We start from the raw sequence: 121896 nt of genomic DNA on the forward strand, positions 1-121896 counted from the left end.
TTTTCAAAGCCATAGTACATGAAACAGTTACTTGAATTATCAAAAGAATAGCAGTTTTACACAATGAGAAACATACATGCCAAGCAAAAATGTAGTAGCACTTGGGCATATAGTCCAGGGACCCCTCTTGCACTCGATAGGGGAGCCCAGGGCCTCAGTAGGTGTTGTGGGGGTGCTGGAAGGAGGCCAATCATGCTCCCAGCTGATGCCTCATCTCAAAGCACAAGAGCAAATACTAGAAAACAAATATATAACACCATGCCAATAGTAATTGGCACTATTAGTGCCCATTAATAATATTAGCACTATTTTAATAAGTGCTATGAAGAGACATGAAATAGAACCAGGAGCTCAAGCAGTGGGACTCAACCTGGTCCCAATGCTGTAAACACCCAAGGGCTTTAAAACATATTGTTGCCTTGGTTCTACTTGGAGACATTCTATTCCAATTGGTCTGGAGTTCAGCTTGGGAATCTGAATTTTAAGCACTTTGAGTGGGTCTAATGCACTGATGAGCAGTGACTGCCAATAAGGGCACACTGGCACTTGAAGTTTTCACTCACATTTCATTGGCCAAAGCAAGTCATATTCCTGACCTGAGCTCCAGGCAAGAGGGCAGTGCCATTCCAGGTGTGCCCTGGAGAAAGGGAATGTGCTTGAGGCCCCTTAATGATGACCACAGGCTCCTCCTCCCTTGTCTGAGTCCAAGTGAAGAACTGTTTTTCTATTAAACCCAATTCTATGACTTCCCCTAACACATTCACACACAAAGTAATGCAATACAGACCCACACACCGGCAGATCGCTACTAGTTAAGTGTGTGACCAATTTGAGTATCTGGATGGGTCAGATGTTCACAATGGCCACACTTAACCACAAAACACAACAGCCTTCAATGTCCCAGCCTTTGGCCTAACCATCATTGTTCTCCAAGCATGTAGAGGCTTCAGCTTTCTCACTTCTGGAGCCGAGGTGACACTGTTATGCACTGGCTAGTTTAGCTTTTTTGGATGCAACATCTGGAACAAATGCATAACTTGATATTGGTCACTTTTACACAAAAATAAATAGTCTGTATCCAACAGGCCCAGGGAAAGGTGCTGTTTGTTTAGACAGTGGATTTGTTGTACATTTCATTAAGCTAATGGGTCTTGGAACTCTCAACATAAACAATCAGGAAACTTAAACCCTTAAGGAGCCTAAGAGATAGGAACGTTTTCTTCAGTGTGAATCATGAGCTAATTGTTGCTCCTAAAACTGTAAACCAAATTAATTATGCTTACTCAGCAGCTAGAGAACATGAAGGATCCAGCATCTGCCTTGTATTGAAATATGGACTATTTAGAGACAAGAGGTGTGTTCAATTTTTCTGCTTGCTAGAACATATTCTCCTTCAAGTTTCTTCAAGTAGCGGGGGTCCCTTGTAAAGATGTACATATTAGTTAAATAAACAGGGATCTCATGGGAACCTAAGAACAGAAGCTGATGGACACTCAGTTTACATATAATTACATATATAATTAATATTCTCAGTGACATAAGAGAAATCTTTGCATCCATGACACAGGAACAGAGTCTTTTAAAAAAGGATCATTCAGACATTCAGAAATCAAAAAAGAGCTTTTGGAAATCTAAAATATGATTGCAGAAACACAACAATGACAAACTCAATAGAACAAACAAAAGTAAAAATTGGGCCAGGTGTGGTGGCTCATGCCTATAATCCCAGAACTTTGGGTCAGGAGTTCAAGACCAGCCTGGCCAACATGGTGAAACCCTGTCTCGACCAAAATATAAAAAATTAGCCAGACATGGTGGTGGGTGCCTGTAATCTCAGTTACTTGGGAGGTTGAGGCCGCAGAATCGCTTGAACAGAGGAGACGGAGGTTGCAGTGGGCTGAGATCACACCATTGCACTCTGGTCTGGGTAACAAGAGCAAAACTGTCTTAAAAAAAAAAAGATTAAATTTGAGGAAATCTCTCAGGGAGTAGTCAAAACCACAAAAAGATGAAAAATAGAAGAGCAAAGATAACAAAATTTGAGGACTAGTCCAGGTGGTCCAATGCTGATATTTAATAGGAGTTCCAGAAAAAAATGAGGCAAGAAAATCATCAATGAAATGATTCAAGAAAATTCTCAGGACCGAAGGACCTGAGTAGCCAGATTGAGAGAGCCCACAGAGATTCACACCAAAGCCCATCATGTGAAATTTCAAGTCCTGAGAGGCATGAGATGATCCTACAAGTTTCCAGAGAGTAAAACATAGGGCATGCATAGAATTAATATTCATGGCTTTAGACTTTTTGAGACACCAGAAGCAAGAATATATCTTAAAGGAAAATGTCTGACCTATTATTCTATACCCAACAAAACTACTAATTAAATATGAGGGTAAAATAAACACATTTTAACATATGCAAACCCTCAAAACATGTATCTCACATATATCCTTTCTCAGAAAGCTACTAGAGGAAGCACTCCACAAAAATAAGAGCACACCATGAAAGAAGAGGAAAGGGAACATGGGAAATCCCACAAACAGAGAGGCAAAGAGCATCCCTGGCATCACAAAGGGAGGTCCCAAAATGACCAGACAGAGGGAACATAGTCCAGACAGAGGCACCATCATCCAGGGATGTCCTGGGAGGTCATGAGCAAAATCCACACTACCATTTTTTAAAGCCAAGGGTCACATGTCCAATGGAGCTCATTGACTACCTTGTCTATGTACTGAGGTTTCTTTTTTCTCCTCTATGACCTGCTACTTGGATCAGCTGAGAATCCTCATTTCACCCTCACAGAAATGTTCTTCTTTGACCTACCCTTGGGAGCTGGAGGTAGATTATGGTAACTTTGGACCCAGGAAGTTCTGGGTAGCCTACTTGCCTGACCACATCACTGTTCAATCCAGACCCTGCTCCACAAATGGATGCCTCAGTGATGTGCTCCCCTGTTTCATGGCCTTGTCCCTGACCTTTCCAGAAAGGATGCTCTTTCACATCCAGGGAATTTAAACCCAGAGATTCAGTTGAACTTACCTTATCCTAGGAACCTACCGGCAATTAACTCATTTTATTGCAGTTAAGTTTGTATTTGCTACTCAGTCAAAACTGAGCAGCGCATCCTTTGAGGATACAAACATGAGTTGGAAATCTATAAAGAAAGGCAAAGGAATCACTAACACAAAGGTTTGGAGAGGAATTTCCTTGGGGTGGAGGCTCGGGGCTGTCATACAGAAGACTATCAAAGGGCACTTCTAAGCTACTGACATGATTCTTCTAAGCCTGAGAGAAGTGTATGCAGGAATTAATTTTATTCTTCTTCTGCTCATACATAAATGTTTTCTATTCTATTATCCATGATACATTTCACAAAAAAATTATTCTTTTAATTTAAAAAATAGTCACGGCCAGGCATAGTGGCTCACACCATAATCCCAAGACTTTGGGAGGCCAAGGCAGGTGGATCACTTGAGGTCAGGAGTTCAAGACGAGCCTGACCAACATGGTGAAACCCCATCTCCACTAAAAATACAAAATTAGCCAGGCATGGTGGCGGACACTATAAGCCCAGTTGATGCTGAGGCAGGAGAATTAAACCCAGGAGGCAGAGGTTGCAGTGAGCCTAGATCACACCATTGAACTCCAGTCTGGACAAGAGTGAAACTCTGTCTCAAAATAAATAAATTAATTTAAAAAAAAAAGAATCAAGTAGCAGTTAATGTTTTAAAAAGCAAAGACTGAGGAAGTTCTGTGTACTGATGTGGAATGATCTCCAAGGTATTTTTCAGGTGAGACAAAAGGGATGTTGATGAGACAATGATTGAGAAGTCAAATAACAAACAAACAAGCACACACACACGCACTTGCCAGTGTCCACATAAAAATACCCATGTAAGATTCCATTAAGAACTTCTACTGTAAACTGTAAATGGGCTGCCTGGAGATCAGGGTCAGATCAGGGTCATAGCATGCTCATGTTCTATTTTTTTTTTTTTTTTTTTTTTTTTTGAGATGGAATCTTGCTCTGTCTCTCAGGCTGGAGTGCAGTGGTGCAATCTCAGTTCACTGCAACCTCTGCCTCCCAACTTGAAGAGATTCTCCTGCCTCAGCCTCCCAAGTAGCTGGGATTATAAGTGTGCACCACCATGCCCAGCTGATTTTTGTATTTTTAGTAGTGAGGGGGTTTCATCATTTTGGCCAGGCTGGTCTCGAACTCCTAACCTCACGTGATCCACCCACCTTGGCCTCCCAATGTGCTGGGATTATAGGCATGAGCCACTGCTCCTGGCCTACATTCTTTTTTTTTATATATATATATAGTTTTGAATTTTGCAGCACTTGAAAGTTTTACCCAGTCAAAAAAAAAAAAACTTTTTTTTTTTTTTAATAAAAGAAGCCTGACAGGACCAAAGTAAATGTTATGGAGGATGCAGAATCATATCCTGCTGATAGGAGAGCAAATTGGTAAATCTCCTTGGAAAGCAATTTGGAAATATCTCATCAAGTTGAACCAGCAACTACACTCCTGGGTACATGCTCTAGGAAAACGTCTTTCATATGTGCATTGGGAAACATCTACAGGAACGTTCCAACCAGCCTTCCATATGATAACTAAAAAGGAAGAAAGAAAAAAGAGCCACAATATAAAAGATCCCACAGAAGAGATTGTATTTAAAGAAATTCTATTATTTCCTTGGTCTGTGTGTCTGCTTTTACTGCAATACCATACTACTTTGATTACTATAGCTTTGTAGTAGATTTTGAAATCAGATAGTGGGATGTTTTGCTTTGGCTATTCAGATTGTTTTGTGTTTGCATAAAAATTTTAGGATTTTTTATAGTTCTGTGAAAAAGATTATTGAAAGTAATATGGACATCTTAACAATGATCATTCTTTTAATCCATGAACACAGGATCTTTTCATTTATTTGTACTTTAAATTTCTTTAATCAGTGTCTTATAGTTTGTAGTGTACAGATCTTTCATCTCCTTAATTAGATGTATTCCTATTTTATTGTTTTTGATGCTGTTGTAAATGGAATTGTTTTCTTAGTTTCTTTTTTGGATAGTTCATTGTTAGTGTATAAAAACACAACTGGGCAGGGTGAGATGGCTCACACCTATAATCCCAGCACTTTGGGAGGCCGAGGCAGATGGATCACCTGAGGTCAGGAGTTCAAGACCAGCCTGACCAACATGGTGAAACCCCGTCTCTACTAAAAATACAAAAATTAGCCAGGCGTGGTGGCACAAGCCTATAATCCCAGCTACTTGGGAGTCTGAGGCAGGAGAATCGCTTGAACCCAGGAGGCAGAGGTTGCAGTGAGCCAAGATCGCACCACTGCACTCCAGCCTGGGCGACAGTGAGCCTCCGTCTCAAAAAAGTAAATAAATAAATAAATAAATAAATAAATAAACATAAAATAAAATAAAATAAAAACACAACTGATTTTTGTATGTTGATTTTGTATCCTGAAACTTTACTGAACTTGATCGTTCTAACAGGTTTTTTGGTGGAGTGTGCTGGGTTTTATATATTTCAGATCATGGCATTTCATCTGCAAACAGAAGCAATTTAATTTCTTTCCAATTTGGGTGTCTTTTATTTTTTCCTCTTGCTTAATTATTCTGGCTAAGATTTCTAGTACTATGTTGAGGAGAAAGCATGAAAGTGGTTACCTTTGTCTTGTTCATAATCTTAGTAGAAAAACTTCCACCTTTTCACCATTGTGAATGATTTTAGCTGTGGCCTTGTCATATATGGCCTTTATTATGCTAGGGTACATTCCTTCTATATCCAATTTGGTGAGAAGTTTTTTTTGTTTGTTTTTTCTTTTTTCTTTTTAGCAGGAGTCTCGCTCTGTCCTCCAAGCTGGAGTGCAGCGGTGTAACCGCGGCTCACTGCAACTTCCGCCTCCTGGATTCAAGCAATTCTCCTGCCTCAGCCTCCCGAGTAGCTGGGAGTACAGGCAGGCACCGCCACGCCCAGCTAATTTTTGGCTTTTTTAGTAGAGACAGGGTTTCGTCACGTTGACCAGGCTGGTCTCAAACTCCTGCTCAAGTGATCCAGCGCCTCGGCCTCCCAAAGTGCTGGGATTACAGGCATGAGCCACTGCGCCTGGCCAGGTGAGAGTTTTTATCATGAAAGGAAGTTAAATTTTGTTAAATGCTTTTTCTGCATCTGTTGAGATTATTAAGGCAAACTAAATATGGCCTGAGAAGGACTCTGTACTTCTATATTTGAGTCCTTGTAGATGAACTGTAACCTAATTTAATAGGTAGACAACATTGAAAACCTAACTTAGGAGTATGCGCCTGTAAATATAGCTGAGTATTGGCATTGTACTTCAACACTCATACACTGCCAAGTGTTCAAACTGTGTTCAAATAAGGCAAACGCCAACCTGTAAGCAATCCAGCCGTTTCTGTACCTTGCTTCCGATTTTTGTACGTCAGTTTACATTTTTGTCTATAAATTTGTTCTAACCGCGAGGCACCACTGGAGTCTCTCTGAATCTGACTGTGATTCTGGGGGCTGCCCGATTTGCAAATCATTCATTGCTCAATTAAACTCCTTTAAAAGTAATTTGGCTGAAGTTTTTCCTTTAACAAGATGATCATATAATTTTACCCTTCAGTCTGTTATTGCAGTGCATCACATTTATTAATTTGTTTACATTGAAGCATCCTTGCCTCCCCTCGCTTGATAGTGGTGGATGACCCTTTAAATGTGCAGTTGAATTTGGTCTGCTAGTATTTCAATGGGAATTTTTGCATCTGTATTCATTAGAGATATTGGCCTTTGATTTTTTTTTTTTTTTTGGTAATGTCTTTTTCTGGCTTTGGTATCAGGGTAATGCTAGCCTCATAAAATTAGTTGGGAAGCATTCTCTCCCCTTCGATTTTTTGTTAGTGTTGAAGAAGGATTGACATTAATTCTTCTTTAAAAGAGTGATGCAATTCACTAATGAGGTCATCTGGTCCTGGGCGTTTTTTTGTTTGGAGTTTTTTGATTACTGATTTAATCTCCTTATTTGTTATTGGTCTGTTAAGATTTTCTATTTCTTCATAATTTAGTCTTGCTAGTTTGTACGTATGTTTCTAGGAATTTGTTCATTTCTTCTAGGCTATCCGATTTGTTGGCATATAAGTATTTATACTAGTCTATTATCCTTTGTATATTCTGTGGCATCCGTTGTAAGCTCTCCTCTTTCACTGCTAATTTTATTTGTTTGAGTCTATAATTACTATTTCCCTGAGTCTGGTAAGACAGAACAAACACATGTCATATGAAGCAGATGCATTGCTTCCAGATAGACAGCAAGGGGCCAATCAAAAAAGCCTAGGATCCCTTGTGAGCAGTCCCCCAACATTCATTAAAGCTGCATAGGATGGGATGGATAATATCTGGACTGCATGGTCCTCGTTTGCACCACAGCTGAGGGACCTTGAAAGGCAGCCCACCTCAGGTTACATATCTCAAGGACCACATGACACCCTGGGCAAAGATTTGAAGGACATCCTGATTCCAGGGGAGGGAGGAAAAAAGTCCAGGCTGTCCCAGGTACTTTCTCCCTAACTTACAATGTTACATTCCCTAGGAAGGACAGGACTAAGGTGTAGATTGTTTCAGGCAATTTCTTCCTGCCTCAGGGTAACGCATTCCTACCACATTCTATAATTATTCTTGAGAACTGCAAGTGAGACAGGGAAAAAACAGGGTGGTTCAAGACCACTCTGAAGAGGCACTGTCCTGCAAAGTCCTCTCTTTTTCTTAGTCTAACTAAAGGTTTGCCAATCTTATTTCGATTCTCAAAAGACAACTCTTAGTTTCACTGATCTTTCCAATTGTTTTCCTCATCTCAGTTTCCTTGATTTCTGCTCAGATTGTTGTTTCCTTGCTTCTGTTGACTTCGGGCTTAGTTTGTTCCTTTTCAATTTCTCTTAGGTGTAGAGTTAAGCTGTTTTGTGAGATCTTTTTTTTTTTTTTTTTTTTTTTTTCTTTTTTTGAGATGGAGTCTCTCTCTGTCATCCAGGCTGGAGTGCAGTGGTGCAGTTTCTACTGACTGCAACCTCGGCCTCCTGGGCTCAAGTGATTCTCCTGCCTCAGCCTCCTAAGTAGCTGGGATTACAGGTGCACACCACCATGCTCTGCTAATTTTTGTATTCCAGGCTAGTCTAGAACTCCTGACCTAAGTGATCCACCCACCTGGGCCTCCCAAAGTGCTGGGATACAGGGTGCGTCACCGCACCCAGTCTCTTTTTTCTTAATGTAGGCATTTATAGCTATGGACTTTCCTCTTAGAACTGCTTTTGCTGTATCCCATAAGAACTTTATTCCATACTCCCTATCAAATATAAAAATCAACTTCAGATGAACTATAGACATAAATGTAAAATGTAAAACCATAAAACATCTAGAAGAAAATAAATGAGAAAATCTGTTGCCTTGAGTTAGGCAAAGATTGGACCCCAAAATCATGACTTAGAAAAGAAAAAGATGATAAACTGGACTTCATCACAATGAATAACTTCTGCTCTTCAGAAAACACTGATAACAGGCTTCAAAGATAAGCTACAAACGGGGAGAAAATACCTGCAAATTATCTACCTGATATAGGACTTGCATTCACAACATATGAATAATACTCAAAAGTCAGTGAGAACTCATTTTTTTATTTCAATAGTTTTGGGGGTACAGGTGGGTTCTGGTTACATGGATAAGTTCTTCAGTGGTGATTACTGAGATTTTAGCATACCTGTCACCTTAGCAGTACCAATATGTAGCCTTGTATCTTTCACTCCCCCCAACCTTCTCCCTACCAAGTTCCCAAAGTCCAGTGTATCATTCTATGGCTTTGTGTTCTCATAGCATAGCTCCCACTTGTGAGAACATATGATATTTGGTTTTCCATTCCCTAGTTACTTCACTTAGACTAATGGCCTCCAGGTCCATTCAAGTTGCTGCAAAAGACATTATTTCATTACTTTTATGGCTGAGTAGTATTCTGTGGTGTATATAGGCACCACGTTTTCTTTGTCCATTTGTTGGTTGATGGGCACTTAGATTGGTTCCATATCTTTGCAATTGCGAGTCATGCTGCTGTAAACATGCATGTGTATGGGTCTTTTTCATATAATGACTTCTTTTCATTGGGTAGACACCCAGTAGTGGGATTGCTGGATCAAATAGTGGTTCAACTTTTAGTTCTTTAAGGAATCTCCATACTGTTTTCCATAGGAGTTGGACTAATTTACATTCCCATCAGCAGTGTAAAAGTGTCCCCTTTTCACCACATCAATACCAACATCGACTGTTGTTTGACTTTTTACTTATGGCCATTCTTGCAAGAGTAAGGTGGTATCTCAGTATGGTTTTCACCTGCATTTCCCTAATAATTAGTGATATTGGGTGTTTTTTCATATGCTTGTTGGCCATTTGTACACCTTCTTTTGAGAATTTTCTATTTATGTCCTTTTGCCCCTTTTTGATAGGATTATTTGTTTTTTCTTGCTGATTTGTTTTAGTTCCTTGTAGATTCTGGATACTAGTCCTTTGTTGGGTGAATAGTTTGTGAATATTTTCTCCCACTCTGTGGGTTGTCTGCTGATTATTTCTTTTGCTGTGCAGAAGATTTTTAGTTTAATTAAGTTCCATTTATTTATTTTTATTTTTGCTGCATTTGCTTTTGGGATTTTAGTCATGAGTTTTTTGCATAAGCTGATGTCCAGGAAAGTTTTTCTGATGTTATCTTCTAGAATATTTACGGTTTCAGGTCTTAGATTTAAGTCTTTGATCTATCTTGAGTTGATTTTTGTATAAGGTGAGAGATGGAGATCCAGTTTCATTCTCCTACATGTGGCTCACCTGTTTTCCCAGCACCATGAATTAAATAGGGTACCCTTTCCCCAATTTATGTTTTTGTATGCTTTGTCGAAGATCAGTTTGCTGTATGTATTTGGGTTTATTTCTGGGTTCTCTACTCTGGTCCATTGGTCTATGTGGCTATTTTTATACCAGTAGTACCATGCCATTTTGGCAAATATAGCCTTAGTATAATTTGAAGTCAGGTAATGTGATGCCTCCAGATATGTTCTTTTTACTTAGCATTGCTTTGGCTATGTAGGCTCTTTTTTGGTTCCATATGAATTTTAGGGGTTTTTTTTCTAGTTTTGTGAAGAATGATGACGATATTTTGATGGGAATTGCATTGAATCTGTAGATTGCTTTGGGCAGCATGGTCATTTTCACAATACTGATTCTTCCCATCCACGAGCATGGGATGTGTTTCCATTTGTGAAATCCATGATTTCTTTTAGCAGTGTTTTGCAGTTTTCCTTGTAGACATCTTTCACCTCTTTGGTTAAGTGTATTCCTAAGTATTTTATTTTATTTTATTTTATTTTATTTCAGCTGCTGTAAAGGAGATTAAGTTCTTGATTTGATTCTCAACTTGATTGGTCTTGTAAAGCAATCTTACTAATTTTGAATCCTGAGACCGAATTCATTTATCAGATCTAGCTTTGGATGAGTCTTTAGGGTTTTCTACGTATACAATCATATCATCAGCAAACAGTGACAGTTTGACTTTCTCTTTTCCAATTTCGATGCCTTTTATTTCTTTCTCTTGTCTGATTGCTCTGGCTAGGACTTCCAGTACTATGTTGAATACAACAGAATAGAAGTGGTGAAAATGGGCATCCTTGTCTTTTTCCAGTTCTCAGAGGGAATGCTTTCAACTTTTCCCCATTTCATATGATGCTGGCTGTGGGTTTGTCATATATGGCTTTTATTACTTTGAGAATTCATTTTTTAATGCAAAAGATTTGACCAAACACCTCAATAAAAAAGATGTAAATATGGCCAGTAAGCAGGTGAAAAGATGGTAAACATCATTAGTTACCAGGGAAATGCAGATTAACACCAAAATCAGACCTCATTACATGCTCATTTGTAATAAAGTATCTGACTTCAATTTTGATTTTGGTAGCTAGCTTTGAAGTTCACCTCTCCCTCTCCTGCCAAACACTGGGACAGCTGATAAGAAAACTGGCGTTCCCTTCTTTAATGCCAGTGGGAAGTTTAAACCACACAACCCTGACCTATGTTTAAGAATCTTCACTTCTAGGCCAGGCGCGGTGGCTCAAGCCTGTAATCCCAGCACTTTGGGAGGCCGAGACAGGCGGATCACGAGGTCAGGAGATCGAGACCATCCTGGCTAACACGTTGAAACCCCGTCTCTACTAAAAAAAAATACAAAAAACTGGCCGGGCGACGTGGCAGGCACCTGTAGTCCCAGCTACTCAGGAGGCTGAGGCAGGAGAATGGCATAAACCCAGGAGGTGGAGGTTGCAGTGAGCTGAGATCCGGCCACTGCACTCCAGCCTGGGCGACAGAGCCAGACTCCGTCTCAAAAAAAGAAAAAAAAAAAAAAAAAAAAAAAAAAAGAATCTTCACTTCTTCACCCGCCTCTTAATCACCATTGAATCCCCAAGCCAGTCTCCTTCCCTTCTCTCTCAAGCCATTTTCTTTGTGGTTGTTGTTTTTGAGATGAGGTCTCACTCTGTCACCCAAGCTGGAGTCCAGTGGCACAATAGTGGCTCACTGCAGCCTTGACCTCCCTGGCTCAAGTGATCCTCCTGCCTCAGTCTCTTGAGTAGCTGGGACCACAGGCAGATGCCACCATGCCTGGCTAATTTTTTAAAATTATTATTTGTAGGCCAGGTACAGTGGCTCACGCCTGTAATCCCAGCACTTTCGGAGGCTGAGGCAGGAGGATCATTTCAGCTCAGGTGTTCAAAACCAGCCTGGGCAACATAGCAAAACCCCGTCTCTATTAAAATTCAGAAAAATTAGCCAGGCATGGTTGTGTGTGCCCATAGTGCCAGCTACTTAGGGGTACTTTGGGGGCTGAGGCAGAAGGATTGCTTGAGCCAAGGAATTCGAGGCTGCAGTGAGCCCTGATCCTGCCACTGCACTCCAGCCTGGGCGACTGAGCAAGACCCTGCCTCAAAAAAAAAAAACAAAAAAACAAAACATAAATTATTATTTGTGGAGACAAGGTCTCACTGTTACCGAAGGTGGTCTTGAACTCCTGGGCCCAAGCAATCTGCTTGCCTTGGCCTCCCAAAGTGCTTGGATTACAGGCCCCAGCCATTGCACCCAGCCTCTCAAGCCATTTTCTTTTTATTTCCGTTTTTTAAAATATGGAATGCTTCACGAATTTGCCTGTCATCTTGTGCAGGTCTATACTAATCTTCTCTGTATCACTCCAATTTTAGTACATGTGCTGCAGAAGCGAGCACTCAAACCATTTTCAAACCAGCTGGGAAGCCTTCCCTGATCTTCTCAGAGACTCATTATGTAACAAGTCCTTTCACATCTTTTGGGGTGTGTGTCTGTGTGTGAGCGTGGCATTATCAATATTGGAATCTGAAACAAATTCTGGGTGAGGGTCCATCCTTCTTATAAAGAGTGACTATAACATCTTTAAATGGCTAAAATTTAAAAGCCTGACGATATTAAATGTTGGTGAAGGTGAGGAGGAAGTGGAACTATTAATATACATATCATGAGAAAGTGAAATTTAAAACCACTTTGGAGAACAATTTGACAATTTTTTGAAAAGCCAAATATATATATACTATGTGATGCATTACTTCCACTCCTAGGCATTTGCCCAAGAAAAAGGAAGCACATGTTCATATAAAGACTTGTATATGATCGGTCACAGAAGCTTTACTTATAACAGCCCCAAACTGGAAACAACCCAAATGATTAATAAAATGGAACAATATTCGGCAATAAAAGATTGAACTATGCCATTATTATGCCACTACACTCCAGCCTAAGCAACAGAGCGAGACCGTCTCAAAAAAAAAAAAAAGAACTATCAATATATGCAAAAACATGGATGAAACTCAACTAAGCAGATTGAAAGAAGTCAGACAGAACACATACTGTATCTTCCCCTTATAATATTTTTTAGAATATACAAATATCTATGGTTATAGAAAGCAGATAAGTGCTTGCCTAGGGCCTGGGTTGGGAATGGAGCAGAGGCAGAAAAGAAGAAGAGGGAGGGATACAAAGATGCATCATGAAAACTTTGGAGGTGACGAACATATTTAGTATCTTGATTTTGGTGATTGATGTACACGTCAGAACTTATACGATTGTACATTTTAGATATGCACAGTTTCTGATATGCCAATTATACTCAATTTGAAAAAAGTTAATTTCATGGTGAGTTGTTGTTGATAGAAAAGAGCTTCATCCATGGTATCCATGGGGATGGTAAAAATAAAAAAATCAGTAAGAAAAAAAAGAAAAGAACTTCAAGGACTGTTCCTTGGGCATTTCAGAGATCTCCTATCATATGATATTCTCTTCAATTTCCTCCTTTTTTTTTTCTGAATTCCATCTTCCTCTTTCTTGATTTGCTCTTTCATTTTGATGGAAGACACCCCTCAGTGAAATAGTAAGGGTGCTTCTGTAAGAATATTTTTTCCTGCATCAATTTATGACAGTTTGGCTAGGTATAGAATTCCAGGTTAGAAGTCTTTCTCCACCAGAACTTTGAAGGCATTGACCATTATCCTGCTACTCCACGATGATGTTAAAAAGATCAAACCTATTTTTATTCCTGATATATTCCTTTTCATACGCCCTTTGGTTTCTTTGTACATAATCTTTCCTTCTCTCCCTATCCCCCAACTTCCTGGAGACCTATAGAATCTTCTAATTGTACCCATCAAAGTTCATGGTAATGTGCTTTAGTGTGAGTTTATTTTTACACATTGTGCTGGTTATTCAGTGAATGTTGTCAAGTTGACAGTGCATATCCTTCAGTTCCGGCAAATTTTTTTGTTGATGATTTCCTCTGTTATTCAGATTTTGGACCTACTGCTTTGCTCCTTTAATTTGCTTACTTTTTCTTTCTTGTTTTCTCTCTCCTATTATCTTTCTTTAATCTTTGTTTGGGGGAAATTTCCTTAACTTTATCCACCAGCCCTTATATTGTATTTTAAAATTCCATTATTATATTTCACTTTTCAAGAATTTTTTGTTCTGTTTGCTATGTATATGTGTGATTCTGTTCTTTAGTGGATGCATATATTCACTTGTTTTTGCAAGTATATTGTCTCTCCAAGTATAGGAAAAGTTTTCATCCTTGAGAGGCTCTTGTTCTTGTATAGTTTCTGTCCTTCAAGTTACTTTGTTTTGGTTTCTTCCATGTTAAGAGGCTCTTCTGATGTTGAGTGCATTATTTCTCCATTGCTGCACTAATTCTCACAGACTTAGTGGCTTAAAATACCACAAATTCATTATCTTACCATTCTGGAGCCCAGAAATCCTAAAAATCAGGGTATTGGAAGAGCTGTATTCCTATGGAAGCTCTAGAGCATGTTTCTCTGATGTGCCCATAATCACGCTTTTTTAAAAGTCTGTTTTGGAGCATCAATGATGGTTACATAATACTTGGTGGCTCCAGTTTCCACAGGGGTTAGCAATGGTGAAACCATGCTTACATCCAGCTTTCAGTTTTTACAAGACTCAGACATACTTGAAGGAGCCCTTTTCCATCTTGGCAGCCTCCCTCTCACATTTTTTGATGGTTCTTTTGTCGATCAGACGGTGGGCTTGCCTGAATCTACATATCCAACAACAGCGATGTTGATATGATTCTTTGTTTTTCCCATTTTAGCCTTAACCCATTTATGCCAAAGGTTGCAAATTGGGGGTGGGGGGAGGGGCGGGGAGTCAGACCTTGGCAATGACCTTCAACAGGATATAAATAACTCCCACAAGCTTAGCATTCCAATAATGGAACATTAGGCATAAATGGGTTAATTTAGTGGTGGTTTTCACAATACATATATTTTGGTGGCAAACTTGTTAGGAATAAAGCTCTCACAGTCTCCTCTTGGCTGGGACTGATAGCCCTGACTTCTTGTTGGCTGTCAGCAGGAACTGCTCTCAACTTTTAGAAGCCACCCTCAGGTCCTAGCCATATGGCCCTCTTAAACATGGCAGTTTACTTCTTCAAAGCCAGCAGGAATTTCTCTCTCCAGCCTACTAAGAAGGAATCATATTATATAATATAATCACAGGAATAATTATAGCATCACCTTTGCAATCTAATGCAACTCAATTAAGGGAATGACTATTCCATCAAATTCAGATTGCAATCACACTCACGGGGAGGAGATTTTCCGGGGTGTGTGCTCCTGAGGATAGAAGTCTCAGAGCTCAGTACAGAATTACGCCTAAAACATCATGCGTTAGTTTGAATCTTTCTTTTAGAAAAAGAAGTTCAAAGATTTAGAATGGAAGTTGAGCTCCTAAATTTTTCTTGCAACCATTTCTCAATACCTTTAGAAATCAGTAGCTAAGAACATGATAAGGGAAAGAAAGTAATGTGTATTGATTACCAAATATATACCAGGCATTGTGCTAGGTCCTTGACATTACAGTTTATTCAATATCAGAAAAGAATTACATTTGAACCAAGGAGGTACTATAAGAAACATGTAACGAAATCAGAGTGTTCTTAATACTGGTAAGTGCAGGTAAGAAAATTAAACAATCATCATCATCATTACGTTGAAAAGCTAAATCTAATATTTTGAAAATTTCCTAAAAGTATGATTGGGTATAATTTTGATGGTCTTGGAAAACAAATACTCTACATTTCCCAGTGAAATTTGAACATTTTTTCTTTTTAAAGCAAAACAGATTTTGGTTGCACAGAATTTAAAACAGACTGTGGCTTATGTAACTAAATTTAATGTCCTAAAATATTTTCTCCTAAATCATGCTGCACATATTTTATTAATCTATGAATAAAATCTATTCCAGGATGGCACTGTACATATTTAATCATAGTCAAATCTTTCATCTAGAAGATCCAATATAGCTAATATTGCTTAGAAAATAGAAACTACAAAAAGCTTTAGAATTAAGAAACATTTTAAACCACATTTAAATTCAAGTCCTGTTTAAAGCAACTTTTATCCTGAAGCATCAAGATGTAAATACTGTCTTTGTCCAGAGCAATCAAAATGAAAACATCAAATAATTTCCGTTTTTAACATAATTTTATTAAATATTTAAAGACTTGAATTAAGGTCTCTGACAATAGTGCTAGAATGTATTTAGCAAATTAAAAATACAAGTTGAAAATTAACTCAAAATAATGACAGCAATTTTTGTTAATTTTGTTACTACACAAATGTGGGCTACTGAATGTAACTGAAAAACACAAATATAAAAGTCATATATTATAGAGATAACTGACTTATAATATACAAACACCTAAATTATTTCACCTATGTAAAAAATTTGTTTTGTTCATGAATAAGACATCCTAAAAATAACATATGCTTAAAGTCCAAAAGAGATTTTTTCTAAAGTCATAAATCATAAAATTTTCAAAAAGCATTTTGGCCTAAAATGCTCCATTCTTGGTCTCAACCCAAATAAGTATTTTGGAAAACTGGAAGAAAAACTGTATTTCATAGTTGTTTCAGGTATCTCAATGTGGATGGGAAAAGGAGATATTTTTCTCATTCTTATCTGGGCATTTTGTGCACTTATTCACACATGGCACAAATTTAAACTTTGAATTGGCATATACAAAATCCTCTATGAGGAAATCACAGTCTAGATATAAAAGCTGGCAACTTCTGATTTCTCAAGCACAGCAGAACATTTGCAGTGCCCAGCTTTCATTAGTGGTGAACTAGGCATTCATGTTGGCCAAATTTTGTCCTGTTATCCAAAGCTTAATTGAACAGGCACCAGCAAGTGAGACATCTGAAAGCTTCTTACAAGGAAGCAAACTAAATAGTACACATTCCTATAAGATAAAATATATATAAAGATCAGAAGCTGGAGTCAAAAAGAATGATGTCCAGTAATGGCAGACTAGGTATTGTCCATCAACTCTCTCACTGAATGAAAACAACCAGAAAAGCTTGGCAAAATAGGCCAGGTGCGGTGGCTCATGCCTGTAATCCCAGCACTTTGGGAGGCCGAGGCAGGTGGATCACCTGAGGTCGGGAGTTTGAGACCAACTCGGCCAACATGGCGAAACCCTGTCTCCACTAAAAATGTAAAAAATTAGCTGAGTGTGGTGGTACATGCCGACAGAGTGAGTCTCCATCTCAACAGAAAAGAAAAGGAAAAGGAAAGAAAAAGAAAAGATGGAGGGAGACATAGAAAGAAAAAGGGAGGCCGGGCGCGGTGGCTCAAGCCTGTAATCCCAGCACTTTGGGAGGCCGAGACGGGTGGATCACGAGGTCAGGAGATCAAGACCATCCTGGCTAACCCGGTGAAACCCCGTCTCTACTAAAAAATACAAAAATCTAGCCGGGCATGGTGGCGGGCGCCTGTAGTCCCAGCTACTCGGGAGTCTTGAGGCAGGAGAATGGCGTGAACCCGGGAGGCGGAGCTTGCAGTGAGCTGAGATCCGGCCACTGCACTCCAGCCTGGGCGACAGAGCGAGACTCTGCCTCAAAAAAAAAAAAGAAAGAAAAAGGGAGAGAAAGAAGCTTGGAAAAACAAAAACAGCTGCTTGGAGAGAGAGAGAGAGACGGGGGAAGAGGGGGGAGGAGAGAGAGAGAGAGAAAGAAAGAAAGAAAAGAAAGAAAAAGAAACAAGAAAGAAAGAAAAGAAAGAAAGGAAGAAGGGAGGAAGGGAAAGAAAGGAAGGAAGGAAAGAAAGGAAGGAAGAGAGAGAGAGAAAGCTTGGAAAAACAAAGCAGCTGCTTGAAAGCATCAGAATGCTAACAAGGCAGTGAAAAATTACAAAACTGTGAAGGAGCAGAGTTAAACAGGTGAGCCTAGCATTTGGGGTTGCTTCCCCCGAGGGACATCTGCTAATGAGGTAGATCAGAGGGAGCAGAAGTTTCAAAAGACTTGCAGGGATAGGAGACAAAAAGGACTTCAGGGCCCGCCAAGGAAAAGGGACCCTGGTCAGCACTCCAGGCTTTGGACTGAGATCTTCCCCCAACACAGTGCGAGTAACGATGAACTAGAATCTGGAATTGAATCCAACTTGAAAATCTCAAACCCTTTCCAGATTAAAGTGATCCAGGATCATAAATACCCCTACTCACCTCCCAGAAACAAAAGTAAATCCTTTCTGAAGGAAGAGAAAACATCATCCTCCCTCAAAGTAACTCCTACTATTTCTCCCAGCCAATATCAACATACAAAGCCACCACTGCCACCACCAGGTAAACCAGAAGAGAAGTCAAATCATGAAAAGCAGAAACAGACCCACAGGGGAACCACATGATCAAGTTATCAGACACAGGCTTTAAAATAACTGTGTCAAACTGAAAAAAAAAAAAATACTGAAATTGAGAATTCAGTAAGTGGATTTTTAAAATTAGACACAGATGAAAAAAACTGATGAACTGTTACATAGGTCAGAATTCTGGCCGAACACGGTGGCTCATGCCTGTAATCCCAGCACTTTGGGAGGCCAAGACAGGTGGATCACCTGAGGTCAAGAGTTCAAGACCAGCCTGACCAACATGGTGACACCCCATCTCTACTAAAAATACAAAAATTAGCTGGGTGTGGTGGTGGGCACCTGTAATCCCAGCTACTCAGGAGGCTGAGGCAGGAGAACTGCTTGAAACCCGGAGGCGGAGGTTGCAGTGAGCCGAGATCACGCCACTGCACTCTACCCTGGGCGACAGAGCGAGACCCTGTCTCAAAAACAAACAAACATACAAAAAAAGTAGTAAATTCTTGGAATGGAGAGAGACACAAGAGTAGAAAATACAGGAAAATATAGAAGAGACATAGGGAATTAAGCAAAAAGAACTAATAAATGTTAAGTGGAATCCCAGAGGAACGAAGGCGAATGTAGCCAAAGCAATATTTGAAAATTTGTTTTCTAAAACTAATAAAAAATATTTTCAAGTCATTAAGTAATGTTGAACAGCTCATGTGAACAATGTTGAACAATCATATGTGCTGACATCATCAGCATAATCTATGTTGTAGAACGGGTCCCTAAGACAATCCCCTATCTTCAATAAATTGTAAGCGAAAAAAGAGATGAAGTAGAAACCTGGAGTGTAAGAGAGTTAAGAAACAGACCATCCAATCACAATATGTGCACTCTAATTGGATACTGATTCAAACAACTGCACTAGGAAAAAGCCATTGTGACATCCACAAGACAATGGGGAGCTTGAACAGTAATCAAATATGATTTTATTAGAGAATTACTGTTTTTGTTTGTTTCATTTTGGTCTGACAATGATTTTGTGATTACATTAGAACAAAAGTTATCTTTTAGAAATATTACATATTCACAGATGAAATGGCAGAATGGAATTTGCTTAAAATAATATAGACGTGGTAAGTTAATAGGGTTATAAATTAAAGGCAATTTGTCATGAATTGTTGAAAGAGGTGATGGATGTGTGCCAAGTTCATTACGCTTTTGTTTACTTTTGCCTGTGTTCAAAATTCTCCATAGTAAAGTTTCATACAATTATTAGTGAGCTTGCTTTCCTTGTTAATCAGCCAGTTTCATAACCCACCTTGTACTCCAGTTTTCAAGACAGGGTAGAACTAGAGAGAAATGTCATATGCTTTAATTTTATAAGAGGAAAAGCTTCAGAAATTTAAGACTTCCATTGTACCTAACAAGTTTAACATGTTAAAGAATTTCAGCAACATGGAGCATGATGTAGGCTTAATGTGGAATCTTTTCATAGTTTGCTCCATTTTATTTGATAGCATCCATTACAGTAACTTTTCAATGTGCCACACTTCAAAATAAACCCAGGCAAAAATAACAACCTACAGTTTTTTTCTCTAATAACTAAATGTATTTATTTTTGAGACAGAGTCTCACTCTGTCACCCAAGCTGGAGTGCAGTAGAGTGATCTCAGCTCACTGCAACCTCTGACCCTCAGGTTCAAATGATTCTCCTGCCTCAGCCTCCCGAGTAGCTGGGATTACACGTGTGTGCCACCACGCCCAGCCAATTTTTGTACTTTTATAAGAGACAGGGTTTCACCATGTTGGCCAGGCTGCTCTTGAACTCCTGACCTCAAGTGATCTGCCCACCTCGGCCTCCCAAAGTACTGGGATTACAGGAGTGAGCACTAGGCCTGGCCAACTTTTCATTAATTTAGACTTGGCCTGTTCCAAATTAGGTATTTTCCCCATACCATGTATTCATCAGAGTATAGTGTCTAGAGTTTCAAGTTAAATGTTTTTCTTTTCTCTTTTTTTTTTTGAGGTGGAGTCTCGATGTCACCCAGGCTGGAGCGCAGTGGCACAATCTCGGCTCACTGCAACCTCCACCTCCCAGGTTCAAGTGATTCTCCTGCCTCAGCCTCCTGAGTAGCTGGGATTACAGGTGCCTGCCACTAGGCCCAGTTAATTTTTGTATTTTTAGTAGAAACGGGGTTTTACCATGTTGGTCAGGCTTGTCTCAAACTCCTGACCTCCACTGATCCACCTGCTTTGGCCTCCCAAAGTGCAGGGATGACAGGCATGAGCCACCGTGCCCAGCCAAGTTAGACCTTTTTAATACTCTCTTTAAAATATGCCTTAGCACCACATTCTAGAAGCTTAGAAACTCTGCGATGGGGGAAAATTTTTTCAATATATTCATCTTAGAAACATGAATAATGCTTTTAATCTAGCTTTGACTCCACTGAGTACTGAAAGGGCATGGATACACACACAGATAACATAAAACACGAGCAATTACATTTAAAAGATAAAGTACCGTTTTAAATAATTTGTGATTTGATATATCCTGTATCACAGATACTACAGATTAAAGATTCTATCTACAGCAGATACTTTCTGAGAGTTGCTACACGGGAATTCCCGAAGAACACTGTAATGTTTATATTCTTTGGAATCTGTATCTACAAGTAATTGAATTCATTGTGGAAACCCAAATAAGTCTTTCAAGTATTTAAATATTCCAACCTCATACCAAGCTGAAAAGTGATTTCTGGTCAAGTTTTCAATACTTTCCAAGTATATATGTAAAGAATTTTTCATAATAAGGCTTTATATACAATCATACATAAGCCATGAGCTGTTACTTCCTGCTGATAGCTTTAAACTGCTTAAGCTTTACTTTCTTATTAAACACTAAGGAGAAAGACTCTTCTGAGGCATGTGAGAGACAGTCACCTTCTGGCTTTTTGTGGAAAATTTCACAGCCAAATTTTATCTAACTTAATGACAAAACCTATACTCAAGTAACTCAAGTACTCAAATTTGCCTTTTTTTTTTTTTTTTTTTTTTGCCGAGATGGCGTCTTGCTCTGTCACCCCAGCTGGAGTACAGTGGCGCGATCTCGGTTCACTGCAACCTCTGTCTCCTGGGTTCAAGCAATTCTCCTCCCTCAGCCTCCTGAGTAGCTGGGACTACAGACACCTGCCACCACAGCTGGCTAATTTTTGTATTTTTAGTAGAGATAGGGTTTCACCATGGTGGCCTGGCTGGTCTTGAACTCCTGACATCATGATCTGCCCGCCTCGGACTCGCACAGTGCTGGGATTACAGGTGTAAGCCACTATGCCCGGCCAAATGTATTATTTTGAAAAGAAAGGAATCATGGCTGGGCATGGTGGCTCACACCTGTAATCCTAGCACTTTGGGAAGCTGAAGTGAGCAGATTGCTTGAGTCCAGGAGTTCAAGACCAGCCTGAGCAACATGGTGAAATCCTGTCCCTGTCTCTACAAAAAAATACAAAAATTAGCTGAGAGTGGTGGTGCACACTTGTAGTCCCAGCTACGCAGGAGGCTGAGATGGGAGGATAGCTTGAGTCTGGGAGGTGGAGGTGGCAGTGAGACTGAGATTGTGCCACTGCAGTCCAGCGCAGTCTGGGCAACAAACTGAGACCCCATCTCAAAAACAACAACAACAACAAAAAGCCATGATCTAAAACTACTAGATATCAACAGATTAATCATCTAAAAGCTTGCTTTTTTATTACCCCTTGGTACAAAAACCATCAATGGGCTGGGCACAGTGGCTCACACCTGTAATCCCAGCACTTTGAGAGGCTAAGACAGGTAGATCACTTGAGGTCAGGAATTCGAGACCAGCCTGGCCAACATGGTGAAACCCCGTCTCTACTAACATACAAAAATTAGCTGGGCACGGCGGCAGGCACCTGTAATCCCAGTTACTTGGGAGGCTGCGGCAGGATTATTGCTTGAACCCAGGAGGTGGAGGTTGCAGTGAGCCGAGATTGCACCACTGCACTCTAGCCTGGGTGACAGAGCAAGATTCCCTCTCAAAAAAAAAGTCTTTGTAGATTTAAAATTAATCACATAATTAAATCTGATTCTGAAAAGTAAAACAGCCTACTGTCAAGGTTGTCCTACAAATTACCAAAAAGAAAAGAAAATGCTAACACATACACATACTTTATACACTTAAATAACCATTTTACCTAGCACCAACCTAAAAAAGGAAATATCTGACTAAATACCTGTGAACAGAAAAAAAAAAAAATTCATTTAGAAACCCTTAAGTGGTTAATGCTTTTTAAGCTTTTTAAATCAATATGGATTTCTAGCCCAACAAAATAAAGAACAAATGAAAAATGGCTTTTAAAGACATTGCCTGTACAGAAGAACACTGATATTTGTTTGTTGGTGTCAAATGTGTAATCCAATAGCATAGACACAAGGACATAGAATTCATTTGCTTCATAACAATGCTGAGTTTCTTAAAATATCCCAAGCAGAACTCATTATAATTTCTGACATAAAATTTAAATGGGAAAAATTTTTAAAGTACTATAAACTCTAAATCTGAATTTTGAGTAGCAAAAAAGGTAATAACATGCCACAAACACGGAAAGGCAACAGTTAGAGAAGTAACATTTACTTCACGCCAGGAAAATGCTCTGACCTAGCATTTTCCTACATCCCTCGCTTAATCCTCACATTGATCTGATCATGATCCCCATTTTACAGATGAAACGGGGGCCCCAGGAGACTGAGTACCTTGTCATGGAGCCAGTCTGGCTCAAGTCTGTTTTTAAGCACTATATTACTTTTTTTTTTTTTGAGAGAGTCTCACTTTGTTGCCCAGGATGGAGTACAGTGGTGTGATCTCAGCTCACTGCAGCCTCTGCCTCCCAGGTTCAAGCAGTCCTTGTGCCTCGGCCTTCCAAGTAGCTGGGACTACAGGCGTGTGCCACTATGCCTGGGCCTTACTTGCTTCTTAAATAGAAAGTTACTCCACAGAGGCCAGGTGTGGTGGCTCACGCCTGTAATCCCAACACTTTGGAAGGCCAAGGTGGGCAAACACCTGAGGTCAGGAGTTCGAGACCAGCCTGGCCAACATGGTGAAACCCTCTCTCTACTGAAATTACAAAAATTAAAATGCTAGGTGTGGTGGCGGGCGCCTGTAATCCCAGCTGAGGCAGGAGAATCGCTTGAATCCGGGAGGCAGAGGTTGCAGTGAGCTGAGACTGTGCCACTGCATACTAGCCTGGGCGACAAGAGCGAAACTCCATTACTCCACAGAGAATGTAATGGAAATTAAATTTCAACATACAGCTGCCCCTTGAACAACATGGGTTTGAACTGCGAAGTTCATTTACACACAGATTTTTTCCAACTAAACTTGGATTGAAAATACAGTACTCTCACCGGATGCAAAATCTGCTTATGCGCAAGGTGGAATTCTCCCAGGCACGGGCTCCACAGGACTGAAGGAGTGTGTGCAGATTTCGGTGTACGTGGATGGTCCTGGAACCAATTTTCTGCATATACTGACAGACAAGTATGTCTACTTCCTACAGGAAGCGGGGAGTTCTCAAAAGAGATGTGAAGGAATACTGGGAATATCACATTTTAGTTAGAAACAGGATTTTATTTTTGAAAACAGAAAAATCAAACAGTATTTTTAAAATGCAATCCACTGATGTCATCATATTTGGTTTGGAATACCTAAGAATGCAGTGACCGAAATGTCTGTTCTAAAAACAAACATTTTTTGATATCAGTATCAACCCACTTTAATGTATATGTAAGAGAACTTCGCTTGAAAAATACAAATACACATATTCAAGAGCACTACCAAATTTTGAAGCTTAATGTATTCACTGCCAACGTATTGTACATAACTAAAAGTCGTTTTAAATGTTTTCTAAACAGGGAGTGGATATCAACAATGGTTTCATCCTAAAACTGAGTTTTAGCATTTGTTTAGTATAGTTTACCTATTTAGTTAAAGCACATTACAATAATCTTTCACCCATTCCTTGTGGCTTATGTTTATTTTCATTTTTTTAGAGAAGGAATCTTGCTATGTTGTCCACGATGGATTCAAAATCCTGGGCTCAAGAGATCCTCCTGCCTCAGCCTCCCGAGCAGCTGGGACTATAGGTGTGCGCTGCCACACTCCACAGCTGATGTTTTAATAAAGTGCCACTGAGGATCAGACTGATCAGACTGATCAGACTGAAAACATGCCAGAACTTCAGACCAGGTTAAGGGGGGCCAATGAGAAGATCATGAAAAGTGACATCAGATGAAAGCTGAGATCTGTGAAAGTTTCAAATCAGTTTTTCCAAGTAGTCCACAGACAGTTTGATAGGATAAGCCCAGTTCTTTACATAACGTAGCAGTCATCATGTCTGAGTACTAATTGTTCTCTTCTCATTGGTTTCTGTGAAATTTGCTGTTCTGTTACTTTTTAAAGATTCTAACAAGTTTTTGACTCTTTCATTTGCAGACCTTTTTCTTTTCTTCTTGGTAAGGGACCTTCTGTTTGGAACAGATGGTAGCAATATGGCTGCCAGCCCCCAGGGCTGATGACTTGATACGGAAGGTCGGTCTGTATCTTCCTGTTGTAAAATCCAGGCACTTTCTTGGGCCAAATCTACAAATTTTTGAAGCTGGCTTTGACTTACATTTTTGCTTATGTTGAGAGAAGTTTCAAATGGATTCTGAATGTACAGAGGAGAAGAATCAGGTTTGTTTTGCTCCCTTCCCTATAGATCATTACACAGAAGAAAAAATGAGTTACTGTACAAGAAGGGCTTAAATCAATAAAATGTCAAAACACATAAAACATCAGCATTAACTTTACACAGTAAAGAAGTTCTTTCTCAGGGGACTGAGTATGTATGCATGCTGGGTGTATGTACTTCTCATTTTTTGTGGTTTTCTTTTTCCAGTTGTAGTTTTATGAGTGTTCTTTGGAGAAATAACTTAGGCTTATCATCTATGGATGATGATGTCATTGCTCAGAGAAGAGGTATCTGGACTAAGTCAACTGACAAAAGCCTTTTTAATATAATATAACTTTTACCTGACAAGGTAGAGCATGAAAGGAGAAAAAAATGATTAAAAACGGCAGAAAGTAAGATGAAGCTATATTTATTTCTAAGACTTGCTAAAAGCATACCTATTATAGTAGAAAAAGAAACAAAAAATTAGAAACCTTAAATTAAATATATTAATTAATGTTTCCCAAGTATGAGATGAGGAAAAAAGAGCAGGAACAAAGGATTATTCATTATTTATTTAAAACACTAAAAAGTTTCCATTATCTTCCTATAGATCCAACAACAGGGCTCTGCCACATAAGATAGTATCTCACAGAAATAAAAAAGACACCTGTAATCCAAGCATTTTGGGAGGCCGAGGGAGGCAGGTGGAACACCTGAGGTCAGTAGTTCAAGACAGGCCTGACCAACATGGTGAAATCCCATTTCTACTAAAAATACAAAATTAGCCAGGTGTGGTGGTGCGTGCCTGTAATCCCAGCTACTTAGGAGGCTGAGGCAGGAGAATCACTTGAACCCAGGAAGCGGAGGCTGCAGTGAGCCAAGATCGTGCCACTGCACTCCAGTCTAGGCAATGGAGTGAGACTCTGCCTCAAAAAAAAAAAAAAAAAAAAAAAAAAGAGAGAGAAAGAAAAGCTAAAGCTATGAATCATATGACCAATATAAGCCATTAGTCTATATATCTTTTCCTCTTTCAAATGATACCATAAATATTACTTAATTAACTATTACAAAGTCAATGGTCAAAATTCCCCAATGTGAGCAGCAACTATTTATTCCCTAACTTATTTCATGCTTAGCATCTCTGAGCTTTGGAGTACAAAAAGGGTGACAAACTTTGTATGCTTATGACTTTTTCCTTCTAGATTGCATTTGCAAAGCTTTCTGAATGAATCCTTTCTCCTCTCCCCAATCTTTTAACAGAGTCCATGAGCAGGGTAAGAGGGAAGGATGAAAAGAGAGGTGAAGAAATAAGGAGAAAGTATATCTGGGTTTGTGTTTTATGAAGCCAATCTTGTAAGGTTTGCAATCAAGTAGCCAAATGCTAAACAAAATAAACCCAAACAGAGGGCTATGCCAAGTTATCTCCCACTTGTAAACAACTTTTGTCTAGGCTTCTGCCTGAGTTTCTTTTTTAAAAGAAAAAATGTCTTTCATCCCAGGTACTCAGAAGAATCCAAATCATAAGTTCATTTGCTCTACAAAAAAAAAAAACAAAACAAACAAACAAAAAAAAACCTAAATCCTAAGGGCTCAAATTGAGGGAATCACTGAAATCTATCTTTGGGACTTAAATTTATTCCACAGACACAAATCCAGTTTAAAAACAGCTGTATGTAAATAATATTTTTCAGGAAACTTTCTGGAATGTATTCCATATTGTGAGGGAAACAGTATTACACTAAGTGAGGACAGAAGTCCCATGGCATAATAACAAGGCAGATGCTAAAGAGCTAGCTTTTGCTCTTTGGCATAAAGGGATGATTGACCTTAGTCAAGTCATGTAACTTCTCTGGACATCAACCTCCTTGTTACTAGCAATTACTATAGAAAAGAAACAAAATAACATTCATTAGTGTGTTTTGAAAACAGTTAATTAAATATTACTACAGTGGAAGACCAGATACTAATAACTAAATAGTGAAACATTATTTACCTGTCGAATATTTATGGAATTTTTATTGAAAGCAAAATTGCCGAAGTACTCAAAAAATTCCTTCAGTAGTAATTCTGTAAGAAAATAAAACAAGGACAATCAGAGGAAAGCCTATTTCAATCCAAAAAGGATCAAGTAAGCAGAAAGACACTTACCTAATGCTTCTGTGTTCCCTGAAGGTTTAATTCTATTCAAGTCACGAACAAATGTGCAGTTGTTGCCTTCTATTATACATTTATCTTCTGCATCTTAAACACAAACAAAACATATTTCACATATTTCCCTTTTTTTTTTTTTTGCCTGAGACACAGTCTCGCTCTGTCATCTAGGCTGGAGTACAGTGGTATGATCTCAGCTTACTGCAGCCTCCGCCTCCCGGGTTCCAGCAATTCTCCTGCCTCAGCCTCCCAGGTAGCTGGGATTACAGGCACACGCCCCCACGCCCAGCTCATTTTTGTATTTTTAATAGGGATGGGGTTTTACCATGTTGGCCAGGCTGGTCTCGAACTCCTGACCTCAGGTGATCCGCCCACCTCATCTCCCAAAGTGCTGGGATTACAGGCGTGAGCCACGCGCCTGGCCTATTTCACATATTTCAAAGATATTCCCTACCTCAGAATAAAATCTATGATTTAAATAAATTTAAGACCAGGCACGGTGGCTCAAACCTGTAATCCCAGCACTTTGGGAGGTTGAGGCGGGCAGATCACCTGAGGTCAGGAGTTCGAGACCAGCCTGGTCAACATGATGAAACCCCGTCTCTACTAAAAATACAAAAATTAGCCAGGTATGGTGGCGTGTCCCTGTAATCCTAGCTACCAAAGAGGCTGAGGCACGAGAATCTCTTGAACCCAGGAGGCAGAGGTTGCAATGAGCTGAGATCACACCACTGCACTATAGCCTGGGCAACAGAGCAAGACTCCATCTCAAAAAACAAAACAAAACAAATAAATGTAAATAAATTTCTACTCTATTCTTTATTTAAATCATAGATTTTATGAATGATTAAATAATTATGATTGAATGATTTAATAACGATTTAATCTATAATTTCTTGTCTATGATTTAATGATGTTAATTTCCCTATGGGATAACTAATCTCAAATCTTTTTATCTTCTTTTAATGAAGTTAAATTTAAAAAAAGATTTGAGACTAGTTATGCCACAGTGAAATTAACATTACATTTAATTTAGCAATCTAGAATTATTATCTTTCAACAACCCAATGATTCCTAATCAATTTCTGAGGTAATCAGTTTTCTAATAGTAGATGAAAATATAGGGAGTTCCCCTATCTTTCACCAAACCAAATTTCAGCACTATCTCTAGTCAATACTTAATTTACATACCCAGTTCCATTCTTACCATCTTCATACATGACACAAACTGAATGCTAACAAAAAAAGCTTCAGGTAATTTCTAAAATGTAGCACTCTAGAGTAACTGGAATTCAGTAATTCAGCAAAGTGAACTCAACGACAGCACATTAGACTCAGGCATTCACCTTTTCTACTAGTATTTATATCTTTAGAGGTAATCATTTTCATAAATATACAACCACCATGAAATCCCTGGCCCACACTATCTGCAATAGATAATATGCTGTTTACAAGAGCAAATTCCCACTCTTCAGAAATCTCATGAATGGCTACTTCTTATCTGAAAGCATTTCATAATTCCAAACTGGTTCTCCATACTTTTTGTTCCATTCACCATCTGACTTATCTGACTGCACTCTGACTGTCAGTATGCTGTCCACTCCTCTGCCCCAGTCTGGAACTACAAAGGCCACTATCCTATTCATTACTGTCCAACTCCCCACCGCCGACCTGCCTGCAAGGAGCATCTAGCATATAGCAGGCATATAATCAATAATCTGAATGACTGCTGATATTTTATTTTTTATTTTAATTTTTTTTTTTTTTTTTTGAGATGGAATCTGGCTCTGTCACCCAGGCTGAAGTGCAGTGGCGTGATCTTGGCTTACTACAACCTCTGCCTCCCAGGTTCAAGTGATTTTCCTCCCCCAGCCTCCTGAGTAGCCGGAACTACAAGCAAGCACCACCACGCCCGGCTAATTTTTATATTTTTAGTAGAGACAGGGTTTCACCATGTTGGCCAGGCTAGTCTCAAACTCCTGACCTTAAGTGATCCACCTACCTCGGCCTCCCAAAATGCTAGGATTACAGGCATGAGCCACCGTGCCCAGCCCAGATATTTTAAATGCCTATAATCACCAGAGAGATAAATAAGCCTCCTATAAATTTGTCTCCCATTTTTTGTGTTTTTTGTTATTTTTTTGTCAAGACCTGGTTACCTGCATAATTTCTCAAAAATTATTCTAGGTTCTAACATTTTAATAGCACATTTTATGTGCTCTACTATACAATTTATAATATGTTGAAGGAGCTATATAAAATGTGTGTGTGTGTATATATATATATATTTCTACTTAGATCTATTTTTAAGAAACCTGGGCACATGTTTTACTACTTCAAGTAATTAACAGTTTATGTTTTTTGTGAGGCAGTGTCAGTCATATATATTGATGCTCTTTTAGCTGCTGTGTCTTTTTTCAGGAACGAATCTTCAATGAAAGCACTAAGCACAGAAGTAAATGTAACAAAAGTAGCAAAGTCAGAAAGCATGGAAAACACAAGAAAATGAGATGTATGAGAGAACACAGTGGAGATTACAAGAAAACACAAAGAAACAGGGCAATTCAAGAGGAACCAAATATGAAAGTTAACATCATGGTCCATCTCGCCCAGTACAAACAGCCCTCAACTTTAAAATGTTATCCAATCATTTTGAAATCTATACAGTGAACTCTTACTATGAACCCAATACTATGCCAGGAACAGAAGACGCAGAGATGAAGCAAAGACAGCCAGCCCTAGAAACGCTGGGGCAGGCACATAAAAGAACTACAACAATCTAACAGTTGTTACAATACAGGTGTGTACCACGGGCTTGGAAACCAACAAAGCACTACCCACTGGGAGGCAGAGAGGATGGCGAGAAAAGACCTGACAAATGAGATCCTGTACTGGGTTTGTCTGTCTTTTCTGGCTTAATCTTGAGATTCTCCATAAAAAAAACCAGGGCCAGGGGGAGGCTGGGAGAAGGCCATTTCAGGCAAAAGCATGGAGCAATGAAAAAAAGCACAAAACATCAGGCATCATCAAGGAGTTCAAGATTGGCTAACGCTCCCCACTGGTACACAGGAATCAACGTAAGAGAAGAGGATGAAAAGGAAGCTGATAAAGGGCCCTGCACACAATGTGAAAAAGTTTGGTCTTTATCTTAGCTTAGGTTCTAAATAGTAGTTTACAAAGTCCTAGAAGTTCTGGAAGGTATTCTAGGAATTCATGCTGCCTTCTGTTAATAAACAAGCAAGGAAGCAAACAAAATATTTTTTTTCTTTTAAAAAAGAACAAATTGATACTTTATTTGTATATCAAATGAGAGGTACAGTTTAGAAGAAATGAAATGATTGTACACAAGATTCAAGTCACTTAGATGATTAAACACCGAGACTCAAGATGGTTTTGATTGTTTCACAGTTTAAAATTATTTTCTCCCTTAGGTTTAATGTCCACCAATGTTGAACTACTGGTCCAAATTAGAAAGTATAAAAACAATGGATTTTGGGAAAAAAAAAAAAAAAGATAAGGAAAATGTTGATAAATTCTCTTCAAAATGATCTTCACCCAATTCTTAATATTCATTAATCTAAGACAAGTTATTTTGTAGCAACTTCAAAAACCATAGGTGATGGAAGGCAAAAAATGTATCAAATTTTGCTTGGCATTTATTGGCAATTAGGCCTCTACAATGTGCTATATGCCGAGACGCAACTGTAAAAACTAGCCTGAAAAATTATCTTACCATATTTTAAAACTACTGCAAAAATTTAAAAACAATCAAATTTGATGTTTCAAGTGAAATATTAAAGAATTCCAAGCTACTTTTGCCTGTTTTGATGCTATAAGATGTGAACATATTTAAATGTATTTTAAAGTAGATTTGGAATTAAAAACTCACCAGGTCATTTAAAATTTGTCCACGTATCATATTCTTTTCCCAAAATAATTAGTGGAGGCTAGGCACGGTGGCTCACACCTATAATCCCAGCACTTTGGGAGGCCGAGAAGGACTGCTTGAGCCTAGGAGTTTGAGACCAGCCTGGGCAATATAGTGAGACCCCATGTCCACAAAAAGTTTTTTAAAAGATTAGCTGAGTGAGTGGTGGCACAAGCCTGTATATCCCAGCTATTGAGGAGGCTGAGGTGGGAGGATGCCTGGGAGGCAGAGGTTGCAGTGAGCCAAGATTGCACCACTGCACTCCAGCCTGCCTACAAAGTAGAGCACAGTGGCTCACGCCTGTAATCCCAACACTTTGGGAGATCAAGGTGGGAGGATCCCCTGAGTCCAGTTCAAGACCAGTCTGGGAAACATGGCAAGACCCCATTTCACAAAAAATTTAAAAATTAGCCAGGTATGGTGGTGCATGCCTATCGTCCCAGCTACTCAGTACGCTGAAGTGAGATTACCTGAGCCTGGGAGGTCAAGGTTATAGTGAGCTGAGATTTTGCCACTGTAATCCAGCCTGGGCAACCGTGCAAGACCCTTTCTTAAAATAAACAAATAAATAATAAACAAATTTTAAAAAATTAGTGGACATTTTAAAAAAAGATAATAGAAAGTTACTGAAGGACTGCAAAAAAGAATAATACTATCATATGTATTTGTGAAAATCACTCTCTTAACTAAGAACAGATTGGTGGGAACCAAACTGGAGATAAGGGAGAAAGACAATATAAGTCTTCACAGGCAGAGGACAACAGGGCCTTGACATGGGCAGGGGTACCAGTACTTGTAAGACTGAAGGGAGCAATCAAGATGTTTAGGAGTAGTCTATACCAAGTTCAACTTTCTTCCGCTCCTCCTTTTATAGCTTCTACTGTTGCTCAGTTACTGAATTCCAAAAGTTCCGTGATTTTCCCCATGATGATTTCTATGAGAGTAGCATTAAGCATCACTGCACACAGCAGGAGTGGAAAAGGAAGTGCTACTTACAGGTAGTTTAATGGTGAAGATCTGCCCCATATCTTATGTATTGCTTACCTCTCCACTAGATTGTGAGTTATCTGAGAACACTATTCATATCCCCACTGCTCCAATAACACCTGATGCATAGGAAGTAATCAGTAAATACTGAATGACACTAAGGGATGAAATGAGCACAGATATTGATGCTGCCCTTTATTTTAATCTCAAAAGTGAGATAAGTGACCACCACTCTACCCCACTGAAAACTTCCGTTTTCCCTTAACCTATCAAATCTAGCTTTATTTTATTTTATTTCATTTTATTTTATTTCTTTAGGCTAGTCAAGTGAAGCAGTGGGAGTGGAGAAGAAACACAGAAATTTGTAACTGGCTGTGATCAATTAGTTGTAAACACAAATCAAGCTTTTTTTGAAGTCAATTTCAAACAATATCAACACTTACGGTGCTGACAGGAAGAGATCACTTCTAATATGGATAAGGGAAGGTAGCATGGAAGAAATAATTTAGACCGAGAGAAGAGAAAGCAGATTCCAGGCAGAAAAACAGTGTGAACAAAGAGCTAAGATGAAATGTTCCAAGGGTAATCACAGCACTGGCTGGAATGTGGGACACATAAAGAGGAGTAGAGAAGAGGATGGAAAACTGGGCCGTGTCTAGAGATTTTAAACACCAAGCTACATAAATACTTTGCCTTTTAAGGTCATTTTAAACAGGAAGATTTAAGAAAGCACTCAATCGAATTATCAGGCAGCAATTACATAAGATGGGTAGAAGACACAGTATGCATTTGTATGTATGTGCCCCTTAATTACCTTCCCTTTAGCGTTTACAACTGCAAGATTTTATAACATAACTTCTCCAGCAGGCCTCAGCGAGGCTGAGGCACAAGAATCGCTTGAACCTGGGAGGCATTTATAAAATCATTTATAATACCAACGATATAGTATGTCAAATTTAAAATAATGCACCTAAAAGCTTATAAGCTTTTCATTAAAAACACATTTAGAATCTTTGAAACATCATGAAACAGTTTTAGTATCTCTAATACAAGTCTAAACATAAGTTCCAATTTGAAAGTCATCTCTGAGACTGTGATCCAATCAAAAGTTGTATCTGAACAAGTTGTATCTGAAAAAGGTCATTCTAGACGTGGTCAACTAGGGGGGAAGCTCCAGCTATCACACAACTGCTGTAAACAACCTTGCCAACTGATACACAGAAAACAGAACTCTCAAAAAATTTACCTAAAGGTATATAAATTTAGCTAAAGGCATATAAAGGTATATAAATAAAGCTTAAAAAGCTAGCTAAAGGCCCTGGCTTCCCAAATCATCTGTTCTTACGACTCCGGTAGGCTTTAAAAAATAACAATAATAATAAGTTTAGATTCACAAGGCTTTGAAAGTCAAGACAAATTTTATGACTAATAAACAAATAGATGGGGCTTTGGTAACACATGGTAATTACATTTACTCATAACATCGGAAAAAGAAAATGGAGAAGTTTCTTTCTAGTCTTACCTGCTAGGGTTTTTAAGGAATCTAGTGTTGGAAGAATAGGAGGTGATCTTCTCTGGAGAAAAAAGATGACCATCATTGTAAGGGAGAAATTTGTAATCCATGCACCAGGAATACTACTTGTTAGCGAATGTGCTCGAGCCCAGCATCGTATACCGAACACCAAGGCTCTCACTCTTGAGTCTAGGGTACCATATATATAAAGGAGTTCAGAACTTGTCAAGGCAATCCTTCAAAACATAAAAATAAGAAAAATTTTCAAATCCCCAAATTATAAACCAAGTAGGTTAAATTAAACATATACCAAGAAACATATCTAAATATCCTACTATATCTGAATGTATTCAGAACATGATTAGATAATCAAAAGCATTATGAATTTGCAATATAAAATTTAATATGAATGGCTGAATATCAAATACATTCATTCCCATTAAAACATCCTCTTAAAATTGATAATTAAAATGTAAGCTGGGTGCAGTGGCTCATGCCTGTAATCCCAGCACTTTGGGAGGCCGAGGTGGGCGGATCACTTGAGGCCAGGAGTTAAAGACCAGGAGTTCAAGATCAACAGGTGAAACCCCTTCTCTACTAAAAATACAGTAATTCAGCTGGGCGTGGTGGCGTGCCACTGTAATCTCAGCTACTTAGGAGGCTGAGGCATGAGAATTGCTTGAACCCGGGAGGCAGAGGTTGCAGTGAGCCAAGATCAAGCCATTGTACTCCAGCCTGGGAGACAAAGCAAGACTTTGTTTCAAAAAAAAGAAAGAAAATGTGGATCTAGGGCCAGGCGTAGTGGCTCATGCCTGTAATCCCAGCACTTTGGAAGGCCAAGGCAGGCGGATCACCTGAGGTCAGAGTTCGAGACCAGCCTGGCCAACACAGTGAAACCCCGCCTCAAACAAAAATACAAAAATTAGCTGGGCGTGGTGGCGCACGCCTGTAATTCTAGCTACTTGGGGGGCTGAGGCAGGAGAGTCACTTGAACCCGGGAGGCAGAGGATGCAGTCAGCCGAGATAGCGTTACTGCACTCCAGCCTGGGTAACAGAGCAAGACCCTGCCAAAAAAATAAAGAAAAAAAGAAAGAAAGAAAGAAAATGTAGATCTAAAACTTACAATTTTTATTTATTTATGAATTTTTTTATTTTTTTGAGACGGAGTCTCGCTCTGTCACCCAGGCTAGAGTGCAATGGCGCGATCTTGGCTTACTGCAAACTCTGCCTCCAGGGTTCAAGCCATTCTCCTGCCTCAGCCTCCTGAGTAGCTGGAACTACAGGCGCCCACCACCACGCCTGGCTAATTTTTTTGAATTTTTAGTACAGACAGGATTTCACCGTGTTAGCCAGGATGGTCTCAATCTCCTGACCTCGTGAGCCACCCACCTCGGCCTCCCAAAATGCTGGGATTATGGGCGTGAGCCACCGCGCCCGGCCTAGAATTTAGAATTTTTAAATCAAAGTTTCTAAACACGATTTAAATAATAAGTAAAACACACAAAGGCTCTTTATACTTATTAATAAATAGCTGGGCACAGTAGCTGACACCTGTGATCTCAGAACTTTGGGAAGCTGAGATGGGCAGATGGCTTGAGCCAAGGAGTTCAAGACCAGCCTGGGAAACATGACAAGACCCTGTCTCTACAAAAAATAAAAAAGTTAGCTGGGTGTAGTGTCACACATCTGTAGGCCCAGCTACCTGGGAGGCTGAGTTGGGAGGATCACCTGAGCCCGGGGAGGTCGATGCTGCAGTGTACCAAAATTAAGCCACTGGACTTCAGTCTCGGCGACAGAGTAAGGCATCATTTCACACATACATACATACATATATATATATAATTGATAAAGACAAAAAGGCATTTATTGGCTGGGCACTGTGGCTCACGCCTGTAGTCCCAGCATTTCAAAGCAGGAGGATGGCTTGAGCCCAGGAGTTCGAGACCACCCTGGGTAACATAGGAAGACCCTGTCTCTATAAAAATAAAAAATATATATATAAAAGAAAAACAAAATTTTAAAAATTTAATTAAAAAAAATAGGCGTGGTGGCATGCACCTATAATCCTAGCTACATGGGAGGCTGAGAAAGGAGGACTGTTTGAGCCCAAGAGTTCGAGGCTACAGTGAGCTATGATCACACCACTGCATTTCAGCCTGGGCAACAGAGTGAGACACTGTCTCTAAAAAAGTAAAAATAGAATTAAATTAAATTAAAAATATTAAGTTCCTACTGATCAAAACGTGTCTTGTAATTTCTCCAAGAACCAACACATGGTATAAAAAAATAAGTTAACAGCATCAAGTTAAAACTGCCTCTAAAATGGCATTTACATCCTGAGTTTAAAAAGAATAGAAGAAAAAAGGCCAGGCGTGGTGGCTCACGCCTGTAATCCAGAACTTGGGAGGCCGAGGTGGGCGGATCACCTGAGGTCTGGAGTTCAAGACCAGCCTGACATGATGAAACCCTGTCTCTACAAAAATACACCAGCATGATCGCATGTGCCTGTAATCCCAGCTTGGGAGGCTGAGGCAGGAGAATTGTTTGAACCTGGGAGGCGGAGGTTGCATGGCAGTGAGCCAAGATCCTGGCACTGCACTCTAGCCTTTGCGACAAAACAAGACTATGTCTCAAAAAAAAAAAAAAGAAGAAACAGCAACTTAGAAATTCATGGTGATTAAGTGTTTTATGTATGAAAATGAAGCTAAATTAAGCTAAAAATAAATATCAAAAAGTATAAGGTATCTGATATAAAGAAAATAACATAATTAGAAAGATAAATGCCATTTTGTCCTATTTTACATACTATAAAGAAAATATAATAATGATAGAAAGTACAGTATTATATTTTTATATTAAAGTTTGGCAAGAAATCAGACTTTACTCCATGAGTTTTACTTGAGAGAAATCCACAGGTACTTAGGATTGCTTTGTTGGTGAAGATTCGAGTTTAACCAAAACTGCTCTAGTTTTGATTTTCTGAATCTACTTTCAGTAATGATTACTTATCTAACAAATAACATAGTGAAAATGAACTCATGCAATGAGAAGTTAAGAAATAAACTTCTCAATTAAGAAATTTTCCCTACTGTGGGCCAGGCTCAGTGGCTCACGGCTATAATCCCAGCACTCTAGGAGGCCAAGGGAGGCGGATCACCTCAGGTCAGGAGTTCGAGACCAGCCTGGCCAACAGGGTGAAACCGCACAAGAATCACTTGAACCCGGGAGGTGGAGGTTGCAGTGAGCCAAAATCATGAGCCACACTGCACTCCAACCTAGACAACAGAGCAAGACTCTGTCTCAATAGCAATAATAATAAAAAAATGAAATAAAGAAATTTTCCCTGTTGTGAGTCCAGGAAAGTCATCAGTACAAAAGAACTTATTCCCATCCCACTTTTTGAAGCAAACAAATCACTAGGATAATACAATACATATAGGATGAACAAAAGCCATCCAGTCTTAAGCTCTTCCAACCACTTTTGGAACTAAGAGGACACATGTCTAGTACACAAAGTTGACTATGTATCTGGAGGCAATTCAAAGGTCAACTTCAAGTTGTTATTTTATTTTCTAAGTATTCTTAGAAGACTTGTACTATACATAGGCGTCTTTCTTTCTTATTTTACTTTTTTCGCCATCAGAAATTTCTTCTAAAAAACAGGCATCTTTCACACTACACACTACCAGTCTCCACAAGTAAGAATAATGAAATACATTTCTTCTCAGAGGTTAGATACGTGAACATTTTAACACAATATCCTAGCACTGTTTAGGAACACCAAATTATCAACAGGTATAATATAAAAGATGTTTTACTTTTCAATCCAAGTGTTCAAATTTTTAAAAAATTGTTATTCAAGCATGTTTAAGATTACAAAGCCACTGTTTCTGTACGAGAAAAACCAAGCTATTACATTAGAATATTCATATTTAAAATAATAAACGTAAGAGATCATACCTATTGTTCGTAGTCAAATCACACTGAAATCCAGAGGCCTGGTGTGAGAACCTCACGAGTGGACACCGAGCATTTAATATTTTTTGCACACCCACACAACCAGGGCCGAAATGGTCAAGGCACTCTCCTATCACAGACAGGATCTTCTGAGTTGCAATTCTTTCTGAAGGAACATTTTTCACTTGAAATTCCGTCAGAAAATTTCCTGAGGTCTGAAAAATAAACACATTTCTAAATAGGAGCTTTTGGTAAAAAACAATTTTTTAATAAGCTTTTGTAAAAGGATGCTCTAAATCATTGCTGGCAAAGCAAAACAAAATAAGAAAAAAACAACTCACAAAACAAAAACGCTTCAAGAAATCACAGCCCACAGCAAACTTAAAAGATCCCCAGTTGCCTTTTGTTTCTCCCGAATACAGAGAAATACGAAGCACTAACTTGAACAATCACTGGTTTTTGTAATTAACTTATGAACTACAGCATATGATTCATAAAGTAATATGCATAGAACCATTCACTCTATAAATTCAGTAAACATATACTTGCCCCTTCCTAGTTGGCCATTGTATTTTAATCTATGCTATAAACCCACAGTAGTAGGTAAGTACAGGCACAAGAATAGCGTATCAGTAGAAGAAAAGAGACTAGGCAGTATAAATAGGCTTGTATACAGGAATTTAATATTTAAGGCTGCAAATTACTAGGCGAAAATTCCTCTTCAACAAATAAGTGGCCATCAAAAAAAATAAACCAGATCCTTTAATACTAAAACTTGCTGGGTGCAATGGCTCACACCTGTAACCCTAGCACTTTGGGAGGCCAAGACGGGTGGATCACTTGAGGTCAGGAATTCAAAACCAGCCTGGCTGACATGGTGAAACCCCGTCCCTATTAAAAATACAAAAAAAAATTAGCTGAGTGTGGTGGTGGACACCTATAATCCCAGCTACTTGGGAGGCTAAGGCAGGAGAATCACTTGAACCTGGGAAGTGGAGGTTGCAATGAGCCAAGATCACACTACTGCACCCCAACCTAGGCAACTGAACAAGACTCCATTTCAAAAATAAATAAATAAATAAATTACTAAAACTCAAGTAAATTCACCGAGTATGGTGGCTCACACGTGCAATCCCAGCACTTTGGGAGGCAGAAACAGGCAGATAACTTGAGGTCAGGAATTCCAGACCAGCCTGGCCAACATGGTGAAACCGTCTCTACTAAAAATACAAAAATTAGCCAGGCATGGTGGCACGCACCTGCAAACCAAGCTACTCAGGAGGCTAAGGCAGGAGAATCATTTGAACCCGCAAGGTGGCGGTTGCAGTGAGTCGAGATCACACCACTGCACTCCAGCTTGGGCAACAGAGAGAGACTCCATCTCAAAAAAAAACAAAACTTAAGTAAATTAAACATGGATCAAAGACTAAAATGTAAAAAGTTCATCAGTAAAGCACTACAAGACAATGAGTGAACGCTTTTACAATCTTAGAGTAGCGAAGGATTCTGTAAGTATGACACAAAAGAGGTAATATGATTGCATAAAAAATTAAAACCACCTTATCCCAGCACTTTGGGAGGCCGAGGCGGGCGGATCACGAGGTCAGGAGATCGAGACCATCCTGGCTAACACGGTGAAACTCCGTCTCTACTAAAAATACAAAAAATTAGCCAGGCATGGTAGTGGGCGCCTGTAGTCCCAGCTACCGGGAGGCTGAGGCAGGAGAATGGCGTGAACCCGGGAGGCGGAGCTTGCAGTGAGCCGAGATCGCGCCACCGCACTCCAGCCTGGGCGACAAAGTGAGACTCCTTCTCCAAAAAAAAAAAAAAACCACCTTAAGGCAAAGCACACATTACTACTAAAGAACAAAACAAATAACACATGTCATACAAATGGGGAATGTATGACAGTTTTAGGCAAATGAAAGGGGAAACCCATCAAATTCTAAAAATGGGCAAAAAAGACAAAAAAAAATGAACAGAAAAAATAAAAATGGCTAAAAGCCATAGTAAAAGTTGTACATGTTTTCTAGAAACTAAATAGAAATTAAAACAGCAATTAGATTTTTTATTTTTCAGCTCAGCAAAGACAAACAGGTTGGTGACCACAACTAACAGGTATAGGAAAACATGTATACACTGTTGACGGGAGTGTAAACAAGGGACATACTTCTTAAAGAACTTGTCCATATCTACTGAAACTTGTATACACTAACTATTAAAATGGTTAGAAATTATGTCAAAGGAATATCTGCACTGCAGTACTATTCATGTGGTACACACCTTTTGGGAGCTGTATCTAGTTTAATAAGGTTCCCTATCAACTACTATTCCCTCTTCTAGAATTCATTCCTCCTAAAAGGATGAAGGCTGCAGCAATGTTTATCATGGACATCTACCCCCTTCATTCCGGCTGAATGGACTGGGCAAAGACAGCTGATCTAAGCACTGTAGGAGTGTATCGCACACTCATTTGGAGATCTCTTCTGGGAACTGGTTACTGGGAAGCGGAATTAAAGTCCAGAGGCAACCATGTGGCTAAAATATCTAACTCAGAAGCTTTGGGGCAGCCATATCTATACAAGTATGAAAAAGAAAAGAAATTAGTGGGGGTGGGGAGGAAGGAGTTAAGGACAGAGAGAAAGCAATAAATGAAGCAAAAACATGTAGACAGAAACAGAACACATCCTAGGTTGTTTTGTTGTTGTTTTTGAAACAGGGTATCATAGGCTGCCTGTGGTGGCTGTAGTCCCAACACTTTGGGAGGCCGAGGCAGGTGGATCACTTGAGGTCAGGAGTTTCAGATCAGTCTGGCCAACATGGTGAAACCTCGTCTCTACTAAAAATACAAAAAAATTAGCCAGGTGTGATGGTACATGCCTGTAGTCCCCGTTACTTGGGAGGCTGAAGCAGGAGAATAGCTTGAACGCAGGAGGTCAAGGTTGCAGTAAGCCGAGATCGTGCCCCTGCACTCCAGACTGGGTGACAGAGTGAGAATCCAAAAAAAAAAAAAAAAAAAGAGAAGGTATCTCTCTGCCACCCAGGCTGGAGTGCAGTGGTGCAACCATAGCTCACTGCAGCCTCAACCTCCTAGACTCAAGCAGTCCTCCAGCCTCAACCTTCAGAGTAGCTGGAACTACAGGTACACACCACCACACCTGGCTAATTTTTTTGTTTTTAGTAGAGATGCAGTCTCGCCCAGCCTATGTTGCCCAGGCTGGTCTCGAACTCCCAAGCTCAAATGATCCTCCCGCTGCAGCCTCCCAAAGTGCCATGATTACAGGCATGAAGCACTGGGTCCGGCCACTTCCTGGGTTCTTCATGGTTACACTTCTTACTTCTAGTCTTTTCCTAAGACTCATCCATATTCCTGGCCCTGGGTTCTATGAAGCCTCCTCTACTTCTTTATTTGTTTAAGCTAGTTCGTGTTATTTCTGTTATGTGTAATCAAAGAATATTCACTAACATATAGCTGGCAATAAAGAGGGGAAAAGTTCCCTAGTGGTCCAGTGCCTAGGATTTGGCACCTTCACCGAAAGAGGAAAAAAAAAGATACCACCCTCGTTATCTAACAAAAAGAGTACTAGTTAAATAAATTATGGTACATCCATTCAATGGAGTATTTTGCAGCCACTGAGGGTGATACAGCAGATTGAACTGCCAAGACACTACTAATGGGGAAAAAAAAAATGAAGTTATAACTTGTATAGATAAAGTTATTATCTGTAAAGATTATGTTCTGGGTTTTTTCTTTAAAAAAAAAATTTATATACACAAAGGAAAAAAATCCAGTATATTAAATTATTCACCGGGTTATCTCTGGAGGCAGTGGGACCATCAGAGATACTTACGTTATATATTTCTATATCTATCACTTTATAATCAGAAAAAAAAACAGATTAAATCACTGTATACAATTCCTACAAATAAACGTGGTATTTTCTCTATTGATTTGTCATTTATTTTTATATTAAAAGGACTAAAAATAAATTTCCTTTAAACAATTAAAATTTCAAAATTCTTCCTTAGCCATTTTGTTATAATTTACTTCATAACCTATTTCCCTGTCCATTCTATTTTAAAATACAAACACACACAATTTATGTTAGGAATAGGAATCCAAACAAAAGCAAAGACGGATTTGGGGTCAGGAAGGCAAAAGGAGGTCAAGTGAGAAAGCAGTATTAGACTACATCAGGAGAAGTCATGGTGGACTCAATCTCAGAGGCAACAGAAAGATTAGAATCACTCAGAAGAAAGGTGATAGAGATTTTTTAAATTAAGTACTATAAATGAGAGAATAAAATCCTTGAGGTAACAGAAGTGAAAATGACAAGAAGAAACAGCTCTGAATAATGGAACCAGGTGCAGGAAACTGGTGAACTGTGAACCATGAGCAGGAGTGCTGTAGTTATTGAAGCTGCTCACCAAATGTTCTGTATCACCTTTCTTGGCATTTGGAAGATTTCGTGTTCTTGCCCCTCTAAGGTTAATCAAAGTCATGTGATTTGCTTTGGCCAGTGAAATGTGAGCAGGGTTTTAAGTATCACTTCCAGGCAGAAACTTCAAGAGCCAATGCTCAATTCTTCACTTTGCCTTTCCACTGTTCAGTGATGGTGTGCAGGTGGAGATGAAACACTAGTCAGCCTGGGTGCTTGAACTACAGAGTGCCCCTGCTCACCTGCTGTGACATATAACCTCAGCCACAGATAAACAGGTGATGTGGCAAGCCACTGAGATCTGTGAGATACGAGGGTTGTTACCAAAGCATCACTAAGCCTAACCTGACTAAAAATGCAAGCCACGAAGAATCACAATGGACTCAGTACAGAAATAAAACACTGCTTTCAGGGAAAATTTAGGTGAAAATTATACTTATTATGAGCAAAGGAAAGATATTCTCAAAAATGACTGTCCTCTATTAAATAAAAACTAGAAAAACTCTTCAGAGACAGATCCATAAATAATTCCTATTAATATGTGCTATTCCTATAGCACTATCTATTTATTAGCAAATCATCTGATAAAGAAAAAAACAGAAGCACACTGTCCACAGCAATCATTCAGATAACAGAAAGCAGTACTCAAGACTTAGGCATTTAATTCTTACTTTTATTACCTAAGTCCTCTAAGATATAGAACCCTGTAAGAAAAAGCAAAACTGAAGGAAAGACCAAAGGCAGATTTTAGTTTAGGATTTTGTGCTAACATAATCTTTGTGATACATCAGGCGACATATTTCACATGTAAGCAACTTTTACACACCAAAAATTTTATGAACATTAAAATTACTATTTCAGTTAGCAAATAACTTTCCTTCTTTTTTTTTCCTTTCTTTTTTTTGAGATGGAGTCTTGCTCTGTTGCCCAGGCTGGAGTGTAGCAGCGCAATCTCGGTTCACTACAACCCCGCCTCCCGGATTCAAGCGATTCTCCTGCCCTCAGCCTCCTGAACGGCTGGGATTACAGGCACCCGCCATCATGCCCAGCTAATTTTCGTATTTTTGTGGAGAGGGGGTTCCACCATGTTGACCAGGCTGGCCTTGAACTCCTGACCTCAGGAGATCCGCCCACCGTGGCCTTTTCCCAAAGTGATGGGATTACAGGCGTGAGCCACCACGCCCAGCCATAAGTAACTTTCATTTATTCATTAGCAAACAATTTCAGTCCCTATTGTGCATAGGATATCATACGTAGTGCCATAAGACATGCAAAAAAGTCTAACACACTCTTCCTAACTCCCCTCAGATTGGGTTGAGGAATAAAACACACACACAAAGAATTATAAAGCAAGGTGTAGTGCGAAAAGATACCAAAGAACCAAAAGGTAAGAGAAGAGCTCATGAATGCAGAAAGTAGTCAAAGAAGTTTTAATGAATCTGATGAATGTAAGGTGCTTATATTTTTTAATTGTATTTTATTTTTAATACTTTTACTAGCAAAGCTATTATAATCTTGAACAAAAACATATTTCCAAAAAAACCTTAAATAAGCACATGTATGTTTAGAACAACACTTTCCTAACTTAAACCAACATACAAAATGCCAATTCTGGTTATTTTTGTGTATGTGTGTGACAGAGTCTTGTTCTTTTGCCCAGGCTGGAGTGAGGTGGCGTGATCTCGGCTCACTGCAACCTCTGCCCACCCTGGGTTCAAGCAATTCTCCTGCCTCAGCCTCCTGAGTATATGGGATTACAGGCGCCCACCACCATGCCCAGTTTTTGTATTTTTAGTAGAGACAGGGTTTCACCACATTGGCCAGGCTGGTCTCGAACTCCTGACCTCAGGTGATCCACCCACCTTAGCCTCCTAATCCAAGCCTGCTAGGATTACAGGCTTGAGCCACTGTCCCCAGCCCAAAATGCCAAATTGTTTAGTAAGACGGGAGCACTGTCTTTAAAACATCTTTTTCTAAATACCACTATACCTCAGAAATCTAAGAGTAAGACTCAACTATAAGTTTCTAGGCCAGGTGCAGTGGCTCACACCTATAATCTCAGCACTTTGGGAGGCTGAGGCAGGAGGATCATTAGCCCAGGTATTCGAAACTATCCTGGGTACCGTGGTGAAACCCCATGTCAACAAAAAAAAAAAATTAAAAATAAATTTAAAAAAAAAGAAAGTTTCTAACTCCTCCCCATTTCCACCAAAGAAAAAATTTTGCTTCCCACTTACATAACAGTAAAATTAAATTGCTGCTGATGGTGGTCAAGATTTGAATACTTACTATGGGCCATAAGCACTGTTCTAAATGCTTCACACATACTAACTCAATAAATCCTCTCAAACATTGTATGAGATATGTGCTATAACACCATTCCAATTTTATAGTTAGAACAATTGAGGCAGAGAAGAGGTAAATAACTTACCCAGGATCACATTACTAGTAAGTAGAATTAAAATTCTGCAGCTTGGTGCCAGAACCCAGGCTTTTTAAACCATTACAACACACTGTTATGCTCCTTGATTATTCAGTTACAGTCCTTTATTTAAGACAGCCTAACGTAATTGAAGTGCCCCTGCCAGGAACTTAATACATTTTCAAGTACATGTTAGTCTTAATAAAACTGATCCAGGCCAGGTGTGGTGGCTCATGCCTATAATCCCTGTGATCCCAGCACTTGGGGAGGCCAAGGTGGGTGGATCACCTGAACTCAGGAGTTCGAGACCACCCTGGGCAACATGGTGAAACACTATCTCTAAAAAAAATTAGCTGGGAGCAGCGGTGTAAGCCTGTAGTTCTAATTACTCAGGAGGGTGAGGCAGGAGAATTGTTGAGCCCAGGAGGCAGAGGTTGCAGCGAGCTGAGATCATGCCATTGCACTCTAGCCTGGGCAAAAGAGTGAGACCTCATCTCAAAATAGTATAATAATAAGCATCATCATAAGCATAATCATAATTTAAAAACTGTCCCATTTAATTTTTATCTCTTTCCTACTCCTGGCTAGTTTCAATTCAATAAGCATATGGTGAGCAAATTAAGTACACAGTACTGCGGAATAAGTATATGAACAGACATGATTCCTATCTGCCCAAGTTTATGATACAGTGGGAGACATACACATCAGCTACTCACTAAACATGACAGAAGAAATTTGAAGACAGATAGAAATACCAGCAAGATACCACAAAGAAGGAGTGATTACTTTTGGCTAGAGTGGAGAAAAAAATCAAGGGTGGTTTCAAGAAGGTAGAATTAGAACCAGACCTTGAAAGCTGTGTTAAGAATGACAGCTGGGGAATGGAGGGAAGGTGCATTCCTGAGTGAAGGCACAGAACAACTGTTTGATCATTATGATATTTACAAGTGCCTTCTATTACTGGAAATGGTAATTAAACAGCGTGGTTGGGGCCGGGCATGGTGGCTCAAGCCTGTAATCCCAGCACTTTGGGAGGCCGAAGTGTGTGGATCACCTGAAGTCAGGAGTTCCAGACCAGCCTGGCCAACATCTGGCCAACCCCATCTCTATTAAAAATACAAAAATTAGCTGGGAGTGGTGGCGTGTGCCCACCAGCTACACATGAGGCTGAGGCAGGAGAATTGCTTGAACCCAGGAGGCAGAGATTGCAGTGGGCCAAGATCATGCCACTGCACTCCAGCCTGGGTGACAGAGCAAAGCTCTGTCTCAAAAAGAGAAAAACAAAAACAATGTGGTTGGAAAATTGGCTATGTAACAATATATACTGAGAAATGATGACTAAAATTAATTAAGAGACAGAGGAATTCAATACTATGCTAAAGAAAAGAAGCATTCTAAGTTTGTGGGAAAATTCAAACTGTGAGTGAAGGTAACTCCAACAAAGACTGAAGGTTGAAATATCAAGGCATGACACAAGGAATAAGTGGAAACAGAATGTAGTTATAATAATCTAAGTGAGAGTTTATAGGGGACTGTGAAATTATGAATACAAAAGATAACTTAGAAGCAGAATTAAAAGATGGTTGGCAAAGCTAAAATGCCACTAATTAACATGTGAAACATACAGAACTGTTATAAGAACTTAGCACATTTGTAGGAAGATGAATATAAGCTGTTTCAAAACATTGTTTGAAGTATCAACTGGACATCCACATAAAGACTGATGTTCATTACTAGTTTGAAAGATGTAAGGAAAGATAGAGCCATAGAAAGTAAACATTGTATAAAAACACATAGCCTTGGCTGGGTGTGGTGAGTCACACCTATAATCCCAGCACTTTGGGAGGCTGAGGTGGGTGGATCACCTGAGGTCAGGAGTTCAAGATCAGCCCGACCAATACAGTGAATCCCTGTCTCTCTTAAAACACAAAATTAGCCAGGCATGGTGGGATCTGCCTGCAGCCCCAGTTACTTGGGAGGCTGAGACAGGAGAATTGTTTGAACCCGGGAGGCGGAAGTTGCAGTGCGCTGAGATCACGTCACTGTACTCTAGCCTAGGCGACACAGCAAGAGACTCCGTCTCCAACAAAAAAATAAAAATAAAAATAGGATGAGTTCATGTCCTTTGTAGGGACATAGACGAAGCTGGAAACCATCATTCTCAGCAAACTATTGCAAGGACAGAAAACCAAACACCGCATGTTCTCACTCATAGGTGGGAATTAAACAATGAGAACACTTGGACACAGGAAGGGGAACATCACACAGCGGGGCCTGTTGTGCGGTGGAGGGAGGTGGGAGGGATAGCATTAGGAGATGTACCTAATGTAAATGACGAGTTAATGGGTGCAGCACACCAACATGGCACACGTATACATATGTAACAAACCTGCACGTTGTGCACATGTCCCCTAGAACTTAAAGTATAATAATAAAAAACAATAAAATAAAATAAAAATAAATAGCTTTTTCAACAGTGTAATTAAATTAAAGCATCCTTTACATTATTTGGGAGGATGGAAGAGATACTGGTTACTTTTACCATTAGACATGCATGCTAAAGAGAACATAAATGGAAGAAATAATATCCAAACTTGCAAGAAAAAAAAGGGGGTAAGGAGGAAGTGCAGGAATAAAGTAGGAGTAATCTAATAAAAGGAAGAAAGAAAGTGAAAAGTTGCTGGGCATGGTGGCTTATGCCTGCAATCCTAGCACTTTAGGAGGCCGAGGCGGGTAGATCACCTGAGGTCAGGAGTTCGAAACCAGCCTGACCAAGGACGTAAAACCCCATCGCTACTAAAAAACTACAAAAATCAGCTGGGCGTGGTAGCAGGCAACTGTAATCCCAGCTACTCAGGAGGTTGAGGCAGGACAATCACTTGAACCCGGGAGGCGGAGGTTGCAGTGAGCCCACATTGCACCACTGCACTCCAGCCTGGGCGACAGAGCGAGACTCCGCCTCAGAAAAAAAAAAAAAAAAAAGAAAGTGAAAAGCAAAAGCACAGAAAATAGGAAATAAAAAATAAAACAGGAGAAATTAGTCTAAGAATGATCAGTAGTAACAATAAACATATTGAACTCCAAGACTGATAGACTGGAGTAAAAGCACACTGCTATTTATAAGAGATACGCCCAAACTAAAATAACATATATAAAGGCTGAAAATAAAGAAACAGAAGATGTGAGACAAATATCAAGCGGCCATATTAACAAATAAAATAGAACTTAAGACAAAAGCATTTATAGAAATGAAAAAAGCAGGTGTGAGGGATATAACAAAACAGTCCAATAAAGAAACATAATAATCATGTACCTATATGTAGCTAATATACCCTTTGGATAAAACAAAAATCAAAAGAATTTTAAAAAGAAATTAACGAAACCAAGAATCATGAGATGTAAAAACATCTCAGTAACTAGATAACGAGGTTAAAAAGAAAAAATTAGTTAAGATACATAATTTGAATAACAAAATAGGCAACTTTGACCTAACTGAAAATTTTCTGAACCCTTGAAAAGAATTAACTCTCTGACTGCATATGTACAGAATATTCACAAAAATGATCACATAGAACAATACAAAGAAAGACTTTATAATTCCAAAGAATCAATAACAAATATACCTTATTCTTTAACCACAATGTTTAATAAGTTTAGAAATCAACAGTTTTATTAAGTTCAAAGATTTTTCTTTTTCTACTTTCTTAACTTTAAATGATTATAGTGGTCAAGAGAAATAGACTTACTTTGTGAGTGCTGAGGTTTCGGGTTTCATCTAGATCCAAAAACATGTCCAAATCACATCCTAACTTCCCGAAAGTGTTGACTGAGGAGCCAAAGGGTCTGACTATGCAGTCCGGAAAATATGCAGCGGCTATGTCTTCAATAAGAGAACAGGTGAGATATCGGAGCTTAGTGTTCTCCTCTGTTAGCTGGAACTCCTTCAAGAGAGTGTTCAGCTGATCGTCTATCTAGCTAGCCAAAACAAAACCAACAAAATAGAGAAAAAGTACAGGTCATATAAAAGAGTTACCATTTTACTTTGAAAGATTTGGTGGCTCTGGAGACCTAACTTAGAAATATGCAGAGCCTAGTGCGGTGGCTCACACCTGTAATCCCAGCACTTTGGGAGGCTGAGGCGGGTGGATCACCTGAGGCTGGAAGTTGGCGACCAGCCTGACCAACATGGAGAAACCCAATCTCCACTAAAAATACAAAATTAGCCAGGTGTGGTGGCACATGCCTGTAATCCCAGCTACTCAGGAGGCTGAGGCAGGAGAATCGCTTGAACCCAGAAGGCAGAGGTTGTGGTGAGCCAAGAACGCACCATTGTACTCCAGCCATGGCAACAAGAGCAAGACTCTGTCTCAAAAAAAATAGACATATGCAACATTTTCTTCTTCAGTCTTAAAAGTGGATTAAAAAAAATACTCTTAAAAAACCACTGAGGATGCCAGGCGCAGTGGCTCATGCCCGTAATCCCAATACTTTGGGAGGCTGAGGCGGATCACATGAGGCCATGAGTTTGAGACTAGCCTGAGCAACACAGCAGGATCTCATTTCTATTTCATTAAAGAAATTATATAATATTTTAAAATTTTTAAAAAGCTCTGAGGAATGCCACTAGCAAAATAAAAGTTGGCTAGAATTAAAACTTTGTAAGCAATGAGTATAAAGTATTGTTTTAAGAAAATGAAAGTAGTAAAGTACTCCAGAAGAGGTTAAAACCACATGTTAGACATTTTAAACCCAAGGGAATGAAAGATCAATGTTAAAGGGCAAGAAAAACTAGAAATATTCAAGTAATGAAGGCTCAAGACCTCTCAGTTTCTCAGAATAACAATCCTGTCTATCCATTAGAAGACTGGCATTAAAACGATCACATACTAAAACTGCGTACTGGAGTATCTGAAGTGAAAAAAAGCTTCAAATGCTCTTACTTGAAACCAACATTGAAAATATCAACTGGCTGGGCACAGTGGCTCACATCTATAATCCACTGGGAGGCCAAGGTGGGAGGATTGCTTGAGCTCAGGAGTTTGAGACCAGCCTGGGAAACATGATGAAACCCTGACTCTACCAAAAAAAATTCAAAAACTAGCTGGGCATGGTGGAATGTATCTATAGTCCCAGCTACTCAGGAGGCTGAGGTGGGAGGGTCACTTGAGTCCAGGAGTTTGAGGCTACAGTGAGCTGAGATTGCACCACTGCACTCCCGCCTGGGCAACAGAGCAAGACTCTGTATCAAATAAAATAAAATAAAACAAAACAAAATAAAATAAAACAAAAAAAACCCAAAATAAAATAACTGAACTAAGCATTCAACTCAAAAACAATAAAAGAGGCCAGGCTTGGTGGCTCATGCCTATAATCTCAGCACTTTGGGAGGCCAAGGCAGGCAGATCACATGAGATCAGAAGTTCAAGACCAGCCTGGCCAACATGGTGAAACCCCGAATCTACTAAAAATACAAAAAATTAGCCAGGTGTGGTGGCGCATGCTTGTAATCCCTGCTACTTGGAAGGCTGAGGCAAGAGAATCACTTGAACCTGGGAGGTGGAGGTTGCAGTGAGCCAAGATCACGCCACTGCACTCCAGCCTGGGCAACAAGAGCGAAACTCTGTCTCAAAATAATAATAATAATAATAATAATAATAATAATAATAATAATAATAATGAAAGAGAAATAGACTAGAAGCAAAAATTTTCTTATTAGAAAAGTAAACCTTGAAAATAGTATTTTGATAAATAAAGCCATGAGTTGATTCTTTGGAAAGACTAGCAAGGTCTGGCAAGTCTGAGTAAGAAACACCAAGACAGGTGGGGCGCGGTGGCTCATGCCTGTAATTCCAGCACTTTGGGAGGCCGCAGCGGGTGGATCAAAAGGTCAGGAGATCGAGACCATCCTGGCTAACACAATGCAATCCCGTCTCTACTAAAAATACAAAAAATTAGCCAGGCATGGTGGCAGGCACCTGTAGTCCCAGCTACTCGGGAAGCTGAGGCAGGAGAATGGCATGAACCTGGGAGGCAGAGCTTGAAGTGAGCTGAGATCGCACCACTGCACTCCAGCCTGGGCGACAGAGCAAGAGTCTGTCTAAAAAAACAAAAACAAAAAACAAAAAAAAACCACCAAGACAAATACAAACAATATTTGAACAGAGAAAAGAGACAGAATCTTGGGCCTGGCATGCTGGCTCACGCCTATAATCCTAGCACTTTGGGAGGCCGAAGTGGGCAGATCACCTGAGGTCAGGAGTTCGAGACCAGCATGGCCAAAGTGGTGAAACCCCGTCACTGCTAAAAATACAAAAGTTAGCTGGGCAGGGTGGTGCGTGCCTATAGTCCCAGCTACTCAGGTGGCTGAAGCATGAGAACTGCTTGAACCGGGGAGGAGGTTGCAGTGAGCCAAGATCATGCCACTGCACTCTCTAGCCTGGGCAACAGAGGGAGACTCCGTCTCAAAATAAAAAAGAGAGAGAGAGAGAGAGAATCAGAAAGAAGACATTTTAAAATTGACAGAAAACCACGTACAATTTTATGTCACTATGCTGGAAACAGAAAGAAAACCTAAATTGTTCAAAAGGCCCAAAACTTCAGAAGAACGTGGTTACCTGTGAGTACAAATGGGGCATGGTGGGGAAGGAGCAGACAAGGATTACTATCACTTTTCATTCAACATATCCTGCAGTTTGAATTTTTTAAAAGCAATCCCATTTATTTATAGAGATATTAAAATTGTAATAAACATATTAGCACAACAAATGTAATAATGCATTTTTTTAAATACACCTTGACTAAGTAGGGTTTATTCTGTGAATGCAAGAATGACTTGACATGAGGAAATCTACAGTGAATCTATAATTCACTACATTAAGACATTAGGAGGGGAAAGAAAAGACATCAGGAGAAAAACCATATATAATCGCAAGATTATATGCCAGTCATCAAGATAATCTCAAATGTCAAAACTCAACATCTACTAAATGTGTTGAGCATGATGACATTCTTAGAAAGCTAGCAGTAGAAAAACTCTTTCATCTCATTATGCATCCACCACCACGATTCATCTCCGTAACTCTTTTCACCTTCTAAAACTGAAGATCTATACCCATTAAACAGTTATGTAGCTTGAATATTTTATAGGAATCTTTATTGTTCACAAAAAAAATACATATTTCTCAAAGTTGAAGTATACCTAAAAACTTACACTTTCTGCATAACAAAGTAATTCAAAGAGCTTCCTGTTTGAAGGTGGCAACTGATCACTCGACTGTATGCATGACCGTTCAGAAGTCTGGTTTTTCAACTTCAGACTGAGGAAACGTGATCTGAATGGAATTGCAGTCTCCATGGCCATGCTTGGAGTATGAGTCCCATTTTGCAGTGAAACTACACTTTCCTTTTGGCAAAATTCTACAACAGCATAGAGACCCTATACCAAAAACATGAGAAAAAACAGAACATATGTTACAATATATCTAACATACTATTTTAGCTCATATTTTAAAACAATTATGCCGGGCGCGGTGGCTCAAGCCTGTAATCCCAGCACTTTGGGAGGCCGAGACGGGCGGATCACGAGGTCAGGAGATCGAGACCATCCTGGCTAACACGGTGAAACCCCGTCTCCACTAAAAAATACAAAAAACTAGCCGGGCGAGGTGGCGGGCGCCTGTAGTCCCAGCTACTCGGGAGGCTGAGGCAGGAGAATGGCGGGAACCAGGGAGGTGGAGCTTGCAGTGAGCTGAGATCCGGCCACAGCACTCCAGCCTGGGCAACAGAGCGAGACTCCGTCTCAAAAAAAAAAAAAAAAAAAAAAAAAAAAAAAAAAAAAAAAAAACAATTATAATGCTACAAAATATCAAGTTTTTTAAAATTTACAAATGATATGATTCTAACACAGCATTAGTTTTATTCAATTTAAGCGGATTAAGTAAAGGAACACTGGGCCGAGCACAGTGGCTCACACCTGTAATTCCAGCACTGTGGGAGGTGGAGGTGGGCAGATCACCTGAGGTCAGGAGTTCGAGACCAGCCTGGCCAACATGGTGAAACCCCGCCTCTACTAAAAATATAAAAATTAGCTAGAAGTGGTGGCGGGTGTCTGTAAGTCCAGCTACTTGGGAGGCTGAGGCAGAAGAATCGCTTGAACCCAGGAGACAGAGGTTGCAATGACCCGAGATCATGCCACTGCACTCCAGCCTGGGCGACAGAGTGACTCTATCTCAAAAAAAAAAAAAAGAAAGAAAGAAAAGAAAAGGAACCTTAAAACGATGTTAGTTAAGAGAAGCTGAAGAGACTGAAAAGAATGAAGCAGAAAAACCCAAAGGCAAAACAAAGATCCCCTCCCACTGGCCTTCATCCGCAAGTTAAAGGGACTCTCTAAAGTATTCAAGCTGGGCGTGGAGGTGCAGGACTGTAGTCCCAGCTACTCCAGAGGCAGGAGGATCACCTGAGCCTAGGAGTCAAGGCTGTAGTGCACTATGATCCTACCTGCCAACAGCCACCACACTCCAGCATAGGCAACAGAGTTGGACCCCATCTCTTAAAATTAAGCATCCAAATAATGAAATCAGTCATAAATGACTTATAATCCTAAAATACTGCTATAAGAATTTGTAGTCTCATATGGAAAACAAAACTCATTAAAGAAATCCAGATAAGGAAGGTGCAGTATATCAAAGAGAACCTAACTATCATATTGCAAAAGGCAACAGCAAAAAACAACTAATGAAGACCTCCACCCTTGTAAAGCATAAACGTTAAGTTAGATTGTTTTTCAAATACTTACAAAGCTTTCATAGAAGAAATGATTATTAATAGGTCCATGCTGGGATAAATATTTAAGAAACTTGTTTTCACTGAATTTCTCTGGACAACGTATTAAAACAGTCCGCTGTGCCTGTTCTCGTCTTTCATTTTGCATCTCAGAGAATCTCTTTTTAGGAATCTTGTCTTCAAAGCCTATGAATGAGACAAAAACATTTCCACTACACGCACACACATAAAATTTGTAAAATATTTTGATAACGTGTTTTAAAGACTTTATATAGGACTAAAACCAACTTCACCTAATCTATTCTTTTTCTCTTCCTTTATAAGGGTTAAACTCTACTACAGTAGTCCCGCCATTACCCACAGGGGTTATGTCCCAAGATGCCCGTAAATACCTAAAACCTTGGATATTACCAAGTCCTATATATACAATGTTTTATCCTATACATAAATTAGGCACAGTAAGCGATTAATAACAATGGGCCAGGCTTGGTGGCTCATGCCTGTAATACCAGAACTTTGGGAGGCTGAGGTGGGTGGATCACCTGAGGTCAGGAGTTCAAGATCAGCCTGGCCAACATGGTGAAACCTCATCTGTACCAAAGACACAAAAATTAGCCGGGCATGGTGGCACACGCCTGTAGTCCCAGCTCCTTGGGAGGCTGAGACAGGAGAATCACTTGAAACCAGGTGGCCGACATTGCAGTGAGCTGAGATTGCACCATTGCACTCCAGCCTGGGCAACAGAGCAAGACTCTGTCTCAAAAAAGAGAGAGAGAGAGATTAACAACAACTAATAATGAAATAGAACAATTCTAACAATATACTGTAATAAAAGTTATATGAATGTGGTCTCTCTCTCTCAAAATACCATATTGTACTGTGCTCACCTATTTGTGGACCACGGTTGACTGTGAGGAACTGAAACTGTGGACAATGGAAACACAGATGAGGTGGAATTACTGCACTTTCAGTGTTCGTTTGGCTACTCTCCCAGGACTACTATTAAAACTGCCCACTTTTTCTGTTTTGATTTACTACGCTTGATGCAAAGTGCTGAAAACGGAGTTCCACAAAACTTTAAAAACAAAACCGGGAAAGTAAAATCACTTATTTAATCCTTACACAAATAAGCACATAAAAAATTGTGCAAATTGTAACATTCCAAAGACTAAAAGAAATTATTACAAGGCTGATTGTAACGAGACAATGAGTTTGGAAATTTGGTGTTTTGAAGTAAGCTATTAAGGCGTTTTTCTTTCTCAAGAGTCTCAATCTGGCTCAAACAATTAACAATGAGTTACCAACTATCATGTGCTCTGTATCAGGGAAATCAAAGAATTTAAAACCTCGCTGCTGCCCATGAAGAGCTCATTGATAATTTCACTAATGAAAGAAAGAGGCTAGGAGTTTTACAATCACAGGGAATCAAGACAAGAATTGTGACAGTCAAGAATTAAATATTAATAACCCACTAGCCATGATGGGAAGGCCAACAAATGAACTAAGCATAGAGAGAAAAAAATTATTCAAGTTCTAAAAGAGTATTAAAGCGCAAACCTGAAAATTAACAACTAAATTCCAAGATTTTAACTTCCAGTTAAGTAGTTTAAGGTGTTTCTTTAAAAAGTCTGGAATGGTAGACTCTAGAGATCATAAACCACCAAGTCTGATATCAATACCCTTAACAAGGCCAGACACGGTGGCTCACACCTGTAACTCCAACACTTTGGGAGGCTGAGGTAGGCGGATCACCTGAGGTCGTGAGTTGAGACCAGCCTGGCCAAATTAGCCAGGCATGGTGGCGTGTGCCTGTACTCCCAGCTACTTGGGAGGCTGAGACAGGAGAATCACTTGAACCCAGGAGGTTGCAGTGAGCCGGGATTGCACCATTGCACTCCAGGCTGGGTGACAGAGGGAGACTCTGTCTTAAAACAACAACAACAACAACAAAAAACCTTAAAATTCCAAAGTAATTAAATAGAACAGAAAATGTAAATGATGAATAGAAATCAGCAGAAACTTTTAGCCTCATTTTCTTCAAAAAGGCTATGAAACTGATGGATCAAGGAAATACTCCAAACCCACTATCTTATTATCTTTCTTTTTTTTTTTTAAAGAGACAAGGTCTCCCTCTGTCACGTCTAAATTAACTGAGCTAGTGACCTTGCCTAAGCTATTTACCTCTTTGAGCCATTTTCTACATCTGTAAAATGGACACAGTGATATATTTCTTGCAAGACTGTTTTAAGAACTGTAAATAGAATACGCAAGCTCTTGAGTCACAAGAGAGGTTCAATAACACTGGCTTCTCAATACACAAAGAAGCACATAAATGTAGAGCGAACGCGGGACAACAGCCTGTTGTAGTGAATTCAAATCTGTTACCAGATTGATTTGGTTCAAAATGGCCAAAAAGAATAAAGTAAACGGCAGTACTTTATTAGGCAGAACCCCATGTCTAGGAACCAGGAAGCCTCTTGATTCATCAGGCTACACTGTAACTCGGCCTCCAGCAACAACTTAATGTATCAAAATCAGAAATATACGTAAATGATGCAACGACTGGCTCAGATGTGTAGCATTACTATCATTGGGAACACTATTTCGTCAAACGGTAAAGTGCTAGCAAACTGGGTTCCTGATCTGAATTTCATGGAAGTCTAAACAATTCCATTACTGTACACAGGAGTCGCCCCGAAGAAACATCACACATCTCACTTCTGCCTCAACAACAGCGGCGACCCTGGGTTGCCCTAGAGAGATCAGAGGAGAGAAGGGCAGGACACAGCCCCACTCTCTTGCCAAAGGGTCCACGGCCGTTTCCACAGGCCACGTGTTCCCCCGTGATCCCAGACTCTTCCCCCTTCCTCGCCCGCTGTGGGAAGGAGCTACAGAGCAAACCGAGGCCACGGCGCCATCACCTGTCTCCACGCTCCCTGAAGGCCGCTCGTCCCTCCTGAGGTCTTCGGCCACAGTTCCTGGGCAACTCAAAAGTCTGAGGATAGGCCGCTGGACTCGAGTTCTTCTCTGGGCACACAGGTGCAAACGGGTCAAGAGCCCCACGCCGGGAACCGCCATGGTAAAAAGCACGAGCGCGAAGCTGAAAGGTCAGCGCGTTTTCGCGCATGCGCCGGGGGGGGGGGGGGGGGGAAGAAATGGGAAGCCTCGAGGGTCAAACTACCCGAAAGAAGTTCGGTTTTAGCGGAAGAAAGGAAATTGAAGCCGAAAAGAAGATGCCTGAGCTTTCAGATGTGGTTTACTTCCGCAGTCGTACAGTTTACCAAATGAGAAGCTCCATAGAAGGAGCGCGCCACCTACTGTTGTAAATAGCGTCATGAAAATAGAGCCAGAGCCCGGAGGCGGTGGCTCATGCCTGTAATCCCAGCACTTTGGGAGGCTGAGGCGGGTGGATCAGCTGACGTCAGGAGTTCGAGACCAGCCTAGCTAACATGGCGAAACCTTGTGTCTACTAAAAAATACAAAAAAAAAAAAAAATAGCTGGGCGTGATGACACGCCTGTAATCCCAGCTACTTGGGAGGCTGAGGCACGAGAATCACTTGAACCCGGGAGGCGAAGGTTGCACTGAGCCGAGATCGCGCCACTGCACTTAAGCCTGTGCAACAGAGCTTGACCCTGTCTCCAGAAAAAAACAAACAAACAAAGTTAAAATAATGGAAAGGCTTTTAACCTCTGAAAGGGGCACCAGGAGCAAGCAGGGCATCATCTTTTTCCTTGAACCATGTGAGGACATTTTACAACCTCTGCCAATATGCCTCGATTCAAATTAAAATTCAAGTGGTTTTGCCAGCCCCTCCTCCAAGTGAGAAGTACGTACCTCATATTAAAGGCATAGGAAAGGCATTGGAGAGGACTGGTTCAGTCTTCTCATTTTGAACATGAGAAAGTGGAGCACAGATCAGACAAGGACTGGCTATAGGTCACACCTGGGTAGTCAAAGCTTAAAGTCAGAGCTCTGCCCTCGATTCAAGGCTCTTCCTCAGTGCCTGTGTTGTAACCAGTGGCCCTTGCTCGGGTGCCTGGGAAAAGGACATACCAAACAATGCAGAGAAACCTGCAACTGAAGGCAGCCCCCCGGGGGTACACACTACTGCTGGAGGCGAAAGGAAAGCAAGGGGCCTCGCAATCGGAGTGTGAGAGAGGACAAACCAGCACTGGAACTGACTAGCCAGCTCTGTGTTAGCGTGGTGCTATTGCCTTGCAGCTATTTTCTTTTTTAATCATCTCAACAACTCTGGGTGATTAAACCCATTTCATGGATGAGAACACGGAGGCTCAGAGACAGTAAGTAACTAAGGTGGCCTCATTAGAAGTTGGCTGTGCTGGCTGGGTGTGGTGGCTCACACCTGTAATCCCAGAACTTTGGGAGGCCAAGGCAGGAGGATCACCTAAGGTCAGGATTTTGAGACCAGCCTGGCCAACATAGTGAAACCCTGTCTCTACTAAAAATACAAACATTAGCCAGGTGTGGTGGTGGGCACCTGTAATCCCAACTACTTGGGAGGCTGAGGCAGGAGAATCACTTGAACCCAGGAGGCAGAGGTTGCAGTGAGCGAAGATTGTGCCACTGCCCGCCAGCCTGGCAACCAAGCAAGACTCTTTCAAAAAAAAAAAAAGTTGGCTGTGCCATTTGACCCCAGGTTGGTCCCCAGATCCTGGGCCTTCCACTCGGACACACACTCAAGGCCACCCTCAGGCCACACAGAGTCCTGCCACTCCCACATGGATGTTGAAGAATCTCGAAGTTAGGTAGAAGTATATTTTATTTTGGCACTTCCAAGGAAAGCCCTATGTAAACAATGAGTTTGGGGATGGATGTGAGGACTTTTTATTTTTTGTGTGGGATATTTAATCCCTTTAGCAGAATAAAATGTTCTCCAGCCACTTGGCAGTAGCTACTTTTTTTTTTTTTTTTTTTTTTTTTTTTGAGACAGAGTCTTGCTTTGTCACTCAGGCTGGAGTGCAATAGTGCAATCTTGGCTCACTGCATCCTCCGCCTCCTGGGTTCAAGCAATTCTCCTGTCTCAGCCTCCCAAGTAGTTGGGATTACAGGCACCTGCCATCATGCCTGGCCAATTTTTGCATTTTTATAGAGACGGGTTTTCACCATGTTGCCCAGGCTGGTCTTGACCTCCTGAACTCAGGTGATCCACCTGCCGCGGCCTCCCAAAATGTTGGGATTACAGGCATGAGCCACTACACCCAGCCAGAAGCAGCTATTTTTATAGAACTATTTTGTTATTAGGTATTACTTCTCGCTCACTGGCCTGTATCTTCCAGAAAAGAAAACTTTGCATTTAATGTTTAAAATGAAATAAATGCTTATCTTGACAAGGTTGATATGGTTTGCATTTGTGTCCCCACCAAATCCATGTTAAAGATGTAATCCCCAGGGCTGGCCGTGCAGCCTGGTGGAAGGTGTTTGGATCATGGGGCTGGATCCCTCATCGGTGTCTTAGCGCCATCCCCTTGGTGATAATTGGATGTGTTCTCTGAAACCTGGTGGTTTAAAAGCATGTGGCACTTCCCCTCCATCTTGCTCCCGCTTGCTCCACGTGACTTGCCTGCTCCCCCTTTGCCTTCTGTCGTGATTGTAAGCTCCCTGAGGCTTCCTCAGAAGCAGATGCCAGTGTCATGCGTCCTGTACAGCCTGCAAAACCATGAGCCAATTAAACCTCTTTTCTTTGTAAATTACCCAGCCTCAGAGAGAGAGATATATATATTTTATAGCAATGCAGGAAGGGCCTAATGCAAAGATGTACTGTTTTGTTTTGTTTTTAAGCTAAGGTATATTGTTTATGCCTTATTACAGATTTGAGGGATATCAGAAACTCGGGGATGCTGTAAGCCCAGCAAGGGGAGGAATATTCTATGGCTTCAAGCCTGGGCTCTCCTGCATATGGGGTTTCACAATGGGAATGGTGCTTAATGTATTCAACTAATACCTTATTTGTAGACATCTGTATCATTTTCAGCTTTTAAAATATGATCAGCTGCATTGTAGCCAATATCCCCAGGGAAGTCATAGCTGATGTACAACTTTATTTCCTTATAATAAAATACTACAAGTTACTGGTCAGATTTAAGATATTCAATACAAATTGCTCTCTAGAAAAATTGCTCCAGTTTACCTTCAGACAACCGTTATGAAAGGCTCATTTTTCCAAACCCTCATGGACATGGCTTGGAAACTATGAGGAATACCTTCATAAAGTGGGAATACCCACACTGACATACTTCATTATATAAAAATCAAAACTTCTGTGTGTTACAAAACACCAGAAAAACACAAGAAAAGAGAGAAGAAATTATTGAGAAAAACCATATCCATGGTTTCCAAATCTCATGTGTCCCCACCAAATCTCATGTTGAATTCTAATCCCTAATGTTGGAGATAGGGCCGGCTGGGAAGTAATTGGATCACAGGGGCAGATTTCCCATGAATGGTTTAGCAACATCCCCTTGGTACTGTCCGCATGATTGTGAGTGAGTTATCATGAAATCTGGTCATTTAAAAGTGTGGCACCTGCCCCCTCACTCTTGCTCCCGCTCCCACCGTGTGAGACGTCTCACTCCCCCATCGCCTTCCACCATGACTGTAAGCTTCCTGAGGCCTTCTCAGAAGCTGAGCAGATGCCAGCCTCATGCTTCCTGTACAGCCTGTGGAACTGTGAGCCAATTAAACCTCTTTTCTTTAGAAATTCCCCAGTCTCAGATATTTCTTTATAGCAATGTGAGAATGGACTAATACACTCACTAACACTGAGTTGGCTTTTTCTTTTTTATTATTACTAGATGAATATTATTTTATATATTCATTGCCCATTTGTATTTCTTCTTTTCTGATTGCCGGTGTATTTCCTTGACTCATTTTTTTCTATTACTGTGTTTGTCTTTTTCCCATTTGTTGATGAGTACCTTCATAGAGTGGGAATACTCACACTGATATACTTCATTATATAAAAATTAAAACTTCTGTGTGTTACAAAACACCAGAAAAACAAATGAAAAGACAGAAGAAATTATTGAGAAAAACACATTTACGATGAATAGAACAATTTTTCTTTATACCTTCTGTACAGTACTGAGCATCACGCTTGGAAAGTCCTTCATAATCCCCAAGATCATGGAAATACTCATTTCTTTTTTTGTTATTTCTTAGTTTGTTAGTATGTTTATAGTTTTATTTGTTAACATCTTGACAACCACTGGAATTAGTTTCTGGCATGAAGTTTAAAGCAGTAATAATTTTAACTTGATTTTTTCCCAAGCAGTTAATGAATTGCCCTAACAAAACTTATTGAATAATTCTTTGCTCAACGGGGTGTTAACGCTGCCTTTATCACATGCTAAAAAGTATATTCTTATAAAAATTCAGATTTGTTTCTGGACTTCCTATTCTGTTCCATGATCTGTGATCTTTTTTAAATTCTAAAACTGTCCCTATTCCAACAAGGGCTCCCAAATTCTCAGAAATAGAGTTTGCATTGCTTTGGTGATCTGTGTTCATATTCTTATCTCTTATGTTAGACTGTGAGTTCCCTGAGGGACAGGAAGTCTCAGTCCTCTTTGTACCCCGAGAGCCAAGTGTGGTGTAATGAAGGGAGGGCAAAACAGCACATGGGGAAATGAGGAAGCCCCAGGATTAGGGTTGCCAGATTGAGCAAATAAAATAGGCAGTTAACCTACAATATCAGATAAACCACAAATAGTTTTTTTGTATGTGTATGTTCTTTGCAATATTTGGGATATACTTATCCTAAAAGTTATCCAGACATCTCCACTGAAACACCCATCCTCCTCAGACCTCGAACCTCCACCTACCTTGAGATTCAAGCTGGAAAACCAGGAATGCATCTTTTACATGCCCAGTGCCACAAGTGACACAGGCTCAAGTTAGAAGGCACCCAACAGACTGAGCATGAGAGTGGTAAATATGACCTTCCACGCTTGCAGAGGCAGCGTCCCAGGCAAGAATGAACTGACTCGCTGCTGTTCCTCCAAAAGCTGCCCCCAACCCCCTGCACCCTGCCCCATGTCCGTGGTCCCCAGGGGCCCTGACCTGAGTGGGGCAGGGCAGACACTGTATGATCCTACAGCTGACTGTTTCCTTCTCATGTAAAAGAAAAGCAGGGCTTTCCTCTGATGCTACCCAGCATGTGATACCTGCCTGGACACACCCCGTAGGCACTCAAGCCATGCTGGGGAGGCAGTCATTCTATTTCTCGTGGCTTTTTGTTGTTGTTGTTGGTTGTTTTTGAGACAGAGTCTCGCTGTCTCACCCAGGCTGGAGTGCAATGATGCGATCACGGCTTACCTCTGCCTTCCAGGTTCAAGCAATTCTCCTGCCTCAGCCTCACAAGTAGCTGTGATTACAGGCACCCACCACCATGCCTGGCTAACTTTTTGCATTTTTAGTAGAGATGGAGTTTCACCATGTTGGCCAGGTTGGTCTCAAACTCCTGACTTCAGGTGATCCACCAGCCTTGGCCTCCCAAAGTGCTGGGATTACAGGCATGAGCCACTGCACCGAGACCTCTCATGTTTATCCATATACTTCCACAGGGGTTGCAAGCCTACACAGCCTATGCACTTGGTCCAAATGGCCCCTAGTTTGTGTCAGGCACAGTGCTAAGTATTGGGGTTACAATGGTGAACGAAAACCAACCTGGCCCTTAATGTCATGGAGCTTACAGTCTAGTTAGGGAGATGACCATAAATCACATGAGCAAAAATGTTTTCATTGAAAAGGTATAAGGAGATATAGGAGGGTATATTGAGGGTCCTAATCTGATGGGGTGGGCAGGCAGCACCCCAAATGAGGAATCTTTGACAAGGCATTCACTGTCAAAGAGAAGTGCTTCTGGCAGAGAGAACAGCATGTGCAAAGGTCCTGAAGTAGGTGGGAGAGTGCCTCAGGGATCTGAGGTGAGTGAGAGAGTGAGAGAGAAAGAGCAAAGCAAGAGGAGGCTGCAGAGGCAGGCAGGGGCCAGATCCTGCAGGCCACTGGTGAGTCAAGGCCATTGCAGAATTTAGCAAGAGAGTCACTTAGCTCAGGGGAGGATGAGGAGAACCTGTGAGGAGAAGCAGGGCTCTTAGCCACAGAGAGAGTGAGGAGAAGGAGCAGAAGCAAGAGAGCTAAAGCTGAGAACTCAAAGGACCAAGGGAGATGCTACAGGGCCGGCTCACAGAGGTGGGGCAGAAGGCAGTCACTTGTTGCCCAGCTTTCTCTCATTTCAGTCTCAAAAGGATCCCGCCTGCTAGGGGGAACTTTCCCCACTTTGCAGGGTAACCAAATCAGATCCTTTCCTAAAATCACAGAGCTGGGACGTGAATGCAGGTCTGTGTAACTATAAAGCTCACACTCTCCTCTCTCCCAAAAGCCCCACTTCTGCCTCCTGATCCCTGGGCTGATGAATTTACATTGAGGCCTATAGCCAAAAAGAGGGCTCAGAGATTCCCCAGCACGGGAGGAAAGTGGCTGGGTGGGAGGGCTAATTCTCAATTCTTGTAGTTCTCCCAGAGCCTGGAGCCTAGGGGAATATGGGGAAAACAAGGCAGACACACATGGAGTCAGCAAAGGGCAGTGTTTCTCAACTTTGGCTACATGTTGCCATCATCAGGTGAGCTCTGAAAACTCTCGGTGCCCAGGCTGTTCCCCAACCAATTAGCTCAGAATCCCTAGGGTGGGGCTTGGGCTCTAGAGCCTGTGGGGAGCTGGGTGTGTGTTCAGGTCAGTTGCTTCTCTCTGTGCCTCAATGTTCCAGGTACCGTTGGAGGGACTGAGATCCTGGGGATTCCTGGAGCCTGGCTGCATGGCCTGGCCACCTGATGCCTTTGTGTTCTCCATGGCAGGCCAGCAAGGCTAAGGAGAATGCCTCCGACAGCTTCATGCACCCCATGGACCCCACTGCTGGAGCGGCAAATGGAGACCACCCAGAACCTGGTGGATTCCTACATGGCCATTGTCAACAAGACCTTACTGGTGGACCTCATGGTTGGTCTCATGCCTGAGACCACCATGCACATTATCATCAACAACATGCATGCACCGCCTCATGGGGGAAAGGGGCTCCTGTGGCACTGGGGATGCAGGTGGCCATGTTGGCCTGGGGGAAATGCCGACCAGCCCTATGAGACCAGGTCCAGGAAGGGAGGCACCGTCCAGACCAGAGCTGTCCCACAGAAATATAACATGGGACTGAGCACAGTGGCCCATGCCTGTAATCCCAGCACTTTGGAAGGCTAAGGCGGGAGGATCACTTGAGCCCAAGAGTTTGAGACCACCCTAGGCAACATAGTGAGACCTGCTATCTACACAAAATTTTTAAAAATAGCTGGGCTTGGTGCCTGTAGTCCTAGTTACTCGACAGGCTGACATTGGAGGGTCGCTTTGAGCCCAGGAGGTTGAGGCTGCAGTGAGCGGTGATCTCGCCCACTGTACTCCAGCCTGGCGACAGAGTGAGATCCTATCTCCAAAAACAATTTAGGAAAAGCTGAGTAGATGGATGTCCTGGTGGCATCATAGGTCCTCGGTCCCCTCCCAGATCTGTGACCCTGGACAGGTGACTTTTCCTCTGGACCTCAGTGTCCTCATCTGAATGAAAAAAGGCGGTGGGGAGGCAGATCTTCGAGTCTAAGCAGTGTAGAAGCCGCATCTGAAAAGCCATACTCAGGGCTCCAAGTCCAGCACACAGTCCCAGCAGGGCCCGACGGGGCGGCCAAGGTGGCACAGGCCATCGGGTCCCAACCTCCTTCCCTTTTTACCCACTCCCAGACCAAGGAGTTCATATTCTCAGAGCTGCTGGCCAACCTGTACTCATGTGGGGACCAGAATGCACTGATGGAGGAGTTGGCAGAGCAGGCATAGCAGCTTGACGAGATGCTGCGCATGCAACACATGCTGAAGGAAGCAATCTGCATCATCAGTGACATCAGCACAAACACCATCAGCATGGTCATGGGGTCCCGTGGATGATTCCTGGCTGCAGGTGCAGAGCATCCTGGCTGGGCGCAGGTACCAGGGCTGAACCCCACAGCCCCACAGCCCACCAGCCTCCATGGCTAAGCCTGGGGTCTCTTGGAACTGACTCCATGCCCAAGCTGGCAGGCATGGGTGCTTTCTGGAACTATCAGAGAGGGCAGAGAGCTCATGGTTTATGGTGTAGGGGCTGGGAACTTGGAGGGGGTTGGGTGTGTGGCTGGACTTGGAGGCGACCAGAGACCTATGAACGTCATCCTGGGCACACCTGTCGTGCAGTCTGAGTCATGCTGGCAGGGCAGGGGCATCCAGCTCCCAGCCTGGGAGTGCAGAGCAGGGGTGATAGTCAGGGTCCCACCTCCTCTATCTGTCGGCAATCCAGTGGTGATCTAGGATAAAACCTTGAGAGTCCCATACACATGGTCATCCTACAACACACCTCACAGGCCAGGCAGGGACACACAGCCCCCTTCCCTCCCTTCCAGGTACCATCATAGTTGCTAGCATGTGACTGAAGGCAGGGTCCCTGGCTCCTGCTGAAGCACTATCGCCAGCCAGCGACCTCATGCACCTTGGCCTGTTGCTCCTAGGGGTCACCTATGCTATTCAGCCAAGGGGACCACAGTGCCTGCTGGCCCAGCTGAGCTCCGCCCTGTGAGTCCACCTGCCTTCCCTGCCATGGACTTTCCCTCTTCTGCTTTTACCAGCAGGAAGGGCCCAGTCTCACCTATTGCAACCTGCAGACCCCCAACCAGCTGAGGCTCCCCTCTTAGACTTATAAGTCTATGGCCAGTGGCATCTGGCTGCCTGTTCTCCCTGCCTCCCCCAGGGTCCCTTCAGAGGGTCCTGGGCTTTCTGACCACCCAGAGGGGCCTCAAGTGCACCCTCCAGCCATCCATCCCTTTTAGCTTCACAACCCCGGTTCAAGCCGTGTTCTTTCTCTTTCAGGCCTGGTGGCTGTTGTGTGGGGTTCCCCAAGATGAGAGGCGGCCCTGGGCCAGTGGGTTAGAAGACAGGGTGACCAGAGAAGAGGGAAGCTGGAGGGGGTTGAGCATTGGTCTGAACCATGGGTGCACTGCCTGGGTGCAGTGGGAGAGGCCAGCATGTGTAGAGTGTGGAGGGCCACCACAGCCCCCAGGACCTACCTGTGAAGCTCCGGCTCCTCCCTCCATCTTCCTCCCATTTCCCTTCCAGCCCCTCTTTTCCATGAACCTTGCCACACCCACACCTGCGCCCTCCCCTCCCCATCCCTCCCACAGCTGCTGCCGCTTTGCCCCTGCTCTGCGCTTACCAGCTCTCTGCTCACTTTTCTCCCGTTTTCTCTCTGCTTTCTCTCCAACTACCAGCCAATCAGATCAGGCAAATCCGTCCCATCCTGAGAGCCTCAGGCCCCACTTCAACCTCTAAACAGATCCCTCCTCTTCCCAGAGACCTCCCTTTCCAAGCCTGCCTGGGTGGCTGTTCTGTGACTTGACGGTGGCTCCCCCAGCCCCAAAGCTAGCTCCCTTCATCTGTGACTTAGTCTGTTGTAGTGGAGAGCTGACATATCCAGCTGTGACTGTCGCTGAAAACTTGTGCCCCCTCTGTGGTGTGCCCCTGCCCTGTTCTTTAAATATCTATAAATAGGCCAGGCGCGGTGGCTTATGCCTGTAATCCCAGCACTTTGGGAGGCCGAGGCAGGCGGATCACAAGGTCAGGAGTTTGAGACCAGCCTGGCCAATATGGTGAAATCCCGTCTGTACTAAAATTACAAAAATTAGCTGGGTGTGGTGGCAGGTGCCTGTAGTCCAAGCTACTCGGCAGGCTGAGGCAGGAGAATTGCTTGAACCCGGGAGGCAGAGGTTGCAGTGAGCCAAGATCATGCCACTGCGCTCTAGCCTGGGCAACAGAGTGAAACTCCGTCTCAAAAAAAAAAGAAAGAAAAAATATAAATACTCATATGTGTATATATATATATATTTATAGATTATACACACACACACACACACACACACACATACACCTACACCTGGCCAACTGCCTCACCTCTAGTGCAGGGAATCAGTCAGTGTGCTGTCCCTGTGGAGTCTTGTGGCCCAACAAAAGAAAGCTGTCCCCTGACATTGCCCCTCCACAGTGCGCCACCTCCAGTGAGCCTTCCTGTCATGCCCGGCCTGTGGACAGCCAGCCCCCACCATCCCTCCTGCCCCCTATCAAGCATGGGGGTGCTGTGCAGGCAGCTGTGTGGCCTGACAGTCTCTACCAGTTCTGCTGTCCCTCAGCTGAAATAAAACCCATTTCTGGATGACAGGGAATGTATCCTCTGCTGGTTGTGTTCTCTGTGGAGCTCTGGGGAGGGGAAAGTTCAAGCCACTTCTAGGGTGCTGTTGGGAGCTGTTGGGAACAGGCCCCCCACAATCTGGCCATAAACTGGCCCCAAAACTGGCCATAAACAAAATCTCTGCAGCACTGTGACATGTTCATGATGGCCATGACACCCATGCTAGAAGGTTGTGGATTTACCAGAATGAGAGCAAGGAGCACCTGGCCCACCCAGGGCGGAAAACCGCTTAAAGGCATTCCTAAACCACAAACAATAAATAGCACGAGCCATCTCTGCTTTAAGGACATGCTCCTGCTGCAGATAACTAGGCAAACCCATCCCTTTATTTCGGCCCATCCCTTTGTTTCCCGTAAGGAATACTTTTAGTTAATCTATAATCTATAAAAGCAATGCTTATGACTGGCTTGCTGTTAATAAAAACGTGGGTAAATCTCTGTTCGAGGCTCTCAGCTCTGAAGGCTGAGACCCCTGATTTCCCACTCCACACCTCAATATTTGTGTGTATGTGTCTTTAATTCCTCTAGCGCCACTGGGTTAGGGTCTCCCCAGCCGAGCTGGTCTCGGCAGGGAGTGGTGAAAAGGCCACACCTTTTCCAAGGGACACTTTTCCTGGAAAGCCCCTGGAGCTTAGGTGGCTCTTATCCTGGGAAGCTGGCTCTGGCCACTAGAGGGCAGGGCCATGAACTCAGCCTGGAGGGAGCCTGTGGGGCAGCTGGCACTCTGGAGGAACAGACAGAACAGGCCACCAGGTGCAGACAGGAGAGGGAGGCAAGGGGACGGAACGGAAGATGCCTGGGGTGGATGGAAGTCAGTGTCCTTGGATGTTGGTACTTGCCTTCCTGGTCACCACTAGATCAAGCTTCTGAGGCTGTTGGCTGTCAGGGCCGGACTGTGATCCATAGGTGTCATGGCAGTCCCTGTGAAATCCCCCAGGTGTCACCAGGCAGCTTACAGGTAACAGGCCTGGAAGGTCCCAACAGCCCAGCTGGACATGCTCAGACACTTTGGGGCTTCTCGTTCAGTGGCACAAACTCCAGGACCCAGTGAGGGAAACAGGAACACACCAGGCCAAGCAGTATGGCTAAATCCATTTATTCCAAAATAAAAAGCAAAATAAACAGGAGTCACATCACCAGGGAACCACGACCCCATCCCCACCTCCTTCCTCTGTCCTGTGCTATCAATAAATAAGTTTCCTAGCCACAAATCATTATTAGAACCTCCTCCCCATATACCAGCTCCAACCTCTGCTAGGTACAATACAGGAGGTGGCCCTACACCCCAGAATATACAAAACGTTACGCAGATACAACATGTACACTGGGGAAGGGGGGCCACCCCGGCAGCCTGTGCCCTCACCTAGTCTACGGTTAGCCCCAGTGTCCTGCCTCAGCTGTGCCTCTGAATGAGAAGATGGGAGCCTGACTAAGGGAAAAGTTGCTTCGGTGAGAATAAGAAGGCCATTAGGCCTCTTCCAAACAAACCAACTCCACCAGCCTCTGGCTCTTAAATAACAATCATCATCATCCTGGCCAAGGTGGCAAAGGGTCAGTTTGTTTCCCCCATTAAACAGGGGTGTTGTCTTGCTACCCTAATGGTAAAGGGGTGACTGGGAAGGGGTGGTAAGGATGTGGTAGGGGTGGAGACTCCAGCCCCACTTCTCCAGGCTCTGCTGACAGGGGCCTGCTTTTATTTATTTTTATTGTTATTGTTATTGTTTTTTGTTGTTTTTATTGTTTATTTTTTATTTATTGTTTATTTTTTATTTCTTGTTATTGTTTATTTTTATTTTTATTGTTTTTAATCCCATAACTTCTTTTTCATAACCTTTTTTATAACTTTTCATAAGACTTTTTTCTACTTTTTGTCCATAATTTTTTTTTGCCACAACTTTTCCACAACATTTTTTATCCCATAACTTTTTCATCCCATAACATTTTCAATCCATAACTTTTTGTTAGTTTCTGTTCTTTTAATAAACACACTTGCATAGTTATATTACAATTTTGTAAAAATAAAAACAGATTATCTCATGCCAAGCGTGCCCAGCATTTGCAGTCTCAATTCCTTTAATACTATAGTTTTCAAGACACACAAAATAAAATGTTAAGGCAAAAACAGCACTTTGCAATAATTTAATAATTTATTATATTACAGTAGCATCACAGCAGCAGTCAATAATACCAATTAACGCAAACGTCTTTCAGTATTTCCATTATATATTCTGTTTACAAGAATTCATAAGTTGGTAAAAGTCATTCTAAGAAAACTTGGCAAATAAAGCTCTGGACTGGAGTTGGCATTTCTTTCTCTACCTCCAGCCCCCCACCCCCAACCCTTTTCTTTCTTTTAAACCATAGTATTCATATTTTAAAATGTTTTAACTAATTTCAAAACACTAAGATAGCAGTTACATTTTTTAATAGTTATATTATTTTAAAATGACTCTTTAAGATAAAGTTTTAGAGAAACTATGCTATGTGGATAGGGCTGATTTACATTTTCAAATTTTCTAAAAATCAGCTTTGGTTTTAGAACTGGTATTTTTCATTTCTGGAAAACCTATCAGGTTTAATCAAACACTTTAAAAATGATTTTCATATATTGCAATCTTTAAATAGGTATTTTGATTCTTCCTACAGACATTCAAATTTTTTCAGCTGAACTCACATTTTAAAATGCTATGTTTCTGATGAACTCTAACCTTCTAATGTTGCCTTCTAAGCAAATTGAAAGCTGCCTTATACTGAGTGAGGCAGAGAATACTTGATTGAATGAGGTATTGCAAAAGACTGCATGCACTTTAAAGAAAGACTTAAGTTATTGTCATATAATTTTCATTCTCTTTAGCTTTTTCTTAAATATATGACAAAATACCTACACAGAGTGGTATTTCCATTAATACAATAAATTTATTTTCCAGACTGACATCCAGCTTAAATATGCCAGTATGTGATTTAATCCATAGGTACCCGAGGAACACATTATTGTCAGATTGGTTATAGATGCTAAATGCTATCTGAGGGTCATTACCAGTTGTTTATATTTATCAGGGTAAAAGTGAAGTGATTTGAACTATAAAAATACCTTTGAAATAATTTACCGATGTATTAGATAAACCCAGTTTCAGAATTATAAAGAAAAAATGTTAGATCAAATAATGTGGCTAATTAACAGTGATACATACAATTTCTAGCCCAGGGGTTTAAAATCAACTTAAAGTAACTGTCTTTAAACTGAACTCAAAGAATGCAAAAGCAGTAAGTTCAGAAAACAAAAAGCAAGAACAGGACTTTAAGTCCATTTTAAACCCTTGGGCTAGAAATCGTACCACTGTTAATTAGCCACATTATTTGGTCTAACATTTTTTCTTTATAATTCTGAAACTGGGTTTATCTAATACATTGATAAACTTATACAATTTGGAAGAGTCAGTTGAAGTCACAAGGACCCAATATTTGCACTCTTTCAGTGAATGCAGGCAAACCTGTAATTCCATCTGTAAAATCGTATACTTGCTCTCCTATTAAGGTCATATTTATCAAAGAATCATGAGGATGCCAAATGCTAAAAATGGAGACGGTCTAGTAACTAGAAATCTCCACCCCAGGGAGCACACATACATATCTCCCTACATCCTAATAATGTGATGTATTTTGGAACACAGACATTAGAACTTCATGAAGTTTAACTGTTGATTCTTTCCCAAGCATTATGAAGTCATACATTTAGGCAATGTATAACAGAAATTCATAATGTATAGGCACACTAACATAAATATTGCACAAAATATGTCTCTAAATGAAACTGAAAGGTATAAAAACATATTTCACTCTTCGTAAAGAACTTTGTGTGGAAATATAACTCTGATTGTATAGATGCTTTTCTTGATAATACTTAGACATTCACAAACAGTAGACTTCAGTTTGTAAACATTTTAAGTTGCATAAACTTCTCCTTGATTTTCAAATATAGTATAATACTGTCTACTAAAACTCCTTTTTGTTTCAACTAAGTACTCTTGCATGTATTAGTTTATAATAATGTTCGTTATTATTTTTTAAAGTGTTTTCCATTCAAGGAAAAGAAGTAAATTCCTATGTCAGAGTCTTTAACCAATGTGATTGAAGACTAGGTATTAGCCAGAGAGGTCTAGATGGTAAAATCAATCTTCTAGCCTCAAAGAAGCTCCATGAACAGAGAGGAATGCCAAGTGTCACACAGCTTTCCTTCACTCTAATTCATTCTTGACTAGAGCCTGTATGCCTGTTTCAGGGACATTTAAACTCTTAAAGGATTTCTTATAATCTTTACTGAATACCTTAAGAAGAATGCCAACCAGTGCCCTTTTGTTTCCTGGGACATGTAGTCACGTGATTGAAACAGGTAACATGAACTCTGACTTTAAAATGTATTATAGATATAGATGCTCTAAGCTTGGAAAGGTTTTCCACATCCACAGTCAATGATGGAAGCCTTTCATTTCTCAGAAATAATCCCTTTTTAGGTAATCAAAAAAGGATACAACGGCCGCAGCTCATGATGCAATATCCTCATGAGCCCAGAGCACATACAAATCCTAAGGGAACTACCATAGTACAGCGCTCATTCTTGGCACCAGAACAACCAAAACATACTCTATTCTGCACACACCTGCCAGAGCAGGCCATTTTCCTCTTCTGTGAGATTTTAAAAGCTCCCCAAAATGTTATTACTCCCATCCCCAAGACACGGAAAATAAGGGAAGGGCTGTTTACAGTTCTTGGCCTTTAAACAACTCTAAATGTCAGTCCTCATAGTGGCATATTACAAAGTAATAAACAGTGCACGCTTGAGGGCAAACCACATATTGAGCTAATGAAGACATCACCATGATTAGAATTTGATCAAACATAATAGCAGAACATAAGCAAATTTTACCTGAATTCTGTAATGAATGTACATGCTGCAATAACATTAAAAAAGCATGGCGGCCCATTCCAAACCCAAGAATAGTTTTGTGCAAATAGTGAGTCTTTGCGTGTTTGAATTCCCACCACGTAAGGGCAAACTCAATATGCATTCTAATGACCTACAATTATCAAATTAAAAAAGAAAAATGCGAAGGGATGCCAGAGTGAACATCAGGGAAAGACCCACTCTCGTTTAATTTTTTACAAATAAATGTAAACTGTAAATTAGAAGCACAAACAATCATGAGTGGCTCTAACATTCGAATGAAGTAAATGAATTGTGTAGGAGATTAACCCCATCACTTTTTTTTCTTTTTTAATTTCTTGACCAGCTCTTAGATGATGGTGATGTTTAGCTCCCTGTTCTTGGCAGCCCGAAAAGAATGGCATGAAGGGGTTGCTGCCCAAGTCTGGGTGCTCCTGGGGGTCCTGCATCTCAGGAAGCAGCTGCATGAGCTGGGGACAACCCTCCCTGGCCACTCCTGGTGCAGGCTCCAGGCTGTCAGCTCACCTCACAAAAATCTTTGGAGAGAGGAGAGCGGGCATCTGCATGCAGTGGAGCCCCCCCTGCTCCTGCCTGCCCACCCAGCCTGAGGGCTCTACTCACCCCCCTGCTTGTCAGCAGCCCCAGGCTCCGGGGGGCTTGGGCACCTGGAGTGCAATCATCAGCAGGGTTCTGGGCAGCAGCCAGGAATTTGCCACACCCCTCGTTGTGGTTGCCACCAAGTCGCAACACCAGATTCTGCAGCTCCAGCAGTTTCACCTGAAGGGAGGGGTGCTCAGCTGCACGCCGGTGCCAGTGTCCTCGCCCACGCCCACGCCTACCCCCGCAGAGATGCTGCACACCCTACCTTCATCTCCTCCTTGTCCTGGGCCAGCCTGATGATGTCCCCCTCCTGGTGCCGCATCTTTGGCACTGCCCTCTGGCTCTCATATGTTGTGATGTACTTTCCTGCAGGAGGACAGGGCTCAGATGCTGGGGCCCCTCCAATGGCCTTGCAGCTCCCCCTGCCTTCCCTGGCCTCTCACTCACTGATGGTGTCTGTTTTTCCCGCTAGGTGGACGAATCGAAGCTCTAATTTCTCCACCTGCTCCTTCACGTCCGCCTTCTCCTTCAGGAGGTCCATAAAGTCACTCTGGGGTCAAAATAATGGGGTCACATCTTGAGAGCAACCTGCTCTGCCCTGCCCCCACCCTTCTTGGCCCATGTCAGGACTCACTCACCTGCAGCTTCTCCATGGCCCCCTGCAGGGCCTGGTGGGTCTGCCCACACACAGACTCACCCTCAGTCCCTGGGGCTGGGGCCACTGCCTTGGACTCCTTCTGGGCCAAGGCCACAAGGTGAGTCAGGCACTGGCACCACACCCTTTGCTCCTTCAGCTGCCCACATAGCCGTGCCTGTTTCTCCTGGGCACTGGCTCCAGCGGAGTTGAAAAATGCCACCTGAAGGCAAGAGGTGAGTATTCTTGTAGGGGCATCTACAGAAAAAACGGGGCAGGGAGGTGGAGCGCAGCCCCTTCCCTTGGGGCCTCGGAGAGTGCACCTGTTGGTGAAATGGACAGGTGAAATGATGTCTGACCACTGGCACCCGGAAGGGGTGAGGGCCCACAAAAATCAGAAGGTGGGGAAACCAAGAGCATAAAGGGGTCTGGGAGGGACCACAGAGGAAGGTGCAAAGCAAGAGCCGGGGGAGTCAGTCTCACCATTACCTCCCGGCTCTCCAGGTCCTCCAGGATGCTCAGCATGGGCCGAGGCACCTCCTCTTCCTCATTGTCCAGATGTCCTCCTCCATCTCCTGTGGAGGGAGGACAGAGGGGTCCTCAGACAACCCGACAAGGGAGGTACTGCGAGCCCACCTCTGCCTTCACCCTCACTGTGTAACCCTGAACCAGCCCCTCCCCAGAAGGGAATGAGCTGCTATTCTTTATTTTTACTTTTAAGAACCAAGATCTTGCTATACGGCCCAGGCACAGTCCCACTACCAGTCGGTGTGGCAGTTCTGACCTGCTCCCTTTCTGACCTGGACCAGTTCACCCATCCTTAGGCAACCTGGTGGCCCCCCACTCCTAGGAGGTCACACTATTGATGCCGAACTTAGGGCAGACATCTGGTGAGCATAATGACCAGCTGTTCTAAAGGTCTCTTCCAACTCCTCAATCCTATGCTGCTAACAGTCCCCCTTTCCTTCTGGGACTCTCTCCTCTTTCTCTGAGTGGTCTCCTGTACCTTGCCCAGGGAGTGCCATGAGGCTCAACTGGGCCTGAAGCTGCTGGTTCGGCTGGCTGGTAGCTTCCAGGTGCTCCTAAGGGGTGAGGAAAGAGAGCGAGAAGGCACGGAGGTTGCCAGGTCATCCCCCTCAAGGCCTCATCCTCAGCAGTTCCCTCTCCTGGGTCTCCTGCAACTTTCAGCGGGCCATCTCAGCCACCACTTTGCCCTGAGCTTCATGCTGCAGCAGCTGGTCCATGAGCTGGGTCTGCAGCAGTAACTGCCTGCGCAGCGCCTCCGTCTCAGAGATCAGCTGCTGATAGGCAGCCACGTACTGCTGCAGATGACCCAGGAACTGGTCTCCCTGCTGCTGCAGACTCTGAGCCTCTTGGTTCTTCAACGTCACCTGCAGGAAGACCGTGGGCATAAGGGTACGTGGTGGCTGGCTTCCAGATTCCGGGCCCATTAATAGGGTCCTGAGGACTCTGTGGGGCTCTGTCACCCACCCAGGCCCCTGGCCCCTTGCTCCAGGCCTAAGTGACTGCCTCCCTTTCCTAGAACCCCATGCCTCCTTCTCCAGCCTCAAATCTTACACACTTCTTCCCACCATTTAACCTGTAGGCCACAGGCTGGTGGAAAAGCAGAGGGAGCCAACCACCATCTGCTAAGTGTGCTTACACGCCTAATGCTTTCCATGTATTATCTCATCTAATCCTCAGCACCTCAGCAAGGAAAATGCTAACTTCCTTTTGAAGTTAAAGGAACAGAGATTTAGAGATGTAAAGTAGTTGAATGGTGACTAGTGGAACCGAGGCCAGAATCCAGTTTGAATCTAAGGAGACTTTTTTGTTTTTGTTTTGTTTTCTTTTGAGACAGAATGTCACTTTGGCCCAGGCTGGAGTGCAGTGGTGCAATCTTAGCTCACTGCAACCTCCACTTCCTGGGCTCAAGCGATTCTCATGCCTCAGCCTCCTGCGTAGCTAGGATTACAGGCATGTGCCACCATGCCTGGCTAATCTGTGTGTGTGTGTGTGTGTGTGTGTGTGTGTGTGTGTGTGTGTGTGATTTTAGTAGAGATGAGGTTTTGCCATGTTGTCAGGGCTGGTCTCAAACTCCAGACCCCACGTGATTCTCCAGCCTCAGCCTCCCAGTGTTGGGATTACAGGTGTGAGCCACTGCGCCTGAAACAAGGAGCTTCTTATACCACTGACTCTCCCCCTATGATTGGGGAGCTCCATGCCTAGCTGGGATGATGATGTCCACACCTGGGAGGAGCCCAAGGCTACCCATCTCTAAAAGTCAGAGGGCAGGAAGCAAGAAACAGTCACAGGACTGCCCTGGAGGGCACTGGGGTCACCTGTCCCCAGGCTGGAGCTGCCTTTGGCCTTGCACCTCCCCTGCTCACTTCCCAGCCCTTCTTGGATGGGTCAGAGGTTACCCTCTCCTTCAGCTTGCTCAGCTTCTCCTGCAGCTCCTTTACTTGCTGCTCCAACTGCAGTGCACTCTTATTCTGGTTGTTCTGGACAGAGAGAAGCAATCAGCGGCCACCCACCGCAGCTGGAGACCCCAGAACTTGGTGTCTACCTCCCATGGCACCAGGAAGCATGGAGGCAGGTGCCTTTAGAGTTACCATTTCAAGTGAGGGCTACCCTTCCCCATTTTACAGGAGGGGAATCAAAGGCCTGGAGGGTTAGGGAGGAGGGCAGGCACCCCAGGTGGGGCAATGCACCAGCTCCTCAAAGCTGCTCTGTGGCTCAGCCAGCGGCTCATGGAGCTCTTGGTTCTGAGAGAGTGCGCAGTTGATGGTGGTGCGATTCTGAAAGGTTTGCATGCGTGTCTCTGCCTGCTCCTCCCAGAGCCTGGCTTTCTGCTCCTGCTCCAGCTCCCGCAGCCTCTCCTCCCGCTCCCGCAGCCTCTCCTCCCGCTCCACAGCCTTTCCTGTTCCAGCAGCCTCTCCTCCTGCTCCCAGTTCAGGTGACTCAAGCCTTGACTGTTTTGCACCTGAGCTTGGAGCTCTCCTGCCAGACTCTCCAGCTCCTTCCTCACGTGCTCGGCCTCAGCTTGTAGGTGCTGTTCCACCACAGAGGGCCCTGCTGGGGGCTCCGGGGGTGGGGGTTCAGCTGAGAAAGGAAGCAGACAACAAGGTCCTCTGGATTCTCAGAAACAAAACAACAAATAAAAGCCCTTCTCTTGGTGCACAACTCCTCTCAGGCTCCCCAAACTTGGCCTCACTGCTAATTATTCCTCGCACTGGGATGGCAGCCCATCTTCCAGGCCACTTTCAGATAGAGAGCCCTGTGGGTGGCTGACAATGGGCACTCCTCCCTGTTTACTGATGGGGACACTGAGGCTCATGGAGATTACAAGACTTGCCGTCTCCTGGCACAGACCTCTTTCCCTCTGCCTCAAAGCCCTTCCATCCACCCACCTCCCTGGGGCATTCTAAGCCACCCCCACAGCCCTCTGATGCCAGTCCTGCTCCCAGGCCATGACAGCCCATCTTACCCATCTAGTTTATGAGTTCGGCCAAGCTCCCCTCCAGCTCCTGTACCCGATGTGTGTCATGTTTCTTCTCCTCCTTCAATGTGCAAACCTGTCCAAAGCACAGGGGGAAAGGGTCCTGGAGAGAGGGACTGGTGGCTGGACAGGCTACCATCTCCCTCTCTGCCTCCACCTCCACAAAGCCCAGACCCATGACCGTACTGGCTGTACTATTCCCATTTTACAGATGTCTAGAAAGATCCAGTGACCTATCTAAGGTGGGGGGCTTAAGGGTCAGGCCTCACCTCCTCTGACATTTTCCATACCCTCTGCTGCCACCGGGCCCTCTCTCCTTTTAGATGTTGAGCATATTCATCTCTCTCTAGCTGGGCTTGTTTAAGTGATTCCATTATCTGCAACAATGGGCACAGAAGTTAGGAAGGGCTGTCCCTGATCCTCACCTGCTTCTGGCCACCTGGGGTCATCTTTCTTCCACATACCTCCCTGTGCGAAGCCTCACCTGTGTCGTGTGTGCTTCCAGCTGTGCCTGTGCCTTTACGGACTGCTGTAACTGCCGCTCAAGGACTGCTTCACAGCGGCTTGAGGACTGGATGGTGAAGAGTGAGAAGTTTCTGTCTGGGGAGCCCGGGCTGTTCTACCCAGTGCCCCTTAAAAGGGCTAGGGCTAGGCTCAATATACAACTTGGTCAGTAAAGGGTCAAGGCATTTCTAAGCCCATGGTCTGGTTTTTAAAAGAACTCAGGGCCGGGCGCGGTGGCTCAAGCCTGTAATCCTAGCACTTTGGGAGGCCGAGACGGGGGGATCACGAGGTCAGGAGATCGAGATCGTCCTGGCTAACACGGTGAAACCCCGTCTCTACTAAAAAATGCAAAAACCTAGCCGGGCGAGGTGGCAGGCGCCTGTAGTCCCAGCTACTCGGGAGGCTGAGGCAGGAGAATGACATGAACCCGGGAGGCGGAGCTTGCAGTGAGCTGAGATCCGGCCACTGCACTCCAGCCTGGGCGGCAGAGCGAGACTCCGTCTCAAAAAAAAAAAAAAAAAAAAAAAAGAACTCAGTACAGTTGGAAGGGACAGGGAAAAAGATTAAATTTTAAATTTACAGCTGGCTGACAGAGGCCCAGAGAGAACAGATAATATTGCTATTGTTATTACTGTTATTACTACCACTGTTTGAACCATTATTGAGTGCTTCACCAGGCACCATGCTAACGATCCCATTCAATCCTCACAACTACCATATGAGACAGTTACTATGATTACCTCTATTGTGTAGATGAAAAACATGGAGTATTAGAGGCTAAGTGCTTGCCTAAGATCACTTAGACAGAGCTGGGATTTGAATACCCAGATCTATCCTATTCTCTAAGCCCATTTTTTCTTGCTGGGGGTGGGGGCACAGATAGGAGGAAATTAATCTTTTGTTCACTTTTTGAAAGGATGATACATTCACATAGTCCAAAACTCAGAAGATACAGAAGGAAAGTATCTCCCAGCCACCCTGTTGCTCTCTGCTGAATTTTTTACAAATCCTTGCAGATATGTTTTATGTATATTATCATAGTATGTACACACACACACACGTTCCCCCTCTCTACACAAATGGTGACATACTAAAAGTACTCTTCTGTACCTTCACAGTACAAGTACCCAATCTCCCACCTGAGACTTGGTCAAGGCCACAGCCAGGTAAGGGCAGGGTGGGCACTTGGCTTCCAAGCTGTGCGTCCAGTGCTCACTCCCACAGTGCCCCCCAACTAACCCACAGCAGCTGACTCAGCCCCAGGCTGCCTCTAACAACCACACACAAAAGCAGCAAGAAATGGCCATGCTGCCTTCTGGGCAGGATTGCATCCTGCAGCCAAGAGGGCAGTAACAGAAGAGCCATGCTGCACTCTGTGCTCTGGGGTCCCTCCAGGTGAGGCCTGGGCACCCCAGCTCCCCATTTGCCCTTGGCACCAGGGGCCCCCAGGCCCTTTCTTCAGGACCCCAAGGGGAAACTGAAGCCCAGGATTGGTCGCATGGAATGAGGGGGTGCCACTGGACTCTTAACAATGACTCAGTGTTTTCACTCACTTGACCGATTGTTGTGGAGCTCGAGTCCAGGGCTACTGCTAGTTCTTGGTACTGGTTCTGAGGTGCACGCAGAGAGGAGAAATTGGAGGAGGATTGTGGGGAAAGGTAGAGAGAACAATCATTATGGCTGGGATGTGTGTGGGCTGTGTCAACTGGCAGAGGGGCACCCAGCCCCCACTGTGGGAGGAGGTTGGGGGGCTGGCCTACAGGGTCACTGCACCTTGGCCCAGGGCCTCTTACCTCCAGATCCTTCAGAGTAGCAGATGATGCAGGGGTAATAAAAATAAGAAATTAAAAAAAAAAAAACTTACATGGGAAACAGTTATGGCTATAGAGAAAGTATAAAAACAGCAAGAGGCCGGGCACAGTGGCTCATGCATGTAATCCCAGCACTATGGGAGGCTGAGGTAGGTGAATCACTTGAGGCCAGGAGTTTGAGACTAGCCTGGGCAACATGGTGAAACCCCGTCTCCACTAAAAATACAAACAAATTAACCAGGCTTTATGGTGCTTGTCTGTTATCTGAGCTACTGGGGAGACTGAGCATCACTTGAACCTGGGAGGCGGAGGCAGTAGGGAGCCAAAATTGCACCACTGCACTCCAGGAGAGAGAGTAAGACTCTATCTCAAAAACAAAAATGAAAACAAAAACAAAACAGCAAGAAGGAAATATGGGGATCTGGGCCTTTGTTTCCAGAACCTGGGCTGGGCATGGCTGCAGGATTCCTCTAGGCCTGTGCTCCCCACCGTATCATTCAGTGTCTCTTCTGAGCTGGCAAGGTGAGTCACAGCACCTGGACAGACCTGACCCACTGCGGGTAACAGGTGTGATGACTGAACAACTCTCTAACAGCAGCCAAGAGTGCTCTGTCAGTCCCCCTTCCCATGCCCATATCCAGCAGGATCGGGCTCCACTCTTGCCCTGCTCCTTTGGCTTGGCAGGAGTCTCCCAGGCAAGTTAGATATGGAGGAAATGCCAAATCACAGCCAGAGGAGGTCATCTCCAAGCCCCTTGTGTCCCTATGTCCTGCCTCCCACCAGGCTCTTTGTGCTCCTGAAAGGTGCTCTGTGAATTCATAATCACAGCCATGACCTCACTGCTCCCCTGCCTCCCCCACTCCCCATATGGATGCATGTTACCCACCTTTAATCTTCCAGCCAACCTCAAATGTCACCTCCTCCACCCCTGAGTCCATTCAGAACCAACCTCCCCCTGAGCTGAGCATTTGGAATGTTCCAAACTTCTCTCTTGCCTCCTTCAGAGGAGTCTGCCTCCCTCAGTCTGTACCCTACATTGTTCAGCTATTCTCTCCACTGTTTATTTAGCAAAATGCCTTCGTTGTCAAAATCCCAGTAAATATGGTAAATGTCCATTTGATTTTCAAGAGATTAGGGTCTTGGTCACTCATCTGTTTGGTTAACCTCACATCTTTTACAGTTAATTCCTCTGAAAAATTAGCTTCAACCCTTCCAACTATAATGTGAACTCATTTTCTCTTAACCCTATGTTCCCTACTCTTAAACCAAAGTGAGTTAATGCAAAATAAGCACAAACATTTATGTGGTCTGTAGATCCTTGCCTTTAGGGCAAAACCTAAAGGTTGTTGTTGTTGTTGTTGTTGTTGTTGCTTCATCTCTCTTAGTCTAAGAGTACCACACTGGGCATTCAAAAGCCCAAGTCCCAGGCTGGGCATGATGGCTCACGCCTGTAATCCCAGCACTTTGGGAGGTGGGGGCAGGTGGATCACTTGAAGTCAGGAGTTCAAGACCAGCCTGGCCAACATGGTGAAACCCTTTAGTAGAGGTGAAACCCTCTACTAAAAATACAAAGATTAGTCGGGCATGGTGGCAGGTGCCTGTAATCCCAGCTACTCAGGAGGCTTGCCTTAGTCTGAGAATCACTTGAACCCGGGAGACAGAGTTTGCAGTAAGCTGAGATCACACCACTACACTCCAGTTTGGGTGAGAGAATGAGACCCTGTCTCAAAAAAAGCCACAAATCCCACATGCCTGCTCTGTACATTATTCCCAAATTACTTTTAAACTTTAAGGTATATCTCACCTTCTCCAAGATGGTAAAAGATGCAGGGAAGGAAAAAACCTCAATTGAACAGGTGAAGAAGCAGACATAAACAGGCTGAAGGTTAATGGCAGCAACATAAAATAAACCAAAGTATCCCCCAAAGCAGAGAAGCCTCAGGGGCATGCACAGCTGGAGAGAACAAGCCAGAGAGGCGTCTCAGCACTGCTTCACCTTGCATTTGTCCAATGGGAGAGCGCTACCCCCATTGGAATGGTTAAGGTTGAACACCAGCATCTTCAGAATGTCCTGAATCTACAGGAGGCAAAAAGGGGAAAACAAGGGCGGGGGAGAAAGACAGAAGTGGCTTAGAGAGAAGCAAGAAAGTCAGGGAAGGAGGAAAATGTGGGTTCAGGGAAACGAATGGCCGAAGAAGAGCCGAGATCAAAACCACGGCCTGTGCCATTCTTCCAAACGGCCACCCGCTGCCTTGCCGGGGCAGGAACAAATGGATAGAAGAGTCTCCTGAGCAATGCAGTCAGAGTGGAGTCACCTGACCAATGCAGCTCTTAATCTGCTCACTAGACCCCTCTCCTCAGGCCCAGGACCTGGGCGATGAATCTAGTAGAGCTCCACACCACCACCTGCATTAAAAAAAACAGACTTCTGAGTAAAGGGTTCACTTGAACAAAGGGGGTTCCAGCTAAAAAACAAGATTTAAAGACACTGATCTTATCCAGTATCTTCTTACAGAGGAGGAAACTGAGGCCCAGGGGAAGAAGTGATTATCTTTCTATGGTCACCCAGCAATCTGGTGGTAAGTTAGATCTTCTTTTAATTCTAGTGCCTGGGGCCCTCCTTACCACATCCTGGGACCCTTTCCGTGACTTCTAAAGGGACAGCCTGATGGCAAGTGGCTGTTCTCATTGGCCTGGCTGACCCTTGAGACTGGGGATGAGAAAAATCAAACAACAACAGCAACCATTTCCTGGCTATCCTGGGTGTTTACAGCAGGCCATGTACTAGGGATTAACATAAAAACAACAGCAATTACAAATCTCATTCACACTTCACAAATGGAAGTCAAGCAACACCATTCTATTTTACAGATGTGAAAAGAGAGGCCCAAAGAGCTCAAGCAACTTGCCCTAAATCATATCCCTAGCAGATGGAGAGGCAGGATTCAAACCCAGAATTCTTAATCAGTACCCAGCAGTTCTTCCACAGTCTTAACAATTACCCTCTACTGCCCCTTGGGCCCACTATCCCCAGGAGCCTGGCCAGCCAAGACTCATATCCCCAGGTGAGTGGCAACCACCAGAAGTGGTTGTCTCAGAGCTACTGCGATTTTTTTTCTTTTTTCTCTTCACTCCTGCTGGAACACCAGGGCTGTTCCTCTGCTGATATTCTTTTAACTGTGGGAAAGAAGAGCAGTAACACTCATGAGAACTACAAGCCCCTACGGTCACATCCTCCTTTACAGTTTTTACAAAATAATCTTATACACCATCTGATTTAATGCCACCAACAACTGTACAAAGTGTTGCCACAATCACTTCGTGATTGATAGGGATTGATATCATGGCTTAAAAAAAAAAAAAAAAAAAAAAGGGCAATACTGGAACTTAAACTCAGTCTTCTGACTCCAAGCTCTGGGGTTTTGCCATGAATCAGCAGCTGCCAGGGACCAAAACCAGAGGTAGAGGTAGAAAAGTAAACATTAAGTGGGCAGGGACTCTACACTCCGTGGTTTAGAGTCATATATCCTCACACGGCTGTTAGTGTTAAGAAGTGCACCAGTACCTCTCAAACTTTTATATCAATGTGTCCTCATGGCAGAAGGCAGCCTTTCTGATAAATCTAGGAATTTATCAGAAAGAGAACAACCTAAGCCTCATTTCAGAGAGGTCTGGTATACTCTTAGAAACCTATGTGACTGTCATCCGTAAGTACACTAATGTTTTTTTCTCTCTCAAGAGAATCAAGGGAAACTGATGCTTCAGAAAGATGTCCTACATTTATCCTGTGGCACTCAAAGCATCCCAGGTTGAGATGATATGAGGAAGATTCAAGCTGTCAAGTTCAGTTTCTCAAGATCTGTTACACAGAAGATGAGCAGATCTCACTCCAGAGACCACTGACTGAAGGGCAATCTGGTCCCAGAACCATGGAGAATTAGAATATGAGGTGGAAAACTCAGAAAAAATTATAAAGTCTCTCTGGAGAGTAGAAGCTTGGGAGAAAACCAAACCAAACCTGTTCTCCTGTTGCCACCCAGAGACACTGTTAACGTTTTGAGTTCATGGAGGAAGTGTAGGCTTTTCACACTGTCAATGTCTATGTTAAGGGAGTAAGGCAGCCTGAAAACTCTTGCTCCCAGTCCCATAGTCCCCATTGCCCTTCCAGCTGGAAATCTGTGCTGCAACCAGAGGAACCAGAAATGGGGTGAGAACGCTGGGTCCTAAGATCAAAGGCTGGTCTTGGAGCAGTAATGACAGTTCCTAGGGGCACTGTGACATCACTACATTCCATTCCTCCCGAGGAGGAGGAGAACACATCAGCATGATGGCTGAGTCACCACTCCATGATGTGGGAGGGGAATGCAGGGCTGGGACCCAGGTCCTTGGAGATGCCAGCCCAAAGAGCCCAGGGAAGTTGGGCTTGGGGCAGCAGAAGGCAGAGTCTGTAGCAGGAAGCCCTAGGAGTCACCAGCCCAACGTCACTCAGAGTGACTGATGAGGGCAGAGGCTTGGGCAGGGGACCCAAGGCCTTGGAGACGTGAGCCCAAAGAACCCAGGGAGGTCAGGCTTGGGGCAGCAGCAGGTGAGGGCCGAGTATGGACCAGGCAGCTCCAGGAGTCACCCGCCCAAAGTCACCCTGGGGTGACTGGCGAGGGCAGGGGCTGGGCTGCTTGCTGAAGGGGTAGGGCTGACTGACAAGACTTTGGTTGGGGAACCCCAAAGGTGCTGGGGTTGGCGGCGCCAAGCCTGGTGTGCCTCAGGAGTTGTATGGTTTTGGTAGTGGTTTTGCCATCGGAGGGGATTTGTAGCTGGGTTGGGGAGCCATGACCTGGTGTGTTTTACCTTTTTCTTGGCCGTGGCCTGTTTACTTTGTCAAGTTTCTTCCAACATCGTGGGGTGGGGAGGGAGGCAGTGTGGGGCCACATCAGTGAAATCCCGGCAATGACCACAAAATACCTCCCATCACCTACCAGGCAGCTGTGCGACTGAGCCAGAGGAGGTGTAACCAGGGCACCACTAGAACTCAGAATAGGGGCGTGGCCTTAATGATCCAAGCCCATTGGTCAATGAGAAAGATGAATGTGAAAGGAGGTGTGGCCAGGCAGCAGCATGTCCAGAGGGACCTGCAGTGTCACAAGGAAAGCTGTCCATGCAACCACTGACCCCGCTCACTCTGGGAGAGGGGAGGGGCTGCCCACTCCAGGAGAGGGGAGGCAGTCGACTTTTGCTTTAAAAGCTTTAAAACTTTAAAAAAGAAACTTAAAAAAAGTGTGTATACTTTATAAATATATGTGTCTATGTGTGTGTATCTATGTGCTCCTCCAGAGCTGTCTTCATTATCCAGCTTCTATGCAATGAGTTTGGCCTATATTTTTCATCTTCATGGAGTACAAGAATTACCAGTATTACCTCAATGGAGATACAAATCCTATAAAAATGGAAAATCTATAGCATGCTTGATGATTAATAAAGCAGACTATATTACTCAACATTCCAATAAGATAAAATAATCACAGTGGTTTCCCTTTTTTAGAAAAATGTTTCTCTTATTCTCCTACATTATTGTTAAGATATTTTTGAAACAAGAAACCTGTCTACTATCTTTAAAAACACTAAGCATTTGGGCCTGGTGCAGTGGCTTATGCCTGTAATCCCAGCACTTTGAGAGGCTGAGGGAGTGGATCACCTGAGGTCAGGAGTTCAAGACCAGCCTGGCCAATGTGGTGAAACCCCATCTCTACTAAAAATACAAAAACTATCCAGGCATGGTGGTAGGTGCCTGTAATCCCAGCCACTCGTGAGGCTGAGGCAGGAGAATCACTTGAACCCGGGAGGCATAAGTTGCAGTGAGCCAAGATCACGCCACTGTACTCCAGCCTGGGTGACAAAGCAAGATGCCATCTCAAAAAATAAAGTAAATAAAAAATAAATGAAAACACAAAGCTTTCAATTTAATAAGCACTCAAAGCTCTTTACCAGTTTAAAACAAATACACAGTCCATTTTTCTATAATCACCTGGTCTTTTTAAGCTTTGCAAACGATACTGAATTTCTCACTTGATACTTGGCTATGATTTGCAATCATGAAAACCAAGAATTGTGTTATGTCACTGTGTATTGCTTGTTACTTGAATTCCACAGTAGGCTGGGATCAAGGGTTGAATCTTTCATGATTTGCTCCATAATTTGTGTGCTTCTTATCCCAGACCAAACTAAGCTTTTCTCTAGAGTTCTACAATTTACAGTTAGTAGACAAGAGTGGTTCTCAAAGATGTCGTCTCTGGACTAGCAGCACCAGCAGCACCTGAGAACTTTTTATAAGTGTAAATTCTCAGGCCTTGCCCCGGACCTGATGAATCAGAAACTCCGGAGTAGGGCTCAGCAATCTGTGCTGCAGTAATCCCTCCAGGTGTTGAAGAACCTCTGGCATACAGTGGGTAGAAAAGTGTGTTTCTTTCTGTAGGTTCAAAGCCAGGGATACTATATGTTCTGTCTTGATATGAAACAATGACATGCAATTAAAAGACATAAATCTCCTTCCTACTCCCATCCTCCATCCAATGTGTTTTATTTTTATGAGTTAAACAAGGAAACAAGTGGCAATCAGAGATTTCATCTAAAAAGTATATTTACAAGTATCAGTTCTCATCCAGTCTGATCGCATACAATACCATTTGCATCCTCTTACATCTCAAGTTTTAACAAAGTATCTTCACAATGTAAGTCTCAGACACACTAGGAGTTCTATAATAAAACACCAAGGCTGGGCACGGTGGCTCACGCCTGTAATCCCAGCACTTTGGGAGGCTGAGGCGGGTGGATCACCTGAGATCAGGAGTTCAAGGCCAGCCTGACCAACATGGAGAAACTCTGTCTCCACTAAAACTTCAAAATTAGCCGGGCGTGGTGGCACACGCCTGTGATCCCAGCTACTTGGGAGGCTGAGGCAGAAGAATCACTTGAACCTGGGAAACAGAGGTTGTGGTGAGCCAAGATCACACCATTGCACTCCAACCTGGGCAACAAGAGCAAAACTCCATCTCAAAAAATAAAATAAAATAAAATAAAATAAAATAAAATAAAATAAAATAAAATAAAATTTTAAAAGTAAAATAAAATAAAAATAACACAGCAAGTAGATCAGAATGTCCAAACTTACTAGAGAAGAAAAGTGGAATCATTGGCTATATTTTCAAATTGCATTCAACAGGAAATATAAGTTTTGAATTCTTTTCACCTTCCTACTTCCAAGTTAATAGGATTAAACCAGAATACTCCATTCTTTCAAAGCCTCTAGCTAGGCAAACTTTTACTGTATTACTTCTTGCTTTCAATGGATATAAAGCAGAGTCCTGGTAGGCACATTTTGTATACCTGCAAAGATGCAGAACTAAACAGTTCCATCTGTTCAATATTAAAACAAAAGTCCTGTAAACCTCAGATGGTGAGTGTAATACTTTAGCACTAGCACCAAAGCCTCAAACATGAAAGGATAGCAAGAACACCACTAGCAAACAAAAGTGAGCTCTTTGCTGAGAGCAGTAGTTCATGCATGTAATCCCAGCACTTCACCAAGCTAAGGTGGGAGGATTACTTGAAGTCAGGAGTTCAAGACCAGCCTGGGCAGCATAGGCAATTCGCATCTCTACAAAAAAATTTAAAAATTAGCTGTGCGTGGTGGCACACGCCTGTAGTCATAGGTACTTGGGAGGCTAAGGTAGGTAAATTGCTTGAGCTCAGGAGTTCAAGGCTGCAGTAGCTAAGATCATGCCACTGCACTCCAGCCTGGATGACAGAGCGAGACCTAGATAATTACAGTCTGTCCTGCTCCTGTTTACATTAAAATCACTAAGTTAAAATGCTTTCAATCAGCAGGATAAAAATTAAGTGAAATGTGACTTTGGAGTTTGGCTAGAAAATAGGCAATGGAAAAACAGGCACTTCCCACAAGAATAAAAATCAGGGAGAAGTATTGTTTTCATTTATTTATATTTAAATTTCCTTTCTTTTCCCTATTTTTTCTTATGTATGTATCACATGTAGTCTAGAGAGCTTGAATCCCTGCCTTTTGAGGTAAATCAGCCCATTTCTGTCTCTATAAATTTGCCTTTTTTGGACATTTCAAATCAATGGAATTATACAATATCTGGTCTCATATCTGGCTTTTTTACTTAGCTAATGTTTTTGAGGTTGTTCTATGACATATAACATGTTTTGGTAGTTTGTTCCTTTCATTATTGAGTAGAAATCCACAGCTGGATATATTACATTTTGTCAGTAGAGAGCCTTTTAAACTCAGATTCCAACTTCCTGTGGTCTAAATGAAACCCTCCAAACACAGGACTTACAGGGGAAACTGCTGTGCATGTCAAAATAGCTACTTATCAGAACCAGCTTTGCCATCAGAACCCTGAATTGCTGCAGAAATTTTTATTATTTTGCAACCTCTTTTTTACAAGGAACGTTTGTGCTACCACACATCAGGATTTTGAAGCATCTGATACATCCATTTAAGAAGTATAAGCATGTGTCTGAGTGGACAAGAAAGTGAAACCATCCATCATACATTGCATACTTTTTCCTTTTTTTTTTTTATTTTTTCCTCCCCCAGACTGGACCAGGGAATCTCTCAACTTTCTAGAGTATCCTGTCTCCATGTACAAAGCCAAACAGTATTAAAGATCCTGCTGCCTTTGTTAGGCAGATTTGGAGGGGAGGCCCAATAGCAAGGGTGGAGAGGAAAAAGAGAGTGGAGCTTGTGGAACAGGAAGCCCCGGGGTTCTGTACTTGGCTCCCAGCTGTTGAGGATGTTGTGGATGGTGAGGTGCTGATGGTGTCCTGAGGCAGCCTAGCACCTCCAGTAGACCCAGAAGGTCTTGATTTGGACCCTTACCCGTATCACAAGTGTTTAAAAGCTGTTTTTGCTTTGTTATTTTCCTACATAATCATTACTTGGTAGTTAGTTATTAATCTTTCTTTGGGAGAGAGACAGTACTTTAAAACTGAAGGACATAATTTTCATTAAAATATCAAAAATGGAAAAAGATTACTTTGTAAACAATTTGCTATATAAACCAAATGGCAGCTGTTGAGAATCTCAATAAAATGTTAAATGCATGTGCTGCTTTTAGAAGAAATAAAGAAGAAAACGCATTTGCTGGCAGTGGTACCCTTTTGCCTAAGGTTGGGTCACTGTGTCATCATACTGTGGTGGGGGGTATGTGTGGTGTATATGTGTGAAACTTTTCATCTCAGGATGGATCATAATCTTAGTTGCATTTTTCCTTCCAAATAGGCTTACAAAGTAGTAAAACATGGGCTTGGAAGTGACAGACCTGAGTGAATCAGGACAACTTAAAAAAAAAAAATCCAATAAAACTAATTTTTAATAATCCTGAGGTTGGTTTGTGAAACAATAGATACAATTATTTATTCTAAGCATCTGGTTATAATTTTGAATCAGCAATACATACTGTCTCCACCTTTTTTTTTTTTTTTTAATGGAAAAAAAGTTTTCATCCAGAAAACCCCAAAATAGTGACTTTTTTTTGTAAGACAAGATCTCTGTCACCCAGGCTGGAGTGGAGTGGTAGATCTCAGCTCACTACAGCCTTGACCTCCCACCTCAGCCTCCTGAGTAGCTGGGACCACAGGTGCCACCGTGCCTGGCTAATTTATTGTATTTTTTGTAGAGATGGAGTTTTGCCATGTTGCCCAGGCTGGTCTCAAACTTCCAGGCTCAAGCCATTCACCCACTTCTGCCTCCCAAAGTGCTATGACTACAGGCATGAGCCACTGTGCCCGGCCTGAAGGGACTTTTTAAAATGTAAGTTCAACCATCTCATTTGAACTCTTTTAATTGGAGGTATCTCTTCTCTCATTCTCCTCATCTTAGATGTTCTCCTGAGTTCACTGCTGACTGGGATGTACAACATATATTTCAAAGTCAAGGCTAGGTGCAGTGGCTCACACCTATAATCCCAGCACTTTGGGAGTCCAGGGCAGGCAGATCGCGTGAGCCTAGGAGTTCTAGACCAGCCTGGGCAACATGGCGAAACCCTGTTTTTGTTAAAAATACAAAAAATTGGGAGTTTCCTGGAGCGCTGCCTGGAGTTGGTGTCCACTGCTTTTGGCATGGCAGCCTTTTCCCGCCCGGCTGGGCCAATCCCGTTGCTGAACCTGCAGGTTTCAGAAGGAAGTGGCGCAGGTTCACAAGCGCATAACCGGGCCAAAAAAAAAAAAAAGCGACAACAACTTTCTCCTGGAGTAGTCTATGTGCACCACCCACCTAACCTACTTAAGGAAACCCAGATCCTTTCCTATTTCTCCCAGTGTGGCACTGTTACAAAGTTCAGACTGTCCAGAAAGAAAAGGACTGGATATAGCAAAGGCTATGCATTTGTGGAGTTTGAGTCTGAGGATGTTGCCAAGATAGTTGCTGAAACAATGAACAACTACCTGTTTGGTGAAAGACCCTTGGAGTGTCATTTTATGCCACCTGAAAAAGTATAGAAAGAACTCTTTAAAGACTGGAATATTCCATTTAAGCAGCCATCATATCCATGAGTGAAATGGTATAATCAGAATCGGCACTTAACACAAAATCTGCAGGTGGAGGAGCGAGTTTGAAAAAAAGAAAGATTACTCGGGAAGAAATTAGCTTAAAAAGGAATTGATTATGATTTTCCTTCTTTGATTTTACAGAAAACGGAAAGTATTTCAAACATGAATCGTCGGACGTCTACAAAAGGCCAGGTTTTATGTTAGAAGAAGAAAAAGGTTTTAGGCACTCCTGACACTCCTGAGAAGACTGTGGATAGCCAGGGCCCCACACCGGTTTGTACATCAACATTTTTGGAGAGATGAAAATCTGAAGTGGCTGAAATGAATGATGATGATAAAGATAAGGAAATAGTTTTCAAACAGCCTGTATCCTGTGTAAAAGAAGAAATACAAGAGACTCAAACACCTACACATTCACAGAAAAAAAGTCGAAGAAAAAGCAATCAGTATTTTTCAATGTATTATGTATATTTCTTTTGAAAAAGATAATATTTTTATGATAAAAAATACAAAAAATTAGCTGGGTGTGGTGGCTCATGCCTGTAGTCCCAGCTACCTGGGAGGCTGAAGTGTGAGGATCACCTGAGCCCAGGAAGTTGAGGCTGCAGTGAGCCATGATCACCGCACTGCACTCCTGCCAAGTCAAGTCATTACATTTATCTTAACCTGTTCTAGGCTGGCTTATGAGAGATTTGTATTAAGAACACAATAGGCAATCTCACAGACATCTAAGTACAGAACTCAAAATATAACCCCACCATGGAAGGACTGGGCTGGGAGGTTTTTTTCTCTCCTGCGTGCCTTCACTCTGGACTTCTGCTCCATACTTGTGCTTTGCTCTGCAGATGGACATTCAGCACGTGCTCCAGGTTTCTCCAATCTCTGAGGCTTTGGCCTGCCCTGGCAGCACCCCTGGTCCCAGTGTTACTGGACTTTTCCTTACAGATACTCCTCTGCAAAAATATCTGTCAAACACTCTGTTTAATTTTCAGTTAGCAAGACAGAGAATCTGATCTGTCTAACAGTGGGGGTGGGAGTTCCCTGGTTGTCCCTGGATTTGTAGTGCTGCCCTTTCCAAAGACTCGAGGAGGGACCAGATATCCAAAAAGTGGGTGTGGGTGGGAAATCAGTAATACAGTCTACTTCAACAAGAAAGCATAAAGTAGAGGCGGTGGCTCACGCCTATAATCCCAGCACTTTACGAAACTCAGGCGGGTGGATCACTTGAACTCAGGAGTTCAAGACCAGACTGGGCAACATGGCAAAACCCCATCTCTACTAAAAATACAAAAAATTAGCTGGGTGTGGTGGCACATGCCTGTAGTTCCAGCTACTTAGGAGGCTTGGTGGGAGGATTGCTTGAGACCAGGGAGTCAAGGCTGCAGTGAGCCAAGATCACAATGTCACTGCACCCCAGCCTAGGTGACAGAGCGAGACCTCGTCTCAAAAAAAAAAAAAAAAAAAAAATGTATAAAGTGAAGCATCTGTATGCATGATTAAAGTCATGCTTTCCATACATTTTTTCCCCCTTGTCTTTTTTTTCTCGAAAACACTGTATCTTAAGCTTTTCCCTATGTTATCAAGTACTCACAAGCATTATTTTAATGGTCGTATCAGCATCCATTATCTGGACTCATTATCATTTATCCATCTACAGTTGCTGGAGATACTGCCCTTTCTGCCACACTCAGTCACCCTTACTGACCTTGCTCTGTGTCCACTTATCTACTAATATACATACTGGTCATTTAGGAATTAAAGTTAAGAATAAATAGTTATCATAGTTCCTAACACTTCAAAAAAATGTATCTTCCTAAAAATAGAATGACTTGTGCCTTTAATTAGCCCAGACAATTAAAACAGCATGTGGCTTGTGAAATATCAATTGTGGTCCTACTTTAGAGAGCCAACAAAAATAAACTTAAAAGAAAGGCTTTATAAATGAAGGCATTACTCTGGTCCAAGGGAAAAATATTTTTCCAATTTAGTCTCCTTCTATTGTTTAATACTATGAAGGGCCAAAGTGTGTCCCTGCCCATTGCCCAGAGATGGGAGAGAGGAGAAACAGAAAAAAGACAAGCACCTAAATCTGAGGAAGTCAGCCCAAAGCAGGGGACCTCAATAAATGCCAAGTCCTGTTCTCACCAAGGGGCATTCGCAAAGCTCTGTAGCCTGACTGTCCCCAGTAAACACAGACAGACAAAAAGAGGGCTAGCCTTTAAAGTAAAACCAGATAGTGGAACAAAAGCAATTTTGTGATGTGGCATGTGGTCCTTCAAATGCTTAACTCTCCTCTATAGAGATCAAATGGGACACAGAGAAAATCCAAGAAAGGAAAGGAGGATGCAGTAAGACTTTCAGCAGAAGACTCCAGACTAAGACACTGGCAGAGGCCACATGGCCTCAGAGAGCTATGAGCATGGGAAGGAGACACTGAGCTGGAGAAGAGCTCTCTCTTGCATCAAGTTCACATTTGAGGGTTATCAAATTGCCTCTGTTCCCTGGCAAAGGAGATGATTCCACTCCTTTACAATTTGGTTCAGAAGGCAAAAACAAATCAAGAACCCATCCATCCACATCAGCTCTTGAGGCTTCACCTCCATTTAAAAAAAGACAGAGTAAAGATCTAGGCAAGACTGTTTCAAAGGTCTACCCAATGTTCTGAAAACCTGCCTGATAGAACAGTCTGCAAACTTTTAAAACAGTGTTTTTCAATGTGGGCGCTATGGGCATTCTGAGGGAGTCAATTCTTTATTGTGCAGGCCTGGCCTTCTCTATCACTATGACAAACCAAATCACTACTATGTATTTCCAAAGTCCCCACAGGCAATGGCATGGAAATTTAACAAAGACATCTTAAATTCATTTATGCCCCATCCACACATACATTTGTAGGTATTTTTTTTCTTTATAATTGAGGTAAACATATATAGTAAAGTGCACAAATCTTAAGTGTATACAACTCAATACATTCTATGTATGTGCATACCCATGAGACCTCCCAACCCAGATCAAGATATAGAATACTGCTGGCACCCTTGAAGACCCCCTTGCGGCCCCTCCCAGTGGTTACCCTATAAAGACAACTGCTATTCTGACTTGTAACACCATGGACTAGTTTTGCACCTTGTTGTTGAACTTTGTATCAATGGAATTGCCATGTGTACTCTTCTGTGTCTGGTTTATTTGACTGAACATTATGTCTGTGTTGTTGTTACATGTAGCAATACGTTATTTTTTTACCTTTTTTGTTTAAGAATCATAAGCATAGAAAACTGTCCAGAAGCTTATATCAAACTACTGAGTGGCAACTTCAGAAAAAGAGAATGGAATCAAGAGGAAAATGAAGGGTGGGCCTGCTTTCAACTTTTTATGCCTCTATTTGAATATTTTCATAATGAGCATGTTTTTACTTTTATAATTTTGTTTTAAAGAAAGGGACTCACTCTATCACCCAGTCTGCAGTGCAGTGCATGATCACGGCTCACTGCAGCCTTGACTGCCTGGGTTCAAGCGATCCTCCCACCTCAGCACCTGAGTAGCCGGAACTACAGGTGAGTGCCACCACACCTGACTAATTTCTTTCCTTTCTTTCTTTTTCTTTCTTTTTTTTTTTTTTTACAGAGATAGTGTCTCACTATGTTGCCCAGGCGGGTCTTGAACTCCTGGGCTCAAGCGATCCTCTCACCTAGGCCTTTCAAAGTGCTGGGATTACAGGCATGAGTCACTGTGCTCAGCCTGTAATTTTTTGTTGTTGTTGTTGCAAAAAATTTTGGAAAAAAAGTGGCCAGCCTATAATTTTTGAAAACTTTGTTAAAATACATTCATCAGAGGATACTTTCAGCTCATCTGCAATATCAAATGGGCCATTTTATAGATATGTGTAACATTCAGACCACCAAGCCAAGAAAAGTAAACTACAGTATCTATTTTCTGCCCACCAAAAATGTACAGAAATGGAAGTTGTCAGTTGTCTCACTATTTTCACTGAAAATCAAGGTCTGCATGGCTTTCTCAACCTTCATTCCTCTCCTCAGTGGCCAACCCATGGAGGAAATAGAATAACTTAGTGCTTTCTCCCAACTCACCCTCAAGCCTCACTATCACCGAGAATTTCAAACTAAGTGACAACACAGCAGTTACATATCCTCACAGAGTAAACACCAAAAAGTGTTCAAACACAGGCCCATGGCTGTGACACCACTAGCCCTGGAAGGCAAAGGAAGAAGGTCTGGAATGAGAGGGAGTGAGCTGAGCTTCGAGAAGGAAGGCACAGTCTCCTCATGCTGAGAGCCACAGCTTCCCTCCTATCTGAATGTGTCCTGAGGCTTCCCATGGAGAAAAGGGTCACTCACTCAAATGAGAGCCATTTGGACTTGGCTGGCCTGAAAAGATGAGTTTGGAATTTGCATGAGAAAATTTTACGGAAGAGAGTATTCTGAAAGGAAGCAACATGAAGAGGAGAGAGAAACACCCCAAGGGCTGTCCCCAGCTTTCTTTACATTTTAATACAAAAAAACACACTTTAAAGAACACATGTTTATAATACCCAAAAGTTGGTGGCTTTCAACTCAAAAAAACTTCCTTTAACCAAAACACAATGACTAGAGAGACAGATGTGGGATAGATGATGCTACCCAAAGGTTGGGGTTTTTTTTCTTCCCTACTTCTACCTCCCCAAGCCTGCAGTGGTCACTGCCGCCAGTAAATGCTTCAGGAAATTCAATGTCATGTTCCCAAATGTCTTGTCCTGAAACCAAAAACACAGTGTTAGTTGATTTCAATTAACACTGTGTTTTTGGTTTCAGGACAAGACATTTGGCTAGTGAGATGTTCGGAGAAAACCATTTGAAAATGTCCACACCAGTGGTTCTCACACTTGAGGGTATATAAGAATCACTTGGAGGATCTGCTAAAACACAGATGACTAGGCCCACTTCCCACATACCCAGCTCATGACTCAGTAGCTCCGGGGTGTGGTCTGAGAATGTATATATCTACTAGGTTCCCAGGAGATTCTGCAGCTGTTACTGCTGGCCTACAGACCCCACTTTGAGATTCTGTGGTCCTCACTATTCCTCCTTGTCCTCTCTCAGAGAGTAACAAGGTACACTAGCATATCAATGACCCTGAGCAGTCCTGCAATAAAGAAACCTATTTAATCCAGCCTTTTGCAACTAAATTACAATGCCTCCTGCTTCCCATACACCATTTCTGAATGTCTCTGGGAAGCAGTGCTTCATGGAAGGAAGTAGGAGAAGGTGGAGGGCTATGGGCCATATTACATACCAAGATCCTGGCAGGGCAGCACATCTGGAGACTGCTGTCTAGAAATCCAAGAAGCATTAAGAAATCTGTCAGCAGGTAGCAAAAGCCAGTCCACCTCCAGCCTCAGATTAGGACACTGGATCTTAGCCAAGAATTGGCAAGAATAAAACAGGAACCTAGCTTTTAGAGCATCTAAGATATCAGGAGATTACCAAGCTTCAAACCTTAAGAATGGTTCAAACCCAGCTATGTGTCAGATAAATTAACCATATACAAGGCTAATTATAGCATGCTGGCCTGGACCTCCAAGATGAGTCCCAAGTTGAGCCTCATGGTGGGGAAGAAGTAGCCCCAAACACCCAGGAATCTTGTTAAAAGGTAGGTGCTTATTTCATATCTATGATGGTGTTCAAGAGTCTACATTTCTATAAAGCTCCCAGGTGAGGCTGGTTATCAAACCACACTTTGAGTAAGGCCTTGGATTAGAGGTTCAGCAAACATTTTCTGTAAAGGAAAACATTTCAGCTTTACAAGCCATATGGACTCTGTCACAACTACTCAACTGCCATTGTATCACCAAGTAGCCATAGACAAATACTCAAAGGAATGAACATGGCTGTGTTTCAATAATATCAAAATTTGAATTTTATATCATTTTCATGTGTCACAAAACATTATTATTCTTCTGATTTTTTTTTCAATCAGTTTAAAATGTTAAAACCATTCTTAGCTCAACTAATCATATAAAAACTGGCAGTGAGCCATCTTTGGACTGCCTGGATTTTGTTTGCAGACCCTCACCCTAGATTACTGGTCCCTAACCTAGATCTACCAAATCAAAATACACAGATTTTGATTTGTGTATCAAAATATGGCCCAAGGAAACCATATTTCATCAGACTCCCCAGGTGATCCTAACTCAGCCTGTACAAATACCATCGCTGGACAGGCACGGTGGCTCACGCCTGTAATCCCAACACTTTGGGAGTCCGAAGAGGGTGGATCACGAGGTCAGGAGTTTGAGACCAGCCTGGCCAAACTGGTGAAACCCTGTCTCTACTAAAAATACAAAACTTAGCTGGGAGTAGTGGTACAAACCTGTAATCCCAGCTACTCGGGAGGCTGAGGCAAGAGAATCGCTTGAACCTTGGCGGTGGAGGTTGCAGTGAGCCGAGATCATGTCACTGCATTCCAGCCTGGGTGACAGAGTAAGACTCCGTCAAAAAGGGGAAAAAAAAAAGGAAAAGAAAAGAGAAAAAAAATACCATTGCTGGGTTGGAAACTACTACTTACCCAACTGCCTGAAAAGGTGAGAGACCCCCTTTCAGTGCTGTTAACAGTTCAGTCTTCCTGACATCCCCAATTCAGGGAGCTTGAGGGGCTTACTATGAGGGGCTGGGTGTTTTCCTCACTAACCCACTGCTCTCACTCTCACTCATCTCCCAAGGTGCTGCCTTCCTGCTAACCCCAGTGGCACTGATTTCTGGTATGAAGATAAAAAATCGCTGTGTCTTTAAGAGCTGATCAGTTCCGGGAATTCTCAGCCCCAGGAGTCTTGGCAGAGTGGCAGGAGCAGTCCTGATCACACTAGCCTGGTTTTCTTGACAGTTAAAGTTATTCATAAGGTATTAATACATCTTAGCTGCAGGGAAAAGCCATGCAAGGCCCCCGTTACCAATCAGCCTGAAGATGTGCTTTGCTGCTGCTCAAGGCTAAGCCAGGCAGGGGCTGTATTCCTGGCAGAAAGATTTAAAAAGAGATGAAGTTAAGGGGGGTTGCATTTGTTTTTGAGTTAGAGAAGGGAGGAAAAAACCTAAACTACAGGCTGTACATGCTTATCTCAGGAATGCTGGGGACTTAGGAAAGGAAGGCCAGAGGATTCAGTGATGAAGGCAAAGCCAACAGGAAATGGGAGAGGAGGGGAAGTGAGCCACTGTGTGGTAGTTATAAACAGGCAAGCCACCCTGTCTTGGCCAAGAGCTGCTTCCTCAATTTCATCGTGTAGAAGAATCATTGGAAGGATCTTGTTAAAATGAAGATGCTGATTCAGTAGGTCTTGAGTTTGGGCCTGAGCTTCTGCATTTTTAACGTGCTCCCACGTGACCCAAGAGTTCACCACAGATGCTGCTGGCATGCAAGCACAGCTTTTTGTTTTGTTCTCCTTTTACAGAGTCACAAGCTCTAAAAGAATATGGGGTCCATAGCTTGTCCCACTTGGGGTTAAGCTACCGACATCCAGGACTACATAGATATAGTTCAGGGAGTTCCCTGCACTACAGCACCCACCATCACACCCTCACAAAGAGCAAGTGGGGTCTCATCTCAAAACTAGCCTGCCCTCCACTCTCCAAGTCTTGAATCCTTGGACTCAAGGCCTCAAGTCCTTGAGTCTTGGGCCAGCCTCTATCCTTTTCTTGCCCAAAGTCTGTCTCTTGACCAAGACCTGTGTCCACAGATCTACATGTGCCCAGATGCGGGCATCTTTTTCTAATTCACTCCGAGGTGCTTTATGCACTAGTGGTGGCCCTGCAGCCAGCACTGAGAGGTGGTCAGGCACCATCGGCTGACTCTGGCCAGTATCCTGCCACAGTTGAACCTTGAAAGCACTATACTAAGTGAAAGAAGCCAAACACAAAAGGATAAATGCAATTCCATTTTTATGGAAGGTCAAGTGTAGGCAAATATATAGAGGCAGAAAATAGATTAGTGGTTGCCTAAAGATGGGGGATTGGGAAATGATGGCGACGGGGTTTGGAGTTTATTTGGGGAACAATGAAAACATTCTAAAATTGGTTGTGGTGATGAATGCACAACTCTGTGAATATGCTAAGACCATTGAGTCATACAGTTTAAATGAACGAGGTATGGTATGTGAATTGTATCTCAATAAAACTGTTATTAATGTAATCACAAATCAGTTGAGGAGTTCAAAGCAAGTGGTACAGAGAGGAAGCATTTGGGACTCTGACAACCTCAAAAGAGGGCAAGAACTGACATTGGGGCAGCGACTTTTCAGAACTCTTGAAAAACATCCAAACAGCTCTAGATATGAGATGCTGAGAGTACAGCCAAGTGTCAATATAAAGAATAGCTCTGAGACACACCCTGGACAGGGGCTCAGTGAACAATGCTGTATTTGTCCATTTTCACACTGCTATAAAGAAATACCTGAGACTGGGTAATTTATAAAGAAAAGAGGCTTAATTGGATCACAGTTCTGCAGGTTGTACAGGAAGTGTAGCGGCTTCTACCTCTGAGGAGGCCTCAGGAAACTTACAATCAAGGCAGAATGTGAAGGAGAAGCAGGCATGTCTTACATGGCCAGAGCAGGAGCAAGAGAGATGGAGGAGGTGCTACACACTTTCGAAACAACCAGATATTATGATAACTTACTATTGCAAAAATAACACCAAAGGGGATGGTGCTAAACCATTCATGAAAAATCAGCACCCCATGATCCAGTCACCTCTGGCCAGGCCCCACCTCCAGCACTGAAGATTACATTTTAACATGAGATTTGGGTGGGGACACAGATCTAAACCATATCAAACGCTCAGTGCCATTCATTCTTGCCTGCCTATCTCTGGTGCCCCACAGGATGCCTGACATGTAGGGACCACACAAAAATTGAATTCAGTGCATGCCTATGAAGTGAAAGGAATTCTATAGCCACTAGACTGAGCTCTACTCCCAATTCTGCTTTTAATTCTCTGTGTGACCCCAGACAAATCCCTTCATCTTGCTGAGCCTCAGAGGCTTCTCCCTAAAATGCAGGGCAAGTTACTGTCTCAGGCATCCTCCCAGTCTGAGGTTCCATGGTTCCATGAATTAGGCAACCCATGCAAGGGAGCCTGGGTGTGGAACAGAGAAACTCCTGCAGAAATCTAGATAAAGACCAAGATACCCACCCACAGGCTCAGAACTGGCCAGAGGCATGCCCCCCAGCAAATGTCACTCCGCAGATTCACTGAGAGCCTCCCAGAAGTCAGGCTCCCTGCTAGACCATGAGAATACAAAAATGAACAAGATCCCACAACCTACTCATGTAGCTGGGGGCATCCGATCCCTGAATAGGTAATGGTGCAACATAATGACCCTAACCCTTGGAAAGCTGAATTAAAATCTAAATGGAAACAGAATTTCAGGGTCGGGTATGGAAAGGAATTGGAGCCTTGATCTGACTAATACTGAGTCAGTACCAACATGTCTGTCAGAGTTCCTATAAGGAATTGCCACTTTGTGGGCAGAATCTCAGAAGGTGGAGGATGTAGCCACTCCACCACTTCCTCACCACTCCACAATGGGCCTGCCAAACCTTGGCTTAATTCTCACCCTGTGGCCCTAATTTAACTAGTGTTTGTGAACAATCTTGGATCGCTGGGATTGGCAGGGTCATTCAGCTCAGCCACCCACACAATAAGTGGCAGGCGAGGGTCATCCATTAGCAGATCATGGGGTATAATCAGCATTGAGGAGGTTCTCATTAAGTACAACTGGATGTACATTGCAAACAGCTAACGATAGCAGGGGACATGAGCTGCTAGGACATGTGATTACACTACAGGTCACTGTAAGAGTGGGACAGAAGAAATATTGCAATGATATTTCAAGGCCAAGGCAGAAAGTCTGTCCCCAGATTCTATGTTTGGATCTATTACTCAGAAGAAAGTTTGATAATCATTATGCTCAATTTACAACCCCAAACCTCTGGGATAATCCAAGCCATTATGTCCAAACCCATTTATCTTCTCCCTGGAGAACAATGTATAAAGAAGTATCCAGTGTGAGCTAAGGATTACGGGTGAGTGAATCATTCAGCTCCGGAATGAGTACTCCAGAGGTTTCTGAGGTCAGAATGTGCCAGACACCCGTATGATCCAGGTGCTACTAATTATCATTTGGAAAACTTGGGAGCTTAGCAATGCTACCAAGGACTTTTCTCTTGCACAAGCTTTTCCTCTAAATCTTTATCTGCAAATCCTGCCCCCAGAGCTCCCTTGAGTTTCTAAGTCTCTTAGAATAATGTCTTCGGGTGATTTGACATCCAAGAGCCTTCGCAATTAACTATGCCCTGATTTATTGCCTGTCCAAATGGACAAACTTCCTTTGACATTTAGCTATCTTGCAATCCGTTTTCTCAGGAAAGTATCATCTTGGAAATTCTGGTTAAATCCTACGGGGGATATTTGAAATAGGAAGCTTTGATTCTCTGTCACAATTACATCAATCAATAAATCCACAAATACTGACTAAAGATCCTCCCCCAAGTCACACTGTACTAAGTGGGGCAGGGGGGTACAGCAAGTTACCAGCCCAGACCTGAAGGCAATTACAATTTACGATTACATCTGTTTTGCTTGGTGTTGCTTTTTAAGTGAAAATAACTGGAAACTATACACCTTGCTGTAACTGGAAAGGCCACCTGCTCACTGGTTCAATCAAAGTTTACCTACTCTGGTAATTTCATCTTACTCTGTACGTTGATTTTTCTGCCCATTAAGTGCACATTTTCTCATAGAATTCATGAAGATGCTCTAGCAACTAGTGGTTTTGAATCGGGATAGAGCCATCTCCCCAGAAAAAGGACACTCACACAGATTTTTGTCTCCAATTTCAAAACATTCTTAGAGAAGCCCACACATTCTCTACTTTCACTTTTCTTGGGCCTTTCGTGCCACCATCTCCGCATCAGCAAGTCTCAGCATCATTCTTCAATAACCAATCCCAGTGTTCCCACATAGCTCCTCTCTGTGCTCCCCGGGCCTGTCAGTTCAACTGTATTATAACATTGATTACCTGAAATAACTATGTCTCTATTTCCCCATAAGACAGAAAGCTACAAGAGAGAAGAAATTACATACCTTCTTCATCGTGGTCTCCCAAGCACATAAATGCTTCATCATTCAGTGTTCACTTTGAAAATTAGTCTCTGGGCAGAGCCCAGGTTTTATTAGAAAAGGTAGAAACTGATTCTATGTCAGAACTAAACCCAAATTTCCCAGAGAAAGATTCAGGCTTAAAAGATCACCCTCCTAAAACAAATGGCCCATAAAAGTTAGCAGTTCAGACATCACACATTAGGAAAGTGTCATCTGGCCGGGCGCGGTGGCTCAAGCCTGTAATCCCAGCACTTTGGGAGGCCGAGACGGGCAGATCACGAGGTCAGGAGATCGAGACCATCCTGGCTAACACGGTGAAACCCCGTCTCTACTAAAAATACAAAAAACTAGCCGGGCGAGGTGGCGGGCGCCTGTAGTCCCAGCTACTCCGGAGGCTGAGGCAGGAGAATGGCGTGAACCCGGGAGGCGGAGCTTGCAGTGAGCTGAGATCCGGCCACTGCACTCCAGCCCGGGCTACAGAGCAAGACTCCGTCTCAAAAAAAAAAAAAAAAAAAGGAAAGTGCCATCTTGGAAATTCTGGTTAAATCCTACAGGGGAGATTTGAAGTAGAATGCTTTGATTTCCTGTCACAATTACTTCAATCAATTAGAACTGAGGGGCTGGTTTGAGAAACTCCCTATGAATTGGAACTTGGGAGAGGTTATTATTCACACTGCTATTTTGGAAGCGAATCTTTAACCTGGCCATTCATCATAACTTGCCTGCTACAACTTTCATACTATGCTATAGCCTGGCAACACTAAAACTTCTTCTATTTAAATTCTCTCTTCACTTTCAATTACTCATTTCAGTTGTGTTCTCTGAAAGAGGGATTGATATAGCACACATATTTGCATTTACTAAGGAAACCATTCAACCACTTTGGAAAGGCACAGATCAAGGTGGCCAACAAAAATAATAAGTGCAAACTGCAGCTTGCGGCTGCAGTCAGTCTCTCAGCTTACAGCCCCCAACAGAGAAGGTTATTGCTTAAACAGAGAGTGTTCGTAGATTTAAAAGGAACCTCTGTAGCCAGTAAGCCATCGTTTCTATGTACGTACACTCACGGTGGCACAAAGCCCTGTGTACCTGTGCACATGTTCCCCTCAGCTCCTTTCCTGTCCAATGGCCCATCACTGGAGTTACAGGCACTGTTAATTCATTAAGCACAAATATCCATGTGGCACAAAGTGCTCTGCTAGGCACCATGGGAAATACAAATAAGGGTAAGACACAGCAAGAGCTTAAAATCTGCAAGGGCTTAAAATCTGCAAGAAGAAGAAGAGCGCATAAATTATGATAATATACAGCATTATCATATGTGACATATGTGATAAATATAAGAGACCTGAGTGAGACCATGGGTGTTAAAAGGAAGGCAGGTTGCTTCCCATTGGAGTGACCAAGGAAAGGTCTCATCGAAGTGGGGGTGTTGCTGGATGGTGGGCAGAATTTGGACAAATGGCCAGGGGGAAGGATTCCAGGTACAGAAAGCAGCATCTGCCAAGAAGGAAAATGTGACTCAGGTCCTATAAGGATATGATCTTAGGAAACCAGGGGGAAAAGACTGGAAAATTAGGCTAGAAGCAAACTGTCTAGGCCCCTAAAAACAATTAAGAACTTTCTACTTGAGGGAGAACAGGGAGTTGCTGCCCTAAGTTTTTGAGTAGAGGAGTGATGTGATAAAAAACAGTACTAAAGTCAATGGACTTAAAAGACCATTATCTAAAGTGAGAAAGTAAAATGAGCTAGAATTAGGGAGACCAAAAGTGAGAATGTTATAGCAATAATCTAAAAGAGAAAAGCAGCACTGGTTATGGGGCAAGGACTGATGAGTTGGGAAGATGTGAAGATGCAGCTTTAACAATGGTTTCTGGTGTCTCATTCAGCTCCCAAATCTGTGAAATGAGTAGTAACTAACAAACAACATTGTACTGTACTGAAAGTGTTATCAATGAAGAAAATGCTAGAGAAAAATGACCTGCTCTCCCCAGCATATTTCCTTTTCATTGCAGAGTACTTCTGTCAGCTGATTACATGTTTTAAATCTAAATAGGAATTCCTAGCCTGTTCCCGGTGAGACCTTAATTATAGAACCTGAGTTAGGTGCTCCATTCCTAGTGCTTATCTCCAAATGTGGTATTTCAGAAGACTGCTTCAGCTGATATAGTCTGGTGTGGCTTTTAGCAAACCTCACTTGGTTTTCCTGACTAGTAAAACCACGCTAGTTTAGCAGTTTTCTCCAGATGTAAGATTCACGAAGCCTTTCTTAGAGGCCATGGTACTCATTCTCCATCTTCAGCCTTGTTTGCAGAAGGAGGCAGAGTGAACCTACAAAATCTCACATGCAAATACAGCTCTAAGAATTATTTTAAGAACAGAATCAAAATTCTCATCTGTTATAAGCATACAAACACAGGCAAACGCAAACGACTTTTCTACAAATTTTCCATACACTTCATGTGGGTTTTTATAGACACTGCATCTTTGCTAGGCTGCAAAAAATAGATCAGAGAGTCAGAAAAGCTGCATTAAATTCTAAGATGGAAGAACTCCAGAGACCTTCTAGGAGTGGGAATGAGAGTGATTTACTCTCACTCTGACAGATTTGCTATTCACGTGCAGATGGTTACATAATCGACTTGCTGATTGGGGCCGTAGATCTCCATCTTCTTTCAGGAGCTCCAGATTCAGGGCCCTTACTTTCTCTCTTACTGGACATATGATGTCCACTTGCTAAGAGAGTGTCTTTGAAATGATCTTTAAAATTTGTCACCCAGCACTTAGAGTGAACTTGGCCGATGTGATTTGCTTTCAGACCCAAGGGCCTAGACAGTTTCCCCTCCCCAGCCTTCCAAAGCCTCTGGCTTGGACTGAAATCCCCTCCTCTGGATCTCACAACCTCGGCGGAGCACACTTCCCAAGAGACCCCATTGAGCCATGCCAAAAGGAGGCTCAAGAGGAGTGTCTATCAAGCAGCTCCAATCAGCTTCAGCTCATTTGTGGTCTGAGCAGAGCCAGAGGGCAGGTTAGGAGTCAGTGGAGGTAGTGGCAAGCAGGAACATGGTGGCTAAAAGTTGGGAGCAGCCTGCAGGCTGGCAGAGGGAGCCAGGAAAGCCAGGGATAGGTCCCAAAAGACTGTGGTAGTGAATGCCCAAACTGGCAAACTCATGATTCTGTGGCTGGGCCCTGGTAGCAAGCTATACTATATAAAGGTGGAAGATGAGAGAAAGGAGAGGGGAGGGCAGGGGAGGAAAAGGGAGGGAGGTCGGATGGAAAAGGAGAAGGGGTCCCCAGCTTGAGAAAGGCTCAACAAGAAGTTGAGGTTCCCAGGCAGCTCACAGACACCTCCCAATTCAGTGCGGAAAAGCTATCTCTAGCTTCTCACCTTATTTGCCTGCTCCCCAGAAAGCTGCTTCTGGGGCACTTAATGACTTCCTCTTCCCCTATAGGTTCATTTTAACCTGATTCCTGCTAACGGGGGTGGGAGAGATGGTATTAACACACCATGGGAATGACAGTTGCCTGGCAGTAAGGATAAAATTTCCTTTCCACTTTACCCTGAATCAGTTCCTACAAAGCAGCTGAAAACTTAAGAGTCAGCTCAAAACACAAATGTTCCTGCTTATTAATTTACAAATTTGTTTTATTCATTCATTCATTTAGGTGCATGCAGAGAGTTTCCCGCAGCCATCCCTACATCTCCCAAGCACACTGGTAGAAAGATGGGCATCCTCTATCCTTCTACCAGAACTCAGTAGGTTCATTTCTAAGACCCCAGATTTCAGCTGCCCACAGTGTTGAACGCAGAGCCAAATATTTGCACGCCCTATAGCCCACGTCACCCACTTTCCCATGAACACTAAATTAAAACGCATCCATGGATTTCCTCTCCATTCCGAGGCAACAGGAGTGCGTGGCACATTGCCCTACTCCCCTGAAGCTCTTCGCTAACTTAAGACTCCAGGGTGAGGAAGTTAGCTGAAGCTTTTTAAAGTGCATCTCCAAAGATAATTTTGCTCACACCAGGAGAGCCCCCAAGAAACACCAGGGCCCCCTTAGATGCCGGAGGCCACGCCCTACAGGAATAAGCCGCACCCTCTGCCCAGCAGAGCCTTGCGCGAGTAGCCCTCTTTCCCTGGGGCTAATCAAGTGCATGCCACATGTCACCACTCAGCCGGCGATTCTTCCTCAGAGGCGCAGACTTTCTCTGAATCCCCAGCAGGGGGGGTTAAGAGAGTCAGGGGAGGCCCCGCCCGTGCCTTCCACAAAAGTCGCTTTCCCGTGACTCGTGCCCTGCGGCCCGAAGGGGGTAGCCTGGGACGTGTAGTGGGAGGGCATAGAGGTTCCTTCCAGGACAAGCTGCCAGCCTCCAGTGAGCAACCATGTGAGAGGCAAAATTCTGGGTGTTGAGAAAGTAGCAAACTAGTCTGCGGCCAAACTTTCTCTCTGGAGCCTCCTACACCGAAAAGGGTTTGATTGGAACTCTGGAAGCCCGGACGCAGAAGGCGCCCGGGCTCCCGTCGCCGCGAGGGCGCCCCGCGCCTGGAGGTGGGACAGTCAGTTCTTCCCGGTGCGTGCCCAGACACCAGCCCCGCTCCGCATCACCCCCACCCTCGGGCTGCGAAAGAGGAGTTCTGCGCAAACGAAGGGCGCCCCCTGCACCTCCCGCTATCCCGAGCGAAGGGTCCCAACGGCGACTCTGGGGGTCTTTGGTGCCCAGCTGAGGAGGCAGTCACGCCTCCGATCCTACCTGGGAAGCCGCGGCTAGGCGGGACGCGCAGCAGCAGCAGCTGCAGAGGCAGCAGCAGCAGCAGCAGCGCGGGCCGGTGTGCGGGGCTCCCCATGGCGAGCGGGCGCATAGCTCGCCTCTGCAGCGCAGCGCGCTTCCAGGGGCGGGAGGAGACCAAGGAGACCAAGGGACTGCGTGCTAGCGGGCGGGCGAAGGCCGGGCTGGAAAACTCCTCCTCTCGCCTCTTTTCCTCCCTCCTTCCCGCCTGGGGCCTGCCCTCCTTTCTCCGCCCCACTGGAACACTGCGCGGTTTGGGGCTCTGACCCACCCACCTCCTCCTTTTGTGCCAGCGCTTTCTGGCCAGAGAGCGCTGGAGACATGCCCCAGCAGAGCGAAATATCCTAGAGTATCTTTCTTTGCTCCAATTTGCGCGCCCCCTCACCCGGAATACACACACGGGTGGCTCAACCGCCTAGAACATCCCAGACGTCTAGAAGGATACCATCTGTGCAGAAGAAAGCTGTGTGAGTCACACGGAAACAGAAGGGGCAACCGAGGGGATTCAGAGTGGCCACACTGCGGCCGGATACTATGGCCACGTTCTCTGGTATGATCCTCACGACCATGCCCCAAGTTCGCTATTACTATGTCCACTTTCTCCAAGAAGAAACCGACGCTTAGAAACTTGCCCAGATTCACCCCCGTTACTGGCAGAGCAGGGACTGGAACTTAGGTGTGGAGTTCTGCTGACGTCAAAGTCCATACTACAGTTTTTTTGGTTTGTTTGTTTCTCTTTTGCAAAGGAATAAATCGAGGACTGGACCGGGTGCGTGCCTGCTGTGCTGCGGTTTAGGATGGGGCTTGAGGTTCTCCTTCCAGGATCAGCTGATGGGAGAGCACAAGGCACAGAAAGTTCTCTGTCTCACCCACAGCCTTGGGGATCCAGCTGTAGGTTCCTGCAGCCAGATTTCCTCATTTCCTGGGTTGTTCTTAACCACCCCAAAGATACCACGACCAGACTGGAGCCTCCTCCCTGTAGCTTGGCATCGCTGGATCCTGGCATCAGGATGGGGTTTCTAGGCTGCCCGCAGGACGGATCTGGTTTCTTTGAGGCATTTGAGTAAGCCTCTCATGGTTTTGTTTGTTTGTTTGTTGTTTGGTTGTTTAGTTCTTGTTAAATCAGTAAGGCAATACGTTGCCCCTTTACTGTCTCAGAAAGATCTTAGCTAAGGCAAATTTTAGTTGGGGTTGCTGCATTAGGTTGTGCAGTTTGTGACCGTACAAAGGCACCCAGAGGAAGGGGCAAGTGGGAGCCAAAATCCAGATGCCCTTTGGGTTCAGGAGCTTTGTGTCTTGGCAGGGGCTACATCCACTGTAGAAGGGCATTTTTCTCTCTGCCACAGTAGTCTGGTCTGATAGCTAGGCTAAGAGCCCTGGGAGCACTCACCTAGAAGTTCTGAATTTGTTTATCCAGAAGGAGTGCTGTTTCCCAATTCTCACAAAAGCCCCAGACTTGAACTTCCATCTTACCCTCTCTAGCACTTGGGGGGACTTCGCTCCATCTCCCCTGGGTTTCTCCACTGCTGCTACCTCTTCAGGGAACCAACCTTTAAATAACCCCCCAGTCGCAGGAAAATGGGGGGAGGTCTGGCTCTTCTGTGGCCTCCATCAGACCAGACTCTCCAGGGAGTCATTCTCAACCTTGTTTACGTGGGTCACATGGGGAGCTTCGTGAGAATACCATATCCAGGCTCTACCTCACACTAATGAAATCAGAATCTTTAGGGATGTGACCTGGAGTTTGACCGGATGCATATTTTTGTCTCTCCCCAATCCCCTAAGCTCTGCGGTACAAGTTTTAGTATAGGATAAAAATTCTAGACCAGGAGTTTCTCAACTTGGGCACTATTGATATTTGGGGCTAGATAATTCTTTCTTGGGGAGGGGGACTGCCCTACACGATGAGAGATGCACTGATGGCCTCTATGCAACAGATACCAGTAGCAATCCCCCATTCCCCAGTTGTGACAACCAAAAAATGTCTCCAGACATTGCCAAATGTCCCCCGGGGGAAAAATGCCCCCAGTAGAGAACTACTTCTTTAGGTCCATAAACAAGGGTTAATGTGCACCCCAAATTGCAGGTCCAGGATAGCCTGGCCAGCAGCCTTCCTTTCCTATGTCAGCTCTTAAGCAATGTGTCTTAACCACAACCAGTATACATTTTATTACGGGGCTAAGAAGGAACTTCTAGCTCTCTCCTATCCACTGATTCTTTCTGGATTACAAGAAACACCACACTTACTTTTGCGTTGCTCTCTGGCCTTTGAATGTCCTCATCACAAAGAAATAAATCAGAAATGGATAAGGTGATGGTCACGCAAAATACTGACTTGAGGCCTGGTGCAGTGGCTCATGCCTATAATCCCAGCACTTTGGGAGGCTGAGGCAGGCAGATCACTTGAGGTCAAGACTTCGAGACCAGCCTGGCCAATATAGTGAAACCGCATCTCTACTAAAAATACAAAAATTAGCTGGGAGTGGTGGCACACACCTGTAGTCCCAGCTACTCGGGAGGCTGAGGCAGGAGAATTGCTTGAACCCAGGAGGCAGAGGTTGTGCGACTGCACTCCAGACTGGGCGACAGAGCTAGATTCCATCTCTCTCTCTCTCTCTCTCTCTCTCTATATATATATATATATATATATATACCGACCGACTTGATTTTTTCTTTTTCTTTTCCTTTTCTTTCTTTCTTTTTTTTTTTTTAGACAGGGTCTTACTCTGAATTTGAATTTGTTTATCCAGAAGGAGTGCTGTTTCCTGGCTGGAGTGCAGTGGCACAATCATAGCTCATTGCAGCCTCAAACACCTGTGCTCAAGCAATTCTGCCTCAGCTTCCTGAGTAGCTAGGACTACAGGCATATGCCACCATAGCTGGCTAATTTTTTTTTTGTAGAGATGGGAGTCCCATAAATATGTACATTTACAATGTGTCCATTAAAAAGTAAGCAAAAATAAAAGACATGAAGAAACATCTCGATATAATGTTTATAGAGCAAAATAACATTTGTTGTTTTCATTGTGCAAGGATATCTTGAAGGATAGATCCAAGCTCAGTTGCCTCTTGTATTAATAAATCGAAATAACCCTTTCATTTTTACCTAACAAAGATAAAGGGGAGAGAACAAGGTGGTATTCTTACCTAGTGGGAATACTAAAAGGAATGCCATTGTTGTCAAAATGTAAAAGGTATATAAATCACGTGGGTTAGAGTAATAGGGAACATAATTAGATATAATATTGGGCAACCATTATTTTTCCTTGACAAGCTTGAAGTATTCGATATAAACCTTGGGAAGAACTAATATGAACATGAAAAAATAAATTAAGAGCCTGGAATGAGAAAAAAAAGTCTCTTGCTCTCTCTGCTACCCTATAGAGAAAATTCCAATGGGACTTCTATTTTTCTTATTATTTTTATTTCAGTTTTCTCTCTGCTAGAAGAGATGAGGGTAGAGGTAAGGTAGAGGAAGAGATTGTCAATTCATTCTAATCCCACAATATCTTGGAAGATAATCAGATAGTTAAATAGATTCATAATCTATCAAATAACTTATGGGTTAATGAGTTGATGAAAACAAAGAGAAGTCACTCAGGGAGTGCCACAGACCTATGACACCATTCCTATCCTGCTTGATGTTACTATTTATGAACTAGAAAAAGATATTTTTGGCAAAGGACATGAAGATAGGACTGCAAGAAACAGGTTCCAAACATCTCTCTAGGCAGGCGTGCTGTATTGAAATATTAAAAGACAGCAAAGATAAAAATGATGTCCTATGTTAGATCTCAAAAACCAATCACACATGAAGAATCTAAGAATCCCTAGAAAGCCAGGTAGTCTCCCCACTCCATCAGGCTCATCTGTGCAAAGAAGTGCATATAAGGTGTTGATTCAGCATTGCTCATAGTAACAAAAGGTTGGCGACATTTTTGTAAATGTAAATATCCATTAATGGGGAATTATTTTATTAATTATGCATACCTATGTAACAGAATACTACACGGCCATTAAAAAGAATGAACAAGATGCATATGCATCAATAGGAAAGATACTCTCAGATCTTTTGTTTAATGAAATAACAAGCAAAATAATACACATATCTTGCTACCATTTGTGGTATGGGGAAGGCATGATACTATATCAGGGCATGGGGAAGTCAGAGTAGGAGAAATAATTTTTTATTACTATACAATCCTTTGTACTGTTTAAATGCGTAAACATGTGATGATATTTCTTATTTAAATTAAACAAATCATTGAAAGTGTTTTCTTTAAAAAAAAGAATCACACTGATACAGCGTAGGGGTTGCCAGTAGTGGCTTCACAGCTCAACCTATGACAGTGCAATCTATTTGCCTATAAGCTAAGTCTCCAAGGCACCTCAGGTGCATGTCTTGTCGTCTGAAGCATTCCTGAGTACTGGGCAAAGTACCGGAGGTGAGAAGAAGAGAACACAGACATCAAAGTCTGGCAGGAGGAGGGAGGTATCTTTCCACTCTGTGCAGTGTTGAGGAGGTTGTAGTCAACAAAACAGTCTTGTCCCCTGAGTCAGAGCAGAATGAGCCCCAGGAGAGAAGGAAGGAAAAGGATTCTCAAGAGTCACCTCCCTGCCCCCAACTTTCTTCTTTGAGCTTGTCAACTCAGAGACAGCATCAAAAGAGACCCTGGCAGCCATCTATGTACTGCAGGACAGGTATTTTCTGAGAAAGAATGAAAGCCCTGTTATGCCCCTCCCATTTTCCCATGCCTCCTCATTCTCCCAGCCCTCTCAAGCTGTTGCCAGAAAAGGGATCCCCAAGAATGGGTTCTTGGATCTTGAGCAGGAAAGAGTTAAAGGCAAGTCGCAGAGTACAGTGAGAAGAGACAGTTTATTAAAAGCTACTCAGTTACAGATTAGGGTGTCCTCAGAAATCAAGAAGAGGAATGCCTCATCACTGTTTTAAGTTTTTCTTGTTTAGGAGTCTTATCTATGTAAAAGCTAAGCTAAGTTATGTCTACATGTAGGTGGGCTGAAAGTATGACAAAATTTGTTACTTCGCTGATTTAAATAAAACCATCCTTGGCACTTAGGAAGCCAAGGATAAATACATCATAAATAAATACATCATAATTGGCATAAATCCATCAAAGCAAATTTATAAATACATCAAAGCATAAATAAATAAATACATCATAATTGGCATAAGTACATTAAAGCATAACTATAATGAACTTGAAATCATGTACTGTTATGGATATTGGGACATAGAGACACTCTTGCTGTAGGAATGTGTCCTTGCAGATACCATTAAGCTGTTTCCTTAAATGTAAACATCTTATGACCACGGGCCATGACTGGCAAGGAATGTGCCTTGTTAGTCTCAAGATGGAGGTTAACTTAAAATGGCGTTAGTCTGGCTCTCCTGCTGTACTTCCGCTTTCCTAATAAACCCAGTTCTTTTCTTTCTGTATCCTTTCACAGTAAAGTGATGGAAGTTGAAGGGGAAATGTGGTGGCTCACTGTACCTTGGGAAATGGGTTGCCAGTAGAGTAAAAGTCAAGGAGATATTTAGGAGTGCTTCATTCTAAGGCATTTCTTCTCAAACTACCTGTGGTAAAGGACTTTTTTTTTTTTTTTTTTAATGTCCAATCCGTCATTGATCCATACTTTGGTAAAATCAGTAAAGATGACTAAGTAGAAAAATAAAAGAGAAAACAAGTCAAAGACATACAAAAGTTCAAGGTTCTATTATTAGATTCCACAAACCTAATATTTGTAAATAATAACAATAATTTGTAAAATTATTTCTTCTTTCTTTTTTCTTTTTTTTTTCTTTTTTTTTGAGATGGAGTCTTGCTCTATTGCCCAGGCTGGAGTGCAATGGCACAATCTCGGCTCACTGCAACCTCTGCCTCCCAGGTTCAAGCGATTCTCCTGCCTCAGCCTCCCAAGAAGCTGGGATTACAGGTGCCCACCACCACACCTGGCTATTTTTTGTATTTTTAGTAGAGACAGGGTTTCACCATGTTGGCCAGGCTGGTCTTGAACTCCTGACCTCAGATAATCCTCCCACCTCGGCCTCCCAAAGTCCTGAGATTACAAGCATGAGCCACTTTGCCCAGCAGATGTAAAATTATTTTATGAAATTGTTATCATAGTCTCTAAGGTTATACTGTCCCTTTCTGTACTTATCTAATTGTGGACCAGTACAAAACAGTTCAGAGAGCAGCACCAGTCCAGGGAATACACTGTGAGTAGCACAGTTATCATGGATTTACTCTTTCACATAATACATCTGTACAAACTGCAATATGTATCAGACTTTTCAAGAATTCAAGAATAGAAGGGCAAGATGATTTGACCTGAGTCTATTGGAATCGTGAAACTAATGCCAGATGAGTAGGGTGCATTGGGTTGATGCTTGTGCTCATGCATATCTATTAAAAATCTAGCTCTGAGAACACATGGACACAGGGAGGAGAACATCACACACCAGGGAGTCGGAGGCAGGCAAGGCGAGGGAGAGAATTAGGACAAATACCTAGGGCATGTGGGGCTTTAAACCTAGATGACAGGTTGATGGGTACAGCAAACCACCATGGAACGTGCATACCTATGTAACAAACCTGCACATTCTGCACATGTATTTCAGAAATTAAAATAGAAAATAAAAAATGAAAAATCTAGCCAGGAGGGGGTTAAAGTAAGAATGTTCAAGGTCAAGATCAAAGAAGCTAAAGACAGTCTAAGAATAGTGTCTGCTTACAATCCTTTGGCTAAAGAGATTTCTTCTTTTTCTAGCGTAAATATTCAGAATGAAACAACACAAGCTCTTGGGGTTGAAAAAAATTCTACAGCACAAGAAAAAGAATATTTTTACTAAAGGTTCAAAGTAAAACAGATCTCTATTATGGAAATAAACTATAAAAATGAAAAGCAATTTTAGAGAATACCTATTTGGTGCTTTCAATAAAAGATTCATGAAAAATTCTTTTTTAAAGTAGGAATAGGTGGTCGTAAAGAGAACTGAGAAATATAAGAATGCAGAAATAAAAATTAAAGTTAATGACTTTCTGTTTTACCTGCATGTACTTGGAAGCCATCATTCCTGCCCTTACAACGAGAAAAATCTGGACACACTGAAAATCAATATCTTTTCTCTGACCCAAAAGAGAACTGAGTTTTCACCGCAAATTGCCACCAACGTCATCTGCAAAGACAGAGAAGTCCAGAGAGTCACAGTTAAGCTCTGCTTACCTGGAGCAGAAGACATGTTGGAACCATAAACTTAAATGGCAGTTTGGAAAAATTGCTGGAGGCTGAGTGTTGACTAATACGACATTGAAAGACCCGTGGGAGCTGAAGTCATAGCTGGGACCCCCATACTGTTGTGGGCTGTACCTCCAAGAACCCTGCCATGTTTTCATGATGAAGGTCCAAGAAAGACCCTTCCTGTGCTGGCAGCCAGAGGGGAAGATTAATCTTATCATTTGAAATACGCCCAGAGACTTCTCCATAAAAAAGAACTACTTTACTAAGGGGAATTATTTTACCAGAGGCTTACCCCACCTGGGAGAAGTGCATTTCCTGTACTTCAGCCTCCTTAGACTTCCTGTCTCACCTAAGAGGGGAAGTTTTTAAAAACTAAGAAATATCTGCGAAGGTCATAGCCCAAGGACACATGCTCATTAAAAGGCTGAGATTTCATCATAATATTATAGAACACTTTTCCTCCCCCACACCCTACCACCACACCAACAAGGCCCCAGCAAATGACAGTGAATTCCAGCTGAAAGAGCAGCAAGATCCCAATTCTCCCTGAGGGGGAGTGTTAAGGAATCCCAAAGTCAAGCAGGGAGACAGAAAAAAAAAAAAAAAAAAAAAAAAAACCACCACTAGAGGAATGTGAGGCCTCTGGCACCAACTGTGAGTAGAACAGTTATAGTGGATTTAGTCTTTCACATGATGCATATAGCAAACATCAAATACAGCACAAGTTCTAGCCTGCCTTGTCCTTACAGTTATAGGACTGAAGTTCTGTTTTCTTAATGAATACTGGTCAGGCACTACTGTCAGCAAATAGATATCACTCCCAGATCCCTTTGACCTGCAGATCCTTCCATGTTAGCAGCAGAGAACCTCCCTGGCATCAAATCTCTCTCACACCTTGAATCTCTCTTTGACTTTTTCTTCTAACACCAGCTAGAGAAGACTTCACTCTAGAAGGCCTCGTGATTAAGTTAGGCCCACCCAGAAATTTCTCTACCTCAGGGTCAAGACTAGTAACCTGAATACATCCAGAAATTTTCTCTTGCAATGCAGCCTAACGTAATCATGGGAGTAGCATCAGGAAGTAGTGGTCATGGGGGTCATCTCAGAATTCTGCTTGCCACAGAGAGTTTAGTAAAGTATACAAATAGAAAATGTATGAAGATTAATAGCTTTCTTATGTACCCAAAATAACTAAATAAAGGTTTAAGCTGTAAAACAAATGTATGATACACCACATGTACATATACACATATTCTAAAAATTGTAACTAAGAGCCATAGAGGAAAGACTTAATTAAATGGGAAGATATGCTATCTTCATGAATGAAGACAGTGAAGGCCATAAAGAGCTTAATCCTTCCAGGGGTAGACATTGATTTGTTTTCCCAGAACATCATTTGGGGAACTAATATGGTTTTGGAGGGGGCCTACCAGCCACAGATACCTCAAACTCTAGTAATGGGTGTGATTGCATGAATGAGGCTGTGTCAGTAGTAGAACTTTACTCCCAAGACATTGCAATTAGAGGGATTGGCACAGGTCCCAGGCAGGCCAATAAGACACTTGCTTGGGGAATTTTAAGACAGAAGCTGATTGAGAGTATGCCTCTTATTTTCCTCTTTGGTTGGCCATTGTATGAATTTGACTTAAGAAATGCTACTTTTGATTGGAGCCCAGAATAAGAGAAGGCTTTTGTCTAGGCTGCTGTGCAAACTGCTCTACTTGGGACATATGACCCAGGAGCTCCAGTGGTGCTTAAAGTGTCCGTGACAGATAAGGATGTATTTTGAAGTCTTTGGCAAGCCCCTGTAAGTGACACAAAAGTGGACCCTTAGAATTTTGGAGCTAACCAGTGTCATATTCTGCAGATAACTGCTCTCTTTTTCAGAAACAACTTTGGCCTTGCTACTGAGCCTTTGTAGAGACTGGATGCTTAACCACCATGAGCCACCGACTTACCATGGAACCTGAGCTCCCCATTGTGAGCTCGAGGTTGTTCAAGTAGATAAGCCATAAAGTTGTGTGTGCAAAGAAGCACTCCATTATCAAATGGAAGAGGTGTATATATGATCAGGCTTGATCAGGCCTTGAAACCACAAGTAAGTTGCATGAACAAGTAACCCAGGCTGGGTTCAGTGGCTCACACCTGTAATCTCAGCACTTTGGGAGGCCGAGGCGGGTGGATCATTTGAGGTCAGGTGTTCGAGACCAGCCTGACCAATGTGGTGAAACCCCGTCTTGACTAAAAATGCAAAAATTACCCGGGCGTGGTGGTGGGCGCCTGTAATCCCAGCTACTCGGGAGGTTGTGGTAGGACAATCGCATGAACCCCAGAGGCGGATCTTGCAGTGAGCCGAGATCACGCCACTGCAATCCAGCCTGGGCGACAGGGCAAAAAACAAACAAACAAACAAAAAGAAGCTGCCCAAATACTCATGGCCCCTACTTCTGCTATATATTTTCACTTTTCCAACCGGTATGGATGGTCTGATGGGGAGTTCCCTATGACAAATTGATTAAGGAAGAAAAGCCTCAGGTTTGGTTTACTGGTGATGCTGCATGACGTGAAGACACTACGTGAAAGTAGATAGTGGTAGCATCTACAGTGCTGCTCTATAATAGCCTTGAAAGACAGGGATGAGGGGAAATTCATCCTCACAGCGGGCAGGATTTTGAGTAGTCTACCTTGATACTTGAATGGACACTTATACTGAATATGGATTTGCCTTCTCTGTCCACAAAGCTTCTTCCAAAACTACCATCCATAAACTTATCTTATCTACTATCATGATACTAGACAAAGCACTGCTTCCAAACAAGGAACGCACATCACAGCAAATGAAACATGGCAATGGTCCCATGCTCACGGACTTTACTGGTCATACTGTGCTCCCCATCATCCTGAAGCAGCTGGCTTGATAGAAACAGAGTGGCTTTTTGAAAATGCTGTTATGGCCTTTTGAAAACACCTTGCAGGGCTGGGCAATGTCTTCCAGGATGCTTTGAGTCAGAGTCCACTATATGGTCCTGTTTCTCCCATAGTCAATATTCATAGATCTGCCAGGCGCGGTGGCTCACGCCTGTAATCCCAGCATTTTGGGAGGCCGAGGCGGGCGGATCACGAGATCAGGAGATGGAGACCATCCTGGCTAACACGGTGAAACCCTGTCTCTACTAAAAATACAAAAAATTAGCCGGGTGTGGTGGCGGGCGCCTGTAGTCCCAGCTACACAGGAGGCTGAGGCAGAGAATGGCATGAACCTGGGAGGCGGAGCTTGCAGTGAGCCAAGATCACGCCACTGCACTCCAACCTGGGCAACAGAGCAAGACTTCATCTCAAAAAAATATATATATATTTTCATAGATCTAAAAAGCCAGGGGTGAAAATAGGAGTAGCAGCACTCACTATTACCTCTACTAATCCATTAGCAAAATGTTGCTTCCCATCCCTATGTTGTAGGCTCTACTAGTCTAGAGATCATAGTTCTAAGGGAGGAATACTTTCAAAAGGGGACCCAACATTAATTCCACTGAAATGGAAGATGAGACTGCTGCCTGTCCACTCTGGATACCTTATGCCATTGAATTAACAGGCAGAAAATGAGGTTATTTTCTGGCTAGGGTGTTCAGTTCTATCAGGGAAAAATTGTGTGACCAGTAGCAACGCAATTGCTACTAGTAACACAATAGGAGTAACAAGCATATATGGAATGCAGGAAATCTTTAAGAGTGCTTCTTAATATTTCCATGTCCTAGATTAAAGTCAACAAAAAACTGTAACAATTCAATTCACAGAGGACTGCTAATACCCCAGAGCTTTCAGGAATGAAGTTTTGTGTCACTCCACCAAGCAAAGAACTATGACCAGCTGAGGTGCTTGCTGAGGGCAAAAAGAATAGCAATAGATAGAATATGGGGAAAAAGTAGTGACTGATATTAACTATGACCATATGACCATTGCAGAAACAAGCACTATACGAGTTGTAAGTATTTCATCCTTATTTTAATATAAATATGTTTTTATATATTAACCAGATATTTTTATTTTTTTCCCTTTCATGGCCCCTTATCACCTAACACAAGTTGTCTTAATAATAGTTTACTTTATATCTTAGCACTTAAGTTACAAGCTATGAAAATATATATGTGAAGCAGCCTGGAAAATAATAAACATCACCCAAGGACAAAAAAAGAAACTTGGGGGAAAGGGTTAGCATTTTTTTTTTTCAGTTGTATGAGAGATAGTTGTATCACACTAGGCAGAGGCATGCCTTTGTTATTATCATTATTCAGAGATTAAGTATACTTTAAGGAGATATATATGGATGCCAAGTTGTCTAGGGGTGGATCTTAATGGCTTTGTAATGTTATCAACTTGCCTAGGCTGAGCTACATTTCCCAGAATTCACTCTCTTGTTTGTTTCCAGTTAGGGTTGGCCACATGGGAGATTCTTGGGAGATTTGAAGGCTGGAAGAGAAACAGTGGCCATTATTTCAGCTCACACATGTTGTTGTCAGTCTGCTGACTCACTTCGTTGGTTTGAGGCAACAGCTGGGCCTGCAACTGCTCTACTTTTGCCCTGATTGCCTTTTGGTTTCTGTGACTCTTAGGCCAGGTATGTGTATCTAGGTCAATGATAAAAAGTCCCACTTCTGCTAGATACCCTTATCACCAAAGTCAGAGTAAATAAGAACTAACATGTATTCCAGTGCTTCCTCATGGGATTCTAGCTTGTGCTTGTTGGTTCCAACCTGTTCTTGATCTCCCCACTTTACCTCTGTCTTTCTTTCCCTACTGCCTGCCCCATGGACTTCAGGCTCCATTATCAGAATCAGAGACAATAACCATACAGAGATGCTTATCCAACTCTCACAATTGCATGAAGGCTATTCCCCATAACAAATCCATATTGGCTGTATGCAATTCATATCCCCTACTGATTCTGCTTCTTTGATTGGTGTTGGACGGATACAGGTGAGGAGTCATTGTGGAGAGAATTGACTTTAAACATGTTAAGATTACAATGCAAGTGAAACAACAATGTAAAGATGTCTAGAGGTAAGATAATTTGGAATTCAGTAGGAAAGATGAGGAGAGAATATAGATTTGAAATGCTTGCATGGAGGTAAATGCTAAAGTCACTAGAGTGGATAAGATTCTTGGGAACATTGGTGAAAAAGGAAGAAAGGAAAAAAGACGATATACAGTTAGAACAGAGGGGAGTGAAGGAAGCCATAGCAAACATCAGCTTCTGGATCTTGATAGGGGACATCTGAATCCCAAGGGGGAAAGGCTTTTACTTTTTGCCAGATAGGACCTGAGGGAATATACACAAGGGAACATGACTCAGGACTAGAAGCAGACTGAAAAATGGAACGACATGAGGGCACATCAGTTGCATTTTGTGGCTCAATCTTGTTCCTATGAGGATTGAGCTCCATAACCTTAAAGCCCTCACCGTGGGTTTTAATGGAGCTTGTGAAACTATGCTTTCTGCCTAACACAGCAACAGAGAAAAAGAAGACCACAACACTTCTGAGGCAGGAATGCTTTAATGTGGTAATGAGGAAACCCTCATTTGTATTCCCGAGGCTATGCATTTGAAAAGGAAACCCCCAATTTGTATCCCTGAGGCTATGCATTTGAAAAGGAAAATAACTGTTTGGGACTAGGACTTTTTAACATACAGAGACTATCCTCAGAGATAATGCTTCCGTCCAACTATTATGATATTGATTCCCTCAACAAGACCCATTTTAGACCCAATTGGGTCTGCTCAGGGTCCTGCAGAGGTAGTTCTGACCCTTTTAACCTTTATTCTCAATAAGATTTTTGGACTGCCCACTTCAAAGATGGTGCAACTGCCCCCTTGCAGAAGGCTGCATTCATTGAACTGTCTCTCCCTACTCGCTTCTTAATCCTTACTGATTCTGTTGATGCTTTGGCACATCCTGGGGCCTCGGTCTTTTAGAATGCTGATTCATCCAGCAAGCATCTGCTGGAGGTAACAGCCTTGTCACATATGTTTCAAGTCAAAGAAGGATGTATTGGAGGAGAGGGAAAGCTTTCATTTACTCTCTTGTAAGCAACCCAAAGGTCAGCATCACTGCCAGGACTTAGACTGGAAAATTTGTCCTCGAGGCTAGAGAAGGGTTTCCAGCCACAAGAACAGCTAATGTACATCCCCTGTTGGACTCTGTCCTCTGTCCTCCCCACTGTCTCTATGTGTGTGCTCACTATAAGCTGCCTCTCCGTGTGGTTGTGCCCATGCCCTTTCTCCTTCTTTTCCTAAAGACCTCTCCTAGATGCTGAGAGTTTCTGGCTCATTGTGAGGTCCTCAGGGAGGCCAAAGCACATGCAGAAACCGTGCTGCTTGGCAAGAACTCTTAAGGCTGTAGCCAAGTACAAAAAAAAATGGCAAAGTTTAGAAACAATGAGTTAATAGTCCTTCCTGGGTTGCATCATTCTGTTAGTGATAACTAATCAAATGCTTCATTTAGTCAAATCCTGTTGGACTTTTTGTTCCAAGTGCTTTCCAAGGATCAGCCTTACTCTGACCATGGTAAATAGCCAAAGAAAAGTCAATGCATGGAAAGGTTACAAGACTTGCACAGAGACCCATGAGAGTTGAACATGTCCACACTAAATGCAGATTCTGAGCTATCAGCGTTGGGGTTGTACAGTAATATTTTTCATGCAGCTGTTTGAAGCTTTTCCTGCTTTCCTGCTCTGGTTCTTCTCTGTCTCTGCTGGAGTGGGTTCAATTTGTGGTCATCTGGAACACATAAGTTATCAGCACTTTCCCCCATTTGCCTCATGTTCCCTTCTCTCAAAAGGAGAACATGCAATGATGTGTCTCTTGAGTATATGATCTGGTATATGAAATCCAATGTTTGGTATATCTTATTCTCAAACGGATGCCATTGCATGATGGTCATATTATATAGTTTCCTACAACTTTCTTCCTTTCAAAAATGTTGCCTAAACCTTCTACCTCCAATATCCTACTCCAATCTGATGTCTGCCCTCATGAGTCCTCTGAAATAACTCTTGCGGTCATGACCTTCATGTTATTGGCACCTACAGAAATATTTTAGTCCTCATCTTTGCACACCTCTCAGAAACATTCAACACTAATAACCACTTATCACTTCTAGTGGCACTAACAACCTTTAGTTTCCAGGACATAATATTATCTTGCCTCCAACATCTCTGGATGCTTCTCAGTTTCTAGCATCCATCTGTTTCTCGGCAACCATTGAATGTTGTATTCCATGAGAATCTCTATACTGTCTCCCAAGATGATCTTATCCATACTTATAGCTTTAATTGTCAGCTAAACACGGAGATCCCATAAATCTGTATTTTTAGGTCCTTGTCTGTGTTCTTAACTCTATGTACCTTCTTTTCATTGTTCAAATGCATCTCCAACTCCACGTCTATTGAATAAACTCAGGACCTCTACTCTGCAACCTAATTGTCTTCCGTGTCTCTATAGTTGGCACCACTGTTCATCCTTGACACTTTTCTTCCACCATGCCCATCCCATCCAACCCATCCCTAAGTGCTGTTGATTTTCCTGTTTATGGTGCTTGAATCCAGTCATGTCTCTCCATCTTTATTGCCACCCACTTAGCCAGTGCTAGATCCCATCACTTCTCAACTGGGCTCCCAACAACAGCCTTGTAAGTAGTCCCATGCATCCACTCCTGTCCCTCCTGCAACCTCAGTGTATTCTCTACTTGCTGTGGTAAGAACAAACTGTCACTCACCACCTTAAAACTCTTTGATGAATTACTGGTACTACAGACTAAAGAACAAGATTCTGACTATAACCAAAAAGGCCCTGTTTGATCAGGATCCTGTCTACCTATCCAGCTTTAACTCTGTCCTGCATGCTTCCCCTCACTCTATGTTGTGGCCACACTTCTTTCAATCTGTGTTCTGTTCCTTTCTGCCTCAGGGTTTTTACACATAATATTCCATTTGCTTGCATTTCCTACTCCTTATTCCAGGTAACAGCTCCATATTTTCGGATCTTATCTTAAGTGACTATTCTTCGGGGATGTTCTCCCTGACTCCCGAGTAGACAAGTTTGTCTGCCTGTCTTATGTGCTGCGTATTTTCCAAGATGGCTATAACAATCAATACCTTCCATCTATTACGCTCTTCTTACAGTGTGACATTGACACTCCTCCTATGAAGGAAACTCCGTATTCCTTCCTCTTAAGGTGGCTATGTGACTATGTCAGAAGTGACACTGTGTGACTTCTAAAGCCAGGTCATAAAAGGTAATGCAGCTTTGGCCTGGTCTTTTTTTTTTTGAGATGCTGACTATTGGAAGCCAGCAGCCACAATGGGAGGAAGCAACATGGAGGGGTCATTGAGATCCCAGTCAACAGCTAGCATCAACTGCCGACATGAAAGTGAGGAAGCCTTCAAGGTTACTTCAACCCCAGTCACTGTTGAACTGCAGCTGCATGAAACACCCTAAGTGAGAAATGCCCAGCTGAGCCACGTTAACCCTTAGACCTGTGAGATATAATAAGAAATAATAGTTGTTGTTTTGAGCCAATAAATTTTGAGATGATTCATTATGAAGTAGCAATAAGTAACTGAAACATGTACTTTATAGCATGTATCTAGTTGAACAACTTGTTTGGAACCATCATAACATTTGTCTATTTTTGTAAAGTATTTGAGTAATATCTGTATTCCCAGATAGACTTTAAATCTCTTTGACACAAGAACAGTGCCTGATTTGTTCATTGCTGTATTTATAGCACTAGCAAAGAGCACATGGTAGGTACTCAAAAAACACATTTTGAGTAAATTAATAAATGAATGAATTCCTATTGTTGGGACAAGTTTTTAAAACTTTCCCATATGAAAGCTTGAATTTTCTCATATGAAAGCTTGAATTCACACTTTAATGCATCGAATTGTGTAACCTCTTAATGCTTATTTGATATGACATTTCTCACTAAAAAATTAATGACTCAAAGCATACTGAATGATGATTCACATTAATTCATCAAACATTTGTTAACTATGTGCAAAGTCACTTTGGGAATACCAAGAGTTATCACAGGGTTTCTTCCCTCCAGCTGCTCACACATGGAATGCTTCAAGAATTTACCAGAGACCACTGGCATTTAAGAATTCCACATTTTCTGTTGCTGTGATCTGAATGTTTGTGTTCCCCCCAAATTCATATGTTGAAACCCTAACCTTTAAGGTGATGGTATTAAGGGATGAAGCCTTTTGTAGGTAATTTAGATCATGAGAGTAGAACCCTCATGAGTGAAATTAGTGGCCTTATAAAAGAGGCGCTGAAAGAGAACCCTTGCTTCTTTCACCATGTGAGAATGTAGCAAGAAGTTGCCATCTATGAATCAGAAACCAAGCCCTCACCAGACACAGAATCTGCTGGTGCCTTGATCCTGGACTTCCCCGCCTCCAGAGCTGTGAAAAGTAAATTTCTGTTGTTTATAAAATATCTAGTTTATGGTATTTTGTTATAGCAGTCCTAATGGACTAAGACATGTGTGTTTATTTTTGTGTGTATGAGAAATGACTGAGTAAGTTTTTGTCTGTTCAATGTTCTTAAAATGATTGAGCCTCTGTGTCTTTGTGGCAATTGTAGTGTGGTCACATCCAGGA

The 121896-nt window shown here is 42.6% G+C and overlaps 2 protein-coding genes, 1 long non-coding RNA gene, 1 other non-coding gene and 2 pseudogenes across 4 annotated transcripts; 3 read left to right on the forward strand and 3 right to left on the reverse strand.

Annotated features, from left to right (window-relative positions):
* Positions 1-12204: 12204 nt before the first annotated feature.
* On the reverse strand, positions 12205-12309 carry LOC119618841 (U6 spliceosomal RNA). The gene has a single exon (XR_005235206.2). It is a non-coding gene; the product is annotated as a U6 spliceosomal RNA (small nuclear RNA).
* An 11567-nt stretch (positions 12310-23876) lies between these two features.
* On the reverse strand, positions 23877-56286 carry MTPAP (mitochondrial poly(A) polymerase). The gene is made up of 9 exons (XM_008002679.3): positions 56081-56286; positions 53173-53345; positions 51589-51813; positions 48125-48349; positions 37521-37732; positions 33570-33796; positions 27130-27222; positions 26975-27048; positions 23877-25020 (listed from the first exon to the last, which is right to left on the reverse strand). Exons 1-9 carry the CDS (start codon positions 56235-56237, stop codon positions 24658-24660), a joined length of 1749 nt encoding a protein of 582 aa, XP_008000870.1. The 5' UTR covers positions 56238-56286; the 3' UTR covers positions 23877-24657.
* A 3523-nt stretch (positions 56287-59809) lies between these two features.
* Positions 59810-64085, forward strand: LOC140712456 (putative GED domain-containing protein DNM1P46; annotated as a pseudogene).
* A 4350-nt stretch (positions 64086-68435) lies between these two features.
* On the reverse strand, positions 68436-100539 carry LOC103238073 (golgin subfamily A member 2-like). Its single transcript, XM_073018839.1, is given in 13 exon segments — positions 68436-72197; positions 72286-72386; positions 72468-72570; positions 72659-72877; positions 73138-73229; positions 73661-73736; positions 75078-75158; positions 75369-75568; positions 75571-75759; positions 76145-76232; positions 76426-76533; positions 76641-76727; positions 100167-100539. Coding segments are annotated over 13 exon segments (1647 nt in total). The 5' UTR covers positions 100209-100539; the 3' UTR covers positions 68436-71936.
* LOC140712368 (MKI67 FHA domain-interacting nucleolar phosphoprotein pseudogene) lies at positions 86547-92528 on the forward strand (annotated as a pseudogene).
* A 4400-nt stretch (positions 100540-104939) lies between the features above and the next one.
* On the forward strand, positions 104940-112661 carry LOC140712369 (uncharacterized). Its single transcript, XR_012093903.1, has 2 exons — positions 104940-106036; positions 112061-112661. It is a non-coding gene; the product is annotated as an uncharacterized lncRNA (long non-coding RNA).
* The last annotated feature ends 9235 nt before the right edge of the window (positions 112662-121896 follow it).

This window comes from Chlorocebus sabaeus, chromosome 9 (genome assembly GCF_047675955.1).
Source record: "Chlorocebus sabaeus isolate Y175 chromosome 9, mChlSab1.0.hap1, whole genome shotgun sequence".
Classification (NCBI taxonomy): domain Eukaryota; kingdom Metazoa; phylum Chordata; class Mammalia; order Primates; family Cercopithecidae; genus Chlorocebus; species Chlorocebus sabaeus.

Coding starts and splice junctions, on each gene's coding strand:
- MTPAP (XM_008002679.3), bottom strand. CDS start 56,237: ATGGCGGTTCCCGGCGTGGGGCTCTTGACCCGTTTGCACCTGTGTGCC. Junction 37,733..48,124: donor GAAACCTCAGCACTCACAAA/GTAAGTCTATTT, acceptor TTTATTTTTCAG/ACCTCAGGAAATTTTCTGAC. Junction 25,021..26,974: donor ATTCCATAAATATTCGACAG/GTAAATAATGTT, acceptor AATGATCTATAG/GGAAGGGAGCAAAACAAACC.